This window comes from Poecile atricapillus, chromosome 3, assembly GCF_030490865.1.
Source record: "Poecile atricapillus isolate bPoeAtr1 chromosome 3, bPoeAtr1.hap1, whole genome shotgun sequence".
Lineage (NCBI taxonomy): Eukaryota > Metazoa > Chordata > Aves > Passeriformes > Paridae > Poecile > Poecile atricapillus.
The window spans coordinates 44,355,314-44,499,492 of record NC_081251.1 but is presented as its reverse complement, the minus strand read 5'-3'; the positions used below and the strand labels follow the sequence as shown (position 1 = coordinate 44,499,492).

The 144,179-nt window shown below is 39.7% G+C and overlaps 2 protein-coding genes across 7 annotated transcripts in view; one reads left to right on the top strand and one right to left on the bottom strand.

The window, feature by feature from the left end:
- Nucleotides 1-28,497: 28,497 nt before the first annotated feature.
- On the top strand, nt 28,498-100,529 carry ATG5 (autophagy related 5). 5 transcript variants are annotated; one of them, XM_058835053.1, is made up of 9 exons: nt 28,498-28,603; nt 29,287-29,441; nt 34,878-35,005; nt 41,404-41,482; nt 46,961-47,050; nt 47,177-47,339; nt 59,866-59,960; nt 75,044-75,161; nt 99,519-100,529. In XM_058835053.1, the coding sequence occupies exons 2-9, from the start codon at nt 29,334-29,336 to the stop codon at nt 99,653-99,655; spliced, it is 918 nt and encodes a 305-aa protein (XP_058691036.1). In that variant the 5' UTR covers nt 28,498-28,603; nt 29,287-29,333; the 3' UTR covers nt 99,656-100,529. The 5 variants fall into 5 exon arrangements, with proteins under 5 accessions (XP_058691036.1, XP_058691037.1, XP_058691039.1 ...); XM_058835054.1 differs by lacking the exon at nt 46,961-47,050; XM_058835056.1 differs by lacking the exon at nt 59,866-59,960 and having other exon boundaries at nt 99,519-99,539.
- A 25,634-nt stretch (nt 100,530-126,163) lies between these two features.
- Nucleotides 126,164-144,179, bottom strand: part of PRDM1 (PR/SET domain 1) — a 24,970-nt gene continuing 6,954 nt past the window's right edge. For both annotated transcript variants that reach the window (XM_058836784.1, XM_058836783.1), the window contains 5 exons: nt 142,537-142,656; nt 139,178-139,430; nt 130,361-131,469; nt 129,931-130,059; nt 126,164-129,523 (listed from right to left, as the gene is read on the bottom strand). In XM_058836784.1, coding sequence (XP_058692767.1) covers nt 128,948-129,523; nt 129,931-130,059; nt 130,361-131,469; nt 139,178-139,430; nt 142,537-142,656 — 2,187 coding nt within the window. In that variant the 3' untranslated portion in view covers nt 126,164-128,947. The remainder of the gene's footprint in view (nt 129,524-129,930; nt 130,060-130,360; nt 131,470-139,177; nt 139,431-142,536; nt 142,657-144,179) is intronic.

Here is a 144,179-nt window from a genome sequence, read left to right as displayed (position 1 = left end):
GAGATATAAGCCCCTTAAATCTAGGTTCATCTAGGATTCATAAAATACTCAGGACTAAAGCACTACGCTGTTTCTCAATGTTTATACTTGACATCACTTTTGGATCGTGTTTTTGTATTAAAGTCTCACTACCACACTGTGGTTAGAACTTACAGGGGGAAAAGGGGGACTTTTCACATAAAAAGCCCAGACTAGTTTATCATCTGACTAGATATACTTCTGACAAAAACTTACATTATGAAGTATATCCTGATTTTCTAATTTTTTATTTCTTAGTAAGATATTCCAATCTTAGGAATAAGACACACGTGTAGAAGTGGCATACATGCAGAAGTTTTTTGGGATAAGACTCCTATCTGTTTTGAACTTCAGTTTATAAAAATTAAACTAACTTCTAAACTATCCTTTGATCCAAAGATAGTATGCTTGCACTAACAAATAGTTCTTGAAAGTCAAGATGAGAAGTTGGTTATCTTAACAGCAAAAGCTGCATTTAGACCTCAGAATTTTTTATGTTAATTTTAATGTCTTTGTTTGATTTATTAACTATAATGAACCAGTAGAGAGTACTGTTGTAATTCTGCGCATTTTTGTCCTTTCATATTGAATTAGAGTGAAAATGTGAGGTCATTCCCACAGAATCTAACTTACCCATAAATTTATTTCATACGGAACACTGAAAATCCTGTGTTAAAATTACGAGCTCCACCTTAACTCAAAGGCTATATAGCAAAGTTTTCTACTCATCCCAAGAGAGGAAGATACCATCTAGATCTTATTGAAGAACTGGTTAGTTCAATTACCAGTCGCTCCAAGCCACAGATACATGCCCTAAGATAGTGCTAACAATCAGACAGACTCATGAGTAATAGTGCAGCTCTGGCTGCCCTTGGATTTCTACTCTTCCATCAGAGAGGACAGAAACATCCATAATTCAGGTTTGTCAGAACCTTAAATACACGCATTTTCCTGAAAACATCAGGGGGTTTAAACCCAAATACAGAAGAGGCCTGGCTGTGCTCCATTTCTGACAGGAAATGTGACAGGAATGGGCATTGAGCTGTTCATCAGGAACCAGGGAGTCCATTTCACATGTGTACACTTATTATCTGCAGGACTGTCACTTACATTGTACTTAAAATACTCCCCTGTGGAATGTTCATAGGCCTCTCAGCCTCTTTTTTAATTCTTCACCTCATACACACCCATTAAATTACACAAGGACTAAAAAGCCTGATAAGTTCCGCTCTGAAATTGCAAATGATATGTACTCATTCAGAGCTTTTGAAAGATGCCAACTTTTTTTTGGTCTTTTGTGCTGTTATTTATATTTATTATTTGCATAGTCAAAATCAGACTCCATTATTCTAGACATTTGATAAACACACAACCCAAGCCACCACAGGCTGGGAGAGATTACACAGTAAGCTAACAACACAGACAAAAGGTGTGAGAAAAAGATTTCTTACTGCCTAAACTGAAAACAGACATGGGTACCTCCCACTGAATAAGTTAAGGAATCCAGCCACAAATCAGAAAAATCCCACAAAGCTAACTCAGAACACATCTACAAGGTGGGGTGAGGCAGACATTTGCATTCAATGTGTCCAAGTCCAAATCAGCCAGGTAAAAAGCAGCTGTAGTTTACAAGCCATGCCACTGTGTTAGCTGGGTGCCGTCTCCACATTCACCCTTCCAGGATGACTGTGCGAGCTTATTCTCAGTGCTGACAGTGATTGATTAAGCTGTTTTAGTTAATGGTAGACAAACCCAGATACATTGCTTCCAAACAGAAGGTACCTTGCTCCTAGACAACTTCTCCCCCACCCCAACTTTTGCACACAGCTAAGGGATGTCACAAAGATGCTTCAACAGGGGACAACAGGGAACTCCAGCATGTATCTGCAGGTGTCCCTATACCATGGAGAATGAATTATTTGTACTTTATCTGTAAAACAGTATAACCATGGGTGAATCATCAAAACACTCCCCTTGAAGATGGAGATGGCACTCTAATGTTATAGAATCTTACTAATAATCATATGGTTTTATCTTGTGCTAAATGTGTTTATACTGTACCAAAATCCTCAATATATACTTTGTCACAAGAATTATTGGTTACTGGCTAAATAATTCATAAGTGGCACAGGATTCCCAGACAACAGCAGGAAAATGTGCCAGGACTGCTAATCATACAGCACTTCCCTGGCTGTTGTGACATGTCCACCATGAAATCCCACTGGTGGTTTTCAAGGAATTAAAATTATAGAAACCAAATCAAACAGATCAGTAAAACCTTCTGAAAATCAAAGAATAAGAAACTATAGGCACTCCCCTAGAAATCCACAGGTTCACAGTGACACGTGGAATTACCTTGCACTTCTCAGTGCCAAGTCTCTGCAAGCCCTCAGTCTTCATATTATTCTACCATCAAACATTAACAGCAGCACACCCTTGTGACAGTGGGAGCTACCTATACATCTCTTCTACATGAAAAGTATACAAAATTATGTAAGTACAGAGAGGAGCCACCAAGATGCTTAGATGCTGGGATATGAGGTACAAGAAACACCTGGAAGAGTAGAAACTGGCTGCTTAACAGGAGCCAATCTCTCCTTGGAGGAGCACAGGGAAGGACTGAGAGGCAAAGGGTACAAGTTGCAGCACAAGAAATTCTGCTAGCCATCTGCCAGGAAAAACAGAAAACTTCCTCATTTCTTAAAAAGCAGCCTCTCCTCACAACTCCACTGATTTTCAAGGTTCTCTCAACTAGCATTAATTAGAAGTCATCTTCATGACTCCCCATGAGCCCTCAGACTGTGTTGTGGCACCTGCTCCTGGCCATAAAGAAGGGACAAACAGAAAACGATGGTTCCACTAGGCCATGCAACCTAAATGTTTTCTGCTTGGATGTTTATAATCTGTGAACTTGGGCACTGATCCTTCTGAATTTGAAAGGCATCAGACAGTATTCCTGACCTACCACCTTGCCTCAACAGCAGCACCACAGATGTGGCACCAGCAACAGCTCAAAATACTTACAAAGAAGAACGACCAACTATAAAAAACCTGGTTAAAGGATGCACAGGGGTCCCTCTCTACCTATATTTCTTAGAGAACTTATGTAAACATTACAAGGAGCACTGTAATAAGGTATCCTTACTGAAATTCTTTTATATTTTCTTTTGTCAAAATGTTGAAAATGTGAAATATGTAAACACCTTCTTAAAAAAGGAGTTTTGGTATTTGATCTTTGCATGCTTTCAAGTCTAATCAACAAGAAAGGAGATTTAATCTGAAACAGACAGCAGCCCACGAGCTCCAAGTGATGTCCAGGTGTTAGAAAGACAAATTACTGATTGGTAGAATTGGTAGAAAAAGAACAGCTTTAGGGCCTGACAGGTTTCAGTGATCTCACACCCAGAGGGAGGTTAACAAAGTTGGAAAAATAAGGATGTGCCACTGACAGCTGACACAAAGAATGCAGAATTTATGAGCCACAAGGACACTGGGCAGAATCCCCAGGATGAGGAAGAAACTAATAAACCTCACCCAACAATTGTGCTGAATCAACTCTGACTGGGTGAAAGGTAATCCTGCAGGGGGAGATCCCGACCACCGACTCACAGATCATTGACCCAAAAACCCATCGGCCCAAAAGAGAAACACCATGGGACTGATTAGCACGAGAAGTGAGAGAATCATTAACCAATAGAAGATAGAACAGTAATTAATACCAGAACTATGAACTTGTAGCCAATTAATTAAGGCTTCTGTTTGCTAAAAGGTATAGTGAAACATTTTGGTAGTGCTAGCTTTGTGGGTTTGACATCCAGCACCCCTTTCTCCACAGAACTGTAAGTAAATCAAATACCCTGACTACGTGTGTGGACTGGCCCCTTGCACACAGAGTAAGATAACCTATTTTGGGACAACAAAAATAGTAGTTGAGCTTCTGGCATTGGGCTCAACCCAACACTCAGGATTTGGGGGAATTTATCAAACATGTCTCTTTTATAAATTTTCATAGCTCAGGACATTTTTAAATTTTAGTTTGGTTAACTTTATAACTGTGAATTCTAAATGAATAAAGAATTCAAGTACCAAAAAGAAATTTTATCCAGCTAATATTGTTTTAAATTTTTAATTTTTTTTTAATTTTATATTTTTATTTCATAATTTCCAAGTACAGTTCCAGAATAATACAGAAGACGGTATCTTATTTTCTTTAAATAAATACTGTGGGGTTTTTTTTCAGGGAGCACTAAAGGAGGTTAATCTCTTATATTGATCAGTCTTTGCCTATCTTTCCCTTCTTGTCTCGAGGGAGCACTGAATGATGAAATATTTGATGACAGATTGTGTGAGCTCACAGTATGTGGCCGCATGAACAAACACGTGTGAAGATAAGATGTACAGCAGAAAGTTTGCTCATGTGATGAATACAAGAATTGTCTTGTATATACAGAGATACACCACTATCAGATACATTACACTCATGGAAACCACTGATGACTTCTGTCTGTTTTGAAAGCTGAAGAAGGGATTTTTTTCTTCCCTTGCACAGGAACCTCTGGTGACAGAACAGGTCCTCATGTTTTTATTCTATTTTTAAATGCAAGCTGCTGAAGGAAGAACCACCTAGTATTAATAGTTCCCCATCTTTCCTACCACAGGATTATATTTCCAGGAGAATTTAACTTTCCTAAGCATTACCATTTTGGCTAAACTTCTGCAAATAGTGTCCTCTCCCCTATCTCCTGCTTCCCCTGTTCTTTCTCAAGCATCTGGGAAAGGTTTGTTTCCCATGCCTTTCCCAGCCGTCCCAAGAAAATGAGGAAGTAGGGATCAATCCCAGCTCCCCAAAGAAACTTGGAAAGTCTTAACCACAATCAAATGAATAACAGAATATACTGGATAACAGAAAGTATGCAAAAACAAGACTCTCAAACCAGACTGCTCATGAACAAAGAAGGTGCCTTAAAGCTGCACATGAAAAACCAGAACACAGTTTTTGAAACTCACAACTGTTTGACTTTGCACTGCAGCATCTCCTACATGGAAGTATCAGCCTGGAAGTATCCCCCATATTGCATAACATTGATGGAATTCAGGTGCCCGAGTTTAGATGTTGGAGGTGTCACCTTCAGGCAGCTTTTAAAGTCAATGAGAAAAAACTTGCACTTCTAAGATGCAATTCATTTAGCCTGGTTTAGACACTCACCTTAAGGTCAGATGCACTGCATGCCAGACATGACTATTTGCCCTCCTTGATTATAAAGTGAAGAACTATTTCAGATGCAGATATCTGAAATTAGAGGATATGGATGTCATCTTGTATATGAAGTAAATGAAACTAATTATATTGACCCTTTCTATAACATACTAATTTCTATCCACAAATGTCCTGCCTCTTCCCTGAGATCTCCACGGGTACACTAAAGTACCAGTCTTCTCTTTGTTCCATGCAAAAAGGAACCCACTAGAGTGTGCAGCATAAACTTCATGATGTAAATCTTGAGAGGATGGAGAGGGAGGGGAAGATGGGACAGAGTTGCAAGGACCAAGACATGGAGAAAAGGAAGAGACAAGAGAAAGATGTGTCGAGAAAGAGTAAGGACTGAACTACTTTCTCATTCAGACAAGTGGTACTTGCTGAATTGGTATATATTCAGTATTTAACATTGTTTTTAGCACTCCATGCATTACTAAGTGCCAACTGTACGTACCTGCATTCAATAAGAACTTCTTGTTTGTGCACCTTCCTGGGTGGTTTCTATAGTCGTGTTTTATAATAGTAATTACGCAAAACCTTTCTATTTTTTTTTGTCACTATTTCCAAGTGTGGATCTGACACACCAAAACCAGAGGTGCCAAGACTGGCACCTAGTTTGAGTAGGATAGAACCTGTTTTTTCACATCAGTCCTTGTTTTAACAGTCCTTGTTTTTCACATCAATACAGAACTCCTACCACCTGAATGGAACTCAGCACTACTGTGGATCAGATTCACCTGGATACAGCAAGGTACACCATCTCTTCAAATAAACATCCAACAAACCAGAAGCACCCAAAAAAATAAGGAAAAAATCCCTCAGTGTGAATGGCATGAATACACTAACCCACTTCTTCATTTTTTAAAGTTTTTTTTCTAATTGAAGTGAAAAAGCATGAGAAAAGAAAGTTAGCAATTCCTGTGCACCACAGCAGTCAGGAATGAGGTGCCACTCTTCTCTACCAGGATCTACCTTTCATACCCTGACACCCAAGCAGGCTGACCAGGAAGGCACCAGCAGTTTTACTGGTTCATATTTTTCAGACTGTCATCTGATTTTGAGAAGGACAAAATGAAAAAGGGAGTGTTCTTCACCCTGGTGTTTACACAGTCACCAAACCCGTGAAATCAGCAACACAGAAGCAGCAGTTGATGTTAAACTCATGCAGGAGAGACAAACTACCACTTTTATGGCAGAGATGTCATTAGAATTTCACAGGACATATTTTTTACTTCTTAAAAATGCAAAAAAACCCGAATGTTTTAGCATGTCATCCCTCTTATCTTAGTATTTTTCTATAACATATATTTTTTCTAAGGACCAATTTCCCCATTAGGTCACAGTACAGAAAAAAACTCAGAAAAAAAGTTCTGCTTTTAATTCTTTGATCATATCTTAAAAGATCTTCACTCCCCTATAAAAAAAGTTTAAAATACTAAGTCTTTATTCCTAATGAACACATTAGGAATAAAGACTTAGTATTTTAATTTAATATTTTCCATTTCTACCTTCCGCTAACTAAGTGCAATTAGGAATACTTGCAGAAATCCATATTCAGTCTTACAAAAGAACACAGGTGAATGTTTCCTTTTTCTTTTTTTCATCCACACAACACACAAATGTGAAGTTACACATATAAAGTACATTGAATTGAGGGTTTGTACTTTACAAAACAGCAAACTGTGTAACAGTTTTCTACATTTTAGTCTTGTCAATCAATTGGGCTACTAATGGTCTGTGTTATTACACACTTTATTTTTCACAGGATGAAGCATTTGTTCTTCATCTTTTTCCAAAATGTGATGTTACACATGGGCTCCTTCACCTCTTCTAACACAGAAGTCACAGAAGAGTAACTTAGAGTAAGAACATGGAAGTAGGGAAGAGATACGAGATGTTGGTCTCACTGACATTTTCTCCACTAAAAACATAATATTTCTTCACATTCAACACATCTCATGGATGTGCATGTCCCTCCCTAAGACAAGGTATAATTCCATGCTCTAATTTTCCTTGGATGCAGCCTAATGCTGTTTCCCTCTCCTTATTTTTATGCTATTATCAAACCCTTACTAATTTTTATTTCCTTGCCAAATCACTGTAGGATAACACAAGCACAGGTTTCTTTGCCTTCACATATTTAGCATGTTGGTAAAGGCGAGCTGAGTTCATTTAATCAGGGGAGGGGGAAGTAATAAAAACAGGGGATGTTGCCAGTGCTAGTGCTAGTATCTGTGTTACTTGAAACTGAGGAAGCAATAAGCAGCAAAAAAATCCTCCATTTTCATGGTGATTACACTGACACATCTCAGGCAAGAATCTAGCTACTGTCATTTATATGGTAGCCAACTCATAACTGGACCAAGTAACTTGTCTGGTCTTGACCATCAAATACAAAAAGCTCCAGATTTATACAGTAGCATACATTGTGAGAAACACTGCTAAACAAACACACCCCAAGGATAAACAGCCTTTTTTTTTTTTTTTTTTGTCCTCCTGCAGTCAACTTCCTGCTGCAAAGTTCAATTCCAAGCCATCCTCTTCATTTTTTAAGTTGCCATTGGGTGGAGACCATTCAGTGTCCAAACCATGACAGCTGTATAAAGACATGACTTCCAAGGGTCCATGTAAAAATTGGATTCATAACATGATGTGGTTACCCACAGCATGGTGACAACTGTAATTCTTTTCCTTTCTTTTCACTGCACCTTTTTCTGTTTAGAGGCTCAAACTTGTAGCTGTTATCTGAGGGAAAAATATTCTACGAGCTTTTGGCAGAAAAAGTCATCAGAGGAGTTAATCTGGCTGCCTTGACACCAATGAATGCAGGCAGTACAACACACATTTCATAGACAGGAGAATGCACACATGTAACTCCAAGTTTAAGAGAGCTGGGATGCTTAGAAAAACCTTATGCTTGGTTTTTGTCACAAGATTTTTTTTTACACCATGCTGGATACTGCTCTTCCAGATAAATAACTAACAGCAAGGAAGAGTATTGGCTACCTGAAAAAATAACATAAGACAAACAAAACAGCTGCTGATGATACAATTTTTAAACTGGAGTACCACATAGATAGGTGTCTTCAAACTGACAGCTGCTGTGCTTGCCATATGCCAAACCATAGCCACTAATTAAGCATCTCGTATCTTCAAAGTCATCCCTGTTAAGAGGACACTATCTGCCCTATACAGCATTCTTGAGACCAAGCATTACAGCCCACCATGTGCATAATAAAAATAAAATGTTTCAAACCATGTCTTTTGAGATGTGCTACCATAATCTTCAACATATTTTTAAAAATGCATTTAGTGTTTTTTGGCTGTATACTAAAAGCTTAGTTCATTCCATTTTATCTAAAAGACAAGGGTGGTAGAAAGCTACACAAACAGGAGAAGCTTGTGCTCTCTGAAGATGACCAACTCGAGTTAGTGACATACATGCGTATTTTTGTGTGCTGAAGCACAAACCCAGCCTGTCATCAATAGCAGGATTGCTTCTCTGACCAAAACGCAAACCCCCAGTATTTTGTAACAGGAGTTACAAGCCTGTCCTTTCAGGAGACGTGCAATTATTAGACTTCTCTTGTAATTTAAGCACAGAATTTGAAAACAAATTTATGCAGTAAAAACATCCTGGTATCTGGACAAAAAGGAACCCACACTGAGATCAAAGACTTATGCCACTTCTCTTATGCCACCATTCATTTGCCCATATCTAGATATTCTATTCAGTTTTGGCCCCCTCAATACAAAACACACTGATAAAAAAAGCACAGGGCCCCAGGATACTGAGGGGCTGGAGATCTTGCCCTGAGGAGTGGTTGGGGGAGAAGGCCCAGCCCAAGTAAGAGATGACCCCAGAGAGAACCCATCACCTGCCTGTCAGTGTGCATGAGAGAGTCACCAAGAGCCACGAGGTTCTTCAGTAGTGCATGGCAGGCACAGCACAAGCTATGAATTGAAACATGTTCCAGCCTCGTACCCGAAGAAACTATTTCACGTACAGCAGTAGTAACAGAGCTTGGCCAAAGTTGTTGTGCACTCTCTCGTCTTGGAAGATTTCAAAACTCAAGTAGACACAGTCCTGAGCAACTGGGATCTGAACTCAGAGTCAGCCTTGTTTGGAGCTCCCTTCCTCCCTGAGCTACACTGTGGTCCCCTTCTGTTTAATCTGGCCTTTGGAAAGCAAAAGAGGGATCTGCTCCTGGTTGAGGTCACCAGCAGCATTGCCCTGAGCTTGGTCACTCAATAGCATTCTGAAATACATAATTTCCCAGTTTAAAAGATCTGAAAAGCAGACTTCATTTTCTCTTTCCTAAAAATATGTAAACATAAGTTGTTTATTTTTCCTTTTATAGAAGAGGTTGGTGTTTAAAGTCTTGAATAATACATTTCAATACCAAATACAAACATCATTAGACTATACTTCCATCAGGTTCTAACTTCTACCTGATGTTTATTTTCCAGCAAGTATGAACATTTTCATACAGACCCACCTTCTGAAACTTATACCTGAGAGATTACAACTTTTTTTTTTTTTAATATAGGCAGCACTGACACCTTCTCACTGCCTGGCTTGTGACGTTCAGATCTGAGCAGTATTAACCAAACCCTTTCCTGACGTAGCCTCAAGTTCACCATATGCTACTGTGAATTACTTCACGTCAGAGGTTCTACTACTCGGCAGCCCCACAGTCTCACTAAGGTTCCTTGTGCTGTGGCCACAGGCTCTAAACAGCTCCCGGGGAATGCCTGTGTCCCCAAGAAGCCAGCATGCACTAGACAGTCATTACTCATGGGAAACTTGGAACCACACTGGGGAGCAACAGCTGCGGGGAGCACTGTAGCAAAGCGCTGTCAAGCCCTTCCCTTTCATCTTCCTCCTCTAGTACGTCCAGAAAAAGCGAGCACGGAACAAGCCCACTGCTGCAGAAGAGCTAAAGCCTCTCAGATGCGCCAGCCGCCCTTAGGAGGCTGGTTTGGGCCAGGCAGCCTCCCCCTGCTCCGGGCACAGGGCTGACTGTTACTTATTCACACGGGCGCTGCTGTTTGTCAACACGGCTCGGGCGCCGCTCCGCCAGCACGCTGGGGCGAACGCGGCACGGGAAGGCGGCTGCTGGACACGCTCTTCCCTCCTCGACAGAAAAACCCCTGCCCTCCAGCCGTGCCCGGCCCGCCGGTTCCCCCCACAGCCCGCTCGGGTGTCGCGCTTACCGTGGGGCCGGGGACTCGAGGGGCGATGCTGGCGACGGGGTCCAGGCGGGCGCGGCGCCGCCGCCCTCCCGGGGATGCTGCTCCTTCTTCTTCGGGCGCCAGTGGGGGAACGCGGGGCGCCGCTTGGGCGCGGCGGCGGCGGAGGGGCGGCGGCGGGGGGCGGCGGCCGCCCCCTCGGGCTCCGAGTCCTCCGACTCGCTGCGGCCGAAGAAGCGCTGGAAGCGGCCGCGCCGCGCCATGCCGGGCTCGGCGGGGCTGTGGGCGGCCGCGGGGATGTCCCGCCGGCAGCCGGGGCTGCAGCGGCAGCGGGGGGAGCGCGGCGCTCTCGGGCTCTCCGCGGGCATGGACGGGGCGGCGGTGGCAGCCGCCCGCCCCGGTGTATGCGTTTAATAAGGCGATTCCCTCCGTCCCTCCCTCCCTGCCCACCGCCGGACGCGTCGGTCCCTCCCCGCGGAGCGAGCCGCGCCGCGCCGCGGCAGGCGGGATCCCCGCCGCTCGCACAGGAAGGGAGCGGCCCACGTGTGATCCGTGCCCAGGGTGCGCATTAGCGCCCATTATCTTGTTGTTGTTTGCCGCCGAGCCTGAGGTGTGCCCCGCGCCCCGGACACTTGTGCAAGGCGCGGAGAAAGGCTGCGCGCCCCCCGCACCGCGGGATCCGCATCTTCCCGCGGCCGCCCCCCAGCCCCTCCTCATTTAAGGCGAAAAACATGAATAAAGAAAGTCAGCTATACAGCCGAGGGGCTCAGGAGCCAGCACGTCCCGAGCCTTGCAGCGCGGCTTTTTGTGTCGGTGCCCGCCACATTAATTAATTAGCTGCTTATCCCTCTCCCTGGGAATAAATTGTCTCTGACCGCCCTGCTGGCTCGTTATCCCGCTGAGGAGGACGAGGAAGGGATTCCGTAGGGAAGCAGAGCCGCTCCCGCGGGAAGGTTCAGGCTGAGATACCTTGCAGCGGGAAGAATCGTGACCGGTCCCTGCCAGGACCTGGCGATCCCGTGTACTCAGTACTTTTAGGAATCTTCTCTTGAATGACCCTGAGGTGCAGCTTTCCTTATGAAACGCTGTTGTGCGTTGACGGATACCGTCTGTCCTAAATTGCGTCTAACAAGCACGCATTTGTGTGATGTAAGGAGCTTTTAGGGCTCTTACGGTTTTGGTTCTGATTTTTGCTTGTTACTGGTGGGACATGGATGTTATAATTCTCTGCTAAAATTCTAAGATGATATAATAACAATGTTGGAAATCTGTATTCTGGAAAAACTTTAAATTCTGCATTATGCAATGGTCATAATCAGCCGATAATTGACAAACATAAATTGATGGATATAAATTGATGCTGGCTTTTTGTGGCAGGAGGAAAAGGATGTGAGCAAGGCAGGGGACCACAAAATACACAGGAGTTGGCTGAGCAGCTAGGTCTTACTTATGCTACTGTTTTGCCCCAAGCAACACTGGTTTGGGGGGCAGATTCAGTTCTTTTGACTTGTAATTTATTTGGTTAGTGATTAACCAAACAGAATAACCTAACAAGAAAGTTATTTTTCCCAAAATTAAGTATGTGTCATGCCAAAATTCTGCAGAAGTGGAAGGATAGTTGCACTCTCAGGATCTGCATAAGGGATTGAGAATATAAGTCAGTTTCAGTAAAGCAAGATATATAAACATGAGAATCGTAGAATCACAAAACACTTGAGATGGGAAGGGACCTTTGAAGGTTGTCTAGTGCAACCCCTTACTCAAGCAGAGTCCTCAAGAGCAGGATATTCAGGACCATATCCATTTGGATTTTAAGTATTTCCAAGGACAGAGACAGGAGACCTGATGGCAGGTAGATGCTGTCCTTGATGGATGGCTAGGAACAAAGCAGAAAGTCCTGTCTCCTATATCTGGACAGGATTTTTGGACGCTGGGTAGGCACTGTAAAGATTCAAATAGCTATACCTCTTCTCTTACTTTAGCCTAAACTATTCCTATTTCCTCGACTAGAGAACCACAACTGACATAACCATGGCATTTTCTGACATTCACCATTGAAGAGGCCAGATAAATACATTACTAAGTCTGTACATTACATTTCCATTTAGGTGTCAGTTATAATTGGGATTCTGCTGTGCCAGAGCAAAGGTAAATTAATTTGTGTTGGTGAACCACTTCACCTAAACAGCACTGGAGAGAAAGGAGTCTTGGCCACTGCAGTCGTGGTGTGTCTTCTCCCTGCCACTCTAGCCATTGTATACCTTGAGTTGATGGCAGACCAAGCAGATGAGGGTATGTTCAGCAGACCTGTGCTACTTCATTCCACACCAAAAAAAAAAAAAAAAATTTAAAAAAAATAGATGTGTTTTTGCCTGAAAACATACAGTTTAGATGACATAAGAGAGAAAAGGGAGAAATGCAAGGCACATGTTTTTTCAAATCCTCTTAGATTGTTTTGGCAGGGTCTGGATTAGCATTAGCACCATAGAGTACCTAGAAAATGTGCAGAGGTCCATATATCTTTGGAGAGACACATATAAGAAATATGCATTGCACATAAGCCGCGAGGTATCCAGCATTTGTGCTCCAGTGCTAACATATCCTGAAAAATCCCAATGCACAAAATTAAGTGAAGGGGTTTGGTTGTTTTGGTTGTTTTTCAAACTTCAGGCAAAATTAAAGTCTGGTTGTTAAATATGGCAGTGTCAGAACAATATGAAGTTTCCATCCAAACAGATCTGTTGAGGCCCTGTACTTTTAGTTGCAGCTGTCTTATGTAGAAGGTTTGGACCTCTTAAGTCAGGAAAGGCATTTTTAAGGCTATTAGTTAAGACAGACATTCATAAGAATTAGCCAGTCATTCAGGAAACTTTAAATGATGGTCATGTTTATGTCAGCATCCAGTTTATGTCAGTTTAATCCAGGCACATGCAACAGAACAAGTCAGTCTAGCTTTATCTGAACCAACACAGTTTTGCAACAGTTCATAGTACTTCATACCTTACAAAGGTATTATGCAACAAATTATCCTTCTCCTGTTTGGTATCATTCCAGCATGGTGAAAAAGAAGATGATTGAGAATCTAGATTAGACTTTACCACGCTCAATAGTCTTGCTTGACTGCAAACTGTACGTGAGATTAAAAAAAAAACAAAAACAAAAAAAACCTCTAAACCTGAAACATGCTAATATTGGAGTTACACAGAAAATCCAATAAATACAGACTCAAAAATTTTGAAGTTCTTATAGAAATCAGCTATTACACAGGTTGAGATAACACTTTTTATTCAAATAATTGATTCTCCTCTTTTATTGTTTCAAAACAGAAAGAATCTATGTAAAAAACTATTCCAATATATGGCACAATAGGTCTGAAACAAACAAACCTCCTATCTAAAGCCCATACACAAATTACAGAAAAATATGAATGGATTATCATCAACTTTGTCATCAGATATTTTTTCTTCTTTTCCAATACAACAGAGGTGTGAAATTTCCTCCAGAAATGGTGCATGCACACAAACATTTGTGATCCAGATAATTCCCTGACAGAATAAATGAAGATTGCTTTGGATTTCCTCACTTTGGAGTTGGTGGTAAAAGAGCGATAAAGTACACAGGGGCCAAAATCATCCCTGTGTCCCACATAAAACACGTAAGTCTCAAACTATGGTCCTGAAATCCCACATTCATTTGACACCTAACCCTGTGGGCACTTAAATTCCAGGGTTGCCTCTCTGCTTGTCTTGAAAGTGCCCCAGGTACTTAGGGATTCACTTCCCTACATACTCAGAGTTGCCTCAGTCTTCATGGAACTGAGTGTCAGGTGCCTGCTTCTTGCCTAAGTCTGACAAGGAGCTAAAAACTAGGTATTGCTTGGCCTGAGTCTCTGCTGGGACTTGCTGTGGTTGCATATTTGGATCTTATTTAACTCATGCAGTAACAGTAGGCTCCATACAAAATGGCATACTGGCTTCCAGTTGTTTTTTTTCCAGGAGTTCCAGGTATGACGTAGAATTAGTGATGGAAATGGTAGCCTTAATTTGGGAATATCCTACCTACAAAAATACGTTCTATCTCACAGTCATCACCACTAATGTTTGTTTTCCGGCCCAACAAGAGACTAGAGGTTCCCTGACTACACCTGAAAAGAGGAGTGAGTCCCATTCCATGTCTTGAAAAAAAAAGGCATAAATTAATGTCCTCAGTAAATTATCAGACATGGCGGGATGTGGGTGATCACCCCTGGGGGTTAAAGACAGCCTGGAAAATGCAACGAAATATTAGGACCAGGAAAAGCCAAGGCTAGGAACTAAATTAATTCAGGAACATGGCAGCCAGAATTGTAGCAAGAGCAATATGTAGGAAGCCAGGGAAGCAAAGAGACCCTTAAAACAAATAGCAGGGCAAGCCCCTTAAATGTAAGTAACTCCATGTCACAGGGAAGGACTTTGGAAAAATGGCAATAGGCTGAGAGTAGGACTAAGAAATCTGGAAGCAAGAGACAGTGATGTGAGCTTCAACCAAGAAGTAAATTTGGAAGTCAAGCATTTCTGGGATTGCCTTATGTACCTGGTAGGTGGGGCAAACCATCACTCAGGCTCAAAGGACAATCATTATCGGCGTGCCAGTTGCCATGACTTACCCTGGTCTGTCTGGCGGCCGCATGCCTGGATTGCCTGGGGGGACACAGGGGAGCACACAGGCACTGGAGCTCAAGTAGATGGAAGCACCTCAGGCTCTGAGGATGTTCTGGAGTGGGGGTGAATTTACATAACCTCATGCTCTGAATTTGATCACAGTACACACTGTGTGATTACTTCAGGCAGCAATTTAGATTTGGGTGTTGGATGCTTTTGGTCTTATTTTAAGTTGCCTGGTTCCCATCATGGTTCCATTTGGGATCTTTGGTATTTAGGTTCATCTGTGAGCTAATACCTCTCTTGAAAACATGCAATTCCCATCTCTTAGGTGCTAGTTATTGATCAGTTAAGTCAAAAACAGATGCAACTCTTACCAGGGTCAAGATTTCGCCTTTTTCTGATTGAAAAATGAAAAAGATTTCATTTTTCTGATAGCTTTGGCTTAATTTATAATCCACTTATTAATGAATAGTTCTGCCAAACCCATTGATACTCTAAGATTTTTATTCTGTAAACTGAGTATTCCACAGCAGATAGGTGTGGGTAGAATTTTTAATGGGAAATTGGCATGTTCAATTAATCAACTCAATATTAGCATGGTTTCCTATTACTATTTCTGCTGTAGAATGCCAAAAATTTTTGAGCCTTTGAGTTGCTTATATATTCGCATAGATGAAGTGTTATACAGATCTCCCCGTTACCCACATACCTCCGGTCAGCTCCTCAAAGAAGAGTCCTACGACCCATTTTTGGACCTTTAAAGAGTCTTTTGCATTACAGTCCTACAGTTCAAGGGAAGCAAACAAAGTAAATAATGTATATAATACATGGGATATAAATAATAATAATAGTAATAAATATATATATATATAAATAATAATAAATGGGGTTGTATAACTTCAGTCCTCACCCATTAGAAGTGTCCCACAGCGATGCCAAGGTGCAGCATGTAGTCTTTGACTTTAACATGAAATTTTATAGTACCAACCAGAGCCATTGTAAGTTTTTTTTAACATACAAGTGAACTGCTTCTGTATCAGTTACTACCTCCACATAATACTCCCAGCGTGATGCTAACAGTGAGAGTGCCCTGTTTGGTTTCAACGTCAGCTAGGTTCAGCCCATAAGTCCAGGCAGATAGCCAAATAGATTTCAGTTATGAAATGCTCAGGAGTTCCCAGTGTTCAATATTTCTCATATTCTTGCTAATACATTCATGTCAGTAGTTTTCATTCCTTCTCCAATCAGTTCACAGGGAAAAAAAAAAAATCTTACAGAAAATACATTTATTTCAAGGGTTTTCGTCTCTGTTGCCTGCCAGGTGCTTTTCTCATTCTGCTAATAACAATCCAATGTTACTTTTCTGTAATGATAACTGTCTTTTTCTGAAGTGCAGTGTCAGTACAAAGCTAACACCTAAAACTCACCTACAAATCACTTCATTCTTGCTCTGAGTATCCAAGTATATTGTTCTTTTGCCCACCTGTAAAAGATTAATGTTTCTTCTGTGTATTTTCCAATTTACAGTTTCTTGAAAGCTTTCAGTCTTTTGACTTACCAGTTTGCATAAAGAGTTAAAATAAAGATTTTAAGCCTGATCTCAAGCTGAGAAATAATATCTGTGAAACACTTTATGTGTGCTATGTCAAGTTTGGTTCAATATAGCATTTATTTGGCATCTGAATTTTTTCAATAAGTATTTTTTTCCCACTCATAGCTATAAGCGGGGAAGATAAAATAGTTGTGAGAAAACAGGCTGTATAACCAGTCTGAAACAAATGATGTGGATTCTACTCAGAGGAGAAAACATTCCATGCTGTGGCTACTTTTTTTCTTTCTTATCTTAGTAGGAAAGGAGGAGGGAGGTGGGACTGCTTCTTATGGGAGAAGAATGCCACTGTTTGGCAGCATCATTGATGTCACTCTGTGCATCAGGGGCTCCAGCCTCCTCTGAAGTTTGATTAAAAGGAAAAAAAAAACCCCAGGTGAATTCTGGCACTCAGTTCTCCTGTAGTCACAATTTAAAGGTAGACTAGTAAGACCATAAATTAATTCAATTAGAAAAACACCACAAATTAACATAACAATGATGCATTAGGAATATAATACTGACAAATTGTTAATTTACTGCTTAATATCAAGATGTGCTTATGTTTTCCTGAGTGGATATAGCTTGGCTGAAATGTATATATTTCCAGGCTAATATTTTATGTCTTTGTTTCGCCTGCTTTCCAGTTTTTCACTGGTTAGTGTGCATAGTACTGCTACACTTTCATGTTTGGCCAAAAGCAAAGCTATAGGCCATGTTCTTCTCTGGTCTAAATTTTTGATAATTATCTAGGTTGAAATAAAATTTTCACCTTAAAGAATGATTTTTTATTTGTTTGACTTAATCAGCAATGCCATTCTATTATATTTTCATCATATTCTCATGGAGATCTATCAGCCAGCATGGCTTAAGTTAGGATAGGCTCTTTCTCTTAATTTTCAAGAAGGAAGGCAGAAACTACCAGGAAATTTAAAATTAATTATTTCATAGAGATTCTAGGTACATTACTAAATCAATAGCCCCGAAAATTAGATACATGATTACCAGTTATGTATTATTGCTCATAGTGACTAACAGAGGAGCTGGGAAATGGACAAACATGAAAGAAGGTAGGTCCCTCTCTATCTTCAGCAGCTTACAGTCTAGAGCCAATGTACTAAAGAATGAAACGTAATCACAGATGATTAAATTGCTATGGAATATGAGCATCCTGTGACAAATCCAACAGCTATCCAATCTTCTGTAACCTAGTTGGGTGCTAAAGAATCTGCAATTAAATATTAAGCTAACCAGATGTAATTAAAAGCATAACTGTTCTTATGCATCTGCAGATAATACAGGAGCATTACTAGGAAATTGAAACTGTCTGTTCATAGTTATGTTTACCAGTCACTTCTTCCTCCTGTATATTACACAGGGTCTATAATACAGATCCTGTGAACACCACCAGCCTCTGTGCAGCCATCAGCTCTGTCCTCTTTCCACATGAATATAAACCTTGCACTGCCCCATGAAAAGTTATCCAAAGAGGAGGTGTTGAAACGTCCCGATGAAACAAACCAGTTATTGTGAGTCCTGGGGAGGAGAAGCACGAAGCAGTAGAGCTGTTCGCCAGCATTTGCTTTTCCCAGGATAATCAGTTGCGATTACAGAAAATAAGGATGTAATATTTAAAACAAACACAGAGAGTGACTGTGAGAATGTGGGTCAGTGAATTTCTACCATTAATAAACAATAATTAGGGAGTTATCTATCAGCTGTTCCACAAAAAGATAGATGAAGGAGAATGTGTAAGCTAAGTCTTTATAAACATGCCCTTCCCAATAAGTTATCAAGGAAACTGCACTATTATGGATTCAGGAAAAAAAAAAAAAGACAAACAGAAAGAGTAATAATATTCAAAATGAGATGAAACAAGGAATGAACTTCCTTAAGCTTCTCTAATAAGATTATTCTTTTTTAAAATACTTCCTTCTCTAAGGGGCCAGAGTACCCACCTGCAGGTCAGACCTGCTGTCAGGAAGCTGATTGCTTGTCCTGGGCCCTGGTGCGGGACACCACAGAAGGGCCAACAGTGTCTTTGGATTATTGCTATCTATTACTGCCTTATCACTGTTACTGTGTACTTATTACCCATCTGGACACAAATGTTGCTGCCAAAAGAGAACTTGAGCAGATCAAAGATTACTGCTGTGCTCTGAGCTGTGGTAAAAAGCCACAAAAAAAAGAAAAAAAGGGCTCCACTTTGACCCTACCAGTTAAGGACATGGGCTGAATAGGAGAGGATGTGTTATGGAGATCAAAGCCAGTGTAGCTGGTGTCACAGGAAGAGCCTTTGGTTTCTATATCCATGGATTGCTTTCTGGGAGCAAGGACTGGTGGGAAGTGATGGCACCAGCATAAGAAAGAAAGGCAAGAGCACCTGTCTCAGTAGTCTTGTTGTTGAGAAAGGTTTCTAAGCAGGTTCATCAAAGTATGCAGATCAAAGCCCAAAAAGAAGTGGGAAAACAGGTTCAATTTAAGATGCTAAGAGAAGCAAGGAAAGTACATAGCAGAGACCTGAACTTCAGGAGAGTGGACTTCAGCTTGGTCAGAGAATAGGTCAACAGGAATCACTGGAGAGCCAAGAAAGAAAAAAAAGAGCTGGTCTTCAAATCAAATCTCCTTGAAGCACTAGAATGGTCCATTGCGATTGCACAAGAAGATGGGAAGATACAGTGAGAAGCCAGATTAGCTGAAGAGGAAAATTCTAGCTGAGCTCAGACACAGAAAGGAGCTTACCAGGAAATCTAGAAGCATCACTCAGGCATTCAAGAGCCAAATAAGGAAGGCCACACAGCTGGGGTCGAAACCACCAATGAACATAGAGGAGAACAAGAAGAGTTTCTGCAGATAAGTAGCCCTGAAAGAAAGGTGAAGAAAAATGTAAACTCGATGCTAAATAGTGCAGACAAGATGCAAAGGATATAGTGACAAAGTGCATAGGAAAGACTTGAGTACTTAATGTCTTGTTTGCCTCATTTTTTACTGCCAAGGTTAGGTCTCTGAGCCTAGTAGCAAATTGTGGGGACCGAGGCACTATCCATCCTACAGGAAGATCAAATTTGGACTAATTTAAGTATTTGTGGACATAGGGCCAGGCAAGATGCATCCATGGAAGTTGAGACGGCTGATGTGTTTGTGGGGCTCTTCTTTGTCATCTTGGAAAGGCTGTGGCAACTGGGGGAACTCCCAAGTTGCTGGTAAAAGACAAGTATCACATGGAAATTTTTTAAAAATCAAGTAGGAAGGTCTACAGCATGGTCAGCTCCTCAGAAAATTATGAACTCCACATTTAGACACATGAAGGACAGAACAATGACTGGAATCAGGCAGCAGAGATTTATCAAAGTTAAATCATCCTTGACCAACCTGATTGCCTTCTATGATGAAATGGCTGGCTCTGTGGATGAGAGTTAACAGATGTAGCTTGTCTGAAGCAAGACTTTCAACACTGTTTTTTGTAGTGTACTGGTAGCTAAACTGAGGAGATGTGGACTGGATGAGTAGACTGCAAGGGTAGTGAAAAACTGGCTGGACTGCTGGGATCGGAGAGTAGTGGTCAATAATTCAATGTGAATTGGGTTTTCGTGGCAAGGTTTGATAGCAGAGTGTTCTTCTATGGAAACATGCTGTAAACATCCCCCACGTCCTTACAGAGCCAGCACCAACTGGGTCCAAGATGGACCCACCACTGGCCAAGTACAAGCCCATCAGCAACAGTGCTGACAGATTTAAGAAGGGGGAAAAAACTACTGCAGAAACAGCAGCAGAGAGAGGAGTGAGAGTATGTGAGAGCAACAGCCCTGCAGACACCAAGGTCAGTGGAGAAAGAGGCAGGAGGTACTCTGGGTGCCAGAGCAGAGATTTCCCCACAGCCCCTGGTGCAGAGCATGGTGAGGAAGGATGTTCCCCTGCAGCCCATGGAAGTCCATGGTGGAACAGATATCCCTACCTGCAGCCTGTGGAGGAGCCTGTGCCAGGAGGATGCCCAAAGGTGGCCCTGTGATAAGCCTACACTGGAGCAGGCTCCTGACAAGGCCTGTGGTCCCATGGAGAGGAGACCATGCTGGAGCAGGAATGCTGGCAGGGCTTGTTACGCTGTAGCAGACCCATGCTGGAGCAACCTATTCCTGAAGGACTGCACCCCATGGAAGGGACCCACGCAGGAGCAGTTCATGGTAAATAGTGAGTGATCTCTCCCTGTCCTTATGTTGACCCATGAGCCTTTCTTTACATTCTCTCTCCCCTGTCCAACTGAGGAAGGGAGTGATAGAGTGGCTTTGGTGGGAGCCTGGCATCCGGCCACAGTCAACCCATCACAAAGCCATGTAACACATTTATCATTGAACTGGACAAGGAGCTGGAACACACATTTGTTTGGGTTTTGGGTGATACAAACTGGGCAGGGTGGAGTGATGGATATTCTGGAGGCTTGACCTGTAATTCACAGAAATCTCAGCAAACAAGAGGATGCAAGAATCATGGAGCTCAAGAGAGGCAAATGCAAACTCCTGTGTAAGCAAGGAAATCACATATCCACTGGGCTACGTTAGACATGGTGCAGCAAGCAGCTCAAGGGAAGTGATTTCCAACAACCCTCTGCTCCCTCAGCACTGATAATTATACTTCTCATGGAATAAGATAGACTTTAGGATTTTTACTTTTTTTCACCATCAACTCGAACACCCATTCTCCTATTTTACGTACATCATATTCTTTCTTTTTTTTCCCTGAGAAATCAGAGATTTAATAGCTAACTCATATAATAAATGTTGTACAAATACAACCAAGAGGAAAAGAAAACCAGAAAAAAATGTATCCAATATTGATTTCAAATTCACTAAAAGGTCTTTGTAAATTTAAATCTTCATAATACACTTTATTAGTGGAGAAACAAAGATATATCAGAGCTTCAGAACTGGACTTATCAACACTTTAGTACTACAAAATTATCAAAGTGAATTTGTAATCACAGAGAAAAATTCTTTCCCTGGGTAAAATTACTGAAGATAATCCAGTCATATAAAAAAACCCACTTTGTCTGCAATACAGAAATCCTGTGTTTTATTACAAATCACTACTATTTCTTTTCAGAAATCTAAGGAAAAAGCTGGTCTACATCAGATATAATACACTTATGTTTACTACGAATAGTAAATTACTTTTCTGAAGCCTTGATAACTTAGATGGGCAGGGAATATGGGCTGCTGTCCCTGTGTCATACTTGGCACTGTATTTATCCATGAACCCATATGATATTTGGTACTTTTTTGCAAGAGTAAGTCAGGCCAGTAGACCAGGTTGTAAAGGGTCTAACTCAGATGCTTGGAATTATGCAGTGTAACACAGAAAAATAATAAAGTCCATATTGAAATTATTTTAATATAGAGCTGTACAGCAAGAAGTCTTCTTACTGAGGTATAAAATATTACTTCTCAACAAACAGCAGTTAATTCTGGTTTCAGTTCTGGGAGTTCCCAAGTGCTGGGTGACACATGGGTGCTTAGTATCTTCTGAGGGCTGGACTGCCCATGTCTCAGCAGATGACATTTCAATGGTATTAACCGGGTAGGTTATTGGTGAAACCTCTTCTTGCCTAAAAGTAAACAACCTAAAGGCTGTTCCAGTTGCCAAACAGCACAGGATTATTGTATTATCCTCCTTCTACTTTTGTGTTACCTTCTGGCTGTGCTGTGATTCAGCGCTAAGTTAGTGCTGATCTTTGGTCATGAGTGGCTAAATTTATATATCAAACATAGATGGAGCCAATCCTGTCCCATACTGAGATAGTACTGACAAAGCCATTAACCTTTCTGTCAAAAATACTGACAGATTACAGAAAAGAAGTGTCAGGAATCAGTTTCCCATTACCTTTTGAATACCAGACACTTATCTTTGGTAGGTGAGAATGCTTGACAGAATAGGTATTATTTAGTTAACATGCAGAGGGGTAAAAATCCAGCAAAGTGAACAACTCGCTGCTGACATTGCCAATATATTAAAAAAGAAAGCTTATGATCTGATCTACATTCATAAGAAGTCTCCACATGTACATTATGTGAAATTTTAAAAAGGGATACTTCCCTTCCTCCTCACTAAGACCAAGATGTCTTCATGAGTCAATGACAAAGTAGCAAAACCAAGAAATTTTGTTGAAGGTAAATTATAAGCAGCAGACCTAGAACTTGGATTTCCTAATGTCCAGTCACTTGGTTTAGCAATAAGATTTTTTTGATAGTCTGAAATATGCCTTAGGAATTTTAAGGTAGGACTAAAATAGGAAATGAGGGTTGGAACTAGATTATCTTCAAGGTCCATTCCCACTGCAAATCATTCTGTGATTCTGTGAAATCAGCAAAGGAAAAAAGAGTTAACAGCTGTGAGGGAAAACTAGGACAGTTGTCAGAATACCTCAGTTATTTAGACAAAAAAGAGTTTAAAACCAGTCTAGAATATTTCCAAACATATTCACTGTTACAGAAGACAAATATTAGTAGGTGAGGAGAGCATGAAAGGAGGATTACATCCCAATAAGAGTGATTTTTTTGCTTCCACAAACTTGTAAGTTAAAATTGTATCTGGAAAACATTAAGTGCTATCTTGTAATATTTCCAGGAAGTTCTCAGATGAATGAATCAGCTTCTCATCTAATTAATCAAATTAAATCTTCACTGGGAGTAGGCAACAATGAACTATTTAGCTAGATATAAATAGCAGCTTTATGAGTTTCATTTGACTCTTACTCACCGTCGCATGTTAAAAGGTGTACATTAATGATTCTCACAATCCAGTTTTGTTTACACACTCAAAAGACAATATCTAGAAAATTAAAGTACATTTTGCTTTCTATTGAAAACTGTTAGGGAAGTGAAGGGAAAGCAGCAATAGTGATTGCTCACTATTGACTACTATTGCTAATGAAACAACACTGGAACAGGTAGTTTCACATATCTGCATGTTTTGCCAATGATTTAATGGAGTCTGGGTTTTACAGAAGAGGAGCCAGGACTGAATAAATGGAATATTTTGTCCACCTGCCAAGGCTATTTGTTATACATCCATATATGTACAACTTACATAAATATATACATCATATACTTACAGACTATCCTTACTTTGTGGTACGTGTAGGTGACATAAAATACCAATTCTACAAAATCACCATTAAATTCATTCCATGTGATCAAAGCAATGAATATCAGTAATCCCAGTTCTAGGAAAATACAGAGGGAAATAGCATTTAGTATTTTATTTCAGGTAACTTTTCAGCAATCGAATTCTGGCATGATTTACCTTTACCAATATGTTCCAACTTGTAGCTGGAAGAGTAACTTATAGTTAGTCTATATACAAGTTATACTAACTTGTAGTTACTCTTGCTTTGAGAAGGGGTGTTGGCCTAGATTTCAGGGAAGAACTCCAGAGGTCCCTTCTGACGTAAATACACTGATTCTGCTTACAAATCTTCATCTGCACTACCATTACACAAAAGCATAACTGCCCACAAATATGTAAAACATCTGTTCCATTTCTCTTCTTTTTATTAGAATTAATGCATATTTAATTATAATCTTGTTCTTTACAAGCATCTTCACATTCCTTATGTACTCAATTACAGGTATTTTGATTCAGATGTCATTAGGCAATGACTCACTGTGTGTTGTCTGATGATGACATTTAAAATGAGGGAATACTGCTTGAGGATCCTTGGAATTGGAAATATGTTTCTTGAGCTCTTCCCCTTCCAATTTAGATGAGTCAATTGTGCAAAGTGATGGTGAAACTTAAAGCATTAGATAGCAGTGTGGAAAACAGTATGTCAAAGAGGTAATTTCCTTTTTAGTGTATTTATTTTGACATTACATCCTGGCAATTATTTTTAATGTTTAGATTTGAATTTTTTATTTGTAGTCATAATAACAGAAAAGCTGGCATTCACTTCAGGTTCAGTTTATTTGTTCAGTAATCACATATTTCATGTGTTTATCCAGAACCAACTTTGTCTCAGTAGCAGAGTCTCGTTCACCTACAGATTTACAGCCTTTAAGCTCTCACATGAGCAAAGTATCTTGATGTATCTGTGTCTGGCAACTACACCAGCAGGATGTTTAAATAGGAAGGTAATTTAAACAGTAAGTTATCTCACTTTATAACTTGACTGAGTTTTATTTTCTACCTGTCTTCTTGTATCTAGATCCAATAAAAGACTTGGGTGCTCGATGGAATTAATTTTTCAGCCTATGAAGTGGAATCCATATGCTTGAGTCAGGTGCCTATGTTCCTTATATTATACACAAGAGAAAAATGCAAAAGTAAATGTTTAATCTATTTGGTAATTGTCATAAGTAATCAACAGAATGCTGATTGCACAGTCTAGCTGGCCAATGTTGTGCTTCAAGAGCTGTAGCAGTGGGGGTTAAGTAAGACCTCAGGAGGCGAGCACAGGCAGCATCAAGGAGTCACATCCTAACAGTATCGCTGACAATAGCTGGCAGACTGCTGCCTGCCTGTGAGAAAAAAAATGACCTGGCATTACTTTTAGTGATGCTGCTACAATGATAAGTCAAACCCTTCATCCTACAGATCCTACCAAAACCACCCTTTTCTATAGGAGAGCTCTGAGTTCAGAGGAGAAAAGGGCGAAGACTAACCCTGTGGTTCTCCTTGATTTCCTGTAGGGATATCCATATGTGTGTTATAAATTTGTATTGTGATATTGGCTTTCGCGGATGAATCTTATATGTTAAATACTTTTAGCTATGTATGTACTTTTTTCTTACTAACAAGTCTTAAGCTTAAAAGAATTTCCTAGGTACAATGCAAGGAAACCCCAGAGGGCAAAGACAGTGGGGCCCAAGCTGTTATCAAGAGAACAGTAGAGCCCAAACTGTTATCAGCGGAAGATATGAAGACCAGCTACCCTCAAAAGAAGGATGAGGGGCCTATGCCCTTATCGAACATTTCCAGAGGAAAAGAAACCAAACTCCAAAATAATGCTGAACAGCATGAATCATGATGACCAGCAAAAATAGTACTGACCAGCAGAAAATAAAATTGTACAAGAGCATATTCTAAGAAGGCGGAACCAGGGAGGGAACACGCTTTGAATATGCATTAACCCCTCACAACAGGGGAAGATAAAAGGGAGGGTCCCTGAGATACCCGGTGTGTTCCTGGCAACTGGCCAGGGCACCCGGCCGTTTTAACCCTTTGCTTCATTTCTTTTGTCTCCTAATTGTCTTTTTATTTATATTAAATTCTTTTTATAATTTATTAAGTGAATCTCGTTTTTAAGATGTGCAAAGCTTTCTGAAACCTTGCAAATCTGGTAATGAGGAAAAATCTTTGTAAAAATATTATTTTTTTGTCTGTTCAGTCAGGTTTTTCTGATTGTTTTTCTGGTGGTGCTGGCATCTCACAGCAGCTCCACTGGCCAGTGCATCCTCCTGAGACTGGTTTCAGCAGACCTGTAACAACGTTAAGGGGGGTTCCTTGCAGAAATTGACAGAAAAGCCTCTAGTAAATGTGCAGTGCTTGTGAGTTGGATGTCTCTATAACTGTGGGATCAGTTCTGTGCACATCTCCTGCCATTCCAGGTCTGCAAGACAATCATTTCCACACCATCCACACGAGTTAAAACTGTTGTGAGTGCACAGACAATATTTCTGGAGGAACCTCTCCCCTTCCACCATCATACCCAACATGTGCTGGGTGAGTGTAGTTGCCCATAGAGTGAAAGGGAACTGGTCCTTTCAGAGCATAAAGCCCTTGCAATATCACAGGTGCTCTGTGTCTTCTTTCCCTATCTTTTGGGTAGGCCATACCCAATTTCTCCAGGTTTTCAGCAGTTTACCTCCTTTTTAAACCAATGTGTCATGAAAAACTTCAGAGAGAAAGCAAGGCAAGCTTCCTTGTGTATGTCCCAAATCAAAAAAGCCACAGCTTAATTTTTGCTTACAGAACACTAGAAAATGAGATAATTTTTTTATTAGACCTCATGTTTGGAATATTATGTTTTACCAAAAACATAAGATCATCATCATGATCTTATTTAAACTGGGAAAAAAAAATTAAATGAGCCTTCCAGACTTTTGTAATCCTTCAGATGACTGAAAAAATACTAGAGTTCTGCAAATCATACTGTTGGCTCAGCAACACACAAACTTATTAAAATGCCAATCATTGGGTAAACCCCACCGAAAATCTGTAATAATTGCAGTTAGTTCCCGAATTCCCGAAGACTCCTTCAGCAGCCGTGGCCACTGCATGACATCTGGTGGCCACAAGGCAGCATGGCCAGAACGTGGCACTACTGAAACTGCCGCTAAAACCACACCGTGTATCAGCTCTCATCCCAATGTGCCAAAACACCGCTCTGAGATGTTCGCTGCAGTTGTACATCGTGCCACAGAACAGCCCAGCTTTGGCAACTGCTAGTGTGTAGCACCAAAGGACACACATCCCCCTTGGGAATTATGATGTTCCCTGCCACGAGTGTTGATCTTCCCCTGCACTCCTACAGTTGTAGGAGTTGACATCCGAGATGGCGATTTGCAAAGCGACAGAATTGTGGGAGATGTTCTTTGAAGAGCAGAGGTGGAATTCACTGTGAACTCGCACCTACTGAGATGATAAAAACCAATCCAGAATGATGCTTTGGTATGCAAGAGGTGTCACTGGTGGCAACAGGTGCTCCTCATCCTCCTGTGATCATGGTATAAAATCACAGAATTACAGAATATGAAGGGGTGGATGGGATCTTAAATATTATCTAGTCCCAGTCTGCCGTGCCACGGGCAAGGATACTTCCCACTGGAAAAGGCTGATCAAGGACTTATCCAACCTGGCATTGAACTCTGCCAGGCTGGGGCACCCACAACTCCCTGAGCAACCTATTCTAGTGCCTCACTACCCTCACAGTAAGGAATTTATTCCTAATACCTTAAATAAATTTCCCATCTTTCAGTTTGCACCCATTCCTCCCTGTCCTATCAGTACAGTTCCTGAGACAGAGTGCCTTTCTGGCTTCCCAGTAGGCCCCTCAGACACTGGAAGATTGCCACGAAGTCTCCACACAACCTTCTCTTCTCCAGGCTGAACAGCCCCACTTTTCTCAGCTTCTCGCTGTAGAGGAAGGGCTCCAGTCCTCTTATCAACTTTGTGGCCTCCTCTGGACTTGCTCCATCTATCACAGTGGGTAAGATCTACTACAGAAAAAGTCACAGAATAGTCTGAGTTGGAAGGGACCCATCGAGTCCATCCTGGCCCTGCACAGACACGCCATAAAGTCACACGATGAGCCTGAAAGCATTGTCCAAACGCTCCTTGAACTCTGCGAGGCTTGGTTCTACGATTGCTTCCTTGGGGAAGTGGGAAAAAGAACAATCGGGTAAGAGAAAACAGAGATTAAGTGCTTAAAATCCTCAAACGCGCGGTCCATCGGCTGCACGGCCCCGCCGATGCCTCAGGAGCGGGCCCATGGCCGGGTCCAGTACAGCTGCAGCCCTGCGACTCTCCGCCTCCAGCACTGCCGCTGCAGCACCGCCAGCGCTCCAGGAGCGGCTCGGGACCGACCCCGGGAGCGGCTCGGGACCGACGCCGGGAGCGGCTGCGATGCCGACTCCGGGAGCGGCTGCGATCCCGACCCCGGGAGCGGCTCGGGACCGACGCCGGGAGCGGCTGCGATCCCGACTCCCGGCTCCAGCCCTTCCCACCGGCCCTGCCGGGACCCACCCCGCCGCTTCCGGCTTCCGGCGCCGGCGGGGCGGGCTCGCGGGCCGGGCGGAAGCCGCGCGGCGGGCGGCGCGTGCGCGGGGGCGTGGCCGCGGCGGGGGCGCGGCCGGCGCTCAGTTCCTGCCCCGCGCGCGGGCGGGCAGGCGGGTGTCGCCGGTCGCGACAGAGGTAACGGCCCGGCCCGGCCCCGCGGCCCCTCGGCGGGACTGCCCGGCTGGGGCCGTCTCCAGGCTCGGCCGCTGCCCGGGACAGCGCGCCTGGCGCTGCCGCCGCGGTGCTCCCCGGTCCGGCCCCGTGGGGCGGGAGCGCCGCTGATTCACCTCGGGCAGCTGCCGGCAGTGGGGAGGGAGGGAGGTGGACAGATAGACAGACCGACCCCGGGGGGCCTGGCCGGGCCCCGGACGCCCCCGGGTCTCAGCGCGGTGCTAGGCGATGCTGGGGCCCGTCCTGCGGCCTCGGTGACCCCCCGGGCCGGGAGAGCCCGGCTCAGTTCCGTGTTCCCGGTCGCCCTTCTGCGGACACGGGCTCTGCCCCGGCACCGGGGCCTCTGGGGGTGCCGGGAGGTGCGGGGCGGTAGCGGGAAAGGACCTTTTGCCTCTGCGGCTGGGGCGTTATGCAGCCTTAGGAAGTACTCATTTACGTTTCACTCCTTATCCACCATGTGTTTGTAGTTGGGAGCTTAATTCATCCCGTTTTTTGTACCAAGTGATGCATTTAATGCCCCGGTGACAGCGTTGGTCAGCCTGCATGACCGTAGTTACGGGAGAACCTTTAACAAGATGTATTTTCTTTGCAGTGGTACTGACTTGTTTTTTTTTCGGGGGGTGGGGGGGAATGGGTTACATTTGTAGCTGAAGAAACAAATTGATCTACATGTGCTTCACTGTTCATTGGAAGAATGACAGATGACAAAGATGTACTTCGAGATGTGTGGTTTGGGCGAATACCGACCTGTTTCACTCTGTATCAGGATGAGATAACTGAAAGGGAAGCTGAACCCTACTATGTGAGTATGACAAAGGCAGTCACAAATAGTCCAAGATCCTGGTTATGTTTGTTTCCTTCATTCTCATCACGTGTACTACTGCATGTTGTGAAAAAAACCCAATTCTTTTCTTATTCTGGTAGCTTCTGAAAGTAAACTTATAGCCATGCTGTGTGACTTTATCTTTCTTCACAGCAAATGGAAAACTTCAGGCTTGTTTCAGTAGTGACAGAAACTTATCACAGATAATTTAGATCGTTGAAAAAACTCTTAGAAAGTCAGTCAGTGACTAGGTTAAGGAGGAGGCTGGATGTGAATTTGTATTTTCTTGGATAATGAAGAGTCGAAGGGAGAGAACTTGTATTAATGCAGAAATAATTTAGTCAGACTTAGGAAATCTTCAGCGTTAAGGTTGGTCACCTGTGTGACACACACTCCTAATGAACACTGGCTCTGTGGATGACTTCTCGTTTTCTTTTCTTTAAAGTCCAGCAGCCATGAGAGATCTAGCTCAGAAGTAGGAAGAGCAACTATAATGGCTAAACAGAACACTGCCTGAACAGGATGGCTAGCTGATGATTAAAAAGGAATGATGGATGTGTTTGAGTTGTAACATGGAAATGCTTTCTATAATGGTGTATTTATTTATAATGTTCTCAGCTGTTTTCATTCTTTCAGCACCTGAAAGACATGTAATTGATAAAGAATGTTAGCCGATTCAGTGAAATGCAAATTTGAAATGTAACAAGTATATGGGAGGGAAATCCTGAACTTCTAATCTTTATGGAATTCTAAAATTCTTAAGTCTTATTGTATCCCATTCCCCACTGGATATAACTTTTTTTTCCTGTGTTCTATAGCATCTTTGTGTCATCAGTTTCTCATTTGCATGTGTTGTTTTGAAACGTAACAAACTATTAGTGCTTTTTGTTCAGCAGTAATAGTGCTCATCTTTGTATATTTTATTTTCATCACTGGTAAAAGATAAGCACTTTGCTTCATATTTTTTGACCTATTGCCAAATACATCTAAGATACCTAAAAGTCTCAGACTTCAAATTTTACATAGGAGTTAAAATATATTTGCATGCTTCGTGTAAGAGCTACTTGAAAGGTATGAGTTGAAGTTCAGAGGTTTACAGCCTTGATCTGTTTAACATTGGCATGGAAACCATGAAGCCATGTTATCCTTGTGGTTTGGCTGGATTTCTAAGTCAAGGAAATCGTGTTAAGGTCATAGGATTTCTTTTATTTACTCCACATAAAGTGTGCACAAAAATTCTCAACGTTTAATTCTTTGTTTCTGCAAAATGCAGTTTCTTGCGGATGACAGTTCTAAAATTTTAGCTTCTTCATTTTTCAGTTCACGTTGGAGCTGGTGTTACAGCTTTGTGTCTTCAGAGGGACCAAGGATTTATAATAGTGTAAGGCAGAATAGCAGTCAAGGTTTTATGTCATGGTATAGCTCTGATAGTTTCAGAGTGTGTTTGTATTAATGTTTTTGTTCAGATTTGAAATAAGTCTTCATCCTTTCCACTTCCTGTGCCCAGGTTGGCATCACAGAGCAGTCAGCCCATGGGCTGAATCGTTTTCACGTGAAGCTGACGCAGCAGATGGTTTGCAGCTGCTAATGGACGTTTAGTGTATGGGAGCAAACCTGAGCTAAATCAAAATAAAATAAAATTATGGGTAAAGTAGGAAAGTAATGTAGTTAACATTTCCAGCCCTTGACATTAGCTCTTCAGCTTTACATGTCTTCTCTTACTTGTTAGTATAGATATAACCTCTGTATTTCAGATTGCCTTTCATAAATGCAAAGACTGCATGGGGAGGAAATACTGGCGTCATTAAGATGAGAGAGGATAAAGGATTCTGCTCAGTGGAACTTGCTTTATGAAGATGAAGGATGACATAGACTTGGAGGGTGAGGGGTTAGAAAACAACCCAGAGTCTGTGGGATGGATTTCAGTTTTTGTGAGTGGTGTGACAGGAGAGCCCTGTCTGTCAGATGGGTTAGTGCAGCACAGGTGCTGAAGCATGTGTGTGTCACCTAGTGGCACTGCACAGGGGTAGGACAAATAATTGAAAATTAACTTGTCTATCCTTTGGAAAGAGTGGTGACATAAAGACTGTGCAGCCCTGGTAGCCCACTGTCCTATGTCTTAATATAGTCACGTAGTGTAGGTTTCTGCAGTTATGCTAGAAATGGATACATCAGTTTTCTTTGGAGTGTTTCATGCAGATGCTTACGTTTTGCGTGGCAGCGTATTTAGAAATAGTTTGCTTGAACTACTTTTGTTGCTGATTTATCTGATTTTTTTCTCATCCTGAAATTGTTATGCTTTTTTTTTTTAAATGATATACTGTTTGCCTCTTGGTGCAAGCAACAGTTAGAGAGAAGGGGGTGAAGGAAGTGTACAGGAAGCAGAGACTCATTGGCTGAGATTTGTCAGATGTATAAAGAACAAAATTACAGCAGGGTACAATCTTAGAATGATGCTCTGCCCAAGGGACTGGTCTTTAACAGGATCACTCTTTAGCTTGCTTGGTGTCAAAAATATTATTTTAAGGTATCTGTAGGAGAGAGGAATGTGAAACCATTCCACATTAGGATGTTTTGTTTCATATCCCTTGACACTTTAGTGATGAGATCAGTCTAGTTCCTGTTAAATCTGTAATTTTTCTGTTTCAGTGTTTTGTATGTAAAAATACTGCATGCTCTGCAACGAAACCTGTGGATATACCTGGAGAGGTACTCTCTACACAGTTATATTGCAAGCATTTACTTAGGCATATAAGGAGTTCTTTGTATTTAATTTAACCTCCTGGTTAATAAGAAAACATTCCTGGTTGTTGTGATTAAATACTGTAGTAATACATAATATTGAAAAGGAAGGTGTTGTGGTTTGTGTAATTTTCGGGGGTGACATTTAGGGATGGCTGCAAGGATTTGTTCTGCTTGGTGATGTATTTGGAGATTTACTTTCTTAGTTTAATGAAGAGAACTCATGATCTTATTTGTTAGCTTTCAGTGGGTGGGGAAGGGACATTAAAAGGAGTAACAAACTGAAAATGTGTTTAAACTGCTCTTAAAGATCTCACTTAACAGATTTTGCATCCTTGTAAATATTTAAGATAATTAAAACTAGAAAAGTGGTAGAATTGGATCCTTTCATTACTCCTATGGAAGGGGATAACTATATCAAGGTAGAAGAACTGGGGGGACCAAACAAAGAGTTCAGTAGGTTCTACAAATGCTCAGCATCTCTGGGAAACAGTTAATTAATGTTAATCTGATTAACTGTTGTGTTTTGTACAGTTGTACAGTTTTTGTTAATGCCTTTTGGGAGTACTGGTCACGTTCTGTTAAGTTCAGTTGAATGCTGTTTAGTTATTGTCTGTGTTTTCTAATTGTGCTGAAGTAGAAACTGGGTTGTTCTTTCACAGTGTAAACCAAGGCAGAATATTTTACAGAGGAAGTTCTGCAATTTAAATTATGTGAAACACTGTTGCAATAAATAATGCTTTAATGATAAATATATTTATCAATTAATGATAAATATAATGATAAATATATTTATCAATTCCAGCATGGCTGTGCTACATGCAACATGCTGAAAATTGGTGTTTTTAAGAGTCCTAATAAATCTCATCCGAGTACACCAGCACTAATTTAACTGTACATATCATGCAGAAATAACATTAAATTACTAAAAATATGTGGGTGTGATTGGTACAGTCTGGACTAGATTGTCTCGAGAACAATCAGTGAAGATATGTGGAATTAGGTAAATAAAGGATAAGCTTATGTTGTCATCTAAGTACGAAGCAATTCTTACTTGAATGTGTACATAACTTCATTGGATTTATTGAGTTTGTTTGCCTTTTAAAAATGAAACCTGTGTTTTGATTACATTGCTCCTATGACACAAGGTAGAAACAATGTGATGATGGTAATAAAAGCAGCAGATGGAAAAAGAAAACCATATGGTACATGAAAAATGGAGTGTTAACTGACATGATGTCTGTGATAGTGGTGAGACTTGGCCTTATGTAATTTTAGAAAATTATAAAATTTAGCTGTGTCACAGATGTAACCTAATGTGGCATTATCAAAAAGATGAATCTGTTCTTCTAAGAACTTGATGTGCTCTCAATACTTCTTTATGTATTTACAATACATATTGTAGTATCATGGCCAAAATATTATCTGATTTATATATCAAAGTGTGGTCTAATTATTGGAGAAATTCTGGAGCAGTGTTGCAGCAGAGATCAAGTTTTCTGTCAGGCAGAATATAACCTTACACAGTTTGGGAGGTCTGCACTGCAAACATTCATTTAGGGCCTGGCATTATTCATATACCAGAAAGAAAATATTTTAAAGAACAGCACTGGTTATGAGGAACAGTGGAAAACAAATATTTCTCTAAACATGCAAAATATAGTCTATATATATCTTAGGCCCATCTATTTTATTAATAATTATGAAGCAGAAGTTTACAGGATGGACACTATTAATTTAAAATGTCTGCTCTAAAGTGAATGGATATTTTACAGGGAGGTTAATCTTTACTGAGATACTGAAAAGCATTGTTTGTTAATGCTTACAGATTGATTTATCTCTAGTAAATGTGCCACACAGTCATCAGTCAATTCACTGATTGATAGAGTGCTTAACCACTCCTGGGGATAAGGCTTTTAAAAAAATGGTAGGGAAGATGTTGCAAATAAAAATAGCACAACGTTCTGATTTGTATAGTATGCACTTGAGAAAATAAGATAGTATATGACAAAGCTGTAAGAATGTGTCCTCTGATTTTTTCAACTAAGAACATATTTACAGTTTTCTTTCTGATTTTAGTTGCTGGGTGAAGGTTAAATTGTGGAAGTATAGTAGTCTTGACTAATAGGTTGAACTGACGAACCCAATGCAAAGAAAATGGAAATTGCCAGCTATTGGAAGTACAAAACACTTGGAAACCAAACCCTTAAGCATCTAGTTTTCATTGGCTTTTTTTTTTTTTTTCCTTGTGCAGGAATTTCCATTTTGAAATAACAGCTGATGCACAGTTGCTCATTCTTTTCAATAAGAAGTTAGAATCGCTTATGTGTTCATATGAAAAATGTTTAAAACTTCATTATTTAAATACAGAAAAGCAGAAATTGAAATCCACTTTTCTCCCCACCACCCCCCTGAAAGAATCAATAACTTAGTTTTTTACTTTTTTTTGGTATTAATATATTGGGTACTGCTATTCTGCATCTTCTGAGTGCTTTATTTTGTAGCCTTTCATTGACCATTAAAAAGTAAACTGTCTGAAAGACCTCTTACCTTAAAAAGGGGTAGAAGAGAATGCTAACTGCATTTTGGTTATGTAAATGCATACTTGTTACAAATTTTTACTAGTTTAGAGTATTTTATTTACACTTAAAGCTTCTATAATTTTTTTTTCAGTTGCTTTTGCCGAGGGTAAGCTACTTGACACTGGTAACAGACAAAGTGAAGAAACACTTTCAGAAAGTTATGAAACAAGAGGAAGTTAGTGAAATATGGTTTGAATACGAAGGTACACCACTGAAATGGTGAGTTTATTGAACTTTGTACTTTATGCAGTTTATCACATAGAGAGTTCCCAGGCTGAGCACAGTGTCAGTAGTTTTCCTAAAGGAATCGCTCCCTTGAGTTTCAAAGACGGCAAAAGAGGAGAAGGGTAAGAAATGCATGCTTTTGGGGGAAAACAAAAGAAGGTTTAATGTTGAGCATTTTTATTTATTCTTCTTGAATTTTTACTTTATGTGTAAGACAGAGGTGTTGTGCTGCACTTACTGGTTTTGTTCTCCTTGTTACCGTAATTCAGAATGCTTGTGGTTTTGGCTTTACCGTTGCTTGCAGCAGAATTGCCAAATAAATCTTCCTTTAACGTATTCCATCTTCCTAGAGGATGCCTAGTAACACAGATAGGAAGTAATATTTCTGGAGTCTAAATGCAAATAGCTTATATGCATGACAGTAATAAAACATGAGTAGCCTTCATTGTTCACTGGTGTGATATGCCTGCACTGTAAAAATCTAATACTAATCTGCAAGTGTTTGTTGAATTCAATTAGTTCAAATTTACTGAACTAATTGCTGTTGATCCTGTTTTTATTTTGTCCGATGGTCTATTAAAACTATTTTCTTTTGGGTTTTTAGTTTGTTGGGTATTTTTTGTAAGAGTTTAGGGACTTGGACTGATATTGTTTCATTTAATTAATTTTCATAAATACTTTTTATCAGGTTTTCTACTTCTTCTGCTGTTAAAGAGTTTTAAAGAAAATATTTTGAGAGCTTCAGTGTTTGTTAGTTCTGTATAGATAGTGTCAGCCCTTCAGAAGGTATTTAGTATTTTGAATGATGAAGAGATTTTTATCTCTTTTTATTTTCTGTATCATCATAGGAAAGAAAACTAGTGATTTTTAAAATTTTACTGAACCTGGATTATTTTGTGATTAGCAAGCATCACATCATGGAATCCCTGTAGATTTGGTGATGCAGTAGATCTCTTCTAGTCTTTTGTTTCTTTGAGACCAACCTAGTGTAAACCTTGAAAATATGTAAATAGAATCTGATAAAAATGATCTCTTTAAACTTTTATTATAACTGTCTGGCAAAACCAGCTTTAGACCTCTAAATAAATTATTTAGAATTTAACAAGAGATGGTGTCTTATGTGCCACATTAATGTTGAGTCATGATACTACCTAAATAAACAGCAAGGTACCACATTTATCCTAGTGTGTTCATAATCCCAGGTAAATACTGGGAGAAAACTAGTTTTCACTGAAGTTGTAACAAGAAAGGAAAGAGAGGCTTTGTACTTTAACCAAAAATAGATCGATATTTTCTGTAAGTTTTCAAATACCATGATGTTTAAACTAGAATTAAAGAAACAAACTGTACAATATAGGTATAGAATAAAAATGTAGTTTGTAATTCTAAAATTAAGTGAAGAGTTATTAAATTTATTGAATGTAGAAATGAAAATAAATAGTTTAATGATGATCTGCTAATTAAAACTCTTGTCTTCCAGAAAAAAAAAGCCTATTCTGCCAGGAACAGCTCCACTGATTTCGGTGGAACTGCTTTTCTAAGGAAAGTGCTATTTGTAAAGCCGTATTTTAGGAGAATGGTAATCCCATAAAGAGCCAACGCTTCTTCTGGGGAAGACCTAAACACCACAACTGAGAATTATGCTGAGCTAGTAGTTGGTAGAGAAAGAATAGTGGGCATTCATGTTTAATCCTTTTAGCTATGACTTGTGCATTCAGAATCAAAAATAACTTGTTAATAATATTGTTTATTCTAATTATTTACTTTGCCCTGTGAGGTCTTAATGCTTATAGTCTGTGCAGTTTCATACCTAGTTGGGATGACATCTCTATCTGTTCAGATGCAGCTCTTCCATTTTCCAGTGGGATTTTGGAGGAAGTCTGAAACAGTTTGAACTTCAGGCTCTGCAGTGTGTTGGTCAAGTTCTTAAAGGGAAATGAACCTCTCCAGGCCTGGAGTTACATGGGGCTGGCCTCTTTTTCCTGCTGAAAGTGTTGGGATAGGGGAAGATGGATTATTTGCCCACAGGAGGTGTGTGCTGGGCGAGGGTCTGTGTCACCAAAGTAAGGAGTCTCAGGAACAGATTATCAGACTGTGCAGCATTAAAGACTACAGAAGGAAGTGGATCAAACCTCAGACCATCCTGCAGCTACAGGAGGCTAAGCCTACAATCATATTGAAGGAGATGCAGGCAAAGACTGTTAGAAAGCAGTCTCCTAAGATTTGGAAGAGCTGGAAGTTTATGACTTCTCGCAACAAGAGGAATGTTCCTTCTGCACCTACATTTCTCTAAGTACAGCACAGGTTCAGTGCTCTGGCTGCAGGTGAAGGACTGAAACTGTTGTCCAGTGATGCATCTGGTATGTCTGAGCCTGAACTGTGTAGGGGCACCAGGAGGAAATGAAAAATTAAGTCAAAAGTCTGTATTCTGCTTACTATCCTTTCTCTAGGACTTTTAACTCTTCCATTTTGTGATCACTGCAGCTAAAGCTGCCACTGATTATCACAACTCTTTTGTTTGAACTGATAAGTAACAGATGAGCTTTGGGTTATCTCTGGTTCATCCAGTGCCTGTATCAGGAAATCTTGACTAGTTGTGTCCCACTGTGTTGCTTTTCCAGCAGATGAGAGTTTAACAGGAACGAGGATCTGTGATGTAGACACTTACTGAGTTTTTTAAAGAAGACTTTATCTATTTTCTCACCTGGATTGCATGATCTGTTGCCCTTATTAGTCCTTCCTCTGTTCCTGAACCACAAGAACTCGACCAACCTGTTGCCTGTCCTATTAAGTTTCATACATCTAAGCTGCTGCCTGACATGGAAGACAACCCTCTGTCCTCATCTGCCCTGCCTGCGTTTACTAAGCAGCTTATGTCTGTCCTTCCACAGCAGTATTCCAGTTGTGCAAGCTGTCTAGCTGTACCTCAGGTAGCCCTCTCCCAGTAATGTCATAGCATGTACAACTGTAGTTTTAACTGCTTGTTTCCCAAGCTATGTTCTCTTACGTAGTTGTGGTGGGCTCTCTTCTGCCTTCTTTTATAATTTTGACATCTCCCTTGTAGCTGTCACCTTTCACCACTTGCTATCCACCCATGTCAATTAATTTCTATTTATCTGCGGGTTGTTATTTACGCTTCCGTTTTTTATGGTCTTAAAGCTCTCACCAGGTTGGGAAACCTTAAGGCAAAGATACTTTTGTCTGACTTAGAGATTCCATCTCTCCCTAGCTGTCCATTATCCCCAAAGAGTATCCTATGTCTCTAAAAGCCAAGTAAGTCGTTGTTGCGCCAGCTGCATAACCAGCTCCTGACCTGCAGACACCTCTCTGAACCTGTCTCCTTTAATGGCAAAATTGTGGAGATACCTCCTTTTGTAGAGTCACTTTTGAAACTCTAAGGGGTTCTGATGCAGTGCTTAAAATTTGTGCCCATGTGGGTAAACAGCAAGTATTAATAAGCCAAGCTGATGACAACTTTGCCACTCTGCAACTTTTGAACAAGCAGCAAACCTCTGCAGGTTAACAAGTAAAGCTGGAATTTGGGGCTCTCTCCTCTGTCGGATGGAGTCTCCTAGTTCTATGACAGCTTCCTCTGCCTGTGGATGTGCTATTCAGACAGCTCTGATGCTTCTTCAGAACTTCCAGCCTCTTTTCTAACACTGAAGCACTGGCAGTGGATGGAGAAGGCCTGCCCTCTCTTGGCCAGAGGTTAAGGAAACTTTTCTGTCTGTCCACCCAGGAGCTGCTCTGGCAGTCACACACTTGGGCCCCCTGAGCTGGGACTGAGGCCTCTTTGCAGTAGGTGGTTCCAGGGAGCCGATGGGTGCCTTGCTCGGCTCCCTGAGCACCCCAGAGCCGCACAGTCCGACAAGGCTTCCTTACCCGCTCGACCCTCGGTTCCCATAGCGGAGCCTCAGGTGCCTGGATCCTTCAGAGACCTTAGTCATGGTGTAACAACAGAGTAACAGCTTGAACTGGCGCCCCTGAGCAGGGACCCCAAAACAAGGAACCCCTGGGCTTTTATACCCTCAGTCTGTGTGTGATAGTGTGGGGCTTTTTCTCTGTGTCATTGGCTCCTGCCATGTCCCTGAGTGACCAGTCACCTGGCATGAACACAGGTCCCTGTGCCCTTTCCTGTGCAAAAGGTCAGCACCAGTTCTGACCTCTTTTCTGGGGCTCCCATCACCCAGAGCTCAACCTGCAGCTCCCTCTGCAGCTGCACACTGAGCTACTGGCACTGAATGGATTCCTCAAGACCAGAGTTCACACAACTCTGGTCCTCCCCGTCCTGTGAGTCTCCACTGACCACTCCAATGACTACTGACACTTTCTCTCCAGATTCTCATCTCTGTGAGATCTTGGTGAAGATGCCATTATCTCTATCTATAATCTCTGTATCTTCCCTGATGCAGTGCAGCCCCCTAACTTCCTGCAGCTCCGTAGTTTGCTTGTGACATAGCTCCTCACTTCCTCTAGGCAAGGACATTTCCTCTGCTTCCTCCAAACCTCAGGAGAGGTCCCAAGCTCTTCTGGCAGTTTGAAACCTGGAGAGCTGCAGCCTTTCTCAGGAGCTCTCCCTGACTGATCCCAATCTGTGTTGGAGTAGTTTCTTCAGCAGATGCTAGGGGATGACACTGCAGCTTGTTTCCATCCTGTCTGAACACTTTCACATGGCTTTCAGTGGACTTTTGTGTGGGTTGTGTTCTAGCCCTAATTGTATAGGTTGCTCTCTAGTGCCAACTGGATGGGTACTTGACCCTTCCTGTTCATAAATTAGCAGAAGACAAAAGGTCAAAGTACCATTTATTTAGGCATCTATTAAGTCTGCAAAGCACAGGGATTTTACTAAAAAAATTTGATTACATGAACTTCACTTAGTGATCTTATCTGATTAGAAGATATAAGTGTAAGCCAAAACCTGATACAGGAGTTTTTGTGTGGCTTTTTTGTTGCTTTCTTTTTCTTAGTTACATGTTTTGCTGTATAAATTGAAAGTAACTGGAAGTAATTTTCTTATTGAAAATTTGTGGTCATCTAATTATCAAATCTGATTTTTGTTACTTAACTCACCTGGAAAACCACTCTTTCATGGAGCTCTTGCTGACCTGTTAAGTCTTTAGGACATGATTGGCAGTTAGTAGTTAAAAATCTGTGGTAAAAACTTGAGCATTAGCAGTGAATCAGGATAAATCTGGATGTGCATCCTCTTTATTCTCAGGTAAGCTCAGGAACTGTAATAGTATTTTGGGTTTTATTTTGAAGTTGTGGTGAATTTGTCTTAGCTTTGGGGTGGCTCACCTGTAGAGGGTGCTAAAGCACTGTTGTGTGAAAGTTTCACCCATCTGGAAAATGGCTTGGCACAGGTGCTGTTAAAGCAACACTCTCGGTTAGTATTCTTGGGACTTCCAAAACTTATGTACATGCTTGGGTCTGTGACTTCTGATCAGTCCCATTTAATTCAGTGAAACTATTCACTTTACAGTTTAGCGTATGTTTCTCTCTTTGTAGGATGAAAAGCATAATAAGGCTCTTTGGGTTATGATTTTTCAGAGATAGGAGAATGAGTCTTGGTATGTTGAACGTAAAAAAAAAAATATATTTTATCAAAAATCTTGCCAATATCTGAACAAAGAGCTTTTTTTACAATGCCTGTGGAGGTTTTGTGTATGTGATATATGTTCCATATACTGCTGGGGGCTGTTTATTCTAATGAATTTAAAGGAGAGAAAGCTATGAGACAGAAGTGAATATTTGTCAGAAGCAAACTTTTTTGTGTAACTCCTTTAATCTAGAATACCATTGAGATACAAAACTCCAATTATTTTTTTTTTTCTCCTTTTCATTCTTCTTAATTTGATACTAAAGATACAGAGTTGATCTTGATCGATCATCTTTCAGCCCTTTAACAGATACATAATTTTTTCACTCGTCTACTTATTCTCTGCATTGATGTATCAGATGTGTAGGAGAAGGAAAGGATGTTAAGGGTCAGTGTGGTATAAACCCAGGACACTCAAGCATCTGAAAGCATGTGTGCTTTTCTGTGAGACCAGCTATTCCTGGTCTGATGCTTTTTAACTAAAAGTACTGTTTTGGAAAGTTCCACAAAGCAGCTGTAGGCTACTTGAGGCGGTTGCAAAAGTAGCAGTGTTTTGTGGGCACATCTTAGAGACCACTGTTTAGATATTGAACATGTTCATTCCAGACTTGATTCTGCCTGTCAGTCATCTAAACTTGCCTGTATAACTTTTCTAATAAAGCAATAAAAAATGCTAATTGTGGGAGTAAAACAGCTATTTTTTGAGTGTGTGTGCAAATGCAGGTGTGTTAACTGTGATATGTAGAAGTAAAAGCACAGCTTCTATATTAAATTAATATCTTGTCATTTTTAGGCATTACCCAATTGGTTTACTCTTTGATCTTCACGCATCAAATACAGCCCTTCCTTGGAGCATCACAGTGCATTTCAAGGTAAATTGATATAGAACCTTTTTTTAAGAACAAGTGAGCATGAGATTGCATGACATTTGGAAGCTAGGAAAAAGTTTCATAACTATTTTATAAAACATGTGAATGGTGTGATTTGAAAGGGAGAATATCCATTGTTCAGGAAGCATTCAAAGGTTTCTGTAAATCTGCAGCTGTTTTCCATGAAATTGTGTGTGCTTTTACTGGACTTTCCATAGAAAATTATTCTATTACAATCTCAAAATCCAAAATTGTTTTTCAAGTTATGAGGCTTATGATAGAAGAACTTTCTGTAATGTTTTTAATTTAATTGTCTTGAGTTGACTGAAGATTGGGAAGATTGAGAAGTGCTTGTCCTTTTAGGCATAAAAGAGCATGGAGATGCATTCCATGACTTCAAAGATTTCTACAGCTGTTGTACTTAATGTTGGTCTTTTAGAGAACTGAGTGAAATGAGTTGGTCTTGTGACAGCTTAGTCACAGGAGAGACATTATTTTGATTATGCACTGTAAACCCATTTGGTATGACTTAGTAGCACTACTGATCTTTGCTCAGAATGGAACTTGAACAGGGTTAGCTTTGGTCCAGGATTCTTGCATACTTTGAAGTGCACTGAGGCAATAATTCCAGGTATGTTTTGAGGTCAAAAGCACAACTACAAATCATAATATTTAACTTTGAAATGTTAATTTCTCCATTGTAAAAGAAACAGTGCAATAGGAAAACTGATCTGATGGATAATGCTACATTAATAGGCTTGATTTTTGTGCGTGAGAGATTTGAGTGGAATGAAAAGTGTATTGGGAAGCACTTGCATTGCATATTTTCATTGAAACAATTCTCAAAGGTGTATTAGAAAAGCTTTTTCCAAGAGTAATTGATTAGTATTGGAAGTGTACACTGAAACCATCCATTCTTATTATGTGTATTTCTATGTGTTGAAACTTCTAAAATGATTGACTTAATGGATCTGAAGTTGGGGATATTTTTTAAACTATTGTAATTGCTACACTTGTCTGATAAATGTCAGAGGGATGTCCTGGGATGAGGAAACTTCCAGAATGTTCTGAAGAAAATGTAGGGCGTCTAGTTTCATAAATAATGGTTTAATTGTTATGTTCTGAGAGCTCTGGAATATTAAAAGTGGCAGTGAGGGGATGTTGCCATCACAAAGTAGAGGCATCTTGTGAATTAAGTTGCAGCATCACAGTGCCTTTTAATCAGCAACATAAATTTGACTTTAATGTTCTCGTGTTGCTGCTTGCCAAAAAATTAGCTACTTTTAGTTTTTCTCAAAGGTGTACATTAAAGATCAGCAGAAATAATTAACTGCTAAGGTAGTTTTATTTTAAAAGTTGATGTAATTTAGTAATATAATACTGTGGAGTTAGCACCTGCATAATCTCTCTTCCTATTTTGATGTAATCTGAAAGTTTATTTAAATAAAACCCCTCTGAATCCTGAAGTCAAAACATAACTGAAAGATATCAAAGTATGTCAAAATATTGAAGAGGTTTTCATGTGTTACAGTCCCTTACAGCTGAATACTTTAGGTGTGGGATTTTTGACTAGAGTATTCTTTTCATTTCTGTGTAGTTATTCTTCAAATGATGTCGTAATTTTTATTTGGCTTAATTTAACAGTGTTAGATTTTATGGAGTTTAACTTCTGTTGTTGTGGCTGTCTCCTTTCTTCTACCAATGCATGCAGTCAACAACAGATATCTCAAACATCTGTAAAAAGTGTTTTTCAACTTCTTTTTAAAAATCAAACTCCCCCTATCAGGTTTCTTTGTTTGAAGTTAAGAACATGCAAAAGGTTTATTTTTGTTCAGCAGAAGTTTTTAAGTTGATAGATGTTTGTAATTGTCTTCCTGTGTTATGTATGCAGACCAAATCTGAAGAAACAGTTTGTTAATTTGTACTTCCAGTGTGCAATAAAATTACATGCATTGTATCTTGTAAAGTTGAAAAACAGTTGCATTAAATAGTTGCAGAAGGATGAGGCTGAACAGCATACTGGAGTCTGAGAATCATGAGAGGCTGTAGCCTGGGAAGCTGGTTTTGTTATCCAGGTATGGCTTTATGGGAAGGAAGGAAATTCTATCCCTTCCTGTTAAAATCATCTCACTTTGCTCTGTGGCCTGTTTAACACTATTCATGTTCTCAGTGTGGTAACCACCTCTCCAGATTTTGCGCAGTAGATAAGAAATGGTGAACTGCTCTGGAAATAGCAGCACTACTGGGGGAAGAGAATGCTGAGGTTCTGCTGAAGCCATTGTCTGCTGGTGCCTCCCTCTCCACCATGACCTGACGTACAGGAGGAGAGACAGCATCTGTCCTTATGTGACAGTCATCATCTTTGTGGTTTTTTTAGATGAAGATTGGGTCAGGTGGAATGGAAAGATAGTGCTTTTCCATATAGCACATGGATTAATTGTGGAACTGCTAGGAGATATTGTGTAAGCCAGAAATATAAATGGGGTTTTTTTGAAATCAGTCTTCTTAAAGAAAAGACCACTGATGGTAACTAAACACAAATGCATAGATGCACCCCCTGCCACTGGATACATTCCTTATGGTTTTTAATGTCCTATTTTCTGTAAATATAGTCGAATGTAAGTAGACTGTCACAGGATAAACAGATGTTTTGAGAACTAGAACTGAGATATAAATATGGGTGGAATGGAGTTATGAAACCAGACTGTTGAAATTGCCTTGTGATGTTTTTTGGTACGGTTTTATGTGAGAGGTCATTAGTGCTCTTGTCTGTACTGACGATACCTATTTCTTTGTGTTCAGTTCATACTGCAAGGGTATACATATATGTGAAATTAAAAAACAGGATTCCTCGAGCTTTCTAAGAAAATCAGAGTCAACCCTTCATAACTGTTCCTTCAAAGACGCAGGACATGGAGGGAGTAGGACAACACCAATAAGAGTACTTGCATTAAAGCTACTTATATCGTCTGTTAATGCTTTTTTGCAAATTTCTTAGTTGTATATCCAAGAGTGGCTACCAGTTTCTTTACAATTGTCCCTTTCTTCAGGGAACTGGGTAAGTTGTTTATGATTGATCAGTATTTCTTCAGGTAGAAAGAAGGCAAGTAGAATTTTTTTTTTAAAGTACAAGCATGCTGATCTACATTTAAGTATAAAACTTACTGTTTTGCGCCCTGATTGATAAATCAGCAGGGATGCCAAGTTTTCTGCTGGTAGTCTCATGTAGGTGAAACTGTTTCATATGCTTCTTGCAGATGTGCAGTGTTTTTTTAAGTAGTCACTTTCATGTTCAGGCTTTTCAGCTGCTACTCACAGTATTTCATAGAAATGTGTCAGTATTTTCCCACTAAAGAAAAGTGTACATAGCACTGAGAATTAGGAGTGTTTTCTAGTCTTTCACAGTGTTACTTCTTAGAAGCTGGGAAAATTAATCATGCCACACCTAGTTCTACTATTGTATTTAGATTCTTTTTAGTAGCTTAACTACCTTTGACCAATTTTAAATAGATCCTTGCTGTTCTGCAGACTACAGTTTGATGATTTCTGGAACTCATCCTCAGGGAGTAACATTAGCTGCAATTTGAAATTCATTGGAAGAAAGTCAGCAGGAAGATGTCTACCTGTGGAAAGAGAAGAGAAAGACCCTGCAGTTCAATATTTAGACACATGTGTAGTGAAACAGTTGTTGTACCAAAACTATTTTCATAAACTTGGCTAAAACATCAGTTTTTAACTATGAAAGTCAGTTTCTCTAGGGTCTTTTATTACTTGGCATTAGGTACGTACCACTGTTTCTTCCTTTGTTTTGAGGGATGCCAGTGTCTCACTTTGAATTCTTATAGAACTTTTTTGATCTTTAAGTATGCTATTTCTGTCTATTTGTTTCTTCTGGATTGGTTATGAGACCTTACATATTTTTATTTGAGCAAGTAAATTGAACTTCTGAAAGTATTTTACAGGCCTATGCAGATGTCAATTGGCAAGTAACCATCCCAGTAATGTTTTCCTAGTAATCTTGGGCCCAATTATGCTGAGACACTCAGCTTTGTAGGGTAGACGAGGATCAGGGTCTGCCCCAGAAGAACTTTCCTTATTGTTCTGTCTTCTTTAATGTCTTTGTACTTGGCCATTCTCATATAAGAGACAAGATTTACCTCTGTCCTTAGATTTCCAGTCAGCTTAACATACACCAGTCGTAACAATGGCACTCCCTTTTGCAAGTTCAACACCAAATCATGTGAACTTTAGTGGAAAAGATATTAGCAATTTTTTCTTTATGCCCCTGTTTTTGGAAAATACTCATCTTTTTGACCCACAGTTTCCAGACTTTGGGTTCTCCCTGTTGTAATGAGGAAACACTATATGACATACCATTATTTCATTTCCAACTCTTCTCAATAACCTAATGAGGAGGGAGCTATCATTGTTATCCTCAGAATTTCTTTCAGGTAAGGCAATCCCTAGCTCCCTTTTTGATATTTTGGGTTTCTCTATTTTGAAGCAATCTTCACTATTTTTTGGAGGGTTATGTGGCAGAGTGAAGGTAGGGTTTTCTCCAGCGTTAGATTGCTCCTGCTTTGACATGCTAATTATGTTGTAAAAGCCTTTGAAAAATATCCCATTATATGTACTTGTATTTCCAAAATGGTTTTGACAGTCCCTCACAAAAGCTTTTTAAAGTGCTAGTTTGTAATGGCTTAAGAGGAAAGGGCCTCTGGTGGAATAGCATGAGAATTCAAGGATAAAAATGTGGCAAGCCCTTTTTAGGAAGGGGGGAGTACTGATGATGCCACCACTCTGGTGTGGCTCTGAGGTTTGCTCCATTCAGCATGGTCATAAGCAACTGAAAATTAAGGAGGGAATAAAGGTGGGTTTTAAAACTTCTGAAAACTATAGGGACTGGATTTGTGGTAGTGAATGCTTGTGTTATTACAAAATGGCAAATGATAGTATGTGTTGATAAAAGAAAAACTGGAGGAAGGAAAACCACAACCTCTACAATGCTGGACTTCAGTTAATTTCCAAAAAAATCTTTTTTGTATCTGAATGAGATATACTACTGTAACTCCTTAATAAATTCATTATGAGAGGTAGTTGCCATTTACTGAAGGGTTAAGAGTTATTTGAGGAGTGGTAGTTGTGCATCTGTAATGCTAAATGCTGTGTGCCAATGTAACCAAATAAATGGGGTATAAAATCAAGTCACACAGACTAGCAGTCACATGGATTAGTTCAAGCTGGAACTGACAAAGATTTCCAGTATCTCTAAGGAAAAATGTTTGTAAGATATGCTATAGTTCATATATGCGGGTGATTCTGTTTGTTTTTCAAGGAACTGCATGCATAGAAATGGTTGATAAAATATCAGAGAGCAAATATAAATTAGGTGCTTGTCACTAACTTCTCAGTATTTTTTTCCTATTTATTGTCTGAGATTGAATATCTGCTTGAAAACATGTTAAAATTCTGGTTTTACAGAAAGTTGTTGAGCTTTTATTTTTCCTGAAACATTTTCACTGCAACCTGTTTCTTGTCAGCAGAGCGAGAGAATGGTTGTTACGTTCTGCCGTAAGTAGAAGATTCCAGTGTGCTTCTTCTGCATAAATTTATGCCTATTTAAAATAATCATTTATTCTTCATCTTACAAGGTATGCGATGCATTTATTTTTCTTGATCTGTCATTTCTCTTTGTAGAATTTTCCAGAAAAGGATCTTCTACACTGCCATTCTAAGGATGTGATTGAGGCTCATTTTATGGCTTGTATAAAAGAAGCAGATGCTTTAAAGCACAAAAGTCAAGTCATCAATGAAATGCAAAAAAAGGATCATAAGCAATTGTGGATGGGATTACAGAATGGTAAATACCATCAAGTATTAATTATATTCAGGTCAAACAAGCTAATAAATAATTTCTTCAAATTTCAGTTATTGCATGAGATATAAAATGTCATTTTTCTGCAGAATTTTTGTCTAGTGTCATGGAAAGCATTGATGGTTTTGGTGGTTTTTTGGGTTTTTTTTTAATTAAAGTCATCCTTTTTGTGATAATTCAAATGTGCTTTGAGTTATTCAAGGAATTAGTTTGGGTCATGATTCCGTTTTAAAAAACCAAAACTAGCAACAAATCAAAATAGATAAATATTGTGTAGTGTACTTTTGTGCAAATGATGGTTTTTATTTGGGAGACACCTGGGGTGTAAGTATTCAGTATTGGCAAACTTGGACAGTACATAAGAGATTGTCTTCTCTAGTTAATGCTTATGGGTTGTCACTGGTAAACAATACAGATAAACTGTAAAAAAAGTTGTCCAGTAGATTTAATAATTTTACTTTTCTCTCTGCCATTTTTTATAATTGCTTTATGGCTTTCACAAGGACTTCTGCATTAATAAGTACTGACTTGAAAAAGTCAGCGAAATAATTCAGAACAAGATCTTTAATTAGTGTTCTTACTTTGCATAGATGTGTATCAATATTGCAGTGCAAAATAAAACTTTTGTTTGTAGTGCCTTCTGTATTAAGGTTTGTAGAGCCCTGTAAGTTGAAAAGCTTTTGTAAGTATTTCAGAAACTGCTCTCTGGAATGGATGGTCGTGCCACTTTCATTGCATTTTTCTCATCTCCTGAAGCTGTCGTTTATATTAACCCTAGGAAATTTATTTTATGAAAGCATTTTAGTGTAAGTATGAAGATGTTTATTCTGCATTGAGAGAGAGAATACTGAACACTTAGAATTAACATCTTCCTGTATATGTATAATTAAATGCAAAAGAACCTTAGAATGCAAGAAAACTTGAACCATGCTTTTGGTTTAGACAAGAAGATTCCAAGTTAGTTTTGGTCTAGTGTGTGCATTTAGTGAGTGTGTAGCTTTTTTATTTTCGTTGTTGTTTAGTGGTACTGCCTTTCATATTGAAGGTACTCCAGTGATAATTTTGAAGATGAATGGTTATTAGAAACTCTGTTTTTTATTTTTTTTATTTAATTGGAAAAGAGTTAGAAATCGAGGCATTATCTTAATTTGCCATTTGAGTGGTAAGATCTTCAGCAAGGCTGTGCATACCTGCAAAATGAAACAGTACAAGTTAAAGTTCTTTTAACCAGAAGTTACAGAATCTTGATACTCTCAATATTTAAGGTAAGAGGACAGATAAACAGCTTGCTTTTTTTGTGCTCATCTTAGGCTTTATCATTTAGTTGATTATTTGTCTAAGAATATCTTCAGTTGTAGGGAAAGCAGAATTTTTCTGTTTTGCTCTATAATGTTAAGAACAGAGATGGCCTAGCAAAGTTGATTTCAGGGTTTCACTGTACTTAATGAGAAATTGCACCTGTGGAATCTGACACCTGAATGAGAAGTTTAAGCAATCTTTTGAATACTTTCAAATGCTAATTTTAATTTCTCAACTCTTCCTAAAAGAGAAACAAGAAAAGCTTGTGAAACCAAGAAAACTCTTTTTAAACATGTTGTATCTTTCAATATGTTTTTATAGGCTTTCGTTTGAGATGTAATAATTTTAAACCACTTTGTGAAACAGAATGAATGACCACAAAAAAGAAAAGAAAGTAGCATTTGTGATAACTGCTTTGTAAGTAAAGATACATCTGCAGACTGTTTTTTTCTGTCCAACTTCAAACAATTTCCTTCAGTTCTTAATTATAGGAAGTGTTATTTGTTTAATGAGTGATAACATTACATAGAAGACATGTCCTGAATTTACATTTTTGAATAAACACCTATCCAGTTTTGTTTGGAGAAAAATCACTATCAAGTAATTTGTAATTTGGTATAAATATTTCTGCTGAGAAGCAGCTATTTGAACAGATAACGTGTGAAACTTACCAGTTGCTTGTAGATGGCTTTTAAGAGAAGAACTGTAATAGTGAATTTGTGGGAAAATCTTGTGCTGGTAGCAGCTGGTGGTTATTCATATCAACCTTACATCCCTCCTCCCACCACTTCTGGTTTTATGTTAATCTGATACCAAATCAGGAAAGAAAATATATTCTTCTATTTTGTGCTGTGTTTTTTATTGCTCTTCATAGACAATTTCTGAATCACAAACCAGATAATTTCTGAGGTAGAACTCTTCTTTGGGACAGGTACATTTTTGACCAGCCGCAGAGGTCTGTCTATCTGTGGTAGGGAAGCGATAAAAGCAGACTATGCGGCTATACTGACCTTTGTTCCTTTGTATGAATTGTTAAAATTCTTTGGTCAGAATTCATGGAAAATGTTACTACTGTTTTTGCTTTAATATAGTTATGGCCATTTTTACCATGGATGAAAAGGATTTTCAAGTGGGTGGGTTTTTTTTCTTCTTGCCTTTTGTGTGGAAAAATAAAGGCTTTCAGCTTTGAAACTCTAAGACTCTATGGGCCTGCTGATGACTCAGGATCAAACGAATGAAATCCCAACTGTTTCCAGGAGGAGAGCTGTATTTTTTGCATGGTTCAAAGAATTAATATCTATAACTTCAGTATATAATGGTTCTAATAAATGAGGGGATTTAGATTCAACACATCTGCTTTTTATCAGTTGTGGACTAACAGAAGCAACTGTACCCTGAAGTTTTCACAGGCATCATTTATAACCAACAAAGACTGTACTTGGTGTTTCTGATACATGAATGGGAGAAATAAGCAGTAAAATCTCATAACTGTTTTAAGGTTTCTTTTATATATTATGAAATATAATGAAGTCATTATTTTACTGAAAATATTATGGAAAAAGAATGTAATGCTCATTCATGCTGTAGGGTTTACCAATAGTTAAGCGGCCGTATTGAATTGTTCTTATTAGAGGAGAAAAATCCTGCAAGCATTCAGAATATTCAATATCTCTTTCTTGCCTTACTGACAGAATCAGGCCTGTGTTGTCTTGCATTTAATTCCAAAATTTATCTAAACTATTCTTGGGTTTTTGAGAGGCAGAATTTGTGTTTGTTTTCGGTTATCTCGTTTCTGTTTAGAAATGTTCGAACTGCAAAAAAGAAAGCGTCTTACAGCTTTTCTTTTGCTGCGTACACTTGACCCACTCAGTTTGATGGGCATGTTTCTCCTCTTCATAGAGAACTGATGGAAGCAGTGCTGTTCTTTCCCTCATGGTGAGCATGCTTTGGTAGCTGAGCAAATCTCTGGTCTCAATTCATCATTTGAAATTTGCTTAGAAAATCTTCTGGAGTTTATCAGGAGAATGAATAAAAAAGTTACTAGTTTTTAAATCAAAGCTACCTTGTATACTTCTTCCCTGTACTGCTACCAAAATGGGGAGTTCTTCCCATGCTCAATCTGTAGAGGTTTGATTAACTGTGAAGAAAGATTAAATAATTAATTTGAACTTTGGAAATTAGTGTATTGCTTAAAAGTAATTTTAAAAACCCAGTCATTACCTTCCTGGGCTGATAGTTAAAAATTTCCCAAAATGCATGAAGTTGCCTTATAATTAGCATCAGTATGTGCTTATTCTGGAGTTAAACTAGCATGGCACACACCAAACATTGGTGTTGCTGATACCATTGAACTTAGGGAATGTGATTTAGACCGGTTCAGATAGCCCTGCACAAAACCATGCCAGTGCTGGTTTGGTGTTGAGCAGGATCTGTCTTCGAGCAGGCTGGACCTGCAGAGTGAATCAGCTGCATCAGAGAGGGCCTTCCTGGGAATGTTTTTGTTGTTTTTTCCATAGCAGTGGGTTTTGTTTGGGGTTTGGTTGGTTGTGGTGGTTTGTCTGTTAATGGTTTGTGACTTAGACCTCACTGTTAGTTATGTAGCGTTATGGGATTGTTACCCTTTCTGCTCAAATGACTAAGCCAATGCTCCACTCATATGGGTGTAGTATTGTGAGTCTAAACTGCCATCCCCCTGAAACTGCTTTTGGCTTTGTTATTCCTCTGTTCTGGCCTGGTGTCTACTTGAATAGCTGCCCTTTTGTGCTTTGGCACAAAGGTGGGGAATTGATGGCAGCCTGTGTTACCCCACTGGCTTTCTCTTCTCTGCTCTCAAACAGGAGGCCAGAGCAGGTCTGCTCTGTCTGATGCCAGTGCGAACCTGTGGGTTTCAAAGGAGGGCATGAACTGTATGAAGGCATAGAAGGAAGGAATGCAAAAGGTAACACAGCATTCACAATGAGATCTCTGCCACCAGAGGCAGTTGCCCAGAGATGGGGTAGAGATAGTGTTTCTCATGTTTTCACCCTCTTGCGTTAGATGGCCATGTGCCTAATGAAAACCATTACACTCTGAAGGAGCAAACTTTGAGGTCTTTTTTTGCTGCCTTCTGCTTTTCTTCCTCCCCTCGCTCTCAAAATAAGTCATTTCCTGAAAGATGTGTATGGTCTAACTAAAATTTAAACTATCTCTTAGACACATACTTCACTTTTAAATGCAACTTTCTTTAGTTGTTGAGGGTTTCTTGTTTTTCAGTTTGAAATGCTTATAAGTTACTTTCTGCTAGTAAACTTCTGAATTTATTAATATGCATTAATATAAAGGTTCCTTAACTTACAAAAAAAGCTTTATTTTAGGAAAAACATAGTATGGGGAAAGCCAAGTGGGTTAGAAAGTTACATGGTGTTATGCTGGTCTGTTTCAATATATATAGAGAGAGCTTAATTAGAGATGAAGAAATCAAAATTCCAAGGCTATCCTAGACTGGAGCAGAGAGCTGGAGGATGGATAAAATTATCAGGAATCCTTTTCCCTTTGACTTTTGCAGGAAAGTCTGTAGCAAGCCCTGTTGTTAATTCCTATACAACCTGTGGTTGTATAGGATTACTATACAACCAGTTTCAAAACTGGCTCATACTTGTTTGTTATCAGAGCTTTCCTTTTAGTTTAAGTGACTGGACTTCTGAGATCACCTGCTATTTTGCTATAGATTAAATAGCTTAAATTTTGTAAGATGTATGCATCTCGATGACTTTCTTTGCTTAAACCTATTCCAGGTAAACTAGTGACCTAGAAATGAAGGGAGGTGATGTTAAGGAAACAGTGTACTTAAAGTGAAACTTCTGGTTTGTGACTACGTTTAGTAAGTGAAAAGAATGTTGGTAAGGTATGGCTCCCTTGTGTATGCTCTAAGAAAGCAGGCGATAATCTGAAGAATGATGTGCTGCTTTCTTGTACAGTCATCAAAATGTCCTTTTATGTTGAAAGTTGTTACTTTGCTATCTGTGACATGAGGAATATTTTCACATTTCTGTGGCTTCTGCTATGTTAAGTCAAAACTGTTCTAAGGTCCTGTCTGTCCATATCTGATAGTGACTCATATATGAAGATAGTCTGAACAGTTCAGTAAACTTGTGTTCCCTTTTCAGTGGTAGATTTGTATTATATACCACGGTCTTTCAAAATGCCTGAGTAAACTAGGTGTTTAATAGCGAGAATATTTTGACTGTGGCAATGGGTAAAATGGAAGAGAGAAATAAATATCTTAATGATGCCATACCAGTACTTCAAGCTGTGCTCTCAAAAAGGCTGTCACTAACTGTAGTAGTCATTAAGAGTCAGATATGTACCAAAATCTTCCTGAAGTTCTTGATAGTTGAAATTATCAGTGTTTTTATAAAACAAGAATATGAATGGTGAATTTAGGTGAACTGTGTAAGTTAGAGAAAAGTCTTCAAATAGCTGGGAAATTATAGTAACAGCTGTAAATAATGTATCTGAATAGCACAAAAATTGGTTTTAAAGTGTTCAAAATATTTAGTTATCAACAAAAGCTCCTTCATGCTTGAGACACACCACACAAGAACTTGACTTTTTATAAAGTTAGTTAGAAATACCAGTGAACAGAATTATGTATGCATAGACTGTCTGTCTTCCTGGAAACAATGTAGAAGTAGTATACTAAATGTTTAGAAAGCTTCTTTTTGACTACAGCAGTTAAAAACAGTGCTTGTTAAAGCATGAGTCAGTAGAAAATATGCTTGCTCGAACATTAAGGAAATACGGTTTGTAACCTTGACTTTCAGCTGCAGCTCTCTGTACCCTACCGTTTGATGATATGTACGTGACAGATTAACCCTTAGTTTGTCTGTGACTGAAAGGAGCAGTTGGGGGATTGGATGGTAGATCTGCCATTTGGAGGAGTCATGATGGGCTGGAGCCTTCCAGAGCTGACACACAAGTCCTGCACCAGAGACAGGAAAAACCCCATATGTGGCAATCTAGGGGCTGACTGGGAAGCGTCCTTCTGGAAGCTGGTAATAGTGAGCAGGAAACTGAGTTGAAAGCCTGTTGTGTGGTATTGCATAAATAAAGATTAACCGGGGAACTACTCAAGCCCTTGTGCCCTCCACTTGGCTCAGCACTTGTAAAGCTGTACTGGGACTGCTGTGTCCTCTTGAGACCTGTCTTGGTTTGAAAACACAGGTGTCTGCTAAGGAAGGTAGGAGCCTCTCTTGAAATGGAAAAAATGTAAAGCTCCCCTCTTCCCCCAAATTATTATAATTTTGACATCAGGGGGCTCTCAGACAAAGATATGGGAATAGAAATAACAGTTCTTTACTAGTAAAATTAAAATTATAATGCAGTAGTACGAAAAAAACACTGACAGTCAGAATATGATTTGACACTCTGTTGGTCAGAGTGTTGTTAGCAGTCCAGTTAAATGGTGGCTGCAGTGCTCCAGCAGTGACAGATGTGGTTCTGTTGAAGTAATGATCCTGTAGAAGAGTGTAGTTTTCTTATGAAGGTCTAATAGCTGTGTAGATGGGTTTGGTCTTTTTCTAGGAATCCAGTGGAGAAATGCTGACTGTGGTGTTCTGAGCCTCAGATTATATCCAGGTAGGAATGCTTGGCTCCTCCCCCTGGGTGGATGGATGTAATTTCGTCAGTCATGCAGTGAGACCCAATGGCCCATTAGAAGAAGAGATCCCCCTGGAGGGAGGATGGGTCCTGGAAGAGATAAAGAACACAGCCCTGTCTGGTTTTAACAGATGATAATAGAATACATACTTCTGGATACATCTTGCATTGGAACCTAAGACAGGACCCCAGGACAAAATGAACATGGGCAAACAGAAAAGAATCCAGCAGAGTGCTGGTAAAATTCTTAGGGGCCAGAGCAGATGCTATATTAGAGAGTGGGGAAATGGCCTTTTTTAGCCTGAAGATGGAGGAAGTTGAAGGTGGATTTAATACCAGCTTTACCTGAAAGAGAAGGCCCCTAGAGAAGATGGAGTCAGACTGCTCCCACTCTAGTCTCCACTGGCAGTGGAACTGGGCAATTACCAAAAAACAGTTACTAGTTACAGCAGCAGGAAGTCTGATGGTACATGGGGAAGGGAAGGTGGGGTGGCCTGGGGGAGTGAAAGTGGTTGGGTGGAAACCCACAGAGACAGTCAAACTTCACTGGGCAAGGCCTTGAGCAAACTCAGTTAACTTTGTGTAGGCAGCTCTTTTGGGGCAGGGTGAGGAGCTGTTATTTCAAAGCTTGACCTCCAAAGGCACATCCAAACTAAGATTTTCTGTTCTTGTACATCTTGTACTATGTCAGTCTTTGGTCTCAGTGCTAGGTGTGGTTCTGCCCAAGTACTTCCATGGTTCATGTGGTTGTTAGACGGTGGTGAACCACTGAGAATGGACAAGTTTTGTGTTTTTTAAACTTCAGTATTGAATGTAGTTGTGTGCAAGCTGCGAGTTGGTATTGCTTGCATACAGCTACAGATACAATTTAGTTTCAATAAATGGTTTTAAGAGGAAACCATGAATAGTCCAGACAACATTGTGCATATGTGCTACCCTGAGGGCTACACCAGTATTTTCACTTCTTTGACTTTCTAAAAAGATGCTGAAATACAAGAGCCATGAATTAGTATTTCCTTTCTGAATTTTCAGTCTTTCCTTTGTTTTTGTATTAATTCTTTCTGTTTTATAAACCCTCTCAACAGTCTTCTTGAAATATGTCTTGTCCTAGAGTCTGATAATCTCTGATAGCCATTGCATCACTATCAAATAGAGAAACAAAAGAATTCCTTACTATTATAATATTTTTGTTGATAAGGTTAAAGATTAGGGTGGGTTTTTTTTGTTCTTTTACCTACTACACTGCAGTGGGATCTTGATTTTATGCTCTCTATGCTCTCTTGTTTTTCATTGCAAGGTATTTGTAGATATGTTTTTCCATTCTGTGATAATTGCCCAGATTGTTTGTGTATGCAGATTTAAAGCTATGCTGCAGTGAAATGCACGTGTTGATGGTGAGCACTTGAGCAGTGCCTTTTACCCTCTCAGTGATCCATCCTGTTGTAGCCTCCTGTGGATGAAGGAGACGTGTCTAACTTCAAGGTCCATGTGAAATTTCAAGTTGTTTGAAGCGTGACAGTGCTAGAGTTTCAGAAAATGACTGTAGGAGCATGAGTATGTATGTATGAGTGAAACTAATTTTTCTGGTTGCCTGAAGAACATTTCAGACTGAGACCCAAGGGCAAAAGGGACCCCAGCCATTTAGTCCTCAGCCTGGACTAATCCTTAGTTAACACTGCTCAATAGTAAGAGGTTCAGCAGTTTCTATTAACAATAAAGTATGATGGGATTACCAAGAACTTTTTATCATAACAAGGTATAAATTTGGATTAATTTCAATGACTGCTGAAGGATCCCTAACCTGTTTTAATGGAGGAAACAACAATTCTCAGTGTTTCCCTGTGTCAGTAATTTTTTCAGCGGTTTTAATGGGTTCTTTAAAGCTGTGAATCATTTTACTGGTAGGTTTCTGAACCCTATGTGCATAATGTGGCATACTGGATTTGTAAATTTATGTTTGAATTTACTTCGTTGCTTAATGTATTTGTGTACTGAGATTTTTGTCCTGGGTGACATTAAGTCTTTGTAGATTTGCCAACTCATAATTTTCCTAAATATGTAAATAGATTTTTTTCAAAGCTCTCCTTAGATTCTATACATCTCTGTAGTACTGAAAGCTAATGTCTGTCTGGTATTTGGGCATTCCATGGCTGCATTTCTAAGCAATGAATAGTTATAAATATTAGTGACTTGGCTGGTATATTTCTTGTTATTTGGTTATGAGCTTTCTGATCTTTGACATAAAATACATAGGAAAGTTTATATTTCATTTTAGGCATTTATTTAATTTTATTTAATTTTAGGCAAATTTATATAGCAATCATCTCTTGTTTAAGAAATATGATTAGTGAAATATGAAACTATTATACTGTCACTAATCTCACTTTGTTCAAATCTTATTGTCATTACTTTAAATATTGTTATTCAGATAGAGACATCTGCCTTTTGCAAGTACTGTTTTTTGCTAATACAGAAACTCTCTAACACTTCAAGCAAGCACTTTCATAAAAACAGATGGACTGTGAAAAACAAAAAGAATCAGATTTGACTGTTACAGTCGTTTAGATGTCATGCAGACTGCGTAAGCTTTTTATGAGGGAGAGAGAGAGAGAAGTGTGTAAAGTGCTTTTGCTGATAGGTAGAGACTCCTCCTTGTTTACTGGCTGGATGAAAACTCGGTTTTGTTTTGATTGTTAAATTTCTGGCTGGAACCTTCTGTCTTTTTCCTGTCTAGCCAATAAACTAATTAGTTCTTATAGTTCATTGTAGCACTAATAGCTTCCTTGAGACTTTGCAAAAATAGGGGGTACTGATACATTAAAATGAGAGAAGGAAGAATCCTTTCACTTAGGTTTTTAAGGAGGTCAGTGATTTTGTTTGTTTATTTTAAGTTTTGAGTCTTAAGGATTCTTTGAAAAGCAGTCACTTTTGGATTTTGTACTTTTGGAGCTTTAGGATTCTGGCACTCAGCCAATGCTCTATTAATAAAAGCTCTTGCCTGGTCATATATATCAGTATGCAAACTGGATAGTTTTCTTTTTCTCCTGCTTGCTCTAAAAATTTGTCTTAGTTTTCTTACACCCAACTGTTTGGTGTGGTGAAGATACAGCATCCCTGTAAAAATGTTTGGAGAACGGCAATATAAGGTTGTGAGGAGAAATTTGTTTAGAGATCTTCACAGTGCTGTACACAGTGGAGATCTTAAGATATCTGACTTCATTATGTCCAGCTAAAATTCCTGGGATATCAGGTGGATTGACAGAACATGCTTGATTACAAAATGCAATGAGTTCATAATTCAACTGTTGCAGATTTATCGCTGTTATATTTGGAAACTATAGAAACGGTTAGAACAATAGATTGTCTTAAGCACTGCATAAGTGTTCAGAGAATATTCTGAGAAGTATACATTTTTAAATTTAATTGCCTTAAATAAGATTACCTGGTTTCTGGCATGTTTTGTGAGAGGTGAGGAAGCAGGAATGAAGAACAGAAGTGAATTAACTGCACATTACTGCTTTGCTTTTTTTTTGTCATTCAGAACCTCCCTTGTTTGCCCAAAAGGGTGAATATATTTAATCATCTGACATAAGTTTTTTATTTGTTCATAATTTCTTTTTCTTATCCATAAGATGTGTTGTTCATTTCTGGTGAATTTTGAGAACAGTTCACTCAACTTTCCTAATTACTGTAATACAAGCATTAAACAAGTAAATCAAGTTAATGTTTGTTTTATCTCTGTTCAAGTAGGATGTCTCCAAATATCGACATTCCTTATTTAAGTCTGCTGAAGCTCACTAGCTTAAGTAGGTTTGGGTTATTTTGTTTTGTGTGTCACCATAACAGTTTTCTCAAGTGAGTTAGAAGTGGTAATTGAAGTATAAATCTATCAGTGCCTGCTGTGGAATGCCTGTTCACATATCTGTAGTGAAAGCTGCAAGCCATTTTCACTGCAGGAAGGAAGCATGCTAAATCTTCACTTTCCCTCTGAAAGTGTTCCTGAGGAGGAGGCAGTCATCCTTTGTGTTGGATATTTTAAGGCTAAACCTCTGACTCTGATTCTGATTCTCAAATGTGGGATTGTTTGATTAGAGCCTGCTCCAGGGCTGTCATTGTCACTCCCAGCCCAGTGAATGATGGGGTAACACCCTGCATCCAGGCAGCTCCTCATGCCGGGCAGGTGCCTGCCTGGTGGGGCTGACTGTAGCTCAGGTAAGTGCCTGTCAAGAAGCACTTGCTGCTAATCAGGAAACAAGGGTGTGGAACTACTTTCTGAGATAAGTATCAGGAAATGCTCCTACAGCATACTGAGCAGGAATTTGTTCACAGTTTCTTGGAAATTCCTGCCTTGTGTTACATTCAGTCAGGAAAAACAATGTATTATAAACCCTGCAGTATATACTAACCTGTGCCTTTTAGTGCACTGGCAGGCACCTGTGCTGTATGCTGGAGTGAAGCAAATCTCAAACTCATTTTCTGCAATTGCTTTAAGTGTAATCAGCACTTTTGGAAACAAGAGGAACCTTTGTCTTGTGAATGTATTTCTGTATTTTACCTTCCTTCACCAGGACTGAATTCTGTAATGAGCATATTCAGTAGGAGCCCAGCTTCTTGAGACTTGGCTGAACATTGTGCCTAGGAGGGAAAACTGGAGACTGTGTATTCCTTCTGTGGGAACATCCGCAGTGTTTGGTGTCTTGGAGAGTTAGGGCCTAAAAGGAAATTGATCCCTTGCTCTTCCCCTTCTAATGCTGCCTTCTCCAGTAAGGCTAGCAGCAGCTTTATTCATCTCAGCTCTTTGTATTCCTTTCTATCAGTTCTGGTGCTAGTTATTTTCTTCATTTGAATAATTGATTTGCATGTATAAAAGCCTTTATCGCTCTTAGACCTATGCTGTCATTAGTACATTTCAAATGTAATCATCTAGTCAGTTCTTGTAATGTCTGAACAACATGAAATGGTGTGCAGGCTATTTACCCTGCTTACTTGGATAATAACAAAATTGTGTTTCAACCATAAAATTTTATTTTCAGGTTGTGTCATGAATCTGGCAGTGTATTTTCTGATCATATCATGCATTGTTAGAGATTATTTTGAGATCTACATATCTAAATGTAAACCACTTAAGAAGTATTTCTCCTGCTTTAGTTTCTCTATGCTTTACATTCATTGTTCAGTTATAACTAAGAACAATTAGATGTTTTTAGCAGATTGTAAGACAGTATGGACCAGTAACAGCAGGGAGTGGAGAAACAGGCACTGTTAGTTGAGGTAATGAAATCCACAATTTATAGCCCAAGATTTTCTTAACAATGGGAGATAAGATACGAGTAAAAGTTGCTTTCTCTTTCAGTTCAATAAATCACCACATCACTTTTTTCATAGGACAGTGCAGATGACCTACCTTTGGCTTCAGGCTAAATAGGGAAGAGAACTGTAGGAAAAATAAATTCATACAGGTTAAACTTCTGTAAGAAAAGTTTGCATGTTGTTCCAGTTGTGTCTCATTTACCTCTTTAGGTTGGAAAAAAGCCAGTGTTATTAATATTGATAAAGTCTAATTTTACCTTCACAGATAAATTTGAGCAGTTTTGGGCAATAAATCGAAAACTCATGGAGTATCCTCCAGAAGATAATGGATTTCGATACATCCCATTTAGAATTTATCAGGTAGGAGACAATAAAATAAAATCAGTCTTCTACTGAGTTGTCATATATTGTAATCTGTTTTCAGAATTATATGTTTCCTTTTCTAGCATTATGGCAAAACTTTGCATGCTCATCTTTGCTGGACCCTTGATTGAGTTGTATGGATTAACAGACAAAATAGATTGTATTTATTCTAATAGGTAATTAGCATTTATTATGTTGCAAGTGTGTAAAACTTGAGAATGTGCCACAGCTGGTGTATATGATGTTTGCTCTTTTTTTAAAAACAGTCCAACAACCTAATTCTGTTATTAAAAATAGCTACTAACTATGAAGAATAGTTAGTAGGTTTTAGTTTTTAATTTGCATATTTAGGTGCAAAATGCCCTGTCAAAGGTCTAAGCCAAATAATTTTGGAGCAACACTTTTCCCTCAACCTTATGGGCTTTTCTTGTAGGTATTTTAAGGTGGAAGTAATTGCATAGGTCTTGCATCTAGTTCTTACCTTTGTCTTCTAGTTGTATACTTACATCCCAAAACTAGCTTTGAATGTGGGTTTTTTTTTTCCTGTTTTAATACACCAGCACTTTATTTTTCTCAGCATTTTGTTTGCAGACATTCCTTGGAATCCTTACAATTTTTCTTATCTTAAGGACATCTTCTCAGTTTTTATAGCATTGAGATCACAATGAAGTTTGGAGTTATGTATGGTTAAAAGCTTATACAAAAATTTGTGTAGCCTCTCTGTAAATTAAACAGTTGTGCTCCGTTGGAATGTTTTAATCTACTTATATTTAAGTTCTGCACCAATGGCTATAAAAAGAAAGTCCTTAATTCATAGTACTGAATATTCTGATACTACTTTGTAACAGATGTAATGACCATAGAAGCCTATACAGTCTTGCAGTGGGAGTGGAATAGCTTTTAATGTTAGATGTAAGACATTTACTGTCATAATGAAACCTTAGATTGAGAACGGAAGTCAGTTATTTTGTCAGAGATCACAGCAGATGGCAAGGTTTGTGTAAGAATCAAAAGGTATGTATCAGGAAAAGTAGTACTCACAGCATTTGTTTGGTTGGTGACTAAGTTATTTGCTTGTTCTCTGATAGGTGTGGGGTTTTTTCAAAGTCTTTTCATAGAAATCACGTAAATGGGTTTGTAAAAAAGAGATTTTGCTCTCTGAATAGGTCACAGATCTTTAGGGCATGATGAAAGATTTCTGTGATACCACATGATTTCAAGCTAATAAAGCTTTTTAAAACTAAGTAAATCAATAAAATCTATCACTTGAACTAGTAGTACTTAATCTTGATTCCCATTACCTTCTCAACTGGAAAGCCTTACTTTCTATAGTTTAAACCCAAAATATCTAACTAAGAATTGAAGACTAAACACAGACAAAGATGATGCTGAGACAGCCTTTTTGAGAAGATTGGTATATATTATTTTCAATCATGTTGGTCTTAGCATTTCTAAGAATTTCCAGTCTTTTTAAAAATGTGGGTGCACGTCTCAATCTTTTTTGTTTGGTTTGTTAGTGTGTGTACTGATTACTCCTCTGTGTGTTCAAAGGAATTTTCAGGAAGCCTTAGGAAGGGTGAGATTATAATTTAATTCCAAACAAGAAGTTGGTGACAAACTTGCATATGGAAAAATAACTGATTCTAAAGTGTTCTTCAGATGTATTTAACCCCCATCCTGAATCCATATAATTTCCATAAGTGCTGGTAGAAGTCTGCTTCTAATTGGTTACTTGTACATCCCTATGTAAACACCTGATTTAACCTGAGTTTGTCTTGCAGTGGATATTTATTCCCTGTGTGTCTTCACACAGTGTTCTTGTAGATACTTAAGGATATACCAGTGGATGGCAGGAAATGAGGCATTGTCTTCAATGGGAAGAGTTTCTCCTTGTATTTTTCATACCTTCTATCATGCCAAATAATTAGAAGGAAATTCTGAGAAGGGAACTTTCTACATTGTTTTTGGCAGTATGAGGTGGATGAATTTGTTTTCCTTCAAAAAATTGTACTAGATTATGATAAAAATATGAAAAAACTCTCTTAGCTGCAATTAAATGTGAATTGGCAAAGTTGCTGCAGAAAAAATGCATTCAATAATGTGATTTGATAGATTTTTTTTTTCACTGAAGAATTCATTCTTTTAAAGATTCAAAAAGTCTTTCAGTTGTAAAGTTTGTCTATTAAAATACATTTTCTAAAGAGTAATGTGAATCATACCTCATGTGGTGACCAAATCTGATGGTGTGTGGGAGAAAGAAATGGCAAAAATATGAACATCATACTTGGGTAAGTCAGAACTGAACTAACCACAGGTAATTTTAAACACCCTTGTCCACCTCTTCTTTTAAGTATAGCAGCTAAGATTGGACGAGAATCCTGGCATTTACAGTAGATGATATAAAAAAAGGTTGAGAATCATTAAGGATCAACTTGTTTACAATTTTAAAAGTTAGCTAAGATGTCTTGGAGATTTTATTGCCAGATGTCTGCGATATACTTTTAGCTGTGTTGTATGGAACTTGAACCAGATAAACCTTTGACATAGGTGGAAACTTTTTCTACCAGAGACAGTTTAAAAATAGTATTATATTTTTGTGATACTTTTAATTTGATGTGTCAAAATAGAAGCTCCCCACTTCACTTCAGAGGTGTAAGCTGCTTTGTCTTCAACTGACAGCTTTTGGTGCACAAAAGCTTTTTTGCGTTTTTATCTGGTACTACTGTAGAATTGAATGCTTTTTGCCCTTGTTCTTTAATGGCAAGAAAGAAAATAATAGTAATGCTTTGAGTATATTTGAATTTGAGTGTTGTTTTTCATGTCCAGTACTAGAGCTAGTTTGGCTTGTGGAATTTCCCCCTGTGTTTATAAGACCAGCTGATATTTCACAGTCTGATTGAACAAACTGGCTGATAGATGGCAGGAAGTTTTCATCAGTCTTTGGCTCCAGGCACTGTGACAGGGCATATTAGTCAGGAGAGGAGCCTCTATGTGCTGATAGCGACTGCTCTGATGAACTGCTGCCTGCTGTGGGAGCATTCTGAGTCTCAGTTGTTGCGCACTTAATTTGTACTCATTCCCCAGTTTTTAGTTTCTTGCTCTCTCCCCATGTCGTGCTCACCCACTTCATCATGCTTTTCTCAGGAGTCTGCCCTCTGAGTGTATGGGATTTAAGGCTCTATATTGTATTTCATTCTTGAGATTAAAATTACAAAAGTATTGGAAAGAAAGTGGATGAAAACTCTTCATGCCAAGTTCTCCTGAGTATTTTTAGAGTCGCAATTGCTTGAGGCAGGCTGGCTGTTTTGTGTTTGTCATCCCAAAAAAGGATGGTCTGGGATTGTTTGTGTTTCCTGTTATTTAGTACTGAACAAGCATTTCTTTTGCTTCCATTTTCTAAGGGTTTTGATTAGCTTATTAATATTATTGTATAGTAGGCCTTAACTTTGAACAGGTTTTCCTACCGTAAGTCCCTTAAGATGCTGAGATTAAGTTGTAGAGTCATAAATTGTTAGGATGTTTGTCTTCCTGTGTAACATGAGTGAAATTCTCCATACTTAATAATATACCAGTTAAATTCAACACTCTCCTCTTTATGTCAAAGCTGCAGTATTGAGATGTCTATAAGTAGACATAAATGTTTACCATGACATGCCCTCTAAGAGTGGGAAATGAAATATTTTAAGACATTATTATCTGTCTTAATAAATGAATCAGAAGCTCAAGCATGGCCATTTCCAAGCAATTGAAGACTGTTTCATCCATATTTCCACATTTATTGGCAAAGCTCAGATAAGCAATTGCAAAACCCATTGCAAGTATGCTAATCAACAGCACAATTTGGCCCATGTTATGACAGCTAATAAAAAACCTGATCAAAACAGATTGATTGAAAAGATACTGAGTCTACCTCAGTAGAGTTTTCAAGAAACAATAAATCTACCTTTTTATGCTAGTAGATTATTAAATTTTTTTTTTGTTGTTTTTGAAAAGTCACCATTGCATTTCAAGTCTGAATTTGTCTGACTTCAATTTCTAGATTCTGTTTTGCCTTACCCCACTGTAAAGTCATGTGAATTTCTGACCTCCCATATTCACTTATGGCTTGGTATCAGGCACTTTCTTTGGTAAGCTGAATAAATTGAGGTTTTTAAGCCTCTTGTCATGAGACTTTCTTATCAGTACTAAAGTTGGTTTTTAGTCATCTGTTCAAATGCTAGCTAATAGTTTGGTAATCCTCAAGATTAATATTGAGGTTAGGGAGACATACAGGGCAAAAGTAAAGTTTATGTTTATAGGATATTAAGCCAAAAATGCTTCAAGCATTGGTGGAATAAAGGTGAGGTTAGCTGTTACTTGAAACTTCAGATCTGGAAAATGTTATGAAAAAAGTTGCAATGCAATAACTTGTCAAGCAAAAGAACTAGAAAATGTGCTGTTGACCTGAAGAGGGCAACACAGCACAGCAAGTTCCAGCATTTTGTTGGCTATGTAGAATGCTCTTGAACAGACCTGTATGCAATACCTTATTTTTTTTCTTATTTATTGAAAATGATGCCTTCATAAAGGACCTGCTGAAAATAGACAATTGGTTTCTTAAAAACTTCCTTTTACAAGGAAGATGTTTGAGTGAATAGGAAGATCATGTGAAATGGTCATTTGTTTAACAGAGCTGGCCTCAGCTGAATTCCTGTGCTGAAGAGAAACAAATGGACTTTGAGTTATTCTCATAACTGATGGTTCACTACTAAAGAAACAGTAGCACACTTTCACCAGTTTTAAATTACTTCAAAATCAAAGCTTTATGAATAAGAAAGTTTAAAATCTTAAAAGAAAATATTTTTCTTAGTGCCTCATGATTGAGGAACAAAAAAGAAACATTTCTATCAAGTATTGCACGGGGGCAGCGTGATCCTTAAATACTTGTTTTCTGAAATGGGTTGTTTTGTTCTGTACTGAAAGTAATAGCAATTTGACTAGTTCTCACCTTGAGTTGAAGGTCACTGTAACTACAGTTCTGCCAGAGGTTCTGTAATTGCATAAGCTTTTCTTATGCATCTCAGTGCACAGTGAAATGAGCTGGCTCAAACCAGTGCTGCTAAAGATGTCTTTTTTTAACATATTCTGTATTACGGAGTGCTCATGCAGCTCTTTTGAAAGACTTCAGGAGCCCAAGTGCAAGATCAGCCTTGTGCCTTTAAAAATCTTGGTACAGGATGGGAACTGTCAATCAGAATTTCAAAGAAAAATTCTAAGATGATAAACTGTATTTGTTGTCAAAATGTGACTAAAGTTTCCTTAAATATGCCCAAGTTGTCTGTAAAACTGTCAATCTGCTTAGTTCAAAGCTATTGTAAAAGTTGCACTGTGCTCAGGGAAGGAGATGCAGAGGAGATAGAGCTGTAAAATCTCGAATTGGGTTGATTCTCTGCTGTGGTTGAGCTGTTACCAAGCTGGATGGTTTTAAGCTAGTTCAGACCTGTTACTAGGAGCTACAGTAATTTTTCCGGGTTGAGTGTAGATGTAGCTCGTATACAATGAATAAAGTAGTTTTGCTTGTATGAGAAACAGTTTGTTGAGGTTCTGAGTTACATTACACCTATCTTAAAAAAAAAAGGGATATACTGGATTCTGCTTATTGGGGAAAAAATAGGTAATATTTTTTTAAAAAATATCTTGAAGTACTTAAGTTACTTGTAAATCTCAGAAGAATCTAAGTATATGAAAAAACAGTAGAATCCTACTAGTTACTAAATTAACTTTGTGTGAACAGTTTTATGGATTTTTTTTTTAAGTCAAAGTACATCTTGAATTACAATGAAATACTGAACACCTTGTGGGGGGCAAAAAAGTCCACTGCTAGTTTGAAAATACCTTAATCTTACCTCTTATGATGCACCCCCCAATTACAAATTGCTAGTTACTTTTTAACCAATTGGTATTGTATAAAATGCTTCAATTGTTGTCTTTTCTTTGAATTGTCTTGTGATAATGGAGTTGAGTGTAAATAAGTTTGGGTAACGTTAATAAGTTCCTGCTGCCAGTTTGAATTTAAACCGTGAGGTTTGAATTCTTGTGGCTCCCTAAACTGTTTCATTAAGGTGGTACTCTTGTAGATTTATATGTCATCCTAAATTTGTTAGGAAAGTTAGTGTATGTATGCAATTTTTAAAAAAAATTGCACTTCTTACCTCAACCTTGAATCTTTATTCTTAAGAATATCAATACATTGAGAGGCTGTGATGAAGACAATGAATGAAGCAGTAATTCAGTTGAGTTGGGTCTGTGTACAGTTACACACACATCTTATAATCTAAATGCATTGCTCTTTAGTATATTGCTGCCTTTCCTCTGATCATTAGAGCTGATCACTTTACTTTTCCATTTCACTTGCTTTAGTCAACACAAACTGATTTGCTGCTTTCATCACATAATGTGGACAGGTTCTTATGTTGTGGCAAAAGGGACTTTGCCTACCTGAAGCTTACTGTGGAGCTGTATTCCACAGAGATTGGCTCTTGTACTCTGATGTAGTAGCGAAATTTAAAAAAAAAAATAGTTGGTGAGCTGCTTTCTTCAGAAAAAGCTGATATGATTTTTTTTCTTCAAAGAAATGAGGGATGTCATCTTCAAGGGTTATTTCTGTGGCTGTGATGCATAAGCAATGCCTATAGAACTAAGCCTAGCTAGCCTATGGTGCTGATGCAAAACTCTGCAGAGATTAAATCCGCAGCCAGTACCCGTTTTTACTTTTTCATATCAGCATTCTGCCTTTACTTATTTTTAAATAAAATAGGTGAATAAAACAAGTTAAATTTTGCACAGAACTGAGGATTAGAAAATATAGAAAGTTTTCTGTTTTTTACAAAGTTTCGAGACTTGTATTTGCACTTTCCAGGAGACTGAAAGCAAATTCTCTACAGGTAATGTTGAATGGAACAAACCTATGAGGAAGTGGGATACAACACCATACTCTAGAAATACAATATGAATTAGCAAACAAATTTTTTAAATTTTGCTGCCCTTGATTATAGGAGCTCCTTCTAGTTAATCATTACTGTAGGAGACTACAGAGAATTATTTGATTTAATGATTTGAAGTGCTTGAAAGTGATTTATGAAGTATTGTATTCTTCACTGCTCTTAAGCAAGCAATGTAGTGTTTGCTTTTGTGGATGTAAATCCATTTCTAAAGTTGTTTGCTTGATAGGTAGTGAGTATTCAATTGCTCAATTGTTAAGTGAGGCTTGGGTCTGCATGTGCACATAAAATGCTGCAGCTGTGAAGAGCACTATTGATTTGTTGTCCCTGACTCTTGAGATATCTTGATATTTTACCAGTAACAAATACAGATTTTTTCATGGGAGGGCAATTTATTGCTTCGAGGCCATGCTTTTATTGTAGGTGTGTTTATCTTCTCAGGGCTCAGCAAGACTGCCTCCTGAAGCTGTTTTTTTGTGTTTAGTGTGGCTGTGTGACAGTTGCCTGCTGTCTGCTCTGTGTGTCTCAAGTGACTTTCTTCTGCTTCTAGGATCTGTCTAATTCATCTGACATTAAATAATGCAAATCCAGTTGTTCAGACAATACAGTGCTACTTTCCCTGCACAAGAAAATTTGATAGATAATTTGAAAGATCAGGCAGTAGCCCGAATGTGGTTCAGCCATGCTTGTTAGACATTTTGAGTGGTGCTTCTGCAACTTTTTGTATGGAATTGGAACTTTTGGCTATACATACTCTTGTTAAAAATGACCCACAAGGTATAAGAGGACCTTAGCAGTGGGACCTATGACAGGGAAAATAAATCATATCTTGGGCTGCTGTAGGGTGAGAGTTGTCGGCAGCTTGAGGGAAATGATCCCTCCAGTCTATTCAACACTGGTGAGATTCCAGACTGCACCTGTAATCCACATTAGGGCTCTCCAGGTCAAAAGAGACATGGAGCTGTGGGATGAGAGTTCAGTAAAGGACCACTAAGATGATTGAGGAACTAGTGAATCTAACATGAGAGAAGAAAAAAGGCTGTGGGAGCTGGGACTTTTCAGCCTAGAGAAGAAAATATTTGGGGAGATATTTATAGACATCAGTGTGTATAAATATCTGAACATCAGAAAATATTTTGAGTGCAAAATCAATGTGGACAACATGATGCATCTTTACAAACAGTTACAGAAACTGAAGCAGTGTCTTCTATTCTGAAATGTCACAATGTACTCAGCCCATTAAATTTTTAATCAGTTTGTTAAGGGATGCTTTCTAACTACACATATATTTTTCAGATAAATAGAACATGTGGTAGGACTTTCAAATGTTTTACATGGTTCTAATTATTCATTTTGTTGCTATTACGTAAAGTTTTTTTCTAAAAGATTGTAAGGAAGCATTCTCTGCCAATTTAAATAATATGGAGAAGGGTGATATTTTAAATGGTTCTTTAACCTTTTTAAGGATAAGCAAGTAATTGCCCTCAACAATGTAAGGGAGAATTAACTGAAATAGTTGCCATATTTCTCTGTAGGTTTATAAGAATACTAAACTATTGTTAGTTGTGTACAGAGTTAGGATAGAAGTGCAGTTGTTTCATTAGTGTGCTCTGTTCAATGAAAGGCATCAAGGAAGACACAAGTTGTTGTTCATGAATGATTGGGAGAATAGTCCTTAACCATTCATGATCAAAAACGGTTCAATATTATTGTCTAGACATAACTGTAATAAGCCCTACTACATAAAAATTTAACCTTATTCCAGATGTGTTTATAATTCTAGTTGTGGCTTTAATTTGACTACAGTCTTGGCTAAGATACTAGATAATTTTGGCATTATTACTTGCATCAATTCTTGACATAATACTTGCCACATGTTATGGGGGCCGTTATTAAGGTCTGTTAAAGCTTCCACCAAGAAAACACATCACATAATTTATCTTGCTTTTAAACCAGTGATCCTTGATGTTCCACACCACTTAAAGATTTTTGTGTAAGACTGTTACGAGTGCTTTCAAGAATAACCGAATTTTCACTTTAGTTGATGTTGTGATTCTTTGACATGTATGATTGATACAATGATTACCTCCCCATCTAAAGAATTTTACAGAGGCATCATTATAAAGGTACACATTTAGCGTGACCATATTGAAAGATATGTGCATGCATTCATAGAATTATCTTCAGCTTCAATCTAGTGATAAACTTCTGCACTTCTAATTTAGGTGACTGGAGTTAATCTAATTAAATGTATAGAGTGTAGCCAGTTTGTTGAATCTTAGGAGGTTGTTTCAATCCTCCTAAAACTATTAGGGAGTGTAAAATTGCTGTCCATCATGATTAAGACCTTCAATTTCATGAGGAAACCAAAGAGTCCTTTTTACAACGTAATTGCAGAAATTCTGATACAAACTCAAAAATAGGTGAAAGGATTAATTTTTGTCCACAAGTTAAACTCAGGTGTTGGAACTCATATGTTGTAATTTTTACAACCCTAAAAAATCTAATTTATTAGAGAAATTTTAAATGAAGTATGGGAAAAACAGGTAATTTGATCTAACACATTTCTTGATTTTACAACGAGTCCTGCAACCCACAGTGCGTCCTGTTAGTGAATCAATTTTTGAGGCAATTCTGGGTGGTGTATTGAGAATGTGTATTCTCCTTCTTTTTGTCTTAAGGGTTTTAGTTACATGTCAGACATACAAAAGCATTACGTGCTTCTTTTATTAAAAAAAAAAAATCTGTTTTATATTGAGTTGTACATTGAGTTGTACCTTTTCATCTGAACAATGATGTGATGTTGCGGGTAAGCAGTTCAAAATTTTGAATGCTAACAAAAGCAGTGCCAACCTTATATAAAGCACACAAAATCATAACTAGAGCATCTACTTGATGGACTTCACAGAGACTAAAGAAATACTAGAAATAGTTTGGGCTTTTTTTTATGTTGTTCCAGTCCTAACATAAAGAGAAAGTGAAATAGAAAAATTATCAAAGGTACAGAATAAAGCAGTGGGTTGTCTGGGAGAAGCCCTCTATTGCTTGGAAGATTTGAAGAGAGGAGGAGCAATGATTACATGATAAAGGCATATCACATTGTTGTGTTTTATGCCTCTTGTAATAGAAGCTCAAAAAATATTAATAAAGTTTGAAAGGTGACAGATTTCAAATAGATAAAAGAAGATAATTTTTGTGTGTACTTTAGCTTGTTGAGCTGAAAATCACCTTTATGAAAGTTATGGAAGTTTTTTAAAAGTTTTTCTAAAAGGAAAGAAACAAAACAACAAAAACCCATCACCTCCCACCCAGAAACATTGTTGTATCCTCTCCACAATTAAATACTCAATGAATCTGGTCCCATATTAAGTGAAAAGAAGTCAAAGATGCCCATCCTGAAATTCCAGCAAAATGTCAGCATTTCAGCACCAGTGAAAGAACAGTATTTCAGATGGGGATTTGCAGCGTCTTGCTTTTGGACAGGCGTGGTGTTGTGATGGTTCTGTGACTACAGTAACTCATCAGCTTTTCAGTTAGTCACTTTTACATTGTGTGCATTGAGATTCTTAATTGAAAACATTTCTACAAAATAGAAGACATCTAAAACGTATGGAAAAATATTTTTTAGCAAATATTTGCCTAATTTTATTTTTAGGGACTAAAGCAGCACAGACTATGAATTTGACAAGTTACTGAAAGTATGGTGGAATATGTAAGGAAGTCTCAACTTTTATTGTCTTAGATTGCCAGCTTATACACATGTGGGCATTGTAAGAAATTCTTTCTTTATTTATGGGTTCAGTATGTATGGTAGCTTTTATTTGTTTGAATATTGAGGAGCAGCTGAGTGTTTAGGCAGAGAATCTAAATCCTGTCCTCTTGATAAAAATACTGGTAACTGATTTTTCCAGATTAAAACCCAGTGTTTTGTGAGTTATGTTTTTCATTTTAAGATGCATCCTGTATAAAATATCTGACTAATTAAATTGTGAATCTCATGCAGTGTTTGGTGTTGTGTTGATTCTGAAAAGGACCAGGCAAGCTGACAACTTTTTTTTTGTTTGTTTTGTTTTGTTTTGCCAGGATGATAGGGAAGGAAGAGTTACATTTGTTACAGTATGTTATAGTATATAACTATAGAGCTTATCTGTGATCCTGTGAGGTTTTACACTGCCTTAAAGGGTGTCTTAAAACCTGCCCTCACCTATAACTCTTCTCAATGCCTGTTCTTTCTCACTGTGGTGTAATTTGTTTTCACCCTCACTCTCCTATCATTGTCAGGGTTTAAACTTTCTTTTAAAAAGACCACAGTCTTCATTTGTTCTGTAAATCATGAGGTTTATGGTGCTATGTACTAATAGAGAAGAATGAGAAATTGCAGTTGCAGTTAAGTCCAACTTTCTAGGGAGTATCTTAATTCAGAGATGAAGATTTGCTTTCATATAAATTCAATAATTTGATACTAAGTTGTGGATATGATCAGTGTAAAATGCCCTGCAATTTTTAGGCTGAGTGATTGTCTTTTATACTTTGAAGGAATTTTCTGTGTAGAGGCTGGCAATTACTGGTTGACTTTCACCTGTTGTATCCTGCAAATGCATCCAGAATCTTGAACAGCTCACAGCTACATGGACACTACACTGTAAAATAAAATAATTTAAAACATGCTACGTTCTGTTGAAGCTATGGTAATTTTAGTTGGCAAAATGATAGGTATTGTATGAATATTTGCTTTAGATCTGGTGTAGATTATTTAAAATCATTATCAGTTATGTGGTGATATCTTTATGGGTTAGATTACATGTAGTACTTTGTCTCATGATTTGATTAAGTAAATATTGTACAAAACACAGCATTATATAAGCACTATACATGGTGGCTGTTCCTTCACATCTCCTTGTAGTAAATAGAATGGTAGAATAATTTGAGTTGGAAGGGACCTTTCAGAGGCCATCGAGTCCAACTCACCTGCCATGGGCAGAGACATCTGGCACTAAAACATTTTGCTCAAAGCTCCATCCAGCCTGGCCAGGACACTTGTAGGGACAAGTTTGGACTTGTAGGGCCAGCAGTACTAGAGTAGAAAGTTGTAATCAAGTTGGTCTTATATTACTACACTTGAAAAAGGATGATGGCAAGGTTTTTCTAAAATTATTTTCCTGTATGACTAAGATACTTAGAAAAGTTATCCTAAATACTGTGGAAGGTAGGATGGGACTTTTCTTTTGATTATTTTAATGCGTAAAGCATCTGCTGCATGTGAGGGAAGAAGTGTGTAAGCATCTTGGGGTAACATTCTGCCTGTAGGATTAGATTTGTGAGCCACAGTCTTTGTATAAACAACATGGAGTTACTTTTATCATTTTAACATTGATGAAGACCAGTGATTTTTATTTACTTTACCACATCTGGGTTGCTTAACACTTAAAATGCAAAATTGAATTCATTTTCTATGTTTCATGATAGCAGCTAAGGATATTGTTTGCAGCAGTCAGCAACTATGTGGGAGACTTCAGAAAATACAGCTTTGGCTTTTCCCTCTTGGCATTAAATTATTATAGCTAGGGAAAAAATGGATCTCAAATTATTAATAAATAGTGAGAAACTGCAGAATACACTTGGGAAATTTTTATCTTAAAAGTCTGTTGATGATAACAGCCTTTTCCTGCATGCTCTAGTATATTTCCACTTCTGCTACTTCAGATGTTAAGCACTAGGGAGTTAATCTGGACTTCTGTGAATATCCGATTATTTTTAAAAGCTAAACTTGGTACAAAATTGTTTTGACTAAAGCAATGTTTCAGGAGGGTTGTCTTTTCTCTTTTTTTTTTCTTTTAATTAATTTTTTTTTTTTTTTTAATGTTTTGCCTGTACATTTCTTCAACGTAAGTGCCAGAGTTCACTTCTTAAGTGTGGATCTGTCTGAAATGGATGGATCCTGCTTGGCTGTGTGCCTCCCATCATTTTTCAAATGTTTGGGTATTTCATTAGCACTGATGATATCCCCATACCGCTACCCTGAGGACATAGAGGATTGACTAGAGCAGCTAGAAAACTACCTCTGATCAGTCTTCATAAGAAAAACTGGGAAAATACTATTTTTCTGTATTTGAAGTCTATTAGTGAGAAGTAACAAGTAGCTGTGTGTCAACAGTTCTGCACTGTACTGCCCTAGAATTACTCCTGAGTTAGGGTAGCACTCTTAGGCAAAGGCTCCCTGCCTGCCTGTGAGTGACAGTTTTGTTGTTGTTCTTGTTTGTTTGAGATACTGTTTTTTTCCCCATAAGTCCCCACTGGGAGATAACATACCTCTTGATGTTGAGTTGTTTCTATTTTTTAGTTACCATGGTAGGATGGGAGGCACTTTTTGAGAGGTAGGAAACTAAATTTGGAAGGGGTAATAGCTTGTATTCTTACTCCAATTAAGATATGTAAGGAAAGGCTCATTTGCTGAAGCCCAGTCACTCACAATGCAGGGCGTATCAACTGCTTTTGGGAGTTAGCTGCTAGCAGAAAATTGTCAGCAATGATTTGGAGCTAGATTAAAATGTTTGGGTTGGTTGAATATGAGATTTTTAACTTCTCTGGCTCAGGTGCTGAGTTTACGTGGAGATGTCAGGTTATCAGGAAAGAAACTTTTCCTGTCTTTGCAATGTCAGCTGCTCCTGGAGCTGCTTTTACAGAAATCCAAGGAAGAGAGCTACCTTAATATAACCACAGTTCTTAAATAAGTGCTAAAGGTCTGATAGAATTAAATCTGGCCAGGGACATTAAGGGCAATAAGATGAGCTTCTGTAGGAATTCCAGGGATAAAGAAAGACTAGAAAAATGTTGAGCCCTCTCCAGAAGAAATGGAACTGTTTACCCAGAATGTGGAGGTATTCAGTGTCTTTTTTGCCTCAGTCTTCGTCAGCAAGTATTCCAGCCAGACTGCCCAAGTCCCAAAAGGGAAAAGGGAGGGACTGGAAGAATAAAGAGCTGCACACTGCGCACTCTAGATGGTCAGGTCCAAGAATGCCAAAGGAACCTGAAGGTGCACAAGTTTTTGGGACTGGATGAGAGGCATCCCCACAGATCTTGCAGAAAGTGACGCATGAAGTGATTAAGCCACCATACTTCATATCTGAGAAGTCGTGGCAGTCCAGTGAAGTTCCTGTTGAAACGTAACCTCATTTTTTGAAAAGGGAAATAAGGAAGACCGAGGGAACGACAGACCAGTCAGTCTTACCTTGGTGCTCAGTGAAGGTCATGGAGCAAATTGATCTGAAAACTCTGCTAATACATATGGGGAATAAGGAGTTCTGCTTGATCAGGCTGGAGAAGAGAATGCTCCAAAGAGATCTTCCAGTACCTAAAGGTGGCCTGCAAGAGAGCTGGAGAAGGACTTTTTGCAAGGGCACATAATGACAGTACAAGGGGCTTTAAACTGAAAGATGCATAGTTGAAATAATTCGGAAATCCTTTGCATAGCTCTAGCGGAAGTGGGCCATATATGTTCTTTACATATGACCAATTCCTTAAGTAGATAGAAGATTCTAGGTTGCCTGTCAAAGCATAACACTTTTTTTTCTAAGTTGGTAGCAGTTCTTGCAGCTGAAATAGTTTAAAATTTTTGATATAAAATCTACTGAGAAAAAAATCACCTGTTGAGCTGTAAGGGTACATTATTGCTTTGGCTTGGCAGAATATATAGGGATATGTTGAACTCCTAAGTTTGTGCTCACTGCTTGTTTTTTGTTTTTTTTTAAATTAAGGATATATTAAAATACTTTTTATTAAAGCAGGTTGTATTCCCATAATAGAAGATTTGGGGCTTTAAAAAAATATAAACACTTGTATCCAAGACACTATCTGTAAATTAGCTTTGCAGTTTTTCTGGAGTGACAGCTTACTTGTAATTGTTAATAAACAAAAACTTCCCTGCATTTCATGATATGAATGAAGTGCAAGGTGTGAGGCAGAGGAAATGTGGAAATACCAGATGTTTCTTCTGCTGCAGCCTTTAGTTCTGTCCTATCGTGTATCTGTCTCAAATGTTAATACTACATATTTGCATGGTCCTTAAATTGTTTGGTTTGATTTTTTTCTTTATTAAAACAGGCAACAACAGAGAGACCTTTTATACAGAAGCTATTTCGACCAATTGCTTCAGGAGGACAGTTACATACTTTGGGAGACCTGCTAAAAGATGTGTGTCCTAGTGCTATCACCCCTGAAGGTACTGCAGAAGTAATTTTTTGTCCAATAAGATAATTATTTTTCTGTTGATTTATTGGATTTTTTCAGTATTGTTTTGTTTGTTTGTTTTGTTTTGTTTCCTCATAATATGAGTATTTTGGAGGTAGAACTAAGTGTCAGTAACGGAGTTTCAGATTTCATTAATTCCTGTCTCTTTAGTGTGCCCTGCATCAGCTGGATGGCTTCAAGATGGTAAGATTGAGTCCTTACTCACTCCTGGAAAATTCATCTTTAGAAGTTTTATTCTAAAATTCCTGTCCTCTTTTGTCATTATGATGGACGTAGTAAAAATATTCACATGTTATTTTCTGCATTTAAAAAAAAAAATTCTGAAAGTGTCAGCAGATTTTAAGTTAACTCTAATTTTGTATTCCAAAAACTTTTTGTATGCAAAACTACAAACCTGATAGAAATTGAAGATGTTTTCAGAATGCTTTTTTCTGTTCTTGAAGTCCAACCTTTTAAAATGTACCCGTAAGAGATTTTTACAATTATATAATCGTTTATGTATGATTATGAATTAGTAATGTGTGACCAATTAATGTAGCATATTATTTCATACAATAGCATTTCTTGATCTGCACTTATTCGGGAAATAGACTTTTTTGGATGTAATTTTAGTCTCAAAGCTTACAAGTATTGGAGCAGTGATACACGTTTTAGAGGGGATAAATGTAACAGTTACGTAGTCTGCAAATTAAGATCAAAAATATTTAATGCCAAGGGTTTTAAATTTGTTCTTGCTGTTACCTTACTGGTACCTGTAAATGAGGAACTTATGAGAAATGTGTGATATCCTAGAGAAGATCTTGGTGCAGAATTTACTGGTGTAGTATCAGCATCTTTTGATAGTGAAGCACTGACTTGGAAATCAATACAAAATTTTGTAAGATTTTGTTATACACAGAAGTTGCTTGGTTCAAAATTAAATAGTTAATTTTTGTTCAAAATTAAACAGTTGTTACAGCTTTTTCCCAGTATTGGAATCTCAGAAATTCACTGAAGTATCAAAGTGATTTTTTTACTCTTGTTTAATACTTGTGAACACATGAGAACAATTTCTAAAAATAACAGAAGGTAAGAAAAATATGGAATGTTGCTAACCATGTGTCCATTTTCATAAATCTATTTTAAATTTTGGAGCATTATTTTAAGTACTTCTTTCCAATAACTGTCCAAAAGATGAAGGGAGATACCAATAAATACATGAATGTTAGCACCAGCGAGTTTAACCATCTTTAAGTACTTAACTGTCAGTATCATACAGACCCTACTGAAAAGATACAGGGGGAATTTAAAAAATCAGTGAGAAGGATGGATGCATTTTAACTTGAAAGGCAGTCAAGCACAAATTAAATGAAAGAAACTCAAAAGCATTTATGCACAAGTTATCCCAGGAGTTAAGGGATGACAATTTTTATGTAGATCTGCCAAAGCTGCAGATGGTGAATGTGCTAGTTAACTGCCCTTATTGAAAGTGTGAATGTAATACAATTCTGTCTGAATACCAGTGATGATGGTTCCCATCAGTAGGCCTTCTTTTCAGATGTTGACAAAAGCACCAACCTTTGACAGCAGAATGGAAATATGCTGTGCTAATTGCTTGCTTCGTTTTTGTTAAAAGCCAAAAAAACTTATATTTACTCAACTTAGACAAAAAAAAAGTTGGAAGAAGATAAACTAAAGTAGGTACTTTTCTTACACATATGAGGAGATGTGAAATTTGGTGGGTTTTGGAGTATTTGAGTATGCTTATCTGTTCCTGTATACATCTGCTTAAATTTGGCCCAGTTTTTACTGAGCAACTTGCAAAATTATGAGTTTAATAGATCAGGTCCCTCACATGGGTGTGAGCTATACAGAACTCTGCACATTTCCTCCTGCAACACAGCTTTGTACTGTAGTGTCATTCAGTTATTCCTCTTGTGTTGTGAGTGTTCTCCACTTCTGGTATGCTTTAAAGCTAGGGAAGATGTCTGAACTAAATGCAGAATCTCATGTGGGCTCCTGAGGAGATTTGGGGATAGACTGATACACAGACCCAGTGGAGGGGGCTGTGAGAGTCTGACTGAAGAAGTAATTTGGAAGAAAATGACAGATCTGGGAGTCATTAAATGTGATGGGGAGAGTGACTATAAACAATGTGGCAGAATGAAAGAGACTGGGGCAAAAGCCAAAACCTGACATAATAAATGTGAACACCTGGTCAGAGTAAGTGGGGTAGGAGATGATAAAAGGATGAGGGAGAAAAGGAAAGTGTATTGCTTGTGGAGCATGCACAGACATTGTGCAAGGCATCTGTGAAAGAATGGTGAGTAGATATCCTGCTGGCCAAGTGATTTGGAAAAGGGATCAGGGGAAGCAAGTTGAAAAGGGTGGTTTGTGCTGGCAGAATGACAAGCTGCAGGTGAAGAGGTTGTCAGGTGGAGCTGGGGACTGTCAGATAAAGGACTGAGGAAAACCTCTTCAGGGTGTGCTGTACCACGGACAGGAATATAAAGCAGAAATTTAGGTGTGACAACATGGAAAGAAAAAAAGGAAGAAGCAGAATTAGAATAAAACAGAGGGATGATAGAGAAAAGTTCAGGCATAAAGGAAACTGACCTAAAAAGATGGATGCCCATGATAGCAGTGATTCTTACTGCTAAGGATCATGGTCAGGGAAGGACAGTGCTGATTTAGGTCATCATACTCTGTTCACTGATTATTCAGTTTAGCCCATAAGTGAATTTGATTATTCTCTTGCTTGACAAAATCCACTCATTCATTATTCAAATGTAATTTGCACTATATTAAGTGTTCATGCTCTAATACAGCTTTGAGACATTAAAAAAACCAAGTAACTCACCAGACTGCTTAGTGCCACTTTTGAGTTTTGCTTGTGGAAATGTTAATAGCTATAATGAGGAAAAGTGTCATCCTTTTCCATCAACTGGTCTCAACTTCTGAGACTGTAGAACCACAGCACAGCTACTGAAATCTCCATGAAACCCATTCAGTAAAATAATTTTCTCTCTGATGCTGGATCACTGAGAATTTAACAAGCTTCCTCTGTTAACAAATGTTCCATCAGTTCAAAATACAGAGGAGATATGAGTTTAGGAGAGTTTAATTTGCAAGCATGTTTTGGAAACCTGGGATGCTACACCTAAAGGTTTTACTTCGAAAGCAGTTGTCTCCGTTTGAAGCTGAATACTTGAAGTTTAGAAGGTGTCAGAGCTGTAGACTGGCTGTACAATGATAATTTCATTGCACACTTACCATTCAGCTTATAGTCACTTTCTGCCTCTTATTTCTCTTTGTCTTCAGTGAGACTATTGTCTTTTCTGCCCAGGTTGGGCATGTTTTAGTGTCAGGTGTGTGAAGTGAAAAATCACAGTCCTGATTCTTGAAAGGATAAATGAAGAATGAATGTGCTTCAGGAAGTATTATAATTTAGACAACTGAATAATGCCTTTGGGAACAGAATTTAATTAGTTTTCCCCTGGGGAATTCATTTATATGTGATCACAGGCAAGCTGAGTGTTACAAATCCACCCATTTTATAGAGAGGAGCATCAGAAGAATCCAGTGATCAGCGAGAGTGTACTGCTGAACAGTTACTTGCTTGTACTTGGAATCTGTGAGAACTCTGGGCCTCTGAGTGTGCAAACCCCAGGTACTTTCTGAAGTAAAGCTTAGGCCTCTTATAACTATTCCTCTGTCCCATCCTTCAAAAAATTAAGATTTCTGGCTATAGCGTTGCTTTGACTTGAATTTGTGATCTCTAAAATGATAATAATGCAGGATGTTCTTGTTAAAATGGTTTCTGAAGGAAAAATAGATTGTAGTCAGACATTAAAAATTGTCCTCTTTGGACCTTGCTTAGAATTCTCTAATATTTTTATTGTATGTTTGTCTTAATCTACACTTTATTCTGGTGGAGGCATTAATGTGACAAAACAGTACATTATCAAAGGTTTATTAGAAACTAATTAAAAGCTTTTTCACATCTGGATTTTCAGGCTATTCAGTTATCAAAGTTTAGATTTACTTAATTTTTCTGAACAAAAAGTGGTATCTCAGCAAAGATATCCTTAAAGGTATAATAGATACTGTACTGGAGAAGCAATTTTAAAAAATGTTTTTACTCTTCTTTTTAAAGCCATTTAGATATTTTTCCAGCCTGTATTTAACCTCCTTCTTTAGTGAATTGATTCACTGGTGACATTAACTGCGTATTTTCTTCAGTGCAACACAATCAATATGAGTTTCTTTCTCTCTGTTTTTCTCCATCGGTTGACTTCTTTTTTTCCCCTTTTCCTCTATGGTTTTCTCTTTTCCAATGACTTTTCATTCAACTGGAAGCTTCACGGTAATTGTGGTGGTTGCTTCTCTGTGGTGACATCCGTAACTGAGCTTTTTGCCGTGGGAACACAGAGAATATATGGTTTTCAGACTCAGCATTTGTAGCTGTATATTGAGCTGTTCCTGCTGCCAGATTCTTAGGGACCACCACAAGAAGAGGGAGGGAAGGGTTTCAAGAACCACCCACAGTGTATATATGCCTTTGCTTTAGGAAGCATGGATATAATTAAGTCTTCCTTTTAACTGTGCTGAGAAAAATGTTGCAATGAAAAAATGTATTTACATATATATGTGGATTGAATATATGCATTGATTACTAACTGTTGAAAACACAGTGTAAAGAGCACTGTCTAAAGAACAGGTTGAATAATGGATATTAAAAGATTGATAGTGAAAATGGTCTTTGTAAAAGGCTGTGTCAATATTATTTTGGACTGTTATGAACTGTGGGTAGCTGTTTAGAATACTGTGTTTTATTTAAATTAGCTTATGAAACTATTTATTCAAGGCTTTTATTGTTTGTTGAAGTGCTGTAAAAAATGAAAACTTGAACTGTTATTATCCCAACCCATACTTTTCTGTTTCTCCTCAAACTGGTCCTTTATTCAATTATATATATATATATATATATATATGTTATATATATATATTATATATATATAAAATATATATATGTTATATATATATGTTATATATATATAACATATATATATGTGTGTGTGTGTGTGTAATTTTTTTTTCTGCTTAATGAATTCTGTACAGTGCTCACCTTTCTGGATTGCTGAATAGTTTCATCTGCTTAAGCTGCTAATCAGAGAAACTGGTGGACAAAAGACTTTTTTATGGGCGTTGTTAGACCAAAAGCGAAAGAGTGGCTTCTGGTCAGAGTCCATCCCCTAACTCTTCTCTTGTCCTCAATCACTGCAGTGGAGTTGGAGCAGAGCGCATGGTATTGGGAACCCATGTGTCAAAATGTCTATCAGGCATTTCATATATTAGTAGTAATGGTCAGAAAGTGTCAAGAAATGCAATGGAATTAGAAGAAGCACTAAGAAGCCAGTGTAGTTCTTAAAACTATTGGCAATTACATTAATTATCTTGACTGTAAAGGATACCCTGTTTTTCTAAAGCAACGATGAGAATGGCTGTCTCTGTTAGCAAACACAGAGCCATAGAATGGTTTGTGTTGGAAGGGATCTTAAAGTTCATCTAGTTCTAACCCTGCTGCCATGGGCAGGGGCACCTTCCACTATCCCAGCTTGCTCAGGGCCCCATCCAACCTGGCTTTGAACACTTCCAGGTGTGGGGCAAGCCACGGCTTCTCTGCACAACCTGTGCCTCTATCTTGCCACCTGCTGAGTAAGGAATTTATTCCTAATATTGAATTTAAACCTGCCTTCTTTCAGTTTAAAACTATTTCCCTTTTTTCCTATTCCACTTCATGCCTTGTAAAAAGTCCCTTTCCAGCTCTCTTGTAGGCCTGCTTCAGGTACTGGAAGCATCTTTAAGAATAATAAAATGTTCAGAGAACTTTCAAGGAAGATGCACTTCTTTCACCATGTATTACTCCTCCTGCAGTACTGTGCAGTATTTTCTTCCAGAAGGCTAGGTTTGAACTGATCTAATATAACCCATTCTAATTTTGTGTCTGAATAAGTATTTAGACAGGAAATATGTTAAATCATCTGTTTTCTCATTAGCTGAATAGTTTTTCTTTTTATATGGTTCCTATTTAGCTGTTTCATAGACAGTGGTTGTGGTTATGTGGCAACAGAAGCAGTAAGACCAGGTCACCACCTTCCATTGAATATTGATACATTTCATTTGTTTCAGTTATTTTCTCTGTTCTGGTCTTCCTGTGTTGACATAAAATTTGAAAAGCAGTGAAGTCCTTGTCATGTTTAATAAATATTAAAATCAGTATTTTCAAACTAATCCAATAATCACTTCCTTTGTATTGTACCCTGCTGTAGTCTTTCTTTAAGGCACGTTATATTTTTGTGTTTAGTTACTAAACTCTATTTTACCGGTTGCACAGCAGTTCATAAAGTCACTGCAGTCTGAAATTTCACTATGGATAGACCTATATTGTGTACTAGTATATTTTTTATTTTCTGTATTTCCATAATTATTGTTTAATTCAGTTTGTCTAAAGGCTGCATACAATTGAAATAAAATTTGGGAGTTGTGTAGTTAAATAGATATACGTAGCTTGCTATTCATGGACTACTATTCCTGACCCTCTAGAGTTTTTGGAAATCCTTCCTGGAAGATGGGCAATTTCATTTCAGTTTTCAGTCTTTTAAGGCAAAACATTGCAAGTTCTGTGCTTTCACCATAGTAAGCTGTGTTTAGTTCTCAGTTGTGATCATTCTCTGTTGGAGGAGTGTGTGTACTTGTTCTTTGTTTGCTTCTCTCTAGTTGTTCATACTTTTATCTGAGGCAATCTGGCCAATTAGGTTTTTGGGCAGTATCTTATTGTATTTGATTCTGATGGCAGCATCAGGAAAGAGGGGTACTTATTTTTCAGTTCTCTTTTCAACTTGTGTTGACCTATCATATTTTCTGTCATGTCAGTGTCTCTTTGTTTTCCTGCTCATGTTCCTTTATCATCTATTCTAGTAATAGCTCTTGCTGTGCTTTGTAACTCCTTTAGTATCTGCTTTTGCATGCTCTAAAACTAAGTTTTCTTTGACTAAGCTCACTGTAATTTATATAACTAATTTTGCAGATTTTCATACCTTAGCTGTTTTCGTAACAGGAATAGATCTAGTTCTCTGGGGTAGTAATTAGTTAATAGTCACTTCTGTGTTAGTTTTTTTTTCTTTTTACTTTCTATCTTTTTGTCCTGTGATGTTCTATTATCTAGACTTATACTATAGTTTCCTAGAGTTTAGCAGCAAATTTCTGTATCACTGGATATGAAAATCTAAAATATTTTGACACCTAGGGACTGTGCCTCTTTATCAGCATTCTTCCATTTCCCAGTTTCTCTTGCTTTTCATTTGTCCCCCAAGATGACTGATGTCCTAGTTAGTTACTCAGGGAAGTCAGAATCAAGTTGTCCAGTGTCACCCTTCTCATTCACCATTTTACACTCTTGAAATTGTACATATATCCTTTCCAGCCAATGGTCCAAAATCCTACAGCTTTGCTTCTCATAGACTGTGCATCATGTAGTTTTGAATCCAAGCTCATAACAGATGGCTTTTTTATTTTAATATGAAACATCCATTCATGAGTGTTTAGAATCAGGGTTAGAATCAGATTATTCATGCTGCATCCTGTAAACTCATTGTCTGATCTTTTTTCCTATGCTTGTGGATGCCGCTTGCACAGACAAAAGTTGATTCTTTAATTGGACAGTTCTTGTGTGGTACAGTGCAATTGTCTGCAGCAGTTCCAGTTCCAGAAAATTAGTCAGTCATTTAAATAACTTCAGAAGTTATTACTATTTGTGGGAAGATTTAATGGATTATACAGAAACAGACTAAGATAAAGCTTGATATTGCTTGCAGTCTCTTACACTGGTTGTAGTTTCTGTGCAGGCAAGGAGAAGCTTGCAACTATAGCATAATGTCACATACCTGATATGATAGAACATGTTACTTATGGGTATTCTTCCTCTGACTTATGAATAACAAAATCATCTGTCCCTGAAGGAGGTAGGTAATACCATGGCTACTCTCCCCTACTGTCTAAAATTCTGTTTTACTTATATTAGGTGGATTAGGCCACCTGCTTGCAGCAACACTGTTGTTTATGACAGATAATAAAATTAAGTGTTATCTATCTGTTGTTTCAAGGAAGTCATGCTGTGTTTCCTCCTGATTTTCTGTATCTGGTAGTAGCGTTCCTGTTGCCAATTAAGCGGCTTTTGTTTCCAGAAGTAATATCAGTCCTGAATGTCAGCATTTATCAAATTGGAAAAAAAAAAGTGAATAATTCACAACTATTGAAAGAAATATTTTGTTTAGCACACATTTATGAAGTTCCTGTAAATGAACATCCCAATACTGTAAACAGCTCATTTAGAAATAGTGACTCATCTTATTAGGAGAAAGGGAGGAACACAGTATGATCTTACATAACTACAAAGCAACAACTGCAAGGGGAAACAGTTTTGAGTTCAACAGAATGCTTTGAAGAGGCAAAGGGTTAAAATGATAGAAAACAGAGTTCTGAGAGGGAAAGACTTTTCTTCTTCCATGCCAGAAATTTAAGACATTGGGCATAATGCAAAGATAAAAACTGTGTAATGCAGAAGAGAGCAGTTTTCTTGCACTGCTATCATGTCTAAACAATTCTGGATACAATTTTAATTTGCCAGTGTTGTTGAAGTCTTCACAAAACTTGTTTTGTCTCATGCTTCCTTGAAGACTCAAATGGTAAACATTTGGACATAATGACGCAAACAGTAGGCTATCAATCATTCCCAGTTTTCACAGCATTGTTGTTCATTCAGAAAAGCTGCGTGAACTGACCTCTTTCTAAAGCAATGTCATTAGTTCTTTCAGAAATAAAACAAGGATCAAAAAGACTTTCAGGATTTTTCTCTTAAGACTTGCTGTACTGAATGATTTTGTAAAATTAGGGATGAACTGTTTTCAATTAACTCTCAGCTTTTTTTAATGTATAATGTATGAGAGACTACATATTAATTGTTTTTGTTCTCCCTCAGTTTTTTAAGCTTTGACTTCCAGTAAATTATTTAAACAGAAAATTGAATTTAGATTAGATTTGCCATGTAGACTCCTAATTTTGATACAAATGAGAAATTGTGCAACAGAAGAAGGTAAATTTATGCAGTGTGAATGTCTTTGGACAGACATGAAATATGACTGGGCTTGCTCTGCCTGAGGTCAGGCAGAAACTGTGGGAATTGGAGCAGCACAGCACTATCCCATTCCTTGCTGCTCCTGTGGTGAGCCAAATTGATGAAGTCTTTTCTCCCCACTTAGAACTAGTAAGTCTCTTTGCATGTGCTCTCTGCAGACTGGTCTCTGCTTTTCAGTGCTGTGGAGGTACAGTGTTGAAATACTTTCCCAGTCCATCTAAATTAAAAAATATAACAAGTCCTGGGCAGTTTTAGGCACTTTATTAGCCACACTTTCATCCCACATGGCTATGAGAGTATTGTGAAGGGTTAGAGGTCTTGCAGACTGTGAGTGTACTAAAAGATGGTTAAAAGGTTGCTAGTGATACAAATTCTAGTCTGTCTCCTTTGCTGTGGGAGTCATCTTGCAGGCAACAACTGACCTTCAGACCGCTGCTTAAGCTGTTCCTTCTTGTGTCCTTGACTCAGTGGTGCTTTCCATGTTGAAGGAGGTCACCCTGTACTTCTCCTTTCTGGTGTGAGTCATTATTTGTGCCTGTTATCTTTTCCTAACTAGGCCATATGCTTGGATTATCCTTCTGCATCTGACTTTTGTCTTACTGCTGACTTCTTGATTTTTATTTTTGTTTTTTTTGGACACACACAAACATCTACCTGCCACAGTTGCCTTTTTGTAAGTTGAAGTGGAAACTTTGTTTTTTCTGTGTTAAAATTGCATACCTTTTGATTTAGTAGTCCTTTTTGATCAAAAGGGGTGGAAGTTCAGAGGTTGTCTTGAGATTATAGAATTAATAGTCATGATTACAGAATTAATGAATATAGATTTAATTTGTCATGACCACACGGAAAGGTGCAAATAATCTGAGAATAATGTGGCAGCTGTGCTTCTTCTTAGCCATCTCCATTTCTAAACAAACTCTTTACGTAATCAGAGAGGGCTTCTGTTGTGTGCAGAATGTTCTGGGCTGACTTGCTCCTGAAAGGAAACATAGTGGATATGTGGGGCTACTTGTGATCTTTCTGCATACAGTTTGTTCGGAAACACTGAACATAACTTGGTTTTAAGGCTTGCTCCAACTTTACCTCAATCGACTCTGCAAGGATTTGGTAGCTTATGAGTGCTTTGCTCCTTTCCTATTGGCACATAGGATGAAATTTACTAAGTCCAAATGCCAAGATTCTGCACTTAGGACAGAGTAGTGCAGAGCACAGATATAAACTGGGAGAGGAGTGGCTGGAGAGCAGGCCTGCAGAAAAGGATCTGGGGGTACTGGCCAGTGGCAGACTCAGTATGAGGCAGCAGTGTGTCCTGGCAGCCAAGACAGAAAACCATCTCCTGGAGAGCAAACACATCACAGACAGTCAGAAGAGGTGATTATCCCAGTGTATTCGGCATCGGTGCAGCCTCACCTGGAGTGCTGTGTGCAGTTCTGGGTCCCACCCAATGTCAGTGTGTTAAGGTATTCCAGTGCCTACAGAGGAGAGCAACAAAGCTGGTGATGGGGCTGGAAGGCATGTCCTGTGAGGAAGAGAAGTGGAAACAGAAGTGCTAAGGTCTTCCCTGAGTATCTGGTGATAGGACATGTGGGAATAGCTCAAAGCTGCACTGGGGAGATTTAGGCTGGATCTTATGAAGCATTTCTTTACCATATGTGTGGTCAAACACTCGAACAGTTTTCTAGAGAGATGGTCAATGCTCCAAGCCTCTCAGTATTTAAGAGGCACAATGCCCTTAATAACATACTCTAACTTTTGGCCAGTCCTAGATTTCTCAGGCATTTGCATGAGTTGATCATGCAAAGCATGAGTAGGTCCCTTCCAACTGCAATAGTTTATTCTAGTCTACTCTTTCCTCTTACATCCAGCAACTTTGCTAACATCGCAAGAGTAACGTGCTGTTTCTTTGTGACTTGGAAGAGGTTTCTGGGCATGCACATTCAGAATCATAGACTGTAGGAAGAGGTCAGCAAATAGGGAGATAATCCTGTTTCTTGAACAAGCCTTTGGAAATTTGTTCAGCTTCAGCTAAATTTGTTCTGCTGGCCACCCAGTAAGTTTTATTAGTATCAGACTCCAGACTATTCTCTTTAAATTAGTCAAAAGGCCAATGACTTTATTCAGGCACAACAAAGTTTTTTAAGTCTATCATTAACAGTAGTAGTATAAAATGGAGAAAGTAAAATCCTCCACAGAGCAAAAGAACTTCTTCAAAATTTAGCTTACTCTATTTGAAAATCCCAAGCCAGCATTTCTAAAATTCTCTCCAGAAAAGAGGTGGGTTTTTTCATCCTAGAATAGTCTGCTCTTCCTGGGAACATCAGTGTCCTTCCATCAGTTTCCTGACAGTGTTATATACATTTGGAGATCCAGGCAGTTAAGAAAAGATTGTGGGAAGTTACTGACAGAAAACCTGCTTGATTTTTAGTCATCTGCTATGTATGTGAATTTTAGGAGACCTGTGGGGATCGAAGTATCTTGACAGTGCTTTAGTTGTGTTGAATTTTCAGTTTTAAATGATTATTTTTTGTGTTTTAGGAGGAGACCTTAGGTTCCTTATGCACTGTACACATTGCAGTGTGTTCCCACAGAACATATCACTTAGATAAAAGATGAGTGAAGAGAGACCTGAAAAGGAGTATTTAAGAGGCATAGAGGGGTGATGTGGCTTGTACCTGGTCACACTGAGCTCAATAGTAGAGTTAAGAATTGGAGTTTTTTGAGTCATGATCTAAGTCAGTCTCTTACTCCAGAGACCACAGAGGTCACTCAGTATGAGTGAGCCATCAAAAACTTAACAGAAAGAAACCCAACCAAACCTTCCTACTTGTTTCTTACATGTCCTGGCTTGCAGAAATAAGCATGTCAGCAACAGTACACAAAGTACATAGATTTAAAGGATATTTCTTAAGGTTAGTTTCACAGAAAATGTGACAATACCTTTAGTGTTGTAATGTAATTTGGTGCAAGATTAACTGGAGATTTGGGTCTAGCAAAGCATTCAGGAGGCAGTAATAACCCTTTGTGAAGATCCACAACATAAAGTTCTCAACCAGGACAGCAAACAAACATTTAAATGATGTGGTCCCAGTGTTTTTATTTATACTAGTAAACAAAAGTGGGCTAGAACATGTGTTGTTTGTGCTGTATGAACTATTAGCAGTTCTTGGGCATAATTTCGGTCAAGGCATGTTAATACTCCCTCAAAAAATTTGAGCAGGGTTCATGGATTAACAGTCTGGGGTCTATTCTCAATAGGCAGTAGAAAAGGGCAGATAATTTAGCTGAATAGGCATGAACTATTCTCTGGCATTTGCCCTGAAGTTCAAAGAGTGTGTTCTGGCCCATTTTTAAAACTATATCTATACCTTTAAATTAGGTGTATGTACTGTGTCCTTGGGGGTTGGCTGAGTAAAACCACTCACATCTTCTTTGCATCTCTCTTGCAGTCTGGTTCTATTTTGCCTTGATGCATATAGGTAACCTGATTTTTCCAGGAGATAAATGTCTTGCAGGGCTGGAAAAAATAGAACCTGCAAAACTAAAGGACCTACAAAAACAAGTAGGAGAAAAATAGCTGTTTTACCAGTAATGTAAAGGAGAATAATCCACTATGTGTTCTACTCTCATCTCTAAGAATTCAGCAGCACTTGCTAACAGTAATTGTCCCCTGCTTGAATACCCCATTTTAATCAGAGATTTTAGTAACTTCACAATCAGTGGATAAACAGTCAATATCTTTTTATTTCACTTTGCACCTGCAGCCATTTGGAGAATATCTGTTAAAAAAAAGAGGTAAAACTTTTCGTTATGTCCAAGCCAAAGTCTTATGCAGTGGTTTGGCTTGTACACAGAGGTGCTACAGTCAGTGAAGATTTGAATGCACTTGTGCTCCTTGTCGTTTTTGCAGGTAGTATCATCACCACATTTACAATGGCAAAATGCAGCAGGTCTCTACACTTCGGCGAAGTTCATTAGGTCCAGTATCTTTGTGCAAGCTGTCACCAGCCATTTAAGCCAAGAAGCCACATGTATGAACCAGATACACAAACAGCTGCCCTTCTGACACTTGTGATGTTTGGCATCAATATCCTCAGATTGAGAGATGGTTGCAAAGCCAATTCTCTTCAGTGTTGTGAGCTAATGCAGCCAAATTTGTGGTAATTAATTTCAGACCTGTATATGTTTGTCTACATAGCTAATAATTCCTAGTAATCTTGCTAGCTAATTAATGATACTAACATAGCAAATTTTGTTTGCAAAGGCTGTATGTTTGTGTTGTAAGCTTTATGGATCTATTTTTCTACTATAAAGTGAAAAAATACTTTCTGAACTCTAAATTAAAAATATTTAGGTTATGAGTGAAACTCTCATTAAAAATAAAGGTTACATTATAGTCTATCAGCTTTGCAGCTAAATGTCTTAATATTTTGGAATGGAAAAACTAAAAAGAACTTTTGATGAAAACTAACTTCCAATTTTGAGTCAGACCAGGTAGCTGTTTTGAGAAGGGATTATTTTTGTTAGTGTTCAGTGTGTAGAATCCTGCAGGTATTCCATTACTCCTTTCACCACTCTTTCCTGAATTCTTCAATGCTAGATTCTTTAATTTTACTGTGGCAGAGATCTCTAAATACTTCCATCTACTAGCTGTTCAAAAGAACCTACAGTACATGTACAAAAAAAAAGGTATTTCATGTGTGCAAACTCTACAGCCTGCTCATTACACAATTTATTTTTCAATAAGTAAGGGCCCGGAAGAAGCTAATGTAAGTATTTTAGCAAGGGTTTGTATTTCTCTGATAAACAGCACTCCCCTTCTGTTTGTGATCACAGGATGAAAGCTCTCTAAGCTTGTATATGTACATTTTTACTGCTACATCGTGTAGTGTGCTCTTAAGATTGAGATCTCATTCCCCAGGAAGCATTTCTGTCTAAGATTAATTGCCCTTTTAAAATCAGTGTTTGATGTATTCCTTTGGCTATATCCTGACTCACTTTAACCCTCTTTGACCTGACCCCACTGACTATTACTGCCATGGCTGGAGCAGAAATCCTTCAGCCTGATGTATGCAGTACAGACTCGAGCCTGTGGTTTTTCACATCAATGGATTCAATTAGCTGAGTTTTTACTGATCAGTTTAGCAGAGGTTGAAGAATTTGTCAGACGCAGAACAACTGTCCATGCTTTGGGTATAATTGAATAGCCCATCTCAATTTTCACATGTAGTTTGCTTGTGAAGTTGTTTACTTTGTTAAATAACAAAATAATATTCCTCAAAGTAGCATTTTTAAAAAGGAAAAAACAGTTTATTTTTCTCTAGTTAAATAGGGGAAGGCAAAAAACATGAAAAAACAGCTATTAAGCCTTCAATCTGTGTGTGTTGCTTATCACTCTTCAGCCAAATGGTTTTAAATGGTAATTATGTCCCAATGTCCACTTTTGAATTTGATGTATTAAACTGGGCAGATAAACTAGCAATTAGCATTCGGGCTTGAAAACAAGTGAACGTGCTGGTCTCTTCTGTATTGAGAGTGATTTTTCAGAAACAGTCATCCTTATTTGCTTTGCTAGGAATAGGTCATCATTTGATTAGCTGAAAAGTTCTTTATAAAAGATGGTTGGCCATTAGGATCACAGAATATTTGCAGGCATAACGTGAATTATAGTAACTTGAAAATGAAGTAAGCTTGAGGTTGAAAGTTCAAGTATGCCATTAAAAAACTTTAAAAGTGTATGAATGTGCATATGCTTAGGGGATATATAATATGATTGTATAGAGAATTTGTTATTTAATTGTTTGGCATAGTAGTATTTTGAAAACAATGGCATTATAGAAGTTCCACAAACTATTAGTAACGAGGTCTTTTACAGCAAATTGATTTGCTTTAGACCAAAATTAACAGAGGTAAGTCTTTATCAAATGTGATTTTTCTGTTGGTTTTTCCTTTTCCAAGAACACATTGATCATGTTTAGCTCCCTAGCTGTATAGAGAGAGTGCCCTAATTCTGGAGATCAGTTGTACACTGGAGGGAAGGGCAACCTCAAGTCTAATTAAGGGCGTAGTGCATAAAAGGGTTAACTTATTGTAAGTCAAGATGCCTTCTGTTCAAAAAACCTACACAACTCTTAAAAGTGTTTTAGCTCTCCTTCAACAGTGGAAAACATATCATGGATGAGTTGGCCTCAATTTGCACATTCAAGTGTTTATCTTTTAATGCGCACCCTGCCTGTTCCTCATGTATCTAAATGTGTTATGTGCTTGCTTGTTACATTGAACAGCAGCAGGATTTACATTGAACTTTGTCACTTTGTTCACGTGTGAATGGCCAAACTTAATGCATTGAAGAGAATTGTTTTATAAGCCTCAGCTGCTAACCCCAGTTTTTTGTAAACTACCACAGGCTTATTGCTGGTTCAAAGATGAGGCTAAGACACTGATGCTAAGGAAGAAGGGTTATAAGAATATTCCCTGGGAATTTATTCTTACCTTTTTTTTATTCTGCCTGAAGCAAGATGTTTGATGGAAAGCATCTTTGGCCTTGTAAGGTCTTCTAAAACCCTTTAAAGACTAAGATGTCAGATTTTTAAGAAGTATTTTAGGGTTCTATCATAAATCAGTTTGGGACTTACTCAAAGAACTCCATTTAAAAAACTTATATGAAATATACAAGAATAAAATAATAATTAAAAAGCAACAAAACAGCAAAGTTTAAATAAAGCTTAACCCATTTCCACCCTGTATCTGCTTTTCCATTGAGTTGCGTGAGCTCTTTTACAGAAGGAAATGTTCCCTTGTCTTATACGGGATTACTGTCAGTGCCAACTGTTTTGGGGAATTGTTAAAAATAGTTTGCTCAGGCTTAGTCTGCTTAGTGGTGTTTACTTTCTCTAAAAACTTTTTGAGTGGACTAGAAAGAGGGTTTTCTAGTTCATTTACATGCTTTCTGGCTCCTATGAGATTAGAAGTGTAAGCCAAGTTCTCATATGCTGTTCCAAAGCATCATAAACTTTTACTTGTGCTGATTAATCTGCTTTTTTTGCTATGTTTCAGAAATGTGGCTATATAACCTGAGGATAGACTTGAGGTAAAAGATGGCAGGAAATAACAAGAAAGAAAAATTGCACGGAGAATAAAATTATGAATGGGATGATGCCAATTATTTGATTTCATCTCAGTATTTAGTGATATTTAATGTAGATGATGGTAATATTGCATATGATAATATTGAACTTCTGTTTTGGGGATAGAGAAGGCTAGATTGTGCCTGGGATAATCCAAGGAATGTAATTATTTAAGAACTGTGACAAAAAATGTTTTGTCCTCTCTATGAAGTCACAGATGTCTAAATTCAAGTTGCAACGTTTACACCATGAACATACCAGCCAACTGGCCTGCGTCAAAACCATGTAAAGAAGTAGAGCAATAATTAAATTAAATTAGTGGATATGGATGTAATATCAGTCCATATTTATATCTTGCTTGGAGCTGGTCTTTAGCAGTCAGGTACTCTGCAAGAATAGACTTCACTGGAGTTGATGCAGATCTGGTTCTGTCATAGCATTTTGGACAAGTAGTTTTTATGAGGAGCTCTGGTAAGATGACATTTAGGCGCTATAAGGGTTAAATTGAGACATATGATGTGACAAAACACTCCAGGATGAAGAGACTAATGTTTCCAGCTCTTTATTTTGGAGAAGAATTTTAAAAATCAACTTAATGAGTTAGAAAAGATAAGTTGAACACGCCTGTTATCTCTAGGTTGTTCAGTAAAGTATTAAAAATTAACATTACTTTTAAAAAAGATTTTAAAACAAAACAGTTGTAGCTTTTATTTACTATACCCCACACTGAAAACAGACCTTTAGGAAAACGATGACCTTCAGTTTGTGCAATTGAACTTATGTTACTACCAGTGGCTCAAATGAGTGATATTGTCTTGTGCTGATAGTTAACTAAAATCTGTCATGGTCTATTTATATTCATAGCGGGCAGTTTGTCTATGCAGGAACTGTAATTCGTATACTCCAAGCCCCATCTTGTGTTTGAAACAATTCTTATTTCAGACATGGAATCATTTTGAGAAAGAAATTTATACTGAATAATGCACTGACCTTGCATTTCTGTGTGTGAGTTCTTCACCTTAAGTCAGCTTCAGTGGCTTTCCCCAGTGCTGGTGAGGTATGTAGGCAGGAAGGAAAAGTCAGTCCTGTGCTTTCATGTCACATATCAGCATCTAAAATTTTTGAGGTCAGAGGAACCTTTTGTTGTGGCTAGGCTATTGCAGAGTTGGCTTTGCAGAACTCTTTGTGTGTTCTTGCTCTTGGTCAGAGGATACTGTACAGTGTATGTGCTGACATTATCCTGTGTATCATCTGTGTGTCTCCTTAAACTGATCATCATTCCAGGGAGAGGAAGAGAATAAGGACTTTTGTAGTTTGTGTGGTTGAAGTGAGGTTAAAAGCATGTTAAGATTGCTATGGAAAATGAGTCACTTCTAGCAATAGAGCCTACTGCTATGATAAGCAGGGTCATTTTTGCACAAAATGGAATTCACAGAAAAGTAAGGACAGCCTGGGATATGCTGGCTGAAATAGGCTAGTGTGAAGCTTCTGGAAGCTCCTAAGATTCTATTCCTAGTTTAAAAATTCTAAATTCTAACTAAAAAAACCCTGCTTAATCGAACATGTAGTAAACTTAGACCTTAGAGCTATAGTTTTTAAAGTATGAAATAGTTGGTTTTAGTAACGAGAACATGTTTGCTGTCTGAAGTACTTGTACGGGGTTCATTCAAACAGCAGGATATTATTTGGCCATGAGATTTGACCAAAATCAACTTTTTATGTACTTCCCATGAAATTACATAGGTATTGAGCTCTTGTTAGTACTCAGCTGATTAAGTAAACAGTATACAGATTTATTTTTCCATTTGATCCCTTTATATTGAGGTTGTCATTACTGTGAATCAGAACACCTTACCATGTTTCTGTACCTTGGTCAGTATTACACATACACATGCCAGGAACCGATTGCAGATGTTCCAGTTAGATTGGAGTTTATGAATGGAAAAGCCTGTAATAATAAGTGTTAGTTTCTAATACCTTTTTTAAAAGGTGTTGAAGAAAAGTAAAGCATGAATATTTAATTTATACATAAGTTTAGTTCATTCTGTAGCTATGGTTGCTCGCTGAGCAAAGAAATACTTTGCCATTAATTAAAAAATACATTGTATCTGCCTGTAGTAAATACTACAAAAGTGATGTGAAAATGTTCATAAGTACTCCTTAGCCTATTTTTTTTTTTTTTTCAGTTTATGAACATGTAGGGTTTTTGAAGAACGCACAATGAAAATAATTGTGAAGCTTGTTTTGTTGTAAATGGTACCCTGTTTTGTCAATCTTAATACTGGACATTGGAGCTGTTTGGACAGGTTACTGTTAAACGAGGTAGATGCTCTTTGTCAAGTTTCAGGGCTAACAAATTAAACCATTGCTGACTTTATTGAGGTTTGAGGGCTTTTAGAGATGCTACCTACTTAAAAGTGCAAAAAGTGAAGTACGTTCATCTAACATCTGTTTGTTTCTTTTCTACCAAAGTCACTGGTGGAGAATTTCTTTGGACTATGAGACTTTTTTGGGGCTGTCTCATCTCTCTATGTCCTAGAATATCCAACCTGAGGTGCCTAGAGAGGGGAAGAATAACTTCAGACACTGTCCAGTTCTTTCTACCACATGTGATTACAAATTAGAGCACAGTCTTTGAATTTGCTTGGTAATTTAGAATAGTCGTTTGTAAATAAGTGCACAGTTTCAAGTGTGATCCTTGGTGCTAGACCAGAAGCCTAGCTTCCAAGAAAGAAATTTTCACTTTTGCTTACTGGAGATTTAGCCTTGCCCAACTTTGGCTTTAGGCTTTCAAAATTGGGTCAGCAATACCTTTCAGTAACAGTCTTAGTGGTTGCACACTACATTACTCACACATAGTACATTACTGAAAGCTATGTTTCTGTAAGTAATTTCCTAAGAGATACTACAGAGGTAGATTAAAATCTTTCCAGTGAAGGTGTTGGTGTGTCTCTTCAGATTCAGAGATGTCCGAGGCACCAGGTGCTAAGCACACATGGTTCTCCTGCCAGATAATCTGAGGAGCAGAAGAAACAGGGAGCAAAGCAGCCACACCACAGTCACAAAAAGAAAATTCTGCTCCTTATAATGCTGTCCCAATATGAGTTTTCGTACAATATGGTATAGCCTATTGTCAGGAATAGCTTTAGTATCATCTTCTCCAGAGCATACCATATATTCTGAAGATAAGTGACCAAATGTCTGTGGCCCGCTTCACAGCTGGAAAAGCTGGCATCCAATTATGTTACACTATTAAAATGCTGCTACTGCGTGAAACTTGGTTGTATTTACTCCTTATACATTTTAGTGTCCTTGTCTATAGTCCTGTGGCCTTGTAGCATGCAAGAAATGCATTGTTTGCCCCTAATTTGAAGTACCAGGTTCTATTTGTGTTTTCAGCATTGTAAAGCCAATTTTATAAGTGGTACTGCCCCTGACTACAGGCAGATTCTCGGACTTGCTATGCAGAGAACTTGCATACTGAGGATTCTAATTGAGTACTCCAGGGGCACTTTTGCTAAAGCCTGAATATCTTGTATTGTCTATAGGTTAAGGGATTTAAGCCTGCTAAATTGCCCTGACAGGTGATTGCTTGAGGCCACAAATCAGAAAGGAGGTATTTCATCCCACTAAAGAATTTTAAGTGGTACATCACAGATGTAGTTCAGCTAGAGGAGCTGAACTTGTGTAGGTGAAAGGGTATTTCACTGCAGCACTGCTGAGCATTGAGGTGCTAATCTGAGTAAAAACCTGGCTGAAGTAAGTACCTGTGACGGAGGCAGTGCCTTCTCACTATTCTGCTCTCAGGCACTTGAGTCTGTCTCAAAACAAAACCAATCTTTTATCTCCATCTTCAGTTCTTTCTTTTAAATAATAATGTCACTCAGTAGAAAAAAAATATTTAGATGCATCAATGGTTATGTGCAACCATCTGAACTGATGCTGAATAAGGTGATTTTCCTAATACCGAGTCCTTTACTTTACAAGCGGGAGCTTATATAGCTGGAGGAAAGAGAAGAACTTACTGTGTGATACCATGACACTGCACATCTTCCCACCATCTCTGAAGTCTACAGATTTTCTTGTTTGTTCTTCTGCTGTGTCTCACTGATTCCTGGATATTGATGGGTTTTTTAAAGGAAGCTGGGGATTAGCAACAGTAAATATTGTAGTTATGGCATTCTCCTTAAAGAAGAGAGAGTAGACTTGAGCTGCCTCAGTTTGAGGGCTTTGAGCCACTCTCTCAAGGACTCACTTGAGATGCCACAGGTCACTCTCTCTTGCTTCCTTCCAGCAGATGCCTATCTGCAAAAGAGAGTCCTTTGTCAATATTTTCTTGCAGAGGTTTCCTCATCAGGGGCATGGAGCCACCTTATAGGTGTCAGAAAAGCAGATTTCTTCTTAAGCCCTTCACTTCAGATGTTCTTGTTTCTCTCAATTTTCAGCACAGAACTGGAAAGCTTTTCTGACTTTACATGGTGTGATTAATTAGCCTGGGTCTGGTCAACACTTGAAGTGTTGCAGCCTTGAGTTGACATCTAAGTGAGCTGAATGTCTCAAAAATGTCTTAGTACGTAACATGTAAGCATAGTTATCTGCCTTCTGGAGATGGAATATTGTTAAGCTTTACCAAAAAGCTTTATCATCTGTGCTTACAGCTTGCCTCTAAGTAACTTGAGGGGGCTATAGTACCTTCTCTGTTGATACAGCTCCAGAAGGAAAGTGGAAAGAAAAAAATTTAATATTGGGATAACCACTCTGCTAGATGACTTAATTAGTTTTCAGGGTTTTTTGTTTGTTTTTTTTTTGCAAGTGTCAAAACAGTGTTATTGTGCATCACTTCAGTAATATCGAAATACTCTAATTTTAAGTAGCGCTATGAAAACTTACAAAACATATATTTTTATGCTTTTATTTTCTGACAGGATTTTAAGACGACAAAAAAAGTTGGTGAGGTTATTGGAAAATTTGAACTTAGTGGTTTTGAAGAAATCCTGGGGTTTTATTTCACTACATTACTGAACATTGTAGAATGGGTATTGACAGTAACGATATCATCGGGTCTGGATCCTGTGCACTGCAGATGAGCAGAGTTATTTGCCCTAATTTTCACAGGCATTACCTAATGACATAGAGTGGCAATAATCTTTGAAATTAGGTCATTTAAATTTTATAATTTAAATATATGTTGTGTTTAGCAACTTGTACCCTTTGTAGATGCATTTTGTCAGTTTAAAAAGGCTTCTTGTGATCATAGAATGTGGGGTGGGGAAGAAGAGGACAGCAGTTGGTGTCTCAAGATGCATCTAAAATCATGGCAAGAAAAATACTTTGTAAATCTGTTCATCTTCTGTATCTCTAAAACAGGTGGATGAAGTTTTCATGACAGCTAGCAAAACATTCAGGACTTAGATCACAGTGGAAATGGATAAGAATTAGCTGTTGACAAAACAAGAATACTTTTCAGTAATATTTTTAGTGTATTTGCTGTTGACAGGTTTTTGCTACAAAAAGTAGAGAAGAGTCTAATATGAGAGAGACTGATTTATAATCGGATGTGTGATGGAAAACATGAAAGTTGAGGAAAGTTTTGGTAAATGTGCCTTAAATGAGAGTTTGTGGTTCTTAGTAACAAAAGAGGAGAAGAATGTTGAAGTAAAAACATTGGATTTTGTGAAAGAAGGCTGCAGTAAATACAGAATTGGGAGATAAGATCTCTTCAGTCAAGCCTCAAGGGGAAAAGGAATTAAGGAGAAGTGATGCTTTGTCAGAGATAATACTAAAGCACAAACAATGCTAATGCAGAGATTTAGATTTTAATTAAACTGTAAATTCTTCATTGACCTCTGAGGCTTTCTTAGTTTGCCAAGGAACAGAAGAAAAGACTTGTATGAGAAAGGGACAAAGCTGGGTAAGGAATAAGGAACACGGAGATTTCCTGCACTTCACTTTTAAGCAGGAGTAGGCACATGCACACACATCCAAAAATACTAGTTGCACAGTAATGGAAGAGCCAAACAAAATGTTTATAATTTATAAGCCTTTCCTTCAATGGCAAGAAAATGATGCTGGGGGTTCTAAAGCTTTTCATCTTATTTTTTGTAAGTCTTGGCTAAAAAGAGTCCAATGCATTCTGCCATCTGGTTTTATGCAAATTAGTTGTTTCTGAAAATTAAATACAACTATGAAACATTAAAAAAAGGTCACTAACACAAATTTAAGGAATATCATAGGTAGGTTTGAATTTTAAAGTGCTAAATACATATATTTGGAGGTTATTTAAAAATATTTAGATGTTCCCTAACTTCTAAGAAGAAAGAAAACTGGTGTTGTAAATGAATGAATGCACCACCACAACTATGTTTCTTGAGATCTTTTCTTCTGGAGTTTGTTCTTTTGACAATCTGACTGGTAGTGTTTCAGCCCAATAAATACCTGTTTCGGCTAGAAATACCAGAAGTTGGTTTTTAAATGATGTGCTTTGTTCTTCAGGCTGCTCTGCAATAAAACCAGAAACCAGCAAGTGTTTATGCTTAATTTAGTGTGATGATGTGTGTATTATGCCATTTAGAGAATCAAGACTTTTAATCACTGTAGGATTAAAAACAACCCTCTTGCAACTAGAAGAGTGGCACTTTCATTAAGTTTCACTTAATTCCAGTAGAGAATATACCATATGTGGGTAAAAAATAATAAAAGTTATAATGCTTTATTTTAATAACTGTCTGCTCTTGCAGGAAGAATTATTACTAGCGTAATGTCGACTACATGTTTAAGGATGATTTTTTTACCAGCATAATTTAGCTGTGTGGGCATAGATAGCTGGTTATCCTACAAACTTCTTCAGGCAGTTGTCAAATCATTTTGGCTACCAAACAAATGTGATTTTATCCATGTTATAAAATAGAAAATACACTACAGCTGGGGCAGCTGAATGAAAGAACCAGTAATGGTACCTACACTTCTAGATGTTGCTCCCTTCCATGCAGCACTTGTTGAGCATGGTGGTTTGTTCTATAATAAAGACACTGGAGGGGGGACATAAAATCCTAATTAGTGAATGCAGTAATACTTTGAGTACTGAATGTGGATTTCACTGTGGTAGGTCCATGTGAGAATGCCGTGGTATAGAATAAAATGAATGAAATAATAATGAAATAGAATAAAATGAAAGGTCACTGTCTACTTTTTCCCCCTTAACCATTATTTGAAGCATATTTCATATGCTCTTCTCATCCCTTGTCTCTGAAATAAATTTTCATTTTTTGTCGTTTTAGTTCATGTCATGACCGTTATGTCAGTTGCTTTAGCTGGTTCCCATCATTTGAATCAAAGGACCAAAGTACTTGCATCCTCCGGGACAAGTATAAATAAAAAGAATTGAAATATTCTTAGAAAATACTCTTGTTATACTGGGAATCATTTGCCTAACTTAGCTTTTCCAAGAGATGAAACTAAGTGAGAAAAAGCTGGTGCCAACTCTGCCTTCAGAGTAATTTGGAAATATTGCTTGTGATTTATGTAAATTATTCTTAGCAAAACAAAATTACTTCAGGAATAACACATGTACTATATTACACATAGTCCAGCTCTTTCAGGGGATCACAGTATTAAGAATATAACTTACCAGTATGTTTTAGGAAGCTCAACATTTTAAGCATGATCTATGTAAAATTCATATGCCTTACAGCTGGGTGAGATGGATGTGCCTTAACTAGGTTGACAACAAGCTGGGATCACTGTAGGATTAAAAACAACCCTCTTGCAACTAGAAGAGTGGCACTTTCATTAAGTTTCACTTAATTCCAGTTTTTTCTTTGAATTAATTTTAAGTCAAAGTTTCTGTTTTAGATTATATGAATCTCAGCTTTCTCCACACTGATATTTCCTACTTTTCATTCTGTTAAATGTTAAACTCTGTAACACCAATTAAATCTACTGTAAATGAAGTATGAGTAACTTTTTTTGTGTTCAAATTTCTGTGAACTTTGAATGGTATACTAGTGGTATCTCTTTTTCTTTGAATTAGATGGAGAGCAGAAGACTCAAGTGATGATTCATGGAATTGAGCCAATGCTGGAAACACCCATTCAGTGGCTAAGCGAACATATGAGCTATCCAGATAATTTTCTCCACATTAGTATCATTCCCCGACCTACTGATTGAAAGTCAGCTATATTCGTATGAGGATCATTCTCGAGCTGGAATTCTAAGGGCCTGTCAACTTCTTGCTTCTGTCAGTCTTGACAGAGGCAGCCTGACCAGAAAAAAAGAAACCAACAAAAAGCCGAAACAAAACAAGAAGTCCTCACTGCTGTAAGCCAAACAGGAAGAGAGATCCTATCATCAGATAAGGGCAATTGGGCTGATCTTATTTTGCATCACTGCTGCGTTTGTTCACCGCTGTAATTAAATCAGTTGCGATATGAAAGAATTCACAGGACTTCTGCAAATCTGCTGTTTTCTTGTAAAATATAATTAAACTGAAACTGTCAGCCGAAGAGCAAATGGAAATATGCCACTTGATTGTATTTCTGATTAACAAATAAACAGGGCTGTTTCCTAAAGAGGTAGTGTTTCAGCTTTGAGGGTGGAAACATTGGTTTAATTTTCTAGAAAGTTAGACACTGAGAGATTTGGTTACCAATAGCTTTTTTGTAAAAGATCAAATTACTGTAAATCCATCTTTCCTTAATGAGAAGTTCATGTTTACAGTATATGTATTGGTATGCAAATGATCTTTTAACTTTGATAACAAGCAGTGAGAGATTTTAGAGTAAGCTCGTGAGCATGTTTTGTCAGTTAAAAACATGCTCAACTTAATAATTACAAATACTTTTGTATGCTGTCACTGAATACTCCAGTGTGTTTATTATTCAAACCAGTTTTCATAGACTAGCAACGATGTAGGATAATTTGTCTCAGGAGTCATCATGGCATTTCTTTGTGCTCATCTAATTTTTTTTTCTTTAAGAATATATTTTCTTAATTTACTTTAAAAAGTTTTAAAAAAAAAAAAAAGTTACATGGATGTTGCAAACAGGATTGTATCCTGCTGTTTATTCCCATAGACTAGGAAACAGTTAAATCATGGAATGATGAACAGATTGCTTTTTAATGATTTTGAGTTTTGGAAAGCTGAGGCTTTTCCAAGCTAGTACTTTCTTACATTTGTGGTCCCTGAGCAGTCAGTCCACAATTTGGAAGCTTCTCATCTCATTGCACAGATTTTTTCTTAGTGTAGCAGATGTATTTTTAGGTTATTTGGATCATTTTGGTTTCTAAATGTTTGTTACCATTGCAGATGCTACTCAAACTCCACCAATTTTTTTTTTGCATTATGCTAAATTTATCAAACTCTGTGCTCTATTGCATTGTCTGCAGTTTGTGGCTGTTTGTGGCACAAAACTATGTTTATAGTAGACATATTATCCAATCTGTCAAATATTATCCAATATAAAGAAAGCATGACATTTTTCTTTCAAAAATAGTGGCTGTCGAAGCTCCTACTCACAGTCTCGACTTGTAAATGTCCCGGTAATTCCCAGTGCTGTTCCCATTGGTTTCCATGCTCCATTTATGGTAGGATACTTACCTGTATCTGAAAAAGAAGAAAATGAAAATCAATCAAATGAACAAAAACCTCTTTCTGAAGCCAGAGGGAGGAAGGATCTCCATGGGTGAGGATAGGGTTGAGGCGAAGAAGAGCCCTGAGGGCAGAAAAAGACTGTAGACAGATTAGATACTGTTTTAAACGTTAATGAGGAAATAGCATTAAGGAAATGGAAGGGTAAAGGTACTAATGAAACAAACCTATGCTGTATTTTGCAGGACATGAAGAATTTTTAAAACAAAACAAACCATGCTGGTCTGTGTTTATGCAGAATTGAAATATAATATTCTTATGGTGGGATGATTTAGTTCAGTCATTCTAATTCCCAGTTCTGTTTGGAATTTTTGTTACAGTGTTGGATTGGCATTTATAAACTTCCTTAGGCACACATATCTAAATATTTTGGAGATTTTCAAAGTCCTCCCAATGGAGAAAGCAAATATTTTGTAGAGTCTTCATATTTAAAAAAAACCCAAACTTTTGTAGGGATAATTTTTCCATTAATCAGGATAAGAGGCAATACATTTCAAAAACTGTAGAAGATTGTGTTTCCTTTGTTTTAAGGTAATCTGGAGTGGGTCACTGGCTATTTTAATATATTCTACACCAGCATTTTAAGTATACAGCTCTTCTCATGGCCCATGTTTGGCAGTAAATCTGACTTTAAGGCCTAGCATGGAACAAAGAAATAGCTTGGCTTTAAAACATACTCTTTCCTCTTACTTTAACTATTTAAACTTTATTAAAAAATAAAACAAAGTTTGAGTCTGTCTTTATTTCCAGATAAATAAGGATCTTTGTCATTGGATGACAAGAGTATTCAACTAATACTTAGTAAGTAGGAACTTCTTAGAAGAGGTTCTTAGAATATCACCACATATAGAATGGGTTCTGAATTAAAGCAGGTAGGTATCTATTCTGTGTTAAAATATCTGGTTTTGAGATAGGCATGGTGACATTTTGAAATGTCACAGTAAATCTGAGTAATATCTCTTGAGAGAGAGGTAAAAAGACATTCAGAACTAGATTTCAGATTTCTGTACTTTTAAGTTACACTGTTAAATTAGCTTGTGGAAGATGAGTTTAAAATGGGAGAGATGTTTTCTCTACTTCCCTTACCTTTCCTGTCTCTACGATTCAAGTAATTAAGTTCTCTTAACCGTGAAACGAATCACCAGTTTCTCTGAACAATAGATTGAAGAACACAAAGGAATACAAACCAGCTGTGCAAACAGCTACATTAAGAGTTTGGAGTATGTCAAGGTTTTATATGTATAAAGTAACTAGCATTACATGGAGTTTATAGGTGTGGTTTTAGTAGCATTTATATGTATAAAAACCACTCGGGTAGAAAGAGAAGCAGTCAAACACCATCTTAGGGCTGGAGGATCTTGACTGCAATTGAAACTGCCAAAATGTGTCCGATTTTAAAATGGCACTTTCCACTGAAGATGTTCAAAGCCTTAATCCTTGCATAATTTCACTAATCTAGGTCAATAATAGAATGAATATATTGTAGAAACAAATGTGTGGTCTAGCTACTAATAGTCATTATACCCTGAGCTCTCACCATAACTGAGTATAACATGTTGCAAAGGGTAAAGCCAATTTGTAATGTAGTTTGCTTGCATCTGTTGGAATTCGGAGGATTGCTTGGTAGACTTTTGTCAAGTGTGTTTTGCAAGTTCACAAGCACTTCGAAACCTCTAGAAGCTTAATTCTTTTCAAAGAAAATCGGGCTGTAGTAGGGGAAAAACAGTCAATAGCGCTGTTCACTAAACCTGTCCCTTCAGTGGCTGCCTTACAGTGAAAGACACGTGGAGAGAGTGCACGAGTGAGAGCTGGCGATGCCGTATTTTGTACAGATATGTATATTATTTCTCCTTGTGTATATTGTTACTTAGCGTCCCAGCTGCCATAACAAATCAGACTTGTTATTCTTTCAGCTAGACAGAGGTGCTCAAGTATTTTTATTACTACAAAATTAAAGATCAGAATGGAAACTATCTGGCTGAAACTTGCACCTTACATGCTTTTCTGACTATAATTAAAATAATCTGCACTTCAGAGGTTTGATTTCCATCAGTCATATGTATACACACCCTCACTGGATTTTTTCCACAGCTCAAAATTACCAAAATAGGCTGGTTTTCCTTCATTTTAAAGTTTATCTGATCTGTACAAGGCAAACAGGAGGAGGGGATCAGGCCACAGGGGTGAGTCTAAAGCCCTGAAATTGTGGCATGATACAGGAAGTCATAAAGTTTCTTCACCATTTCTACAGTAACCATTTTATCATATGAATCCTGGCCCTTGCAGATTCTTCTTTAATTTGCAGCTTCTCTTTATTTAGCTGATGCTTGACCTCAGCTGAGTAGTGATGAGGCTGTGGCTGCCCCTGGCTCCACAGCTCTTGTCTCTGCCTTGCAGGACTACCATTGGTGCCTTGTGTGTGGCTAAAATGCCCATCTCTGGGGCCCTCCCTGACACTTCTCACACAGCTCCTCCTTCTCCATCACAGGACGAGTTCATTTCCGCTGGCTTTTATCACAAACTGGGTGGCCCTGTAGGAAACGGTGAGAGAAGGGTGCAGAGGAGGAGAGAGGGAAATGAGAGGAATTAAAAAACAGTGAAGGTGGGGCTTGAGAGAAAATACTTTGTGGAGAGTGAAATGACAGAGCCAGATTCTTGATCTCACCCAGGTTTCTCATTCACTCATCACCTTACAGCTCCCACCAGGTGCTTTCCTTTCCATCCTTTCCATGAATATAGTGCAATGGCTTTCACCTGCAGGACAAAGTGTCTGGCACCTGTGGTGTTGCCTGGAGTGAGCAGTGCACTGAGTGTCTATTTAACTTTGACAGTTTAGCACATTGCTGAAGAAGGCTTTTATTTACAGGAACTGTTTCAGAGCTTCCTCCTCTGCAGCAGATCCTTGGCCTGGACTTACTTCATGTGAGGAGTCAGTTTGGGGAGGTCCTGCTGCAGAAAACATCCTGCACAGGTGCCACAGGTCACTGTTCCAATTCACTGTATGCTGGAAAACTGAGTCATGGGGATGGATGGATGGATGGATGGATGGATGGATGGATGGATGGATGGATGGATGGATGGATGGATGGATGGATGGATGAGTCACTAGAGGACCTTTCTTTCATGAAAATTACCATTTCTTGTCTCTCAAGTTTTAGTTTATGCTGTTCTGAATGTTTCATATAGAACAGCAGAATACATTTTCAGTGTGGGTGATAAATACCAAGCCCAGTTTTGGTCACAAGCCTTTTCTGTTTCATTTTCCAGTCAGAATAAAATTTCATTATATGGGGTGTAGTTATAGAACAAGATGTCAATATTTGTAATGAGTCTGTTGTAATCATCAGCATTTCTGCACTGCACATCTCAACACCTTCCAGTATGAAAATACATGAGGACTTCTGCTGAGGCATGGTTTTGCTGAGCCACCCAGGCAGCTTTTCTGCCAGTTTGGGAGGTCTGCTCCCCTATGGAAACTCTCTAGTTTTGGTTTATTGTATGTAAATTTATACTTGATGGCTGTTGAGAAAATGACTGGAAGAATAGCCATAATAGCAATGGAAAAAAAACCCCAACCAACAATAAAAAAAGCAAAGCTTAATTTATTGCTCAAATGGAATGTCCTTCAGTAAGAAATCATAATGTCAGTTTTCAGTGAAATTAGTGATGTCCTACTTCTAGTTATGCATTCAGTTGTTTCAGTGGTAAGAGGGAACAATCCTAATGGGTAAGCTTACAATTGCCTTGAAATATATATATAGTGTGTTTTTAATTAATATGCCAATAACAGGAACTACTTGTTTTTTATTCTTTCTCTTACTAATACTTGACTGCATTCAAGGGTTCTGCAATTGGTGTCCTCAGGGAAGTGCAGCAGGAATTGTGTCTCTTCTGGCTTCCATAGATCACATTGGGATCAGTGTCTTTTGGAGGTACCAGGGAAAATAGTTCTCTGAAGCTTACCTACCAGAACTCTTCCCTCCCTCCTTTCCCAAAGTAGATGCCACAGTTTTCCATCATGCAACACTTGTTGTTGTTGTTGTTGTTTTTGCATGCATTGGACAACAAACCAGGTGAACTATAGCTACTGACCATGATAATGATCTTCAGGTGTCATTTTGGGGAGGGTCTCTGAAATTTAAGTCTTTCATATTTCTGAGCCACACGTCTAACAGGGACTTGTTCTGGAGTCGCCACACAAGCTTCCAACAAGATAATACAAGGTACAAATTAAATTATCTTTAAAAATTGGCACCAATGTAAATGGAAGTATCCCCAGCCTTCATTCAGGCTGTTTTTGCTGTTTGTGTGTAATCAGCTTTCTGCATACTTTCAAAAAGCAAACCTCACTGAGATCGTGTGGAGGGAACAGACGATGCCTGTTGCACAACTCACTTGCCTGCGCCCGGCTCAGCCCTTGCTTGTGTCAATTAACAGTGCCCAAAACCACAGCAGCTCCAATTCCAAAATGCCATTTGATGGTATCGGGACACTTGAGAATTCAGGGGAAAAAAAATTGCTTATATTTTAAAGGGAGTTTATTCTTCAGCATTAGAAAACGCTGAAGTAGTAAAAGGCATAGAGTTTGTAGCTTCAACAAAATCTTTGCTGCAAGTTATGATCTGGATAGGATAAAAATTCTTCTTCAGTAGAATTTTATGCTTGAAATTAACTCTAATACATTTATGTGTTTTGCTTTGATCCTAATGTGTTGTGGGGTGCTATGCTGAAATGAATGTGGGTACCATAAATAAAGGAGAAGATCCTTAACACCTTAATGTATGGGCATGTGCCGCAGTTGCCACATCATAAACAAGGGCGTAAGCTTTTCAGAGCTGCCCCAAGATAGGGAACTTTTTACCTCCTCTTGTCCCAGGGTAAACAGGTCGCTAGTGTCTCTGGGAGCAGTGGAGTGCTTTCTCTGGCACTGGCCAGAAATGATTACTGTGGATTTCCCAGATGTTCTGTAAGCACAAATGTGCATCGTGACCCGATAGCAATGAAACTGAGTGTTCATCTTAACCTGCAGGATTTATGTTCAGTGATTTTGTTGTGTCAGAGGGCTTCAGGGATTTGAAGTAACCTTAGGCATGGGATCATTTTGTTGGCTAGCCTTGATGTTAATTGTTTGAGACAAATCAGACGCTAACATTTTTATGAAGTTTCACTGTGGAGTGAGATAAGATCAAGTGTAAATGGTGTGACTGGAAACTTCTTGAGAAATATTTAGGTTTATTTTGCAGTGTCACATACGATCACAGGAAAAAGAGAACACTCCTCCCTGTGCTGTCTCTGCTGAGGGTTTTGGTGGGTCACTGTTTACCTGAAATGATGAAGTATCCCTCTGCCGTTCAGATCAGGTAGTAAGGATGTTGTTCTGGTGGAAAAATCTCCTTGCCCAGGATAAGGGCTGAACTAAACCTGAGTCTGGTTCTTCTGAATTCTGACAGTAACAATTTCTTTGAGCATAAGCCATGTTGTTGCTGCTCAATAAGTTTGTAGGTTTTTTTCTGGATTTATTGCCTTGTAGAGATAAAGCCTGCTGTTTGTTCTGAAAAACTACCTTAACAACTGAAGAACACCTTAAAAGTTTTTCAAACTCAAGGGAGAAGCTAGAGCTAGGAGGAGCAAGCTCCCATGATGTACCAGAAAGAGAGAAAACTCAAATCCTGCACTTTCAATAATTTCTCAAGCTTCTTGATGCAGCATAAATGAAAGGTTTCTCAGTAAGTTGTGTGGGGTTCATATAGGGAAGAGAACTGGGGGTCTTACTGCTGCTTGTGTTGATGTCAGTACTTCTGAATTGGCAAGCAGAGCTTATCAGCCTCTGCTGTGAATTTGCTGTCTTTTCTCTGCAGGGATGTGGAAATTCAGCTTCCAGGAGAACTGCCATTTCAGTTTTACTGGGGGAATGAATTGGTAGAAGCTTGGGAATAAAAGATGTCTAAAATGTTACTTATGGCAGAGGATCCTTTGTAGAGCCATGTTTAATCCTGGTGTGGATCAGGTGCAGAACTGGGGTTGTGTTGAACCATCCGCTAACGTGTGGAACAAGTCTGTCAGTAATACCTGTCTGATGGCTTGGACCTCAGAAGGGACAGATGCTATCATGGTTCGCAGTGCAAACTTTCAAGACTGTGTGATCCTGAATTTGCAAGATGGCAGGGTTTGGTAAATGATGCACAGCCTGTCTGGTTTTCTTATGGAACAACTCTTTCATGGCACGGTACACCATTAACATGAGGAGCATTGTTTTATTTATCTCAGCTGATGTTCCTCTGAAACTGCTTGGTGGGTAATTTTAATGAATGTGTTTCATGGTTTAGGAATAGTATTCCACAATTTAGTGTTCCCACTGAAACCATTCCAAACTGTGCTCTGCTTGCTCACTTCCTCCTCCCCTGCCATGGGTTGGAGAGGAAAATGGGAGGCACAAAAGGTAAAGATCACGGGCTGAGGTGAGAACAGTTCACTGGAAACAGCAATGACATGAAAAAACGAACAGTTGGAGCAGCAATATTAACGACAGAAGGCACAAGAAAGGTGAATGATTCACAGAGACCCCCTGACAACACCCAGCTGCTCCCTCCACCACTATGCTGGTCCAAAAGGGAGCACTTCCCCTGTCCTGGAAAATGACGTGAGGGGGTACAGAATAACCTCCAAAGATTAACCCTGTCCTGGCCAGAACCAGGCGGATGTGGAATGGAAGTCACTTCACTGGCAGGTACAATAGCTGCTCCCCTCGTTTGCTTACAAATGCCCCAAGCAATCACGTGTGACACCTTCCTGCAAATGAGGCAAATCCCACTTGGCGCTCAAGCCACTGAGGAAGAAAACTTTTATATTGTAACATTAAAGGCAGACACTTCGTTTTAATCACTTGCCAAAACAGCTGAAAACAATTATTAATTAATAGGAAACATTAACTTTTAACTTTGCAAGCTCTCCAAAGAAGTGTCTGTGACAACTTGCATCTGGATTTATGGACAATTTGGATACAGTGAAAATGGGCATCGTACTGCAAAGGTCGACTGCTTTAAATTCATTTTAAGTGTACACATAGTGCTCTTAAAATTAATATGCTTATAAACCTAAATTGGTTCAGTTGGATGCCTTTTGTTCTCTTTGTGGCTTCATTTGAAGCAACAACAAAAAGCTGTGCTTGTTTGTGTGTTTAACCAAAATGTTAAATGCAATTAATCCACCAAAAGCATACAAATATTTTTTGAATAATAGAGGCGCCCCTTTCACAGTGTCTTTGGTATTTAGCACTATGGTTTGGCGAGTAGAAGGCAACTTCTTCACATCTCATAAATAAAATTTTAAAAATCTTTTGCTTGGCTTGTTTAATTTGAACCAACACAGTGCAGCACCCTCAGCTTTTCCTGTCTGCTTTGATAAGGTTGAGGTTAGTATGCATGGTTGGTGGGAGGTGGCATTCCTAATATTTTAGATTCTGGATCCTACTTTCCCTTCTGAAGAGTACTGTGTCTGACAAATACAGCTCCCAGGAAATCAGAAAGAGAGGGATGAATATTGCAGTCTGAGACAAAGGTCCTGTTCAATCTGATTAGGGGTGTGACTGGGGATTCATCATTCAGATCTATTGCTTTTGCCTCTTTTGTCCAAAAAAAGAAAAAATTCCTTGGACTGGCAAAAACACAATACCCAAAATATTTCAGCAAGATCAGACCACAAGAGTTAGTTTGTAACTGAGGATCTTGTGACATCCCAATTGTTTTAACAATGGGAGAGTGGCTCCTTAGCCTGTTTGCTTCTAGCCAGTCCACTTCCCAGTTATTGAGCAATTCATGGGGAATCATAGGGTGACTTCAGTAACTGCAGATTCTTTATCAATTAAAATATCGTTTCTAGCAAATGTGAGAACTTTGCTTTTTACAATTTCTCCTAAGACTCTTCTCTTAGAAAAGGTGTGTTTTCATCCTTTCTTGCCTTCTCTTCCCCACCCAGCACAGTGCTCTTGTTAGAAAGGGGAGGTTGCAGTGGTGCAGATGCATGGGTGCAGCAGCTTGAGTCAGATGTATAGGAATGAAAGGCAGTGCTGCTGCATCAATGGAGTGACATCTCTGCTCTGGTTGATAATGGGCAGTAATCTCAGAAATAGTGATCATATAAGTACCTGAGGATTTTAGGGTCTGAACTATTGCAACTGCTGTGCTTCAATTTATGTTTGTACCTGCTGAAGTCTTACACATTTATCCTGAAATTACTTTTTATTACGAACAGTGGCTGTTTGCACAAAGAACTTCATAATCTCAAAGTGGTTATCTTTCTTCAAATAGATAATTGGCTCATTTCCAGCTTTTCTCAAAAGAAGGGGAAAAATTGACTAATCTAATACTTCTGAGAGGCAGACTGAAAGGGAAAAAAGTGATTTCTGCAGTGGTTTGGGCATTTTCTATACTTCTCTACCAGGTGTTGCTTGATACACTGCTCTGTCTGGAGGCTTGCACTAAACATTCACCCTATCAAGCATAGGCTAACAGTGAACTGCACTTGTGGCATCTCCACAGCTTTGTGGCTAATCACAAATGAAAGCAGTAGGTTGCTTCTGGTTGCTCACTGGTGTATTAGATTTCTAGTAGCACTACCATTTTCAGGTTTATAGGTTGTGTGTGGCAGATGGAAATAATTACTTTCAGTGTGCTCTAGGGTATTGCTAACTGAACAAGAAAGACAGCGTGGCTTCCCTCTCCCACCACCCAGGGTTTAGGATATGCCTAGTTGGAGTGCTACAAAGATCTGGATTGATTCCCGAGTTTCATTTTGGTGGTTTTCATATTTCCACAGAAGCAATTGAGGGATAAATGTAAATTCCAAGTGTCAGCTTCCAGGGAAGGTGTGAATCTGATCTGAACTGCTCTTATTGAGAATGAGTTTTGAGTAGTCTTGGTTTTAATGCTTGATTTTTTCATGGGCTGTGGTAATTTGGGGTTTGTTGGGACCTGTGAGGTTCCTTTATGCCAGTATTGGTTTGTGCCTTTTAAACAATATCCTTTCCAAAGGCCTCAGTGCTGAATTTCAAGTACAACTCCGATGTAGCAGAAACTTCCCCCAGCTCCTGAGTTTCCTAAACACAGTCTGGGACTGCAGCATCCTCTGATGCTTCTGCATGTAAGATGTTGATTGGATTTGATCTATTCCTCTCCAGCTCTTTTGGTCTCCCAGCTCTGTGAAAATAATGGGATGTTACAATTTTTAAATTAAAACATGATTTGATATGTCAGCTTCAGAGGACAACTACTGATTCCAGTACACCTCTCTGTGCTCTGCTGTCCTGGTTTTGACTGCTCTTTCCCATTACTCTGGTAGAATGAAATTTGTGTTATCCTCAGTGTTCTCCTATGCTTACAGGACATGGGGACCAGCAGGCTTCCATGTATAGAAATCCAGCATCAAACAAGTGATTTGGTAATATTTTGCAGTTGTCCAGAAGGTAAATTGCATTGTGCTGCCACAGAGCAGTCCTCAGAGTGCCCTTTATATGGACAAGCTGTTTCTTTTTGCTTGGCCATCTTGCTTGAGATACAAAAGTACCCCCCCAAGCCTCTGTCTTTGCTTTCATCTGTATCTGAGGAGCATTTTGCAAAAGAAAGTTGGAGGCTGGGGGTTTGCAGTACTGCAAACCCCAATTATGGAACAGGGAAATGCCTCCCTGTTTACGCAGACAAAATTCAACAGATGCTGAATTTTGCAGTTTTTTGGTGTCTCATGGCATAAAAGCTGTAGTATGAACATTGAGGAAAAGCCTTTTTCCCACCAAAACTCGAGCAATCTTACAAATGAAGCAAAGCTGCTTCCTCTGTCCTGAAGATAAAACCAGGGAGAGGCAGGGACGTGCAGAAATAAATGAGAAGGTTTGGTCTAACTTTTTTCTCACGTAAGATTAGCAGGATGATATTAGTTGCAGTCTGTTGTTGAAGTACCAATATTTGTTCTATTTTTAAAACAAAGAAATGTTGATTTGATGAAAATCAACAGGAAAGAGTGTAGGAAGCTGCTGATATGAAAAATTCACATCATACCAAGACAACATTTTTTATCAAGTTTTTTTTCTTTAAGGTGTCACTTTGCAAGTTTGCATACTGATGATAATGTTTTGCTGCTACAGCTGGAGGAAATGAGACTGATTAAAATTTTCTGTGTGAAAACCTGTAGAAGTTGACTTCAAAGAGAGAAATGTCCACGAAACATGAATGAAGCAAAGATGTTCCACAGGGATATTTCAGATACCAGGAATATGAACTGTTGTGAGCATCTCCCCTCTCAGATTTGCTTAGATGGAGATGCATTGATAGAAAACAGAAGGATTTTGATAAGCAGATATTACCTGCAGTCAGAGCTGAGTAAAGAGGGGAAAAAAAGGTAGGTCATATTCAAAACAACAGAAACTCACCAGCTTAATTATACACTACGAATGGTCCTACTCCTCAGTCAGTGAAGATGGAAAAGTCCCTTATTAAATTTTATTGGTACACATGGAACTGCAGTTTTCAAGCCTATGCCAGCTGCTTCTGAAATCTCAGCAGAGGATACTGCAAGCTGCATGGCCATGTCTTTCTCTGAAATCATGTGGTTTAGCCTACAAGTGAAACATAACTGGGTGAAATGGAAAGGTTTGGATTTGATCAGTGAGTTGGGATATGCTTTGCCAGCTTCTGTTGCTGTTCTGCCTTGTCAGTTGAGAAATACCAAAAACTTTGGGCAAGATGAATTAGTGAAAGTAATGCAACAGCTTTGATAATGTAACTTTCATGATGGCTAAAGGATGGCTCAACACCAATTATACATGATAAGTAATAAGAGTAAGCTAAAATTATAGCCTGACAGTGCTTAGGAGGGGACTTGGAGGATGTGTGTAATACATTTGCTTCCTTCCAAAACTTGTTGGACTAGCAGCCTGACTACAGGAAAATCACTGTAATTTAGCTTTTGCTGGCAGTATCAGCAGTGGAATCTAGGGCATAAATACATTGCTTTATGTATATCTTAGCCCAGATCTAACACGGGAGCCAATGAATATGGGAAAGCTTGCACTGTTGTTGCTTCCCCCTTTTTTAAAGAGGAACAGGGACAGCTCAGGCTTGGCTGTGCTGCAAAATAATCACACACTTAAAAACATTACATTTATTTCATACAAAACACCTTATTGAAGGGAGATGTGAGCCCAGGTTTTTCCCTGTCCAAAACAGAGACCCTCAGCCAGACAGCAGGGCTAAACTCAAGCAGCCACAGAGGAGGCAGATGAGGAAACTCAGTTCAGGTCTTTGGGCTTGGCACAGGAAGGCAGCTCCCATTGCACCCAGCCCCTGTCCAGGATGAAAGCAGTGATTACAGCAAACCTGAACTGTCCACATGCCTCACATGTGACAGAAACATTTGTGTTTCCTTCAGCCTGGTCCCTGGGAAGCATCTGACACAGTCCATGAGCTTTGTGTGTCTGGGGCACAGTTTGTTTCTTATGGTAGTCAGAGACTACAGACAAGAAGAACTGTGGTTTTAAATTTTAGAAGAGTAAGGTAGCCAAGCTTTATATTTGCATTGGATGCTTTCAGTTCCAGCTCCTGTGAGCTAAGGAAGGACTCTTGGTGACATGTTTTGCCAAATGAATCAGCAGAAGCAGACTCAGCCAGCCCCGAGTGTGTCAGTGGCCACTTTGGTGGCCTTTTTTGCCACACTCATAAGGAACTCAGGAATTGCTGCAATCTGGAGACATAAACTTTTTAGCTTGTGCCAGCATGCACCTGTTAACAGGGCTTTGTTGAGGTCTCTGACCTCCAAACATGGATAAGCCGCTCTTGCGGGTTAGGAGATTTGAAGCTGCCGGGCTGAAATCCAGCAGGTTACCACCCAAGCTCTTTACCTTTTCGTTGGTTAAGAGGTGCTTGAACTATTTGGCAGGGAGCCAATGAGGTCTGCTGGGTCTGCCATGGGGCAAGGAGTTATGTTAAAAGACCCAGTTTCTAATTAATCCAGGCCTTTGTAACTCCGTAAGTAGCTTGCCCAAAGTCACGTCGGTGCAGGGTCACCCTCGTCTTCCCAGTGTGAGACAGGGCAGACGAGGCCTCTGGTTCTGCTGAACACTGAACTTCAGTACAGATCATTAGCATTTTGACCTTGTCAGGAGAAAAGTTCTGGAAATTATCTGTGTGATTTTATCTTGAGGGGCAGTGTGCAGAGCAGAGCTCACTGACTGGTGCTTCTCTCTTGGACTGGTTTTTGAGTAACATAGAACTCTGCATGGGGCCGTTCTTGGTATGGCTTCTGTTTACAGGAGGTGAGAATGAAGGAGAATTCATAACCAAAAATTAGCCTAATTTTTTTCTTCTTTCTGCATTTCTGATGCTAAGTACAGGGTGTGGGGAAATTGCTTTGCTGCACCAGCCTGGAAGTGTTGCTGTAGCTTTGACCAAGGGTGCGGGAGATGGTCCTTGCTGCCAGATGTGCCTTGGCTTTATTAACTTGTGTTATTATTTTTGATATGCTTTTGGTTCATGGCAAGTATCTCTCTGAGGGAATCTGTACTCTCCTGCACTGAAGTATGTCACATGTGAAAAAGTGATGATGTAGTAGCTCTGTGACAGAGGTTTTTTGGTGTACCAGGGCCATGGTGAACACCTGGGATGGGGTTTGCTAGGAAAAGGCCTGATTGACACGATACTTCCATGGTCAACCCATCAAAGCTGTGAGGAGCAGCCCAGCTCTGCCAGTGCCAACTCCTCTGCGCTGGTTGTGACTGAAATGGTGATTATCTGCAATAAATGGTGAATCAGTGCAAACTCTGGATTTGCACTGCCTGCCTGTTGCTTTAACAATTCACCCTCGCAGGGGCTTTCAGATCCCTCAAATTTTACTTGCTCAAAGAAAAGTCATTTAAAAAAACAGGCTGATAACAGGAAGTTTATTCTTTTCATTAATATAATATCTGTAAATACAGTGTGTTTGTTAATATGGTATAAATTCAGCTGACATAAAAGATCTAAGAAACAGAACTCCTGCCTGAGTCCTGTGTGGTGTATATTTAATGAATTTTCACTTAACTATCCATTAATATGTATTAATATAATAAACATGGCAATCAAACAATACAGTACTAAAATACTGTTCTGAAAGAAAACCACATTGAGTAAACTAAAACAACTGCATTTCTTACTAGCCTACACAATGCATTTAATTTAAAAGGAGAATTTATAGTATTTGAAATATCCTACCACATACTGAAACTTTTAGTGTAAACTGCCACTTTCTGACTATCACATATTGAAATACTTGTGGTGCGTAGTGAAATTTATGTTACATTGTGTAAAATATATAGTGAAACCAAACTGATGTATAATGAGACACACATGTGCTTGCAATGACTTATCAGTTCCATTATTTTCTAACTAACATTATTTTCATGATCAAGTTTTTCTGGGTCAGAGGAAGAAAACGGTGAAGACTGGGAGTGATACTACAATGGAGAGTGTAGACCCAAACTTGTACACAAACCTAATCAAGCTGAGTTATCCTTTGTCCTTTCCTCAGATAAATTCTGAATGTAATGTCTGCTAATGGTTACAACATGTCTTTCTTTCGCTGCCAAAGCTTCATTACGAACATCAACATCACCCCAGCAAGGGAAATACCACTAGCCACAAGTACAGAGGCCTGGTGCCCAATTCTCAGCAGTTTTTACCAGCACGGGGCTGCTGCACAAGAGATCCTGGTGAGGTATGTGGGGCCTTGCAGGAGTAACCTCGCAGAGGCTGGGTCATTCAGACCCCCGTCAGGTTTTGTGGGAGGGGGTAAGTAGACATCCCAGACCTGACCTCCTTTGCCCACCGGTGCTCCAGACCTCCTGTGAAGGCTCAGGGCGGATGGGCAGCATCGCTGTGACCTGCAAAACATCTCTTCATGCTGCTCATGTTTGTTTTTTCTTTCTTAAGTTAGGTCCTGACTACACAGCCAAGCATCCCTGCCGGGCAGGGCAGGCAGGCTGGCCGCTGGGTGTGCCCTGCTGCCGGCAGAGGAGGGCTGTGGCAGCCGGTCCAGCAGCTGCTGGCCTCCTGCTGACCCGGGGTGCTCCTCTGCAGCGCTGTCGTTTGCAATTCGCAGTTGCTCTCCAGCTTCAGCGGTGGCTTGGGCTGAGGATGGCGGCTGCTGGGCTGGCTTGGGAGGTGCTTTTATCTCAGCTGACTGTGGTCTTTGCAGGTCCCAGCCGGTGCAAAGCTGCAGGATCTCTCCAGCTCTGCCTGCTCTTGCCCAGAACTTGCCGCTTGGACCACAAACATACCGCTGTTTCTGAGAACTTGCCAAAAGAGAAGCTGAGGTCCTAATGCTGCTCAACCAAAAGCGTAGGAAATAAACCACAAGTCCCACACCTCCTTGACAATCCTCTTGCTCCATTGGAGAGTTTTCTTTTGTGCTTCTTTTGCCTGGTTTTGCAACCATGCCAGGATGACCAAAGCATTTAACACTTGGAAAGCGATATCTGCTGTGAAGTTCCCTCTTTCTGACCTGCCTCAATAACACTGAAGTCAAAGTGTGCTTGTCCCATCCTTGCACTGGACTATTGGCCTTTCGCTAAACCAAAGCAAGCTGGGTCATACTGAAATTGAAAGACCTTCCTACTTCACAGCTGTTGTGCAATCCATGCTCATCAAGGATGGTTAAAGGCACAAGACAAAACACACCCTGCATTTGAGGGTAAGGTGTATTAACCTTTCCACTTGGAATGCCTAATTGCTCAAATATTGCCAACATTGTTCAAACTGCCAGATATGTTAGGGAACAGGCAGAACAGGAGGTACAACTCTATATGAGGGGTATGACAAATTTATTGGGTAAATTGTATGGGAGTGCTTAACCCTTCTCTCTGTTCTGTTTTTTTGTAAGGACGGTTGCCAAGTGGAGTTGGTCATGACTAATTCATGTGAGGAAACAGCACGGAGAAGTTAAACAGCAACAACCAGTTTAATTTCACTTGTTACCAATAAGGCCTAACTTAAGTTTCAAAAGGAGATGAAAGGTAAATTTGCCATTTGCTCTCTATGTTTTAAAAGCTGCAAGAGAGCTTGAAGAGTGACATGCTCTGTATTACTAATGCTACCTCTGTCCTTAGAGCAGAGGGAGGAGACAAGCACAATTTAATTTCTGTGTATACTAGGACAAAAATTCTGCAAAGCATAGATTTTGTGTTTTGTTCTACCCCATTGCTAGCTTTTAAAAATCATTCTAGAGGTTCATTAGTTATCTCTGAAACAGGGCAGAGCACACATATGTGTCAGTGCCAAAACTGACCAAGATGATACAGGAACATTTTCATGAGGGAGAAGAAGGAAACATATCCTAAGTATCTGAGCATCAACTCTAGAAAACCATGCATCAGGTATGAATATTTTACAGGTGGTACAACCAATCACCTGCTGCCTCTCTTTTGGTTTATCTTATCTCCCCTGAATCAAAGGGTACAACAATGGTGACAGTGAGTGGATGAGGTACTATGTACTTAGACAACATTGTAGAAGATGATTTGTCAAGAGGGAGACAGAAACCTTTCATAATGCTTGGAGGAAAATTCATAGGGTAATCCCATGATAATAGATTTTTAATCCTTGGTTGTTTCCTTGTATGATACAAGCTAATGAGTGTCACCCACTCCTTTCTGTAACTTCCTTGAGATAGACCATTTCCTTTTGAAAGATGCTCAGTCCAAACTGAATTCCTTCAAATGTCCGAAATGAATTCCTTCATCCTTCTGGCTAGATTGTTATTTTGCTAAAACAGAATGAAGCAAAACTAGAATCTTTTCAAAGGCAGTATATGGAATTTTTATACCTTTGAGCCAACTATGGGAAAGCAAGCACATGGCTGAGCTTTTGTAAAATCAGGTTGAAACACAAGTCTCTTCGTTTAAAATCCTTCTGAAGAAGCCAGTCTTGATTTAAATGTCCATTACATGGCTTGTAGTTGAAGACCATCCAAAATGAGGCTGTGAACGGGCAGATCTGCCCTCTGCTGAGCCAGGTGAATCTCTGTGAAGAGGCTGAAGGCAAATGGCTCTTGCATACAATGGCTCTTAGCAGCTTAGCAATTTTCCCAGCATCCACAAAAAACCTGGGAGTGATCCCTTGTAAAAGGGACACTGTGCTAACATGGACCCAGTTATTTACTTCCCTGGCTGCCTGTATCGAGTCATGGAGATGTCAGTGTCCTAACAAGAGCACCAGCTCCATATCACTAGGTTTTCAGCTGCTTTGTATTAGCAAAAGAAGATTTGTCAAAATAAGGAAAATCCTAAATAAAAAAGAGTAATTTGGTAATACCAACCCAGCAAAATACTGAAGGGGAGCTTTGGCAGGGTGGCAACAAGCTTCCAAGGAGCCAGACAGCATCGTGCGTGTTACAGTTTGTCAAGTCATGGGTGAAATTTAATGCCTCACAGTAAAGCTGGAGATAAGAAACTCTGCACCTTTCAATGTAGGAGAGCTGAATCTATCAAAATAGTTTCATTTTGCATCTACAGATTGAAAATATGTTCTTTCTTTTTTTTTTTCTTTTTCTCTCTCTTAGTATTTTATCTCACCCTTGTCCTTAGTTGTGTGGGTCCTCTCACCTATTAGGCACCCTCTTTTCCAAAGAAAGGTGGTGCTTCACTGCTTCACCAGAAATTCTCCTTCTGGGAAGACTGAAGAAGCTGGTGGCCACCAAGCTGTAGCACTGGCAGGGATCCAGGAGCCTCAGGGATGCTCACCTAGAAGGCAAGAGGACAGGGATGGGCACAGGGATGGGGAGAATGAGAAAGGTCCCAGAGGTGGAGAGGAAGAGTGGAAGGTTCACCGTCCTCCTGTGCCAGTCTCCATCATGGGTGACAGACCTCTCCTGGCAGCAGTGCCATGGGTAGCAGAGCTGCTGGATTGATATATGGAAAGTGCCAGTCCTGCTGTGTTGTGCAGCCATACCATGGGACAGCCAAGAATGGAAAAATTTTGCCGGAGTTTGCCCAGGCAGCAGGTGAGAACAGCACTGAGGCAGCAATCTCAGGCACTCAGAGGATGAGAAAAGCTGGAATTAAGGTTCAGGTGGTCCTTCATGGACGTGTGTAATGATGTGGTTGGTCTTTACAGGATGTGTATTACCTTTGCCCTTGGCCTTTGGAGCTGGGAACCAAAGGAGGCTCTCATGTAAACCCCATACCTTGGAGGGGTCCTCTTGAAAGAGGAGGGATAGATGGAGGGGCTGTCATGGTCTGAGACCAGAGTGCTGCCCAAGGGTAATGTTTTCCACAGCTGTTACCCAAGGAGTTGGGCACTACATGGAACGAGACACTCAGCCTGAGTTTTCACAGGTCAAGTAGTACAGCTATCCCTGGTCTGTGCTTGGTTTGAAGGTGTTCAGGATTCCCAGCTGACCCCTGAGGTCAAGATAAGCTGAAGTCAAATAGCATGTGGGATAAACTGCCCTGAAATTCTGGACACCCAAAGAGAGTTTTTGACTTTAAACTCCTGCATTTTGTTTCTTTTTCAGTCTTTCTTAGGGATACCACCTCCCTCTCCCACATGGACACCGACTGACACAGGTGAAGCCTTCAGCCATTATTCCAATGGATCCACTGAAAGCACTCAGGACAAATGGTCCCAGCTGGAGGGTGGGGCAGGAGCAGAAAGGCCAGAGCCATGTAGCTGGAAAGGAAGATGGGGTGAGAGGGATGGCATCCCTCCCCTGTCCCATGCAGGACGAGCATTTCCTGCCACGTGCACTGAGCAAGGTACAAGTCCTGTGGGAAAACCAGTGTGTGATCCTGCAAGCAAGGGCTGCTCCTGAAGCTATGTGTGGACAAGCTTAATTAATTCTGTCTCTTCATAACATTTTTTTGGTGCTTGACATTTGAACCTTGCTTGCCCTGCAGTAATGCAGGGAGAGAGGTGAGTGAATGTGAATGAGTGAAAGTGGTGTCAGCATTTTGATTAGAACAAGGTTTCCATTAGATACAGACACATGTCCAACCTGGTACCTGTTTGTTTCCAGGCCATGCAAAGGCCCACTCAGTTCAGCACAGTTCTGGGGGCCCAGGCTTTTAATAGCATGTAAGATTAATTTCTGGCAACAGATGAGAGTTAATACATTGTGTTTAAATCTGGGATGAGTTGTTGACCAGCTGTGGTCTGTGTGCAGAGATACCAAATGCTTTTCTTTGGATAATGTCAGTTCCAGCCTGCAAACCACATGTGGGTCAGAGGCAAGACTGAAGACCAGCAAAATTAACCCATGTAATCTTATGGAGCCAAGTCTCTCCTGCAGAGCATTTGGTGCAGTTGTCCTCTAATGATCTAAGCATTTCAGAAAGTTCTGGGTGAGATGGCTCTTTTTCCAGTGCAGCATGTCAGTCAGTGCTGGTGGGAGGTTTTTGCCCTTCTGTCTGCACCAGAGAGGTAAATTAGGTAAGCAGAGGCATGAATTATTTGCATGAAGCTGAGCTGGCGAATGTGTTATCTCAACAGCAGAAAAGGAAATGGTTCTCTATAGATTATTAGTTACTGGAAAAGCAAAGGCATGTCTTTTGTTGCCACCACACCACTGGTTTGACTGTTGAGTAGATATGGATCGATATATCCCCTTCCTCCTCAACCCCCTTGCTCTTCACATTTTCACTTAGGCTGAGGTGAAGAGGTTTCACTTTAATTTATGTCATTCTTGTATTGCCAAATGGCATGCCAGCGCAACCGATCCGGGTGTGATCTGACTCTCTGTTGTGTGCTCTCACATGCAATCCCCTCGTGGGAAAATGCTGAGAGAAAATGGAAATTTAAGCTGTGCACCTAGCCACTGTGGTTTTTTGGGTTTTTAATAGTGCTTCGTTTGTAAGGTCCTTCGGGCAGAGAGAGTTTGTGTAGAGTTCAGGGTAGTCATAGCCCATACGTGAGGATTTCTAAATATTATGGTGTTGCAGATAGTACCGTAAGCAACTTGTTCTCTCTATGAAGAACAAACTACATGCAGTTACAGATCAGAGGATCTCACAACAAGGTACAAATATTAGTCCTACACCACAGCCTGAACAAGTCTTGTACCTATTCTACAAATGAGTCGGGCGCTGTATGGGAAGGTCAACTGACTTGTTCCAGACCTCACTACTAGTAAGTGGAGGTACCAAAACCAGAGCACATCTGGCTCCAGGGTCCTTGTCTTTATTGCCTAGCTCTGGCCTTGAAGTACTGAAGTTTTCAGATTAAAAATAAGGAGTTTGTCATTAAACCTCCTTTGTTCAATAAGCTTGATCTTGGATATATTTACCTGTGTAGATACTCATCACTGCCTTAGTGTTTAGATTGATCCAAATAATTATACTGAAAATTAATTTTTAAAAAATGTAGTAAGAATGGCATCAACTGGTAGTTCCACACTTAAACACCCTGAATCTGGAGTAAATGAGAACTGTAACTGAACTCTGTGTCTGGATCCACCTCTTGATATATTTTTGAAGTCAGACTTGCTTGGGGCTGAGGCATTTCCTTGTGTCTAATGGATGCAGAGGGAGATAATGGGCAAGAGACCAGTGGCAAAGAACTGAGATTTAGCATGTTCAAGTCTAACAAGGCACTTAGAGCGTTTTGCCAGGGGTGTGTGCTGCTTCAGGAAATAGGTTTAATGGTCAGGGAGGGCCCTTGTTTTCCAATCTCCTAATTTTGGATGAGTAGCTAAGATTTTGAGGGAAATTGGAGCACACTCTGCCTCCATTAAGATTTGTCCCCTCTGCTCCTTAGCCTGCCTCTCTGTTGGGATAAGGATAATCCTGCCCTACACAGCAGTAGGGCCCGAGCCGTCTTGCTTGTGCCCAGCAGATCTTGAACCACTTGCACCTGCAGCCACTGTTCCACCTCATCTCCTGGGCTGCTCTTTGAGGTCAAGGAAGACTGGTGACAGTGCAGCAAACAACACATAATTTGTGAATATTGGATCTGGAGGGGATTACAAACTCAAGCAGATCTGAGGAAGAAAGGAAATCTACATGCAGTTGCCATTTAGGTCATATCTTCATCTTAGAAATAGGTATTTTATGAACAAGTCTCCCAGTGATTTGGGGCATGTGGCTCCCAAGGAGGGCAATAGGAACTGGGGTATCCCCTGGGAGCTATGCTGAACTCCTGAATGGCTCCTCTCAGTCACAGCCCATGTAGGGTCAGCAGGACAGCCAGTATGGACACTGGTGTGTAGTCTAAAAGCTGGGTGTTAATAGCAAACACATGTAAAGGTAGCAATGCTCATTTGGCAATCGACTGCGCAGCTGGGCACGGGGGACACTGTTGAGACCACAAGCCTTTGGAGACAAACTGGAGCTGCCTCCCAAGGGCCATGGACATACCTGCACTGCCCTTCCCTTGCTGCCATCTCTAATCATGGGCACAATTTTGGTCTGGGGCTTGTGGCCAGACTTGCTCAGGGTCAGCCCAGGGAAGATGGTCCAGGGGATGGGCAAGCACCTCCTGCAGCTGCTCAGTTTGTAGCTGCCAGGCTGGGCCCCCAGTACTGGGACATCAGTGCAAGGGAACAGGGCTGAAGCAGGATTTTAGGACAAAGGGGACATAGGAAAAAAGCTCCAGCCCTGGGATCCTGGCTTTGCTAGCTGGGGTCCTGGCTAGGGCCTCTCAGGGTGGCACTGAGGTTGTGGCTCTCGAGGTGGCTTATTGCCCCACTGATTGGGTTGTGAGGGTTTTGGCAGATTGGGATGCTCTGCTGAGAAAATGCCCTTTGGTTGTCACCTCTCTCGTTTCTCTGTGCTTAAAGTATATTTTCTCAGTTTGCAGTGTCAGGGGGCTGGGTGCACTGTGAAGCTATTTGGGTTCTGCATATATAAGGCGAGTGCAAACTGTCCCCACAGCTCTCGAGAGCAGAATCAAACTGAAACTTGCCACTCAGAGTAGAAAGCACATAACACCCACAGCTACAGACATGCACAAATTGCTGCAATATAGGTTAGAAAAGGAGCCCTGTTCTGCACCCTCTGGTCTCATTAAAAACATGCACACAACACCAAATCTTCACTGAATGACTACAAGCACCAGCGCATGTTCCCTCCTAAACACCCAACTTCCTTGTAACGGCTTATTAAAAAGGCAAATTTTCACTTTTCATGTATTCTTGCTCCCCTTAGCACCTGGTTGCAGTTTCTACAACATTTTTAACTTCTCTTTTTTTCATGACTGGGTGCGAGTAAAGTGAGACCTCTCCGGGACAGCACCCAGCCTGGTTAACTGGGTCTCCACCTAGGGACATGGCTCCAGCATGGCTAGAAGAAAGCAAACTTCCCCCTCTTAGTAAAGCATTTCTGCAAAGGGCTTTGAGACTGACAAGAAGAGCAGATCTGGTCTGTAAAGACATACAGAACCTGTCCCTTAAAACAAAAGGTCATCTGAATACACATGGTAGACTAAGAAGGTGAAGGTGGGGGAAAAAATGTTTCCTGGGGTTCACAGAGGGACAGTTCTCATGCAGAAAATTTTGCCATAGGAAAGCTGCCAGGAGACCGGGAACTGTAATATCCAAGAAATCACATACAAAATGCTGTCTGCCACACTCTTCTTCCTGCCCAAAAGCTGACCACCGTTCTGCTCATTTAAGTTAGGATTTAGTGTGTGAAACTTAACTGGTAAGGGCAGGAGCGTTGTGTCTCCCTAACCCCAAGACTGGTATCACATTGTGACAACTGTCCTCAGCACAGGTGAACTGGGAAAGAGGTTTTCAGCCTCTGATTTTGCTGTGTGTGGTTTCAATATTGCAGGAATCACTTCTCTTCCCAGTGCAGTGTGGCCACTTTGGGGCAGGAATGCTGTAAGGAATCTCACTTGGTCCTTGGATAAGGAAATGATCAAGGACTTGCTTGTTCACAATTAATGGAGAAAAAGAGCTGAAAGCCTTTATTAATCATTGCACAATAAGGAAGTCATACTGGTTTTGCTCCCTTCAATAGGGGTGTTTGGTCACACCTACCTAAGTGGTTTGGCATCCCAACCATCTCTCTGCGTGCAGCCCGGGAGGAGGAAGGAAGGGCCACAGCACCCAAATGTCACCAAGGTGCCTGGCTGACAGCTCACAGGGAAGAGAGACCTCTGAGTGTCTATTTCTCTTTCCTGAAGGGCCAGGCATCTCTTTTTAGAGATCTCTGCCCAGAGCACACACCGGTGCTGCCTGTACCCATGCTTTGGACACAGGTTTCTGCCCCAAGCTCTGGTGTCAAAAAGGAGCAGAAATTCATGCACGCCCTGTGCCAGAGTTCCCCCCTGCCAGCTGCAGGGGCCTCTGTCAGGGAGGGTCAGCTCTTGGGGATGTGTGCCACCCACCCAGTCACTGCAGATCCTTGCCCACTACTGGGCTTCTGCTCTCTTGTTTAACCTATCATGGCAGCCACTCTGTGTAATGCCCAGCTCCAGAAAGTAGCTTGTGGCTGGATGGGATGGCTTGCAGGTGCCTCTGAAGTGCCAGGATGGTCAGACTCCAGGTTTTGGCTGGCACAGGGAGCTGTATTGCCCTGCCCTAGGAAAGGGTGCTGAGGTGATGTCTTAGGGGCCTTTCCTAGGGGTCCTTAGGGGCCTTTCTTAGGTGAGCTTGTGCAGGCTGAAGTTGGTAGAGCTGAACAGCTTGAGCCAGCAGAGCCTGTGCTGCCTGGAAGTGGAAAGCATTATCTCAGGCAAACCTGGGCCAGATTTTCCTGTGCAGAGCACCACTGAACCAGTGTCAAGCTGCAAGCTGTCACGGTGGAACTAAGGATATTTTGGCTTCGAAGCAGAAGGCAATGTCTGCTTGCACATACCTCCAAGCAGACACCTGACCCCTCTATCATGAACAAGAATGGACAGGAATACAACTTTGAATCAGAAGTCAGCACTCGGGCAGCAGAGTCTGGGTGAGGCTTAGTGGCCCCTCTCCGGTTTGGCTGCCACAGTGAATTGCTGGGAAATGTTCCCCAATCACTTAAAAATGAGTGAAAGCAGAGTCATGCAGTGTGTTGGAAACTCCATCATTTAGATGGCAGCTAGTACAAAGGTGGCCTCAACTGGTGTGCAAATGTGCTCTTTGCCAGCTCTTCCATGTGCTTCTCCTGAGAATGGGAAGGGTGGCACCCATTTTGGTTACAGGAGGGGTCTGTTTCAGCACCTCATGAACAATTAAACATGATTTTGGGAAGTGCCACATCTTTGACAAAAGCTCTTGTTTTTCTGCTGTTCAGGCAAGACTGTGCTCAAGTTGCCAAAATGCCCACCACATCCCAGGCCAGGCAGCTGCCTTTTCCCTGCCAACCTACCCCAACCCGGTGCAGAGGAGGGAAACCTCCCTCTCAACACCAGGGCGGCTGCTTTGATGCTGTCAGTGAGTTTTTCTTTAGCCACCATGACAGCCTGTGTTTTGCAGATACCTGCCCCATGACGGTCACATTCCTCAGCCGCACCGCATCCACTCAGCTCCGGCTCATGCAGTAATTAGCCAAGTGTTTCCTGGCTGCCTTTAATTTCAGCCACAACTATTTCCCTCACTCTAATGTAACACCTCTGAATGACAGCAAAGGTTTTGGGCCGCATCCCACGCTGTCCCAGCACGTGTTGAGACGCGGCCGTGCACTGGCAGACACCAATTTGAACCCAAAGGGCTCATACCCCCTCCGTGAGTCACATTTTTCATTTTCGACCTCAAGGCCATAATTGCCCACACTGGGAATTAGCGGTGCCTCCCCAGTACCCAGCCGAGAAGCACTGGGCTTCATAAACCAGCCAGAAGGGCAGGATCCTCCCTAAATCTGTGCTTGAGTTTATCTCAGCTGTAATTTGCCCTGTCCTGTGGCGAAGCAGCTCAGCTGGCAAGGCCACATTGCCCAACACGTTCGGCCCCTCAACATTTTTACACTGACGGCAGCAAGTCGGGCATCAGGCCTGCCCGCCCACAGCACGCAGGGCTGTCTTTTGTGGCAGCTCCCAAATTGATGAGCTTTCCCCCCCTGCCCCTTGCTAACGCTGTTGTGGTTGTCCGACCTGGTGGTGGTGGTGTTGCCGTGGCTGAATCCCGCTGCATTGCTGCTCGGAGCACACGGCGTCAGCGGCTCCCAGCCGGCTTGGGGGCTGCCAGAGACCGAGGCAGCAGCTGCCGCGCTCGGCCTCGCCAGGCTGTGATCTATAACGTGCATTGTCTTTTTATGTAATGTGTTTTATTAAACATCTTCTAAAGCTTACAAGTGTCCCCAGGACATAACTCTCCAGCACAACGTAACGCTTTGCCAAGTAATGAAGTATGATTTACGGCTGTAATGGTTATCCTATTTTTTTTTAAAAAAATTATTACAGCAATAGCTCTGTCGAATATAGGAATATAACATGCTGCATTTGGCACGTTTATGACAACAGTGCTCTGGTTTTCTTAACTCCACAGTTCGGTGTTGGCAGTATTTCAAATTCTTGAGACAGATGTTTAAATGAATTTTTTTAAGAGGACAGTGAAATACTTTTAAAACATCATACGGTGCTGAGTGTCTCAATATGCGCAGGAACATTATTTCTTTAACATTCAGGTAGGGCAGGGCAGCACATGGCCTCTCTGGTTTAGATCTCACGGTAAATGATGGAAGCAGCAAATGTTGAATTAGCTTTCTGGGGCATCCTGGCCTGCTGTTACTTTTGGGCTGAGGTGGGGAGGGAGGGGCGGACACTTGACCTTCCCCTGGATTTAGTGCAGTGTTCACATCTCCTTTGTGAGCACTTACAACAGATCCACGTTTGTTTTGAATGCAGTTCCCACCATGCTGAGACAGGACTAAGTGGTCTCACACTGACATTTTGAGTGTGTCATTGTGGTCCTGGTGGTTAGGGTTTCAGGCCAGAAATGACAATCATTTGGAAAAATGTAAATGAGAACCCGGGTCGCATATCTCTGAGGCAGATAGCATTCAAGTATTTCCATTGAAACACTGAAAATTCTTGGCTTTTTTTTTTTTTTTTTTTTTTTTTTTTTTTTTTTTTTTAAAATGGTACTGGCTGAAACTGAGGAAACCTCTGTACAAAACGAAGCCAGGGTATTCAGCTCTGGCATTGCTGTTGGCAGCTTTCAATGAGGAGAAATCAGAACCCACAAAGGCAGGACTCAGCACAGCTGAAGACACCATCGCCCTCGGTGTACCAGCGCTGGGGCCACAACCAGGCTGCGCACCCAGCTGGTGCGGAGAGATTGAAGACAAGGGAAGCATCAGTAAAGCAATGAACACTTATATTTAATTTACATTTGACAATTTGCACATAAATAATGATGTAAACCAATACGTAAACATATGATAGTTTCTTGTTCTAGCAAAGTAAAAAGCCTGTTAACTTTGGTCAGAGTCTTTCTTAAGAGAGACAAAAAAACCCCCAAAAACACTGTTGATTGTTGCTACATTCACATGTAAAACGTCTAAGGGGAGGGGAAAACAGTAAAGAGAAGTAACAATTTTTAAAGCTGATGCATATAAATTCTTGTAATTTTTGTATCAAATACAAGAAAGCACTACAGGCAATAATAGGAAAAGTGTGTGTCCAGTGACAGAGTAGTGATACTTTGGTTTATCCTACAATTAAGTACTATATTTATGAACTATTGCTACATTTAAAAGATGTCAGCCTCACAATTTGCAGGAGTGGAAATGTAATGAACTGGAGTCCTTCAAAAGCTGTGTTGAGAGACTTGTATTTCAGGATTGTTTGTTTTTTAACAGAAGGCATTAAAATGAAGTTTGCTGGAAAAAAAAAAGACCACCGAATCCTGAATTGTTGAGATGGACTTTTAAAATTTTTTTTAAGAACGTAACCAGACAAAAAGGGATACACGGAGGGGAGGTGTGTAATAATGCTAACTATGTTCGTGTGAGTTGACTGTGCAACTCGTTAGTGGCAGGGCACAATGAGACAAGGGCCTTGTCCCGCCTGACTTCCATCCTGCCCTCACTGTGATTTGGGACCACATCACGCACAGGTCATGTTTGTCATCACATTTTCTGGCTGTCTGTTGACTGACCACCAGCCTCCTTCCCCCCCAGTGCAGACTGCCAGGAGAGCAGGGGACTGAAGGAGCTCTGGCCTGCTAACAGGGTCATTCCCACCGAATTCACTGAGATGCTACACATGGATGCATGATGAAGCCATTCACGTGTTTGCAAGTTCTGGCTTCGCCTTCAGCTGTGCGTGTGTACTTGCAAGTGATAAATGCCTTGGTACAACCTTCTGGTTTTGAGGTCATTGGTTATTTGCAAAACTGGGATAACATTTGATTTTCACACTTAGATGAAAAATAGGTTTTATTACATGGTTTGGCTCACAACTTAAGTGGTATAAATATATATACATATACATATATCGTATAGTGGTATAAATATATCTATAAATATACATGTATTCTTTGCTACACCTCAAACGTCACCATATCATCTTTGGGCTTAGCAAAACAAAAAGATAAAAGGACGTGCATTCTATCCCTGTGCACATTTTGGTTTCTTCTCTAAAGTAGCAAAGCATTTAAGTAAAACAGCATTGTCTGCACCACTGGACACAAGCACTGAGGTAATTGTTGTTCAACAACTTTGCAATGCCCTTTTCTTCTTTAATTAAATTAACCACAAAATGTACAAACACAAATACTGAGAAAAATCTGAGTCGTACAGGAAGGACGAAAAAAATTTATGTGCCAGGAAAGGACTTTGTTCCCCACTTCTACCCAGGCAAAGTGGGAGAGAAAAATACAAGTAAAACTGAATCCCTTCTTTCTCAGGGAATCTGACCATCTTTCTTTTTTTTATCCCTGGAAGGCTCTGGCCAAAAAACCCCAAAATAAAACAAAAATCTGAAGAAAGAAATCTGCCCAAACACCCCCCCCCCCCCACCTTTTAGGCAGAATATTATTTGTGTCTTTGCTTTTAAACTGCTTGTGGAAACAGAAGAATGTAAGTGAGATTTTATTTTGGAAAAGCCACTTTAAGCTCATGTATTCCTTTGGTCTTAAAGTTACATGACAATGTGTGGGGCTGGAGCTGTGTTCTAAAAACATGTGGTATTGTCCATGGCAGGTTGGTGTGTGCTGTGCCACATCTGTTCCACGGAGAGCTGCAGGTAGAAGAATCTTTCTCCTCTCCTCAGAGAGGCAGGAGAAAAAGTTTCTTCCCTGATTGCTGCTACTCTGGGTTGTTGGTTTGTTTTTGTTTTGTTTTATTTTTTCCTTTTTAATTCCCAGTGGGGTGATTTGCTCATGAAAGTACACAGCATTTTTTGTCAAACCAACAGATCTAGGATTCTGTATGTCACATGTCCAACTTTGGCAATACGAAAAACCACATTTGTTTAAAAGACATTGGTACATAAAACACATTTACTGAAACCCTAATCTTAGGTTCTTAAAACAGATGTGCAGAAAAAAAATCTACAAAGAATGGCCATAAAACAAAAAATAAAAACATTTAAAGTAAAAATTACAATGAATTTTTCCAGTCATTGTAAACATTTTCCTAATTATTGCTTTTAGAATGATTAATTGCATAATAAATTATGAAGTACTATCATTGAAAAAATAATTATGGATAAATGATTGTCTCTTAGTAACTGGCGAGGCAATGCACAGTCCTTTGCCCCTTTTTATGCCCTGAGAAAACAGTAACTTTGGAGTTCCTTCTTTCAGCTGGAGAGCGTAGGGAAACTACTGTAAGCCAAGATTGCTTTGCAGCATTGAAACTATGTACAAGCAACTGCTACAGGCACCCTGACTTGCCAAGTCATAAATAAAAAAAATCACTTTGCCAAAAAGTCTTAAGGGTCCATTGGTTCAATTGTTTCTTGCTTGACCTTTACAGGTAACAGAGGTAGTGGGTGACCGTGAGGCAACTTCATAACTGACATATCTGACGACTCGTAAAGGTTGCATCCTGAGGAGATAAGCCCATTTCCCAGGTTCCTCTGTAGCGAGACTTTCAGATTAGCTCCCTCCATTTCCCTCCTGAGCATGGTCAGTATATCCTTCTCCACAATCGATGTTAAGTCGATATTGTCCTCCACTTCTTCCAGCTTGTCAGCATTGTCACTGATGTCGAACTTCTCGATCTCCTCATTGATTCTGTTCAGGTCCTCCATGGAGAGGCCGGAAGCTGGGGCGACGGGGCAGTTGCCCTTCAGGTGGACCTGGAGGCTGCAGAGGTGAATGTAGCTCTTGTGGCAGTGGATGCATTTATGGGGGCGTTCCCGGGTGTGGAGACGCTTGTGCAGCTTCAGGTGCACAAACTGGGTGAATTTGGCTGGGCAGAGCTTGCACTGGTAAGGCTTCTCTCCAGAGTGGAGCCGCAGGTGGGTTTTGAGATTGCTGGTGCTGCTGAACCGCTTGTGACAAACCTAATGTGGGGGGTGGCAGAGAAACAGCGAATGAGTGGGAGGTGATTTTATGGTTTAAATCACAGACACCTAGGAGGAGACGGCAGGATGAAGCAGCAGCTTTCTATATCTTCACACTTTCTCACAAGGGGAAAAAAATCCCCACCTTTTTTATTTAAATATTTCTGAATGTCATTCTGAGTGTGGCTGTATCAGGCAGATGTTGCTCTAGCAGGCTGCAGGCTATCATGCTGTCCCACAGATGCTGCTGCACCAGGGCTGGGCCTGGCTGTGGTGCAGATTCCGGCCATGAGCAGTCAAGGGTTTGTCCCTCAGCCCTCCCTGCACACTGCATGGGATGTACAAAGCCCTGCCATCCCTTCAGCCTCAGAAGGAATCATATCTCTCTCTCTCTCTGTGTTACATACCTGACACTCATGGGGTTTTTCTCCCGTGTGTACCAGATAGTGCTTCTGGAGGTGAGCCAGCTGCGTGAAGCCCTTATTGCAAGTCTGGCATTTAAATGGTCTCTCTCCGCTGTGTACTCGGAGGTGCACCTAGGGAGAGACAAAGCAATTAACAATTTGCAGTTTCCAGTACTACAACAAAAGTGCTTTCAGATGTTTCCTAAAGTCAGCGGAAGAGTGCCATTGCCAAAATACAATGTTATCTTGTTAATTAGGTGGCGTCACTATTCAAACACACAACCATGCTTTCTTGCTGGGGGATGCTGTATTAAGCCCAGACGCATAAACAGCCTAACAAGCGAGGGAGGCCTGACCCTGCTTTCCCTCTAAAACCTACAGGGAGAAATCTGAGCCTTCAAAGAAGGCTCCTGTCTTATTCTCCACTGCCTACCTTCAGATTGGACAGCTGGCCAAAGGTCTTGGAGCAAACATTGCATTCGTACTTGATCTTCCCATTCTGCTTTTTCAGTGGGTATGGGAGTGTTTTGTAACCGGTCACATTCCTCTTACTTTTAATGAGATTCATGGCTTCTTCACCGCCGGTGGCAGCCAACACCACTGAGGTAGGTTTAGGTTGCATTATGTGTTCCGAACTGGCTGCTGTACCAGCGGTGGGGGACCCACTGGTAGGGCTGCATGGCTTGTCCTTCATGCTGGCAGCAGCGCCCGTGATAGAGAAGGCACTGTTGGGTGCTGGTATGAGGAAGTCTCTCGGATGATCAGGCTGCAGCAGTCGACGGCCTCCTTCACTGGGCAATGAGCTGGGGAGCGTGGTGGGGTTGAGCATGTGGTGGGAAAGGCTACCTCCGCTGAGCAGGTTGCCATAAAGAGGGTACATCCTTGGGAAGAGATTGAAATTGTTGATGCCATTGATATTGTTCAAAGCGCTCAGGTTATTACAGCTCATATTGAATGGAGGTAACAGGAATTTGGGGTAATGGGGGTTATAGGACGGTAGAAAGGCAGGTGAGAGGTGGCCAGGGGGTGCATATCCAGGATAAGACCCCAATCCTTCTGAGCCATATGATCCGTTCAAGTAAGAGTATGGCTCTCTGTGCTCTTGGGAAGTAGGTGCCAGAGGTGAAACTGTGACCCCTGGACTACTGTGAGGACTTGAACTTTTTAAACTTTGGTCTGGACTACTCCTCCCAGAAGGACTTGGTGTAGTAGATGCCTGGATGGGCGAGTGAGTAATGTAGCTGGGTCTGTCCATGCCGTATGCTAAGGAAGCTTTCAGATAGTCTTCTGGAATGTGAGGTCGGATCGGGTAGACAACTCGAGGGAAGAAACACCTCTCCGGACTATAGTTCTTACGTAAATCATCCAAGTCTTTTTCTGGAGTAACTGGTGAAATGTTGGTCTGAAAGAAGTCTTTTCCTTTAGGAGGATTGGATTCCATTTTCAGGATTTCTTTCACACTGTGCTCCTTCTTTGGGATGCTTTTCTGATAAAGCTCATCTTTATCAGTGCTGTGCTGCTTTGGATTAATGTGGGTTTGTGCTGAAACACAAAGACAAGATAATGATTATTTAGATATATCACTGGCATTATCTCTTTTCAAAACAGAATCTAACCTCTACAAGTTCAGTGGGAAGGAAGGCTACTCTCAGAGATGAGCAATCATTCAACTTGCCAGAAAACGAATTGCTGTGTGAAGAAATGCCTTCTGGTACTAAGTCTTAATAAAAAGCATTGTTAATTTAAGGGATACCAACCAGTACATAGAGATCTGGATGATGATACATTTGCAGAGTGCCAGCCCCCATTCTGCAAACTGATTTCACCTTTTTTCCCCCCTTAAACCTGCCTAGCTTTGCTGTTTAATGTCTCTTTAAGCAGTATTTCTAATAAATGTGGTAACGAGCATTTGATCACTGTACAGGTTTAACTGAAGGACTGCAGAACACAAGCTCCCAGAAATGTTCCTCAGTAAAATAACAAGGCATGACAAATTGGGTTTTGCCAAACCGCAGCAGTCACTTCACCAGCCAGTTCAATTACTTACAGTACCAAAAAAACCATGGCTGGCTAGGATGAAAGCCTTCTTCAAAGAGAAGGTATTCTCCATCAGTAAACAGATCATTACTCATTAAATATACTGCTTAGGAACATCTACAACAAAGCAGACTATTTACTGCAGATTTCTGTGGCATTCAGTCTATGCAAAACTCCTCTGCTTACAGCTGTATTTTATAAAAAAAATGCTGAAGCAAAGCAAAAGAAAGCAAGACTGGTTGGCTCCAGCTTAAGTTGAAATGTGCTTTAAAAAAAAAGAGAAAAGAAATATGTATTTAGAAGGAAATAGAAGCTAGCATACATTCATCGCAGTTCAGCACATACTCTATTTGTATTCAAAGACCTTGCTTTCTGGACATAATACAATCTTAACAGCACACTGAAATATGACTTCAGTAGAAAAACAAATCTGCCTTTATCCTTGTTACATAATCTTGATTACTTCTGAGATATTTTATTATAGGGGGGAAAACTACAAGAATCTTAATTAGCTCATAATCATAGTTAGTTAGTGCAAGGCTTTCCATCAGGAGGTACAAGCCAATACCAGTAGGTACGTGACTCAGAAATACTGCAATCCTTTAGCAACATTTCTGCTTCCATGACTGACTGTTCTTACTTCACTATCTGAGGTGAGAAACAGTTATTTCTGATTTTTGGAGGATCATCTGAACCAAGTGAGGAACGTGAGAACAGGCAGTGACCACGCCGCATTCAACACGGATTCTTTGCTTCACTATTCACTACCCTGATGGAATCTATCATTTGGCAACATTACCCTATAAGGCAAAGAAACAGCCATTTATTAAATGTATCCAACAAAACAGCTGCTTTCAAAGCATGCTCCTACTTACAGCAACCCACTTTACAGTAGTATCCTTTTTGAAATGGCATTAGACTAGTAACAAGCAAATTTAGTTTGAGATTTAGGTTGAGATTTTTGAGTTTGTGTATTTTCAAGCTCCAATGAAATGCAATTGAACACAGTTAAGTTCAATTAAAATATTTATGACAAAACTTAAAAGTGTTGTACAGCAAGCATGTGCACACATAAGCAGATGGGTTCCAAATTATTTCTCTTGGTGTCCAAAGGTTAATGCAGAGCTGTATCAAAAATAAAGTAATAACATGTTGTATTTTCTAGCTTTAAAAACATCTACATTCTTTGGTAATTTTGTCTGTACTCCTGAACTGGTAACTCATTTTCTAAATGTCCACCAGATTTTTGGGCATAACATAGAGGTCCTACTAGGTTCAAGAAGCTCCACAATGGCACTGTAGATAATATTATCTGGATCTTCTTATCAGCTGCCTTTCACCACAGCAGTGTCTCAGAGCAAACATTCCTGGTGACACTGTCAGCCTTGGGAAGTATCAAAACCAGGCAGTATTGAAAACTGGATGGAGGCGGTGGGAGGCAGGACTTGTGAAGCCTTGCAGCAGGAAAAATAAATAAATACCACTTTATCAGGCCCATATCAGTTTCTCAGTGGGGTCTGTCAAGCAGGAAGTTCAAATTGACACTTTTCTCTTTCAAAGAAAAAAACCCGGGGGAGGGGAAGAGGAAGGAGAAATGCTGGTGGTGCTGGAAAACTGATAGAGAAACTGGGGCCACTTCAGCTGGAGAAACAGCTCCCACTGTCACAAGGTTAAACATGAGGGTGGGGATGTACGTGCCTTAAGTGCAGGAGCAAGCCCAGGAGTGACAGAAAGGAAGCTCATGCAGAGATCGTAACATTCTTTGTGCAACAATCCCATGCTCTCTTATTGACTAACTAAAGATAATTGTTCTTTTCTACACTACTGAATTTTCCCAGTAAAGCTGTCCCTCCTACTAATTTCCATGTGTAGACAGAAGTTGTGATGTTTAAAGATTGTTTTTCAAGTCTAACTGTGACAGCTTTCTTTAGTTTGCAAGCTATCTTTGGTCCATAAATCCCCTCTTAGCTTTTTCCCTTATTACCTGAGCACAAGGGACACTTGGGAACACCAAAGAGATCAAAACATAAACAAGTGTGTCAGCACTGTGTAAAATAAGAGAAGGTAATGTTTGGGGCCAAGGAGAGGTTCTTAAGTTTTATACTGAAGGTGGATTTAAACCAGGGCTGAAACTGATTGAGAGGTTTACAACCTTTCTTGTTGCTCTTAAAGGAGCCATGCTTCAAAGTTCAAGAGATGTATTTCTTATTGCGATCTTAAAGCTTTTACCAATCAGAATGTCTCCCATTCACTCTTGAAATTCTCCCCCTCACCCCCATACACACACACACACCCACACACACACACCCACACACACACACACCCACACACACACAGATATACAGTAAATATAGGCACATACTCTTCCAAGATCTGTCTAGTTTCTGTGGTCAGAGAGACACACAGAAAAGAGATTCATGACAAAATAAGAATGGTGCAGCTGCATTTTAAAGTTACTGATCTGAGGGGAGTGGAGGGGGAAGAAAGAAAAAAAAACCTCAGACGTGCCTCTTGAGGAGCCTGATCCACTTCTAACTGAGGTCAACAGATTATTTGCTCAGATCTGAGATTGGTGAGTGCATGCAAGAGGAAAAGGGACAAAACTCCTGTTACTTTTAAGTATTAATAAAACTTGAGTGAAGGAGCTGCCTTAAGTGACTCCAGTGTGGGTGTTCCAGCTACAGACTGCTGCAGAGCTACAGACTTTGCTCTCAGTTCTTGTGCTCTGAGCTGTAGCCTGAGAAACATTTCATAAAAACAATGATCTGTTCTTTTCTAAAAACTTGAAAAACGGTTGTAAGCAGACAGTAATTTCAATAGTAATTTCAGGAGTGAGATGGTACTGAACACTTCGAGTGGTAGAGCTTAATTATGCCAATTCACATTTTCGATCTAAATTAAGCACCTCTTTTGCTAGTAGGAAGAGAACCTCGAAGTTGTGAACCGGGCAAAACAAAGACTGTTTCCACTCAAAATGAGAACAGAGACCAACATTTAGAAGTACATAATTTGATCATCTGTTTTCTAAATGTGTCTATGGCAGTGTGACGTGCCTTTGAAAACTTTTTGCTCAGAGAAGATCTTTCTGAGATTCAAATAATTCTCAGTATATAGACAACTTCAGCCCCCAAATTCTGATTTTGTGAAGACAGCCTCTCATATCATTTAAAAATCATTTTCCTGAGCCCTTTTGAACATTCCAGGAGGCATTTTTTTAAGCAAGTGCAGATGTTTCCTCTCAACCCAAACAGAAAAGCTTCAAAACCAGAAAGTGAAACTGCCCATAAACAAAAGGGAAAGCGAGCGACAGGACTGAGCTAACGGCCAGCATGTCAGGGCCAGCAGGAAGAGAAGAATAAATCACATTTAAGAAAAAAGCATTAAAAACTCTATCTTCATAGAACTGGAAACATTTTAAATAATGTCTCGTTAAACCTGTTAATGAAACAAAAAAATTGCGAAATATTTTATAAATATGCAAATTATCTTCCCCCAGCTTGAACTTTTTTTCTGAAGCTTGACCAAAAGATGTCACCTGCCCGTACTTGACTGAGGAGACAAACATGACATGAGCAGCAGGAAATTGCATCATATGATTGCAATATATGAACATTATTATCAAATTGTCATGTCCTGAGTCAATGCAATTGTTTGGATTTTGTTGGGTTTTTGTTGTTTGGTTTTGGCGTTTTTTTAACTATTACCCTCTCCACTCCTCCATCCCAAAATAACCCTCCCATGTTAAGGTAAGAATGAAATTCTAAACCCTTTGGAACCATCAAACCAATTTTCCTCAGTGTTTGCTAAATAAAGTATCACAGACCATAAGACAATCTGAAGGAGCAGTTGAATGAGGTTAAGCACATTTAGCAAATTACTGAAAATTACTTTTTAGCAGAATACAAAAATCTTGTGCCACCATACTTAAAACTACTTACTGGACAATGGCACCATCTGAAGGTGACATCTCAAATTTTGACAGAAAACATCAGGGGCCTCAAAACAGGCAGGAAGGGAATGACACTTGAGTTTCCAGCACTAGGATAATGTGGAGTCTTGCCTCTACCACTATTGTGCAACTCTTTGCAGGCACTTCAACATCCATTTGAAGTTACATAGCTACACTCGGAGCTAATCATGGCTGTGAAGGTAGGTGTGTGCTCCAGCGTCTGAAGGACTGGGTCAAAGGCCCCAATTCAGGAAAACACAGAGGACAGGGTTAAACCCACAACTAAGTACCTGCCTAATTGCTGTCTTGCATCTGGATGCTTTCCTTCTGCGGCACAAATGAACTAATGCTGGGGAAGTTACCTTTAATTTGAAAGTTTGCTGTTACAGATGCAAGTAGATGTTACATGTGGGTGTGTAAATACATTTATGCTCTAAAGTGGTAGTTCTCTCATTTTTGAGGCCACTAATTACAGGAAATAAAGCCAGAGAAATTCCCTGATACATTTTTCCCCAGAGGCCCATCCTGCTCTGGTGCTTAAAGAGGAACTAAGGTGCTGAACTCTAAGGCTGTGATCCCCAAACCCTTGAGGCACTTAAAGCAGCTGCCTATATTTTAAGTTGGCAAGACTGTAAGGTCTCTAGGTGTGTGTCCCAGGTGGCCTCTCCTGTGCTGGGCAGCCAGCCAAGGTACGACTCTTCCAAAGCCTCCCACGGGCACCAGCATGCACTGCACACCCAAGACACAGTGGAGGGAGAGATCTGGGTGCCACACACCACGGCCACCGGCTGCCTCCTGCCCACACCAGGGTGTATCCCATGGAGGAGGCCCTGAATTCAGCCTGCCTGTTAGGACCCGGACCCAAACTTCCCCTCCCTCCTCCTCAGCGGGTGCCAAAACCAGCAGCCAAGAGCTGCGAGAGGTGGTGAGACACCCCTGCTCTTCTGAGGGAAGCCATACCACTTTAAACACTAAATGATTAGCAATCCATTTGGCTGGAGAGGACTTTCCTGACTTCTTAGCAGGCTGGGGGGGCAGAGGTCCCCTCAAACAAGGCTGTGTTCAGATGTTTTGCTGGGCCAAAGCCTGGTCTCTAGGAGCTGCAGGATGCCAGCAAACTGGGGACAACCCCTCTGCTCTTTACTCATGGATGAATGCGGTGCCAGGGTACCTTGGCCAGCCTTTGTGACAGAGAGAGAGAGAGGCTGGAGAGGCAGCACAATGCTCTCTAATTTTAGATTTAACTAGTGGCCTGGGAGAAAGGAACAGAAGAAAGCTAAAGATTGCTGGCATTCACGGTAAACTCATCTGGTTCCAGTCCTAATGCTGGAAAAACCACCCCTGCTTGCACCATTGCTACAGGGACTTTGGCAAATAAGGGTCTTTGGGAGACTTTTGGATTTTTCTTCCACACTTTTCAAAAGGCTAACTTTAGAAAACCTCAATCCTTATGGTACCTGTAGGGTTTTTGGCCCATCTGCAGGCTTCAGGCCTGAATGTGTTGCTTACAAGAATGAGGGGAAAAGAAAAAAAAAAAGTGAAAAGTTTTTCTCATTTTCTGAACTGTTCTTTAGGTGGAAGAAGCTAACATAAAATTTCTAAGTGGTTTAAATATAATTATCTTAAAAAAGAGAAGAATGTCTGTTTCAAACTCAGCATCTGGAAATACTGCAAATATGAAGGCTGAACTACAAAATTGTGGCTCAAGTTCCCATGTCTTTAAATCCTTGTATTGAGCCTACTACTTTTACTAAAACCAGTTATTCTGCTATGTCCAGACACCCCTAGTTTTGACCTGATTAAGAGTAACTGGACAGAGTAAGAAACACTTTACAAATACATTAATTGCTACTTCTGCAAGGAAGCCTAAGGTGCCAGCAGATGCAGGAAACCGATCCTGTGTTTGTGTGTCCTCCTAGCTAGTGGCCAAACGTGGCTGACTAGATTTTAGCAAACTCCTCATCCACCAGAGCCCTACATGCTGTTGTCTCATCTCACCTGCAGGTCCCACAGTTCATTATATCAGGAAATAAAACTGCACAGAGAGTGATGAAATGACAGATGTGCAAAGATGACAGAATCAGTGAGATAGTTTTTGAATAGAGAATATAGCTGCATAAGACATTCCCTCCCTCTCTTCCCTCTGTCATTAGGAGACAACAAGTTTTCTTCTATTAATTTGTGGGGGAAGACAAAAAGCTAGTGAAAGGGTGACACCCACAGAGTATAGATGTACTTTTGATTAATATGAATGTGTGATATAATTTTTATAATATGGGATGACAGTTCTAATGATCCCCAAAGTAACACTGATATTTTACAACCCATTTCTTGTTGCCAAATAACCATAAATTGTTCTTTTTATAAAAAAAAAAACAAACCAAAAAACTGCTTGCAGTTTTCCCTTCAAGTTTCAGTGTAGTCACTGGCAGAAGGACAAAAGAATACTCTGCTCTATCTTAGAGCAGCAGCAGGGGAAGCAGCCTTAAGAGCCCACTGAGAAGTCAGCAAGAATCTTTCCTTCTCTAGAAGGGGCTCTGGGTGAGGTGTCAGGCAGTGATTAAGTGAGAAGTAAAGTACCAAGGCTGGAAATAATCAGAAACCACAATCCCCTGGAAACACCTCTTCCCTCTGCTACCAGTGCTATTATTTTTGAACAGAAAATGAAAGTTGCAATATAAAGTCAAGAAATGGGGACAAAGTACACTGAGCTTAAAGTACAAGTAACCAGATGAGAAGACCACAGAAGGTTTGCTCCCACAAGATAAATAAGTGTAGATGCAAGGCTCAAAGTGCATTATGCAGTAAACATGTATTTTGTCAGACACCTAGACAGAGTCATGGCACATTGCCACTTCCTGGTACAGTGAGGGCAGCCCTTTGGGAGCATGACTGGACAGCTTTTAGTACATGCTACCAAAGCAGACTTTTGCTCAACACACTGAGATTTGAAACTGGAAAGTCTGAGAGTGAACCAACAGCTATGGTTAGGAAGACAGAGGTCAGGTTGTCTGTCCAGAATTTCACCAGATAAGATTCAGATTGTAAACAAGCAACTGTTCAGATTTTAGAATCTCTTTACATTTGAACAGGCACAGGGAACTCATTCTCTTGTGTTGGGTTTTTTAATTCCCCTTTTCCACTCCAAGCTACCTCCTGTGACACAACAGATGATGCAGCTGTGTAATTATACAACTTATTATTAGATCGTATAGGCATAAGAGACATTACTAGCATTCCTTGTTTATATTGTAATCCACTTACTGAGGTTCATCATTGTCAGCTCTCTGGAGGGGGGATAGTGCAGCCTCTCTGCAAAGTCTCGGCAATACCACACAAGCAGCTCTTGGTTGGCAGGGATGGGCTTGATGGTATAGAAGTAGATGTTCATTCCATTCTGACAAGCAGCCAAGTTCTGCTCCTGAACAGAGTAGCCAGGGTTTACATAACGCATCCAGTTGCTCTTGTCCTCATTAAATCCATCAATGAAGTGATGAAGTTCACCACTTGAATAGATCTGGAATAGAGAGGAAGTGCTTATGAATATATATACATATTATATATATAGAGAGAGCGCATACATATATAATACACAACATGTATGCACAGAATCCAGTGGGGAAAAGTGATAAAGTCTAAGCTCCCTTTTTTTTTCTTAAGATGAGCATATATTACTGAAGTAAGAGTTCAAGCTGTGCTCCTGCCTTTCCAACAGTGACATCCTCTGAGTTAAGAGAGTATTTAAAGGCAAGTCCACGGTCACCTTTTCCATTTAATCTTAGCCAGTGTCACTGCTAGCCTGGGAAAACAAGACCCAAAATCTGAAATGCAGAGTACTCTGTGTGAACAGTCTACCTTAGAGTCCTTTTCCTGGTGCTCTGATCAACAAGTGGGTGATGCTGATGACTGCAGGTCTGAGTGCATGCTTGCATTAATGCTTTGAGTCACCTGTGTATAAGACTGGCTGGCTGTGCTACGTCAGAGTTCTTCTCTTCTGGCCTCTTTCTATGGCCTCTGTACTTGCAGTTTCCTACCACCTCCACCCAAAGGTTTAAACTATGCAAACATTCTCCACCCCCCAGAGTCCTAAAGCAACACTTGCTCATAGTTGCACTGTAACCCTTTTGTAGGAAGGCTGGGTGAGGCAAAGATGAAATTCACCTGCCATAACTGAAGGAAGACCTGGAGAGGGATTATTAGCCCATGAGATGTCACTTTTCCTACTAAGGGACATGTTCTGACTTGTCCACAGAGGGGCAAGAAAACACGAATCTGAAAACTGCTCAGTGGTTTTGGGAGAAAGAAGTTCCCATCACTGACAGAAGCTATTGTTTCTTGAAATGGTAAGAATAAGAGAATTATTAAAATCAAATCAAATCAAAAGCAATCCAGGAAACATGCTTGTAAAAACACATTGCTTGCACTCAAGGGGAACTAGCTCTGTGCTGGATGAAATGGGGCTCCTGGTTTTCTGAAAACAGATGACCAGGCAAAAGCCAGACCTTGAAGCTGGAGCAACTTGCACCAGCAACGCACCTCGCTGAGCAGGAAATGCTTTTCCAAAGGGGAGACAGAGCTTATCTCATGGAGAAAACACTCCTCAGGGTGTTCCTGCCCGTGCGTCCTCCCCACTGCGTCTCGCACCTCCCCGGCCCGGCCGGCCGGGACCCTCCTGCACTCCCCGGAGCCCGGCGGGCAGAGAGGGGAGGCGGCCGGGCCCTTTAAAAAGGGCCGTAAACACCAGAATCACTTTCTTTAAGAGTAACTTCCTGTAAACTGAGAAGGGGGAAATACATGTGGCCTCATCAAAGCAGCTTGCGAGAGATTTTGCGGTGTGTTTGTTATGAGAAAATGGAAGGGAGCCGGGCGAGTTGTGCTGCATCAAGAGGAGACTTCGGGTTTCTCTGTTCACCCCGGCTCGCAAACTTCCAGGAACGCGGGGCTCTGGCACTTGACGCCTGCCACCACTTCCCAAACCAGCCCTCCACGGCTCCCACGCCAGGGCCACAGCTCCGACTCCCCGGCAGAGGCACCCACCAGCTCCCACCTATTGTGGGGAAGGCGCGCCCAGATGTGCTGAGTCACGGCGCGGTTCCCAGAAATGACGCGGCCCGGGCGGCCCCGCTCCCCTGGCGCGGGCAGCGTCCCCGGGCGCCCAGCAGATGTTCCCGCTCCTGCCAGCGAGACCAGGATGCCTTTAATCACATGTGGGAAGTTATCTCCCACAATTTCCTTTGCATATGCGAGCCTGTGTCAGACCCCTAGGAAGGAATTAATTTTCAGTGCAGCAGTCTGTCTTGAACGAATCAAGAGATTATAACAGGGAATTTAATGATGCTTAGATGGCTCCTAGGATATTATTTCTGAGGATCCCTCCGCATTAAAGCTTACAATCACATCATAAGAATGATGTCATCTTTCTCACTGCAATGTAGGAATGAAGTCCTGCAAGATGGTTATCAGCCCCTTTTCCCTGTGTCTGCTGCCTTACAAACAACTAGCAGGGCTAGGGTCAGCCGACTGGTCTCTTCCTAGACTGGACACAAGCTTCAAAGAGGTTCAGCAAAAAGAAACATTTGTGGCCTTATTAATGTGAAAACAGTTGCCTGCTCTCAGGCAAACCTCACATAAATAACTGCCTGTGCAACGCTGTATTACATCGTACAAAGACAATCTGAGAAAACCAAAATTATTCAATTAGGTAGGAAGAAAGGGGTGTGGGGAATGCTGGTGCATGCCCTGGGTTTCACCTGGATATGAGGTTGGGATATTACTAAGGCAGGCAGGCACCTGAGCACAGAGGCTTGGACACAGTCCCAAATCCACGGATTTAGACACAACCTACGTGGCTAGAAGGCAGCAAAACAAATCCGTGGAATGAGATGGGGCTGAAGGAATGCTCTCTAACAATTAAGAATGTGTCTGTAAGGAAAATGAGGATTATGTCAACTGATAAACTGGAAGCATATTCCCCAGCACAGACTGCCCAAGCCAAAACATATTGGCTACTGCTCTCTTCCAGCTTATACTACGGTGTACAAATAAACAGCTCTGGTGTTTATCTCTTTGCTAAGATCCATGAGCTGCTCTTTTAACAATTCTGAGGAGACCTAGAAAAATGTATTAATTGAATGATATATGCTGAAGACTATAACCACTGTGTTATAGCAGCTCTACACAAGACGCAGGAAAAAATGTCAGATGTATCATAATTCCAAAGTGAACGTTTATGCAGTACTTTAACAGCTTCTTCATGGTGGGAAAAATCAAGGACATGATACTTGCATAAATCAGAATGACTTTCCGCTGTGAAGAAATGCAAAATAACCTGCTCTTACAGCAAGCAGCAGAACTATTTCTTTACAGAATCGACACAGATACATTTTGGAAAACAGAGCCAGGAAGGGCTGTGCATCTCCACTGCTCTCTCCACCCACGCAGTCCCTACATCCAAGACAGCCAGGCTTTTACTCAGCTTAATGCACCCACTGGCCCTGTTTGTGCCTGGCTGCACACAGAGGCTGTCCCCTGCATCACACAGCAGGAAGTGACCCAGCTTCTCAGCCGTACTCATTTAGTGATCTGCTTACTGCAACAACATGGTGCTGTTTTTTCCTACTTACCCGCCAAAAGTATTTTCTGTTCGCATTCTTGGGAACCGTATCACTGGTATAGATCTCTCCTACCAGGGGTCCAAAGCGTGTTCCTTTTGGGATGTACTCTTTGCTTATAACTCCAGTGACCTACAAGAGGAGCACCACAGGATCAGTCCACTGCCAAGAGAAAATGAGAAGTCTCCCTAGTCTCCCTCTTCTCCCGTTCCCCCCCTCAAATGTAACAAGGTAAAGCAAACAATGAAAGAATTTTTTTGCAGTAAACAGAAATAAAAATATTTTTTTTATTTCATCAAAACAGAAATAAATAAATAAATGAACAATCATGTTGGTTACAATACGAACAGTTTTGTCAGGTACTAACATTTTCAATATCTTTTCCTAAGACATATAGAAGTTAATGATGAATACCACCTTAAAAATGTGCTTTTTGGAAATACATTTACTGGAAGAAACAGTAAGCAAAATGTACAGAGACTGTCAAATATCTTACGAAGTTATTTTTCCTATCAAAGGCAGCCCCTAAAAGTCTAGTTTCAGCGAACAAAAATATGCAATATCTATCAATCACTTCACTGCTACAGAGCTTGTTTTTCTAATAAGTTAGGAACTGGAATGACTGCTCTTCCAGATCAAAATGAAACCACTCTCCACCCCTTTCCATTCTTTGGTCTATACCCACCCTGATAGCTAAAAGGAGAACACAAAAAAACCAAACCAAACAAAACAAAACCAAACCCAAAAAAACCAAATACCTTCAGTTCTCTTACCAGCATACAGTGGCATACAAAACAGAATATGAAATGGCTCTGGGACATGTACTCACAGGTCACCTTCTTGTACAAAAATGAATCATCAGTTATCATCAGATAACATATATCAAGTGCGTTTGGTAAAAAAAGGTGTAAGGATTTTGAAGAAAATGCTCCACTATGCTGGGTCTAAGAAATGTACTCTGGTTGTTCAGCTTCCTTCTTGACAGTAATTATACCAAAAAAAGTCACTGACCACAAATCAGGAAGCAATTCATCATTATTCAGAAGAACGTGCCTTGGAGTAACCCTTTGCAAAACACTGCTGAGTTATTGGTTTTGTCTCTCTGTTTCTCACCAATCTTTTTAAATTTAATGTATCCAAACAATGTTACAAAACCAATAATTTTGTAAACCAAAAACCCCAAGCCTTTTCAAGACTGATCCTACTGCTCAGATAGTGGGGAAAAAAAGAAGGTAAAAAGCCCATTAATTTGGTATTATAACCAAATACACTGCAAACTCTCATGGCAAAATATATTAAACATATCCCCTTCAGACATCTTGCCACTTGTCTTTTTGCTCGCCAGGATTTCAGAACAAGACAGGAACACCAGAAGTAGTTGAGAAAGACTGAGAACTGGGATTACTGCTGTCTGTACCCCACGAGGAATTGATGTCCTTACCAAAGGAGATTAGCGCTTGTCAGACCCTACAGATAGCTCACTTCAGTAAGCTTTTCTATTTCTTTTAACAGTCCTCAGCAAAGAGTGGTAAAAACCTTGGACTGTATGTAGACAGCATTTCACAAATTAGCTAAGCCTTCTTATTTTCTCATGCTACATTTTCTTACACTGTGTAAGTGAGAGGCAGACAGAGAAATCCTTGCCTGTGTACTGG

Excerpts from the sequence above, each read along its gene's own strand:
- ATG5 (XM_058835053.1), top strand. The coding sequence starts at position 29,334 with ATGACAGATGACAAAGATGTACTTCGAGATGTGTGGTTTGGGCGAATA. Across the intron at positions 47,340-59,865 it reads GTGGATGGGATTACAGAATG|ATAAATTTGAGCAGTTTTGG; the intron begins GTAAATACCATC and ends TTACCTTCACAG. Across the intron at positions 59,961-75,043 it reads TCCCATTTAGAATTTATCAG|GCAACAACAGAGAGACCTTT; the intron begins GTAGGAGACAAT and ends TTATTAAAACAG.